Genomic DNA, 140,754 nt, shown 5'->3' with positions numbered 1-140,754 from the left:
TTCGTTAGAGCCTCTGTAGGAATTCATTGTTTCTTAGCTCTTGTAGTTTCGTCGGAGCCGACTGTCTAGCGTATCGGTAGAGGAGAGGAAGCAAACTTCAGCAGAGCCTCGCGCTTGGTGATAGATAAAATGTTAAAAAAATTCTGGACAATCCCTAACTGTATAGGGGAACTGTGGGTAAGACGGACAGGAGGTTGATTCTACCAGTTAAGCATTAAAATTGGTAAATGTTTTGATGGGCATCCAACCATCTTGCTAACTCATGATGTCTGAACGTTTCAATCATCATTTAAAACTTTGGAATTTTGATAAAGTACAAAAATACTAAAAATTGGACATGATTCTGCGTTTGGATGTAACTTTTTTTCCATCGGAATTAAGCTTTTTGAGTAGTTTAATTCCAAAATGTTGCCCATAGCATGAAGTATTTCGATTTAATATCTTTTCAAGGAACGTCTGCATTGAAATAATACGTAATTTCATTTGCGTATGAAAAATTGTGAACGCTTTAAAAAAATGTATAATGATGGGGTGAAACGGACAACTGCTAGTGTGGGTAAGATGGTCAGTGAACATATTATATTAAAATTGTTGATTTTGCTTCTTAGTGATATCTCAAGCATATAAATGAAAATTTAACCAGCAAACGTGAACTTCAAACAAATCAGCAGCGGTCAGGCATGAAACAGTTTTTGGAATGCTTGTTCATATTGCCGCTGCCAAACAACTTTCTATTGGCTGCCTCTAGTGGGAGGGGGTGGACTGCCCCCTTCATTTTTTGCACGCTACACCACCATATTTTACATATTCAATTTGTTAAGGGTCAAAAATAATATGCGCTCAGTTGGGGCGATTCACAATACATGTCCATCTTACCTCCACACATTGTCCGTTTCACCCGCAGCACTAAAAAAGCTCACTTTTTCGGACCATTTTTAAAACTCAAAATACACATTGAAAAACATTTTTTGTTAAATATTTCACTAGCTCCTTTTGAAAACAATATGTTGAACTGAAGTAAACTGTATTTAGGTTTTATAAATCATAAGTTCTCTGTATTATATTAGCTGTTCTTCTTAACCTGTTCGTCTTACCCACAGTTCCCCTACAACACAATAGGCTGTTCAGAAATATTTGCATGACTCCCATTGTTTCCTTTCCTCTTTTATTTAAATACTCAATGTAAAGTGTTAAGACAAAATCGATGAAATTAGGCATCACTGCTTTGGAATACTTCGTTAGATAATAAGCCCAACGACTCACCTCAGCTTGTTAGCCAATTGTTTACGGAAGCTTGGATCAAATGGCTACTTAGCACTTACGAACCAATTGAATCTCCAGGTCCGGATGGTATTCTACCCATTTTCTCACAGAAAATGGACGGCGGTATAATGTCCTAGCTCATCAACCTTTTTCGAGCCAGTTTCACTTTTTAACATATCCCGTAGAATTGGCGGAAAGTAGAGGGGCGAAGAAAAAATCATGCATGAGGCTTTCAGACCAATAGGTCTGACATCAACACTTCTTAAGTTGCTGGAGAAAATCTCATATAACTATATCTGGAATGAGTTTTTAAAGAGGTCTCCGTTCCATGGGAACTAACATACATACCAACAACACAGTAAATCGTTATTTGAGAAAACGCTCAAATATCAAGAAACAGCACTTTGTGCTTTCCTTGATATTGAAGGAGTTTCAATTACACTAGAAACACTTTTTACGTCGATTCATTTTACGTGATTTCATATTACGTCCGAAATTTGAATTACCGTCCTCTTTTTTCACGACCGATTTTTTTACGTCCCCCCAACAGTGGACATGAAACGAGAATTGAGTGTGGTACGGTTCTCTTTCAAAACAGAATCGACCACACTACGGTGCGCTGGATTCAAGCACTGCTTGGAGCAGAAAAATCACATCATCATTGTCAAATACGGCGGTCACCAATTCGGTGGTCAAAGGATATCCAAGAGGAGTTCCTTCTCCTCTTAATTTGGGCACTGGTGGCCGATGCACTCCTTCAGCTTGTGAAGTAGACTAAACCGTTAGACAGTGTATTTATCCAAATCCTACTGTAGTTAAAACTCAACTTAACTCGTAATGAATTACGCACATCACGAGACTCCTAATTGGACTCTGTTCCTTTCTTTATCATTTAAATATCGGTATAACTTCTTCAGAAGTTTCCTTTTTACTTCGTACTGAGTATAGAGTCCAAGTCCCAAAAGGTCTAAGATTTTATCAACCATCATAATTGCGTTGTATTTCATTAAAATATATGACTTCTTTGTCTCGGATTTCTTACGAAAACTTCATTTGGCGTTTTCAGTTGAACGTTTCGAAGATCTATGTCTTCATCCTCGGTGCAAAAGCGTTAACAATTGTTTTCTTAGTTAAGTGTAGTATGCATGAAAATGGTAATTTTGATCGCCCGTATATAACTATAACCTTCCACGTACATCACAACCAGATCTTCGAAACGTCAGCCGGAAACGTCAAATAAAGTTCTCGTTAGAAATCCGAGACCGAAAAGCCATATAATATCAATCGTGTAGTATATATAGTACTGAAATGAGACACAGGATTACAACTATCTAGCTCAGTGATGGCCAAGCTGTTGCCCGCGTGCCTCGTGCGGCCCGTGGATTGATTTGAGGGGAACTTTTCAATAACGGAATGGGCTCCAATATACCTACAGTTTTGTCCTGACTCCTCCTACGCGGTCTGAAGTTGAATGCTTTCCGATAAAAACGCAGTGCGAGGCTTGAGAATTGATAATTGAGTCCGTAATGCCCTTGTGGCATACAAAAAAAGACCTCGCTACTCAATCTGCACAGGGCCTTGCGCGTTGTAACGTCGGCTCTGAGCATCAGTACCAGAGGATAGTGGACTGGTACTGCGGAGATGGCCACGTTCATTATTAAGATATTAGAGATATGTATAAATAGAGTGGATCCCCGATCTGGAGATTCTAGGCGGACTGTCCGGTGCTGACCGCTGAGGTGCTGTAGTGGCTAGCCTCGAAATCTTCCGCCAAGACGATCCCATTTTCATTTTCCCTTCAAATGCCCCACGCTTCAACACTACACCTCACAACAACGGCTACACCATTTCCTTCTGCACTGGTCCTGGTCAAGTCTCAAAAGCAGGAACTAGGAAAGGTGAACGCTAACATGTGATGACAGCGATTTCGAACTCCTTCACGTTAAGAAAATCGAACAGCTCGACGTGTCTGGTCTTCGTAGAGCAACCGTTCCAATTAACTATGGAGAAGGATTCATGGTTCATCTGCTGATGATGGAGAATACAGCTGCTCGGAGCTGCTCATCTAAGGTATGACAGGATCCCTTGAAGGCGAAAACCTCCGAGCTTAGTTGGATGAGGATGGAACGAGTCTTGCGTCTTGAGAGGGACATCGAGGGGTTCACTGAAGGCACCACCCGGTATTTGACAGTACAGGGGCGAGCTTAGAGCCTAAATCTGGAAAGGCAGCAGCAGAAGTGAGACGGGGCAGAGTTGGAATTTATTTATTTATTTACATAATCCATCGGACAAGTTGTCTACATGAAAACAAGTTGTCTACATGAATACATAATATTAAAAACTAGATCCAAGTATGCGCTGGCGGTACAATTGAGGTGCTTCGTCGAAGGAGAAGAAATCAGCGTATCGATTGAATTGTCGAATCATTGACGGTATGGGGGAGTTGGCGCCGTATTGCGTAGAATAAAATTCTTCTTGTAATATTGTCCTAGCTGGCAGTGCTCTTGATGGTGCGTACAATCCAATCTGTGGGAGTAGATCTGGCGCATCAATTTCGGTATTTAGAAGCTTACAAACAAAAATTGCTTGTGATATATGTCTCCTTTTGGTCAATGTTTCAATTCCCAGCAATTTACAACGATCTTCATATGGGGGTAAGTTCTGTAAGTCGTTCCACAGTAGTTGACGCAGAGCATACCGAACAATCCAGAGAGTTTCTTGAGGCCACCATACAATACAGGCGAATTCTTGTGTAGACCAAACGATGGAACAGTAGAGGGCTTTAAAGCAGAATGGATCATTAAATTCTCTGACAATTTTGATATAAAGCCAAGGTTACTGTTTGCGTTCTCGACGATTACCGAGATATGGGGCTTTAGAGTCAGCTTTTCATCAAGGACGATTCCAAGGTCTTTCACTTGTTCAACTCTACTAAGTTTAGTCCCTAGCACCTCGTAGCCAAGCAATATCGCATTTCTAGTACGATGATAACAGATGGAAAAACATTTGTCGACATACTACGTCAACAGATTTCTTGCACACCAGTGACTAAACATATCTAAAAGATTCTGAAGGTCTCTGCAATCCTCAACGCATCTGATTGCTCGAAAGATTTTTAAATCGTCATCAAAGAGTAGTTTACCTCCTCGGCCTAAAAGCAAGGCAGCGTTGTTTATATATAGAGAGAAGAGCAGTGGCCCCAAATTGTTGCCTTGTGGGACGCCTGACGTGTTTGTAAAACCAATGGATTGATTATTACTAATTTGCACATATAGCTGCCTTTGTGCGAGATATGATTTCAACCATTTGCAGAATCTCCCCAAGCAGCCGAGTTTGTCCAACTTGCATAACAGAATAGTGTGATTAACAGAATCGAATACAGCTTTTTGCGCAAAATGATACAAAGTCCACCAGATTAGTTTCCACTTTGCACTCCTATGAGCTGCTCAATTCGTGGCGGTGATTCGTTGGTTATTGAAAGGAAGCGGAGACTGGTTTGGGATCTGCCGACCAAGTTAAAGGCAGGATATTCGGCATCCGTGATCATCGGAGGTCGGCGGAGTGTACTCGTTGTTTGCGGTTGCTTGTTTGAAATCCGATCGCTTGGGGCAGCCACGGCTGGTAACACGATGTTCGGCTTTGCAGTTGGCACACTTCGGTTCAATATCATCGGGTTGTTCATAGCTCACAGTTGAGAGCACTTGTCGCAAGGCGGTATCATGTTGCAGTTTTTGGTACCGTAACCAAACCAAAGGCAATTGTTATATTGGGTCATATCAGGATGCTGCGAGCGGTAAGGCTGGTACCCTTAACGAAGGGGATCAATAGGAACAACAGCACTCGTTCGCTAATTGCACGAATGAAGCGATGCGACTAGCGAATTTCGTTTTTTAATTGCACGATAGCTGCCAATATTTATTGTAAAGCGTGATGCGTTATCCCCGTAAAGAACTCTTCACATGCGCTCACACCTGCGCTTGGTTCTAGGAAGAACATTCAAATCTTAACAGACGAACAAGCTATTGGTTCTATTGGCTATTGAATATGTGTTCAATTCGTCAAAGTTTTGCAAAATTTGAATTAATTTGTTTGTGATATATCTACGTAATGTAGAGAGAGAGTTTTTATTCGGCAACGCTGCAGTTTTGTTATAGCAACCACCTAGGAACCCACGTGTTTTTTGACAGATAACTGCTTTTTAGTTGCACTATCGTACAATTAGCGGACGTGCAATTAAAAGACGGTGCGATTAGAGGACGTGTAATTAGCGCACGAGTGCTGTAACCTCGAAAGCTGTCCTTGGTTTCAGCCGTACGATTCATTGGATGACCTGTGGTTTAAGTCCAATTATCTCCAATCCTCTATTGGCTGTTCCATTTTCCCTTTCTCGTCCCGTATCCTATTTCTTTCTTTTCCGTTTTGCCACCTTTTCGGTCACGTTGTTTTTCTTTTTTTCGTACCGTCTTCTCTATATTTGACTAAATTTTCCTTCTTCTTTCTCATTTTTCGTTTCGTTCGCTACTTTTTGTGTCCCGCTTTTCGCCCATTTCAGCGCTTTTTTCCCCTCTTGTGTTTTTTGTTTTCCCTTTTCATTTTTTTCTCTCCATTTACCTCTTTTTCTGTTCTCCTTTTTTAATTTTCCTGCTGCCGCATTTTTTCTTTTCTTTTGTTCTTTTTCTCTCCCATTATTTTCTTACGTTTTTTGCCTTTTCTGCTCAGTTGGTCTATATTTTCTTTCTTGTTTTCCTCGTTTTCTTTCTTTTTTTCCTTCCTTTTTTCTCATCATTCCTGTTTATTTTCTGTTCTTTTTCTTTTTCTGCCCAGTCATCTTTTTTTGCTCTCGTTTTCTTCTTTTCTCCTTTGTTTCATTTTATGTCTCGTTTTTCCTTCCATTCTGCTACAATTTTTCTTTTTTTAATTCCAGTTTTTCTTCTTTTTCGCTTTCGCGTTGATGCTTTTTCCTTATTCCGCTTGTCCAGTTTTCGTTCCATTTTCCCACGTGCTCTTTTCTGTATTTTTTCTCCAGGAACAAGAGGCAAGAGGCGGACTACCTATATATTCATCGATAATCTATCTGTTAATATGGTAAGAAAATTTACTTGCACTTTTCTACGAAACCGTTTCTTTGTACAGCGTAGTTTTTGGTTCGCTCATGAGAAATGAATTTTTGAATTAGGTAAATATTCAGGTGGAATATTATCACGTGACAAAACAGAATTTTCCAACCTTTCTTTGGAGTTTGCCACCATTACTTAACTTAAAACTGGACTTAAAATTTAAAATGAGTATAAATATAAATTGGTTTTGAATTGGACTTGAATCTAGATTTGAAATCGAACTTGAAGTTGAACTTGATAGAATCGAAATTCGACCTAAAATTGTACTTAGAATTATACATGAATAAGTCTTGAAATTAAACTTTACCTTCTGCAGCTGAGGGGCTCTAATCTTAACTGTTATGCTGACGTGGTAATCTGCTGGATCAATGAATTATGTAGGTATATTCAGAATTTAATTATTTTAGAATTGAGAACATATATTTAGCAACCTATTGGATGTAATAAAACCGCAGATATGATTCGGGAAGACATTGCAAATTTCAGAATCATAATACAATACATTACGCATCCCTCGCACTTGTCTGATTTTCGGTGTCTGTCAGACTACCACCCCAGCCGCAGAAGGTTAAAGTTGGAATTGAAATTCGACTTGAAATTGGGAATGAAATTAAAATTGAATGAAAACTTACGACTGAAACTAAACTTAAAATTTAATTTGTAGCTGGGCTTGAAATTAGACTCGAGACTGGAACTATTTTTACGCAATTAATTTACTTATCGCAAAGATAATGGCAGATTAAATTAAAAACTACGGACTCTGTGCTACAGAAATCATTTTGTTTTAAATTTTGAAGAGAAGGTAGGGCACGTGTCCCAGTGTACCCCAGCTTGGGCACGCCAGCGGTCACGACTGACTGACGCGTGGGCCTAAAATAGCAAAAAAACAAAACTTTGTTCGAAAGTAATAAAAACCAGTAGTTGCTAAGAATGGTTAAGTGTAATGTGTAAATTCAATTAAACATAACCTGAAGCAAAAGTGAGTTTCATATGACCTAAACCTGTGTAAAACCGTGCAGAAAAACGGCTCTGTCAATTAGATTTAGAATCTTTCCAAAACTGCTATATTTTCTGATAGACAAATAAGCTATGAAAGAGAGACGAGGAAGAAGAGGCAATAGGACAAATGATGTCTTCACTGAATCCATGTGCTTAAAATAAATAAAGAAGAATAAAATTGAAAAAAACTTTAGCGGTAGAGTGTTGTACTTGTGCTAGCCAATCAGAAGTTGACTCTAAGTAGGTCGAGGAGACACGACTATTAATCAAAATCGTTCAATTGCTATCGATATAATGGCACTTTTACTTCCCTGTATTTTTATACAAAACTATTTTTATGTATACAACAAAGCTAACACAATCTGCAAATCATACTTATCAGTAAAACTACATACATAATATATACTATACATAATATTTCTACTATACAAAAAGCTAAAAGGGATATACCCGAATAAAAGATGTATCTTGGTGAAAACATAACCTGAAAAGCGTACTCAATGTTTTCAATTCGACAGCTCTCCTCCTCGGGCGTTCGTTGCATCCATCGATTGATTGGATGGTGAGGAAATGATGATGCAAAACAGACTGGAAAACTTCACAATTCGCGCTACTGTTTACTTCCTCCTATCGAATCCGACCGAATCGATGGCTGATGGGGTTATGAAATATCGGTCGACTGAACTGGGAGCTGGCAAATTTCCGAGGCTTGGTTTGGCCAGCCAAATCCGCACCGCAACCGATCGGTAAGTACGTAATTACATATGGTGAACAAAATGTCTAATTTCCAGCTGCTTTCATCAATATGTTGATTAATTCAACGCCTCTCCAAAGAAAGGAATTCAGGGCAACTGGTGCGTTATTAAGGTTGAACTGTTATATCGTACTGCTGGTGCTGCTGCTACTGATACCGGAGCCGCGAAAGAGTTTACTGATGCGTACAATGATGAGCGAGCGGGGCTAAAATCACTAACTTCATACCCACTTTGACAATTCAAACCACGCACCAAATGGCCTACTTCGGCTTCGATCGAAGCACACATGTCTCAATCTACCCCCCAATTAAGGCGTGAAAACACCTTACCTCTGTAAGTATATTGTTATATTGAAATTGCGTCATCATTTCTCCCAACTATCGTAGGCAATAAAAGCCAACTTTTTCGGGATCATGCCAGTTAGAGGGACGTGATGCGAATTTCAATATTATAGCGTTTAAAAATAGTCGATTTAGGTAGGTATTTATGAGAATAACTGTGAATTTGGAGCTGCCAATAAGTTGGCTAAATATAACGACTATCCTCCAATATAAAATTATATCTGAACTTTTCTTGTCCTTTTCTTATCCCGAGAAACATCCAGCATCATTTTACAACCATTATCGTAAACAAACAACACCGGTTTCGTTTCGATTCGTTTTTTGTTGAGTTGAGTAATGGCCAAAACAAACAAATCACCTTAACTGCATCATAAGCACGCTTTACTACTGCTCGTTGGTTGGTTGTTCGTTCAGAGCTGAACTGAACGGGCTCAGTTCGGTTCGGTTCGGCGGCGATTTGATTTAATGTCCAAATTATATCAAAAGGAAAGCGAAATCGATTTTCCCTTTCCCGGCCGTGAACCGGCGGGCAGGCCACGGAGGCAGCAGCGAGCGCAGGTTGGTTGTTTCATTCGCGGAAAAAATAAGGCAAAACAACATCAACGTCGCTCGCCGCTTTGCTCGACCGGATCAGGTTGCTGACGACGCGACGCGACGGTAAGATGGCCGCGCGCGCTGGTCAATCGAGAGAAATTGTTTACAAAATGTATTTATTTGGCGTGAGTGAACGCTTTATATTTGGAAGGAGAACAGTAATTAGTAAACAGTAGGATTTTTTCAGAAAAATGAAGTTGCTAACAAAGCATGTTATGCAATCAAGCAGTGAAAATTCAATTTGGAAATCTGTATTTCTCCCAGTTTGGTACTTTACTCAGATCCAGTAATGGTTTTGGACACAGTTATAAACACACTTAAAAAATTAGGTTTTCCCACTGGTCAATACAAATTGAATAACGATGAACACAATATTAATCGCTAATTAAAATGCTCTTTTGTGTCTATTATCGGCATGTTCGTTAGAGTACACTTAAATATGGCAGTGAGTGGCCTCCAATTGTCTCCACTTTTTTACCTCCGCTTGCACACATATTCGCGCTGCCACAGGAAGCTATCAAAAAACGTGGAGATTAAGTTAACTAACCTGTTGGAAGTAGAAAAATTATGCAACTGAAAGCACTAATTATTATTTGCTACAGTTTACCGTGTTGTTTGGTTTACAAACTTAAATATTGAGCTGTCTAATTAACCATTGTTTATTTGAGTGTTAGCAGAAAATCTTAAAAAGATATGAGTGAAGCATCTTGCCTCCAATGGAGCTGCCGAGAAGAAAGTAATTTGATGTTAATACTCCCTGGTCGGTCCATTCCAACGAAAAAATGTTCTGGTATTAGTCATTGCTTCTGCTTCGATGATCGCCGCTTCCAACGGTATTGTCACCTGGTTTTCATTATGTCTCTACAATCGTTCCAAACGCCGCTTTAACAGAGCGCATCATCCGCTCCCATACTCCGCCTATATTGGGAACCCCGGGGGGATGCAATGTCCAGCAAGTGGTGGCATTAGTAAACCTAACAATCACGAAAGAAACGATATTAAATTACGTCTTCTACAGATTGGAGTTACTTCTCCGCTCTCCACACACACACACTTCGGAAGACGACATTAGAGCTCTGATGCGTGAATGCGTAGGGCTGAATGTGGATGTGAACCCGAAAGTTGTAAAACTCGTTCCAAAGCGAAAAGTTTCATCATTAATTCGTTCCGTGTCATTCAAAATTGCAGTTGCATCAGAACTCAAAGACAATTCAATTTCAAGCGACACTTGGCCTGAAAATGTATACTTTCGGGAACCCGGAGACTATCGTTTAAAAACCTTGGCACATAGTATCGGGATAAATACAAGCGCAAATAGAGCTGGACCGGACCATAACATAACCCCTCTAATTGTAAGTCACAGCCGGCTCAACCAGACAGTTAATGCAGTTGGCACTACACCGTCATCAATTGTACTCCACCCGAAACATGCTAAGCTGCCTTGCCTGATTCCAACTGGTGGTTTCCACCACTTAACGCGCCCTTGTAGTGCATTGAAGTACTCGGTTTTCCATCGCCGCCAAAAGTCTTGCAACCTCTTCTGTACAGCTTCCCACGTCTTTAGTCTCCCGTAAACTGTGTCGGTGTAATCTGCTGATGGTATTGATTGGAGAGCAGAACCAACCAGGAAATGACCTGGCGTGAGTGGCCGCAGGTCATCAGGATCATCCGAAAGCTGAGTCAGAGGCCGCGAGTTCAGGCAGCACTTCACTTGTGTTAAAAGAGTCGTCATATCCTCGTAAGAGACTGGCGTGTCTCCTAGCACCTTCAAAAAATGTTCGCACGCCGATCGCACTGCAGCCTCCCAGAGGCCACCGAAATGGAGAGCTCCAGGGGGTATGAACTTCCACTGCATTCCATCGTCCGCATACTTCTTGACAACCTTTTGGTGATGTTCTATGGTGTTCAGGATTTTCAGCAGCTCTCGCAGCTGGTTTTTTGCTCCTACGAAGTTAGTGCCATTATCGGACCACAACGTATCAGCATCTTTGGCTCGAGCAGCAGCAGGACCACAACGTAGCACATTTGTGGTAAACCACCCTATTGCAGCTACGCTTACCTCCTCGGTGCGATAGCTCAGTCCCAACATGAGAGCTATCTTAGTTGCTGACAGAAGTACATAGTACACATTAACAAATTATCATTGTGAGATGCATATCGCACTAATTGTTCATTTTTGTACGCGGTGAAATTAAGCGTTCGTCCAAAGTCTTTAAAAGGACGACTTTCTCACTAGTTAGTCAGTTTTCTTTGTCAAGTCGAGTAGCATAAGTAGAATTAATAAATGTTTAAAGAAGTAAAGTGTTGGTTTAGGTAAAAACCCTAGTGAACTTATTGCTACGAGTGTGATCACATCCCAAGCGAGCGGAGGATTTATTTCGGACGGCGGAATCCCCATTGGCCTTCCCTTGGCGGCCTTGTCATCCTACATCAAACCCATATAGAGCTATCGTACAATATAGGGCTATCCGGACCAAATAGAGCTATCGTACAATAAACCCAGTAAGCATGGTTGAATGCTTACCAATACGCACCGCAGTTGGCACTATGGAAATCTTGGAACCCCCACCACAGTCGCATTTATCCCTTCTGCGCTTTTAGTCCTTCGTTCAGCCTATTCGAGGATTCAGATTTTGGTCCAGAAGTAACCTTCAATCTGTCCCCCAAAGCTGATGGTACAGTGGAAGCAACTTCACCATCATCCATTCCATTCCAACCGCCATCACGATATTCATCAAACTTATTCGAGTCATCTCAATCGTTCCGGTCCTAAAGGCGGGGATCCGGAAATGGGTTTCCAGCATCTCTTCGCAGACAAGTATCGTGGTATGCGTTCATCATCACTGCCTGAAATGATTCCATCTTGCAGCAAATTCCATTCTGCCAGTTTCCAACTGTACTATCAGAATGCTGGTAGCATGAATACGTTCGTTGCCGAGTTCTTTCTAGCCTGTTCAGACGAATTGTTCGATGACACCGTTCTTACGGAGACTTGGCTCTGTGAGCGTACCTTGTCTAGCTAAATATTTGGAAAATGCTACGAAGTTTGGTGGTCAGAAGCACTTTCTTTGCCCACAAAGATATTCACAAAGCCACCTGGAGATGGGAGCCCTGTACCTGCAAGGTTACCGAGTCTGCCTTGACAAGCGAGTGGTCAAGGGTTCGAATCTTAGTAGAATCAGGCCACTCGATGTTAAGTGACTACTGCATTCTGCATTGCACTAACAATGAAGCCTCTAGCTAGGGCAAGTTATAAGAGTGGTACTTGCATGAGGTGCGAATGAATCCTCTCGTTCAAGGGCAAATTATAACTTGTTCCACTACCTGGTTTTAGGAACGAGATTGGTAATGCAGAAGTAGTAAGGAATACATACACATATACACGCATGCTCACTTTGTGCTGAACACTGCTCTACCGACCATTAAACCTCTAGCCGGGGCTGATTATGAGAATGACACTTGCTCGAGGTGCGAATGAAGCCTTTTGTCCAAGGACAAATTATAACTAGTCTCCGTACTTCCTGGCTCTAGAGCTAGATTGGTTGAAAAGTAGGACGAAGCGTAGAAGAAAAAAAGGGATGAAAAACACCGACTCTTTAAGCACGGATAATAAGCAGTTCGCTTACTCCATAGCGATACTGCAAAAATCACAAAGTGCGGAACAAGACCTGGATGATATCACAATAGATCCAGTGTTGAAAAATTCATAGCAGCAAAAAACTCAATGAGATTTCAAGCACCATGAAATTTCAACCGTGATCAGAAGCGCCGAACTCACATATGAATTTCTCTCGCTATTATATGCGATGTCTCTGTTGCTGTGCGATGTGAACCAAATTCAGCTGTGAGCATTTTGCTTACTTCTTCCACAGCTGGCATTTCATACAACGAACCAGAGAGCGAAAAAGAATTAACCGCCAGAGAAAATATCAGCAGCGAAAAAAGCTAGCACACATTCATGAATTAAGATGGCAAACAAATTGGCGGAATTTACATTTTTCCCTCGCGGGAATCGACATTTTCTTAAATAGAAAGTAAAAAGCCTAATAAGAATTAGATAAACATGTAGTTTAAATGTGTGTTTCAGTTTAACTTTACGATTTATTTAGAGACTAGCTGACCCGACAAACTTCGTATTGCCAAAAATTAACCTGTGTTGTACATAAATCATGAATCTCGGATGATCTTTGTCACAATCTCGAGTTTTGCAAGCCCACCAGTGGGCGGCGCTTCCGACGGCGGGTCACCGGCAACACTCGCGACCGTCTCGTCCTGAATGATCTAGTGTTACTATAGATAGTTTTTGTGGTCTTGTATTGACTAATGTTTTATGGAAGAGTCTCGAATTTCTCGAGTTCGATTAGTTTTTGAGTTTCGCAAAAATTTCTGTTTTATTTGTATGAGAGTACATATCCCCCTACCACAGGGGTGAAAGGTCTCTAACTATCGTAAAATAAATTCAAGACTCCAAAATCTCCCACATGCCAAATTTGGTTCCATTTGCTTGATTAGTTCTCGAGTTATGAGGAAATTTGTTTTTCATTTGTATAGGAGCCTCCCCCCCCTCCTAAAGTGGGGAAATCCATAGAAAATATACCATAGAAAATATTTTTGCCTACAAAAACACCCAGATGATAAATTTGGTTCCATTTGCTTGATTAGTTTTAGAGTTATGAGGAAATTTGTATTTCGTTTGTATGAGAGCCCCCCCTCTTAAAAAGGTAAGGGGTCCTAATTCATCATAGAAAAAATGGTTGCCTCCAAAAACACCCACATGCCAAATATGGTTCCATTTGCTTGATTAGTTCTCGAATTTTGAGGAAATTTGTATTTCATTTGTGTAGAAGCACCCCCTCTTAAAGTAGGAAGGGGTCCTAATTCACCATAGAAAATATTTTTGCCTCCAGAAACCTCCACATGCCAAATTTGGTTCTATTTGCTTGATTAGTTCTCGAGTTATGAGGAAATTTTAATTTCATTTGTATTGGAGCCCCCCCTCTTAAAGTGGGTAGGGGTCCCAATTCATCATAGAAAAAAATTTTGTCTCCAAAAACACCCACATGCCAAATTTGGTTCCATTTGCTTGATTAGTTCTCGAGTTATGAGGAAATTTGTATTTCGTTTGTATAGGAGCCCCCCTCTTAAAGTTGGGAGGGGTCCTAATTCACCATAGAAAATATTCTTGCCCTCGAAAACTTTCACATGCCAAATTTGGTTTTATTTGCTTGATTAGCTCTCGAGTTATGAGGAAATTTGTATTTCATTTGTATAGAAGCCCCCCCTCCTAAAGTAAGGAGAGGTCCCAGTTCATCATAGAAAAAAATTTTGTCTCCAAAAACACCCACTTGCCAAATTTGGTTCCATTTGCTTAATTACTTCTCGAGTTATGAGGAAAATTGTGTTTCTTTGGTACAGGAGCCCCCCTCTTAAAGTGGGAGGGGTCCTAATTTACTATAGAAAATATTGTTGCCCTCGAAAACCTTCACATGCCAAATTTGGTTCCATTTGCTTGATTAGTTCTCGAGTTATGAGGAAATTTGTATGGAAGCCCCCCCCTTTTAGAGAGGAGAGGAGTTATAATTCCCCTTATAAAGAGGGGTGGGGTCTCAATTTACCATAGAATAAATTCTTGTCACCGAAAACACCCACATGCCAAATTTTGTTCTATTTGCTTGATTAGTTGTCGAGTTATGCAGAAATTTGTGTTTCATTTGTATGGGAGCCCCCCCCCCCTCTTAGTGGGGGGAGGGGTTTCTAACCATCACTAAAACCTTTCCTGGCCCCAAAAAACCTCTACATGCATATTTTCATGCCGATTGGTTCAGTAGTTTTCGATTCTATAAGGAACATACGGACAGACAGACAGACATCCTTCTTTATAGGTATAGATTCATTCTATGTATATGTTTATAGCTCCGGGTAGCAGTTGAAGCAGAGCAGAATATAATCAAGCGGGAAGAAATATGTGTGAGTTTTGTGCTTCTTGCTATGAAAACAGAAAAACTCACGCGTGAGTTTTTTCTGCATTGGATCAAGTTGACATAATTCACAGTTGATTTTGATTTTTGATGAATTTTGAAATTTTGAGTTTTTAACATCACTGAATAGATCAAAATGCTGGTTGTTGTGATAATATCCATACAAGAAAAAAAGCCACCTGGAGATCACGTGACCAACGACCTACGAACCAAATCGATCATATTCTCATCGCGGGGCAATATACGCTCCCTACGGGGTGCGGATATCGACTTGAACAATTCCCTCCTCGGTTAAACATTCGGCAGCTAAACAACCCGCCAGTTGCCGAAAAGTACCAGAAGGAGGACAGAGATCGTGAGGAGACAGTGAACCAAACTCGTAAGGGCTGCACACCTCAACCTGACATGTGTAGGGACGAGGAATGGGATCTAATCATAAACGAGCGCGAGGTGGTTGACAGGTGGAAGCAATATTTCGATGAGCAGCTCATCGGCGATATAGCAGAAGGAGACGCAACGGAAGTTAACCCCGGAGTGCCCACAAACGACAACAGCGTACTAACTCCCGATCTCGAAGAGATCCGGCAAGAAATTCGTCAGCTGAAGAATAATAGAGCTGCCGAAAAGGACCGACTCCCGGCAGAGGTCTACCAAAAGTGCCAAGAATCGCTAGCAACGGCACTTCATTGGATAATTTCTAGGCTTTGGATGGACTACCGGAGGAGTAGTTGGAAGGTGTTTTGTTGCATCGTCTATCCCCAATAGCAAGAGAATTCGTGGGGCAGCATCAGGCGAGTTTCATGGGGGCCCGTGGTATTACGGCTCAAATTTTCACTCTCCGACAAATCCTCCAGAAACGTCTAGAGTACATCGTGCCCAAGCATCATATTTTCGTGGATTTCTGGGCAGCATATGTTACAGTTGAACGCGAGCAGCTATGACAGATAGTTAATTGCGGCTGATCAAAGCTATTCTGGAACGAGTGATGTGCTACGTGCGCATTTCGGGAACACTCTCAAGATGTTTCGCGCAGAGCTTTGCGGCAAGGGGATGGACTGTCCTGTGTGTTATTCAATATCGCTATTGAAGGTGTAATCCGGCGAGCGGGCATCGAAACGAGAGGAACAATCTTCAGCAACAGTAGCCAACTTCTAGGCTTCGCAGACGACCTCGGTGTCATTACTAGAAACCTTGGGACGGCGGAGGCAATCTACGCCAGATAAAAAACGGAGGCTAGGAGGATAGGGTTACAAATCAATGCGTCGAAAACCAAATATATGGTTGGAAGAGACTCCAGAGAAAACAACGTTTGCTTCCTACGGACAGTGATTAATGACGGCGATGAACTGGAAGTGGTTGATGAGTTCGTATATTTGGGATCTCTGGTCGTACGAGTAAGGAGATCCAACGACGCATTCAAGCTGGAAATCGAGCCTACTTTTCGATCTAGGAGCATGCGCCGCCGCACCAAGCTGACGTTGTATAAAACGCTAATAAGACCGGTAGTCCTCTACGGACTTGAGACAGTAACTTTGCTTACGTAAGACATACGACACTTGCCGTATTTGAACGAAAGGTATTGCGGACTATTTTTGGCGGAGTACAAACGGAAAGCGGAGAGTGGCGTAGGCGTATGAATCACGAGCTACAGGCACTGCACTGCTTGGAGAGATTCCCAACGTACACCTGGCGAAAGTTGGGAGACTACGGTGGGCCGGTCACGTCACAAGGATGCCGAACGACTGTGCAGTGAAATCCGTTTTGTTCAAGAAGGTTGAAGCCGACTTGCGTGTGTCGAGACGCGCAACGAATTGGCGACGAGTAGCCCTGGACCGAGTACAATGGAGAGGAATATTATTGATACGGCAAGAGCCATCCCGGCTCTCGGGCTGCTAAAGTAAGTAAGGGTCGGATAACTCTTTTCAAGAAATGCATCGCATTTTGCTTGCTCCTCCTCGTCAACTTTACAATTTGTCACTGTCTATGGGCATTTTTCCGACGTTATGAAAAACGGTGTTTATGTTTTCGGTGATAAAAAAATCGATAATAGTCGAAGTATCGTAAGTATTTCTAGGACCATAGTAAACATTTCATCGACGGTTCTCAACATGGATTCATGCCACGTCGATCAACCATGACAAATCTCTTTTCATTTACTACTTATTACTTTACTACTACCCTGCTGCTTTGGCTGAAATCCTACTTGGCTGATCGACACCTGGCTGTCAAAATCGGAGAATCAATATCCAGCGAGTATTCCACAAGGCAGCCATAGTGGCTTGCTATACTAATCTTCGTCCTCTATTTCAACGATGTAAACTTTTCGCTACGAAAACCCAGACATTCCTTTGCTAATAATTGTAAGATCTATCTCGAGGTCAAAACAGTAGAAGATGCCATGTGGTTGCAAGGTGGTGTAACGAAATAGAATGGTACTATTGCACTATTTACAAGCAGCACGTCAGCTACATCGTTGCTATAGCATCCCACAGTCTTGGCCTAATTATCAGAACCGCGAAAAACTTTACTGATTTACATTGCTTAAAGATCTGCCTGCCTGCTAATTGGACTGAATTCCCTAGCAAACCAAAAGAAATCGGTTCTGAGCGATCGTTTTAGCTGATATACTAATGGCGAGAGTTGATTGTCCATAACTTTTCAATCCTATTAGTCTACGAGTTCAACCATGATTTGTTTCGTAGCAGAATGTTGCTCCAAAAGCCGATTCGAAGGACAAATTATGCAGCAAACGCTTCAACGGTGTCTTCAGCCAAGTATCACTTGAGTTCGATTTTCACCTTACTGGTATGACTGTTCGAGGGAACTTTTTAGGCATTTTCAGTTAGTTAGATGTTAGATTAAGATTACAGTTATCATTAGGACAACAGCAAACAATCTATTGATCGACTCTTACAACTCTCAGTAATTGGTGTTAATTTACGGGAACTTCTATTTTAGCGCACAGTTTTTACTAAATATCTTCCGCTCAGTAGTAGTTTCTCTCCTTTTCAAATCCTGGGAATTATCCAATCAAGTGCCGTCGATAGTAGTTCTGACCATTTTATGGAGCCGGAAATCTTTCCTCTCCGGTGGCTCTATTGTTCTTCAGCTGTCCGATTTCTCGCCGGATCTCTTTGAAACCGTGACGGTGCTATTAACGTATGTGGGAACTTACAGGTTAACTTCCGCTGCGCCTTTTTCTGTTATATCGCCATTGTGATGCTAATCAAAGAAATCGTTTGTGAGCATTAGCAGGGTTTTTCACCTTGTCCCTACACATATCAGGCTTCGGCGTGTATCCTGTACTAGATTCGTTCAGCTTATCATTAGCCCGGAATAGTTGTTCTATTTCTTCATGATCTGTGTCCTACTTCTGGCGCTTTTTCCTTCTCAGTATTGAGGTCAACTCATTCCGCACTTGTGGAAACTTGTCCAGATAGACTTGAATCTTAGATAGCTTTTTTTCAAACTCTTTTTCCCCTCCACCGCTTTCCACTGGCATTCCCCGTCCAGTTAGTCATTTCGTGCACTCACGGAGTTTCTTCACCTTCGAGGGTCGAAGCACCTAAATAGCTCCACGGAGCTAAAGGCTACTTAAAAGGCCACTTGCTTTTGCCGTTTTAAAGCTGTCTGATCGAGTTTATTTTCAAAAACAAACTTAACCAAACCGAAAAACGCGGCGAAACATCCCGTGCCCATGTGGCAATAGCCCGACCGACACCTGATCTATTGATCAGCATGCGTGTTTTTGACAGATGCAACGAACGCTTGATCAGAGCAGCCCTTGGAAATATTAACATTAACATTCACTAATGTTAACATCGTTAAGGCTGTAGATTTTTGTAACTTTTTAAACTAGTCAGGACACTCCCTATAAAATTCACTTATTTTAATTTACTGTTATCAACTTTATCAATTCATTTGAGCGGTAAGTAATGTAAAATAAGCAAACATCTTTCCAAGGACCGTGCAATAATTAAAGTTGAACCAAAAAATAGTAATCAAACAGCAATGTTTTCCCCAGCTGAAAATGTGTGCATTACAATTAGTTCTACCCATGTATGCTTGTAATGATCAATAATCACCAAGTTCTTCGTGTGGACTGACCCAAATATAGAATCGTATGAAATTCCTCTAAATCGCCAACCGTTTAAAGAAGAAAAATAAATGAAGGAATCGCACCTCAACGTATGTATAGTGCAAAACATATTGTCCGCTGTGCGCGCTGGCGGAAGAACCATAATTGTCTGCCTGCGCAATGAACGATCCAGCACTCTCGAGAGCCGTGAGTTCTAATTATCAGGTGAAATCTGGGTTGAATGCTTGATCGAAATCGGGTGAACGTTGTTGAAAGCTTTCCATCCCGGGAAGCATAGGCCCAGCGGCGGCAGCGCAAATTAATTGAAGTAAATGTTCTCGACCACCATTAGATCCGGGAAATGAAGTTAAGGAGAGTTCTTACAAAACTCGCTTGATGGCCCCCTCCGCTTTGTGAGAACAATTCCGTGGCAAATGCCTCCCATTAGATTTTTCATTCCACTTTAAATAGCTTTACTGTTTGTGCTAAATAGGTACGTAAGCGAAACATCGATAAAAAATAACAACATATTTCATAACAGAACGGTTCCGGTCGGTAGCAGTTTGTTTTGAACTCGCGGTTTCGATCGATTGAGCTTTCGTAATTCGAAATCGCATGCTTCCGAACCGTATTAAACCGTGTTTGTATTAATTTGTTCTGTTCACAGTTCAAAGAATTTTTGATAAAAAAAAACCAAACACACGGCAAATGTGTCCTGCCCGGACGTTCTTGCCGCACGCTTAAGCATCAGAGCTAAGCTTTCAGTGCACTGCTGCTGCTGCTGCTGCTGCAGTGAATGAGGTAAAGTGCGGAGCAATTTAATGATTTAGAAACGGGTTTCGAACGCGCAAAATTTCGCGGTTGCACCATCTGCGGGTTATTAACCGTTTTGCCGTTTTAGGTGTGATGTGATGGGGCTGCCAAAGTGCGATCGTATCGTTATTTTTATCTCCTTTTTCGCTCGGCAGAGCTTCAGCCAGCACTCGAACTGCCGTGCCAGCTTTTTCTTCGCCGGGCAACGTGCGCAATCAACCAGCCAGCCAGTCAGCCAGCAATGAAAAAGGTGTTGATTTTCCTCCATTGCTCGGTACCTACGCTTTTTGCCGCAAACTTTTATTTGGAGAAGCAACTGTTCAAGCCTACCTATTCGTGCTTCGTGCAGTGCATAAAAACAATGCTCACGTGTGTGTGTTGGTTTTAAAGGGGCGCTGAATCATAACTAAATGAGTAGAAAAAACAATTCAAATAACCACGAGTGCACTGTTCCGTCTATTGTCATTAGTTATTACATCACGGTTAGTATTATTATGGCTGCAGTAATTGTTTGGAAATTGCATGCATAACATGCACAGTTTAGGTCGCTTTGGTTTGTGGTAGGCATAGGTAATCGGACTGACAGAAACGACTTTCTTTCGGAAATCGAAATCCAAGGGACAATTAGTCGAGCACGCCTCGGCTAGAGCGGGACTTATCATGCTGTGTGTAGCAAACGCATCACGTCATGGATCACCGGCCATGCAGATCACCAAACGATCGATCGACTAATGTCTAAGATCCATCCATACCGACCACCGCGAGGTTGATTGGAATTTAATTTGCACTATTATTGTCACTTTCGCTTGTTTCAGTTTCCCCTGCCAGCGGATCTTCCTGTCCGAAAGGTATCGCACCGTTACCGGTCGTTTGCTAGGTATATTAGCGAATGGTCGCTGATGTAAGTAAGGGCACTGCACCGAGTTAGGCATGCCATGCGAATCATCAACTGTAGCGGAACGACCATTCGAAAACTGACCAAACTGCGGGTAAAGTTAAGCGCTGATTGGTCAAACATCGTGGTATAACAACAGACTAAGCCATACTAAGATCAATCTTACTTGGCCTTGCCAAAATTGAAATCCCACCATATTTAATTTTTGAGTAAACATTTTCAAATTATCACTAAATTACGTTAAAAGTGCTTAGAATCATAGTAGGTAGGTATTTGTGGTCAGAAAAGTTTATTTGTTTACACACTCGCAATGAAAATCCCGGCCAAATCTACGATGTGTGATGTACGGAAACGATTTAAAGATCATAAGCCCATCCATTGGAAACCCGGAAGTGACAGAAAAGCAAAGGCAATTGAATCTAAAACAAATTCTAAACTGGTAACTCTTTTCAAACGGGGCACAAAGAATGAGCCAGTGCCCAGTCCTGCTGAAAGATCCAAGCCTATTTCATTCGTAGAGCCCTTCAAAAGCTTAAAATCTCTCTTTGCAGCCATAGTTTTCATCTTTCCCCAGCTAGGATTTCAGAGCAGCATAGGATACAGTCGAGCGTGAACAGCAATGGCAAATAATGCATGACTACGGGTGTCGGGACAATCTAACAGCTCATTTAACATCACTATTGCAGGAGTGATTTGACTAGCGGACATCGAAACAAGAGGAACAATCGGCAAAGTTCGGTAAAAGGAACATTGGTGTAGCTAGAGGTGTTGCTTGGGGGACCATTTCCCCTCCAGAATAATGTAGGCCGAAAAAAATCAGTGTATATTTTTACCTTTGTTATACTATAACAAAGGTTTAAAAATTGGTCGAAAAACACGAAATCGATCCGAGGCCCGGAGGGCCGAGCCACATATACCAGTCGACAGGGTTCGACGAACTGAGCAATGTCTGTGTGTGTGTGTGTATGTGCGCGACGCAACTTTTCTATCGCCTGCTTCTCGGAGATGGCTAAACCGATTTGTTCGCTATTACTTTTGTTTGAAAGGTATTATTGCCTAGTATATCACTATTGAATTGTTTCGCGGTCCGACATTTCGTTTGAAAGTTATAAGTAAAAAAGTAAAAATTACGTGACACGATTTTCTCCAGAACTACATAACCGATTTCAACGATCTTAGTACCAAATGAAAGCTCTTGTTAACGCCAAATTTTTCGGGTAAATTTTATTGAAAACAAACAAGTAGTTTAAAAGTTATGCTTAAAAAACCTGTTTTGACAAGGTAATAATTATCGCCTGTTTCTTAGAGATGACTAAACCGATTTAGATGCTATTAGTCTCATTTGAAAGGTAACATAACCTAATAGATCACTATTGATTTGTTTTTTGATTGGACGTTTAATTTGAAAGTTATGAGCAATTGAATACAACACATTAAAATTTACAATAATATATAACGAGATCATCTAAGATAATTTATCTAGTTTGAATTATTTTGGCATCAAATTAGAGATTTTAATGCTGTAAATATATTTGCAAAATTTCAGAAGAATCGATTTTGCCGATCAAAAGATATTAACCCTCGAACACTCGCGCCAACTTTTGTAATACGATTAGTCGCGCGCACAATGGCCCAAAATCAAAGAGACATGCGCACTAGAATTTTGACTGGGAAAACTTGGTTTAAGGTTTATGGAATCTTTGGAAGAATTTCTTGAAATTGAAAGTTCTATCGTCTGGTGCAATTTAAATTTTGATTAATCCCCCTAAAAGTGAAATAAAAAAATTATTTTTCTTCAGTTTCAATATAACACATTGATGTGTTCTGCAAAGTTTTAGAACATATTATTACAAGAAATTTTGTTGAATACAGTAACCTTCTATCTATTCAGCGAAGATATAAAAATCTTATTCATTGTATATGAATTTGAAAAATCAGTTTTTTCTATTTAGCTCTTTTTGTAATTGTTGTATGACTTTTTCATGTATTACAAAATTATATAAATAGTAAAAATACACAACTTTGATGAATATAGTATACCTCTATGTTTGTTTGTTTAGGTACTGTAGAACTTTGATTAAAAAAGTGCCTTAATTTTGACCCCGAATGACTCGACCACCAACAGATACATTTTGAACATTTTATATTTGCTGATAGTTTTGCTGCATACAGACACCATTTTTTCGTGAAGAAACGAGAGAAAATTCCAGGGCCAATCGCGGTACACCTCACATGTTGATTGCTTCGTTTCTGTGATGTCAGTTTATGCTAATCCATTTTCCCAACAATTTAAAGTATTAATGCATTGAATGATTATGACGTTTTGCTCATAACAAGTTAATTGCAGAATATACGTTAGTTAAACAGCGATTTGTAACTTTATAACAATATGGCATTCAAAAACCTACACGTGTTGTACAAAATGCAACAGCGTGAGTAACCGAAGGTTAATAAAAATTGATGAAATTTATTCAAGAAAACTTTATTGATGTCAATCAAAAAGAATGGCTTTATAGAAATTTATGCGTAGTTCAAAAACCTATAAACTAGACTTTTACTACGCAATGTATATGTTAAAGAATAATATTTCCTCTTACAATTTGCTTTTACTGGCACTTACTCAAATTAGTAACAACCAACTTACCATTACTCAGTAATTTCATGAAAAAAAGGATCTATCAAAATTTATAGGTGCTGCTATTTTGTTCAAATTTTGTAAACTTATTCAATTTCCAAAATATTTATGAAAACCAACGCACTACGCAACGTTAACCAATAGATGAATTATGTTCCGAAGACGTGTCGATTTCTATCTCAAAGAGCAAGTAAGACCGTATAACAAAGGTTCCTTTCACCACTAGGTGGATTAAATCGGGTTTTTCAAAATATTTTCCCTAGTTAGTATTTTCGGGCAAAAACAAAACGAATATTTATTGATTCTTTGTCTTCGAAAATACTCGTACAGACTGTTGCTTAAGTTAGTTCTTAATTTCTATTTACAAAATTGTTTTTACCTTTGTTATACTATAACAAAGGTTTAGGAATTGGTCGAAAAACACGAAATTGATTCGAGGCCCGGAGGGCCGAGCCACATATACCAATCGACAGGGTTCGACGAACTGAGCAATGTCTGTGTGTGTGTATGTGTGTATGTATGTGCGGAGCGCAACTTTTCTATCGCCTGTTTCTCGGAGATGGCTGAACCGATTTGTTCGCTATTACTTTTGTTTGAAAGGTATTATTGCCTAGTATATCACTATTGAATTGTTTCGAGGTCCGACATTTCGTTTAAAAGTTATAAGTAAAAAAGTAAAAATTACGTGACACGATTTTCTCCGTACCCAAATGACCGATTTCAACGATCTTGGTATCGAATGAAAGCTCTTGTTAACACTAAATTTTTCGGATAAATTTTATTGAAAACAAACAATCAGTTTAAAAGTTATGCTTAAAAAACCTGTTTTGACAAGGTAATAATTATCGCCTGTTTCTTAGAAATGACTAAAGCGATTTAGACGCTATTAGTCTCATTTGACAGGTAACATAACCTAATAGATCACTATTGATTTGTTTTTTGATTGGACGTTTAATTTGAGAGTTATGATCAATTGAATACAACACATTGAAATTTACAATAATTTATAACGATTTCATCTAAGATGATTTATCTAGTTTGAATTATTTTGGCATCAAATTAGAGATTTTAATGCTACAAATATATCTGCAAAATTTCAGAAGAATCGGTTTTGCCGATCAAAAGATATTAACCCTCCAACACTCGCGCCGACTTTTGTAATTCGGTTACTCGTGCGCACAATGGTCCAAAGCCAAAAAAACATGCGCATTAGAATTTTGACTGGGAAAACTTGGTTTCAGGTTTATGGAACCTTCGGAAGAATTTCTTGAAATTGAAAGTTCTATCGTCTGGTGCAATTTAAATTTTGATTAATCCCCCTATAAGTGAAATAAAAAAATTATTTTTCTTCAGTTTCAATATAACACATTGATGTGTTCTGCAAAGTTTTAGAACATATTATTACAAGAAATTTCGTTGAATACAGTAACCTTCTATCTATTAAGCGAAGAGAGAAAAATCTAATTCATTGTATATGAATTTGTAAGATCAGTTTTTTCTATTTTAGCTCTTTTTGTAATTGTTGCATTCCTTTTTCATGTATTACAAAATTGTATAAATAGTAAAAATACACAACTTTGATTAATATAGTATACCTCTATGTTTGTTTGTTTAGGTACTGTAGAACTTTGATTAAAAAAAGCCTTAATTTTGACCCCGAATGACTCGATGTTGCTGCATACAGACACCATTTTTACAAATGAAGAAACGAGAGAAACTTCCAGGGCCAATCGCGGTACAACTCACATGCTGATTGCTTCGTTTCTGTGATGTCAGTTTATGCTGATCTATTTGCCCAACAATTTAAAGTATTAATGCATAATTATGACATTTTGCTCATAACAAGGTAATTGAAGAACATACGTTAGGTAAGCAGAGATTTGTAACTTTATAACAATATGGCATTCAAAAATCTACAAGTGTTGTACAAAATGCAACAGCGTGAGTAATCGAAGGTTAATAGAAATTGATGAAATTTATTCAAGAAAACTTTATTGATGTCAATCAAAAATAATGGCGTTACAGAAATTTATGCGTAGTTCAAAAACCTATGAACTAGACTTTCACTACGCAATGTATATGTTAAAGAATAATATTTCCTCTTATAACTTGCTTTTACTTGCACTTACTCAAATTAGAAACAACCAGCTTACCCTTACTCAGTAATTTCATGAAAAAAGGATCTATCAAAATTTATAGGTGCTGCTATTTTGTTCAAATTTTGTAAACTTATTAAATTTCCAAAAATTTAATGAAAACCAACGCACCACGCAACGTTAACCAATAGATGAATTATGTTTCGAAGACGTGTCGATTTCTATCTCAAATAGCAAGTAAGACCGTATAACAAAGGTTCCTTTCACCACTAGGTGGATTAAATCGGGTTTTACTAATATGAAAGTCAAACTGATCGTAGACAACGTTAAAAGCACGAATGCAGGCGCTGAATGGGTTACTGTACCCATAGTTTGTCCTATTGAGTGGCAACAGAAGTGCATCATGAGTTCGGAGAATGCGAGCTGGAGCATTTATATTTATGCTTGCAAGTAATGATGGACAGTCGCTGCGGTTTGTGAGAATGTCAAAGATAAACACTCGTTGCAATCTTAGGTGTCTAGCGGAGAGTGTTTCCAAGCCAACCAGTAAACAGCGTGAGGTATATGGAGGCATTTGTGTAGGGTTAGTCCAGGGGAGTTGACGAAGGGCAACCCGTATAAAATGTTTTTGGACTCGTTCTAATTTGAGGGCGTGCGATACGTGGTAAGGTGCCCATACTGGTGCTGCATACTCAAGTACAGTAATCCCCCCAATAAGGACGCTAATAGGGACCGCGTTAATGGAAACCGTGTTAATGGAGTCTACGTAGCATATGGGAATTGACTTAATTGGTTCCAACATGGAATAACTCGTGATCTTGACCATATAGAACGTTGGTGTCTTCGACAAAGTTGTTCAGCAGATCGAGGGCTTTTCGTTGGATTGTAGTATTTCGGAATTGCCTCACTACGTGGCGCTAGCGTACATGTAATATTTTTGTACAGGCTGTATCTTGCGCTGCTGACTATCTAGAAAGTTGCAGTCTTCGGGAAGGTTGCTCAAATGATTGCCACCTTCATGGTGGCATGAAAAATAGCGCAGAACTGACTCCCTACGTGGCGCTAGTGTCTATGTGGTATGCTTAGATAGGCTGTATCTTGCGCTGCTGACTATCTAGAAGGTTGTGGTCTTCGGGAAGGTTACTCGAATGACTGACATCTTCAAAATGGCATGAAAAATAGCGCAGAACTGATTCACTACGTGGCGCTAGTGTCTATGTGATATGCATAGACAGGTTGTATCTTGCGCTGCTGACTATCTAGAATGTTGTGGCCTTTGGGAAGGTCCCAGTAAACCATTTGGTTTATATATCTCGATTGCAACTGAGATATACGAAATCATATCTGAACGAAAAAGTTATATTTCACGCCATATAAGAGCATATATGTACCAAAGTGGAGGCGATATACGTGCGAAAATTTTGACAACTATTTGTAATTCTATTTTGCGCAGTTTTTATAACACGCGACTAAATACTCCTGAATATATGACATAGATATAATCAAATATTGCAATTATCTATCCTGCATTATAATTCACAGTCATGAATTGTATATGAAGACACGCACGACTGCAAAACAACTAATTGTTCACTTCGATTTGACATACTCTAATCATTATACAACTCCAATATGAAATTGACATGAAAACGATTTAATGTGAACTTTCTATTACGATTTTGTGTTATCTGGGGTTGCTCACATGACTACCACCTTCAAGATAGCATGGGAAATGGCGCAGAACTGATTCACTACGTGACGCTAGTGTATATGTGATATGCTTAGACAGACTGTATCTTGCGCTGCTGACTCTCTAGAAAGTTGCGGTCTTCGAGAAGGTTACTCATATGACTGTCACCTTCAAGATGGTATGGAAAATAATGCAGAATTGACTCAACGGACGGTACTAGTGTATTTGTGATTTTTTTGTGTTTGTCATAACTCATGATTTTGGTAATATACAAGAAGTTGCTTTCTACGGAAAGGTTGTTTAAGTGACAATAGTTATTCAACTGGTTGGAAAATTTGCTAATATTTGGCTCGTTATTTAACGCAACGTTGGTCGCTTACAAAAATTCTCTGCAAAATGCAACGGAGGCAGTCAATGAATTCATAAGAATTTTTCACTTCTCGCATTTAATATGCAGCGAGCATGAAAAATATACTGCAACACGAGATAGCTGAATTACTAAAAGTAACATTACGTATGCCGTTGACTTCACATTATCAATGCTGTGTGACATAAATGCTTATTAAGTCATTGCAAATTTCGATTAAAAAAAATAGTGATAAAAATGAAAATATAATTGTTCATGAATCATAAGAATGTTTAGAAAGTAGCTGGAAATGTGTTAACGTAACTGAGACTAATTGAATAAGTGAGTTGGTTGGATTTCTCTGGCCACTTAGGAAGTAGCATTAATAGTTGGTAGATTAGCACGATAGATTTTTTTTTGCAGGCAGTAAATGTTGCTAGAGAATAAAATTGAGTGTCGAGCGTTCAGCATCGCAAGATACAACCTGTATAAGAATACTACCTATACGCGGCGCGAGTAAGTTCTGCGCTATTTTCCATACCACCTTGAAGGAGGCAGTCATTTGAGCAACCTTCCCGAAGACCGCAACTTTCTAAATAGTCAGCACCGCAAGATACAGCCTGTCTAAGCATAGCACATATACACTAGCGCCACGTAGTGAGTCAGTTCTGTGCTATTTTGCATGTCATCTTGAAGATCGCAGTCATTTGAGCATCCTTCCCGAAGACCGCAACTTTCTAGGTAGTCAGCAGCGCAAGATATAGCCTGTATAAGAGTGTTACATATACGCTAACGCCACGTAGTGTGACAATTCCGCAATACTATAATCCAATGAAAACCCGTTGATGTACTGAACAACTCTGTCGAAGACACCAACCTTCTATACGGCCAGGATCATGAGTCATTCCATGTTGGAACCAATTAAGACAATTCCCATATGCTACATAGACTCCAATAAGGACGTTCGACCGCGTTAATGGAATCACTCGAGACCGTCCTTATTGGAAACGTTCTTATTCGAAACCGCGTTATTCGGGGGACTGCTGTATACTCCGTACCAATGAGCAATACAGTGACTTAAGAGCATATACGTCTGTAATAAATGCTGTATGGCGGCGAACGGTACCCAGAACAGAAAAAGCTTTGGCAGCAGTTAATGCTACATACTCATTGAATCGCAGTTTGTTATCTAAAATCACACCTAAGTCACGTATGGAATTTACCCGTTCGGGGACGACCGAGCCAATCTTGTATGGGAACTCAGTAGTAGTTAGGCAGCGAGTAAAAGATGTTACCTTACATTTCCTGATGTTTACAGCCATACCGTTTACGTCACACCACAACAAGAGTTGATCGATGTCGCTTTGCAAGGCGGCGCAATCTTGAGCGGATAATATCACCCAAAAGATTGTGAGGTCGTCAGCGAAGAATGATTTTCCGGATGATATCCGATATGCGAGGTCGCTTACGTACAGAATAAAAATGAGCGGGCCGAGTACACTCCCTTGAACCACTCAACTATCCGACTCGGGAAACCAAGATGGGCAAGTTTGTCGATTACAAATGTGTGCGGAACAAGGTCGAAAGCCTTCGAAAAATCTACGTAAATTGAATCTGCGTGGCGACGGGATTCAACTGCAGAGAACAACGTATTGGTATAAATCATTAGGTTTGTAGTTGTAGAACGACGTTCGACGAAACCATGCTGAAACTCGCTGATCAAAGGTTTTGCAGCATTGCTCAGGAAACGATGGACGACTGTTTCGAAGACTTTAGCAAGGCAACAAAGTATCGATATTCCACGATAGTTATCAACGAGTTGAATGCTTCCTGGTTAGTGAATTGGGACCATTTTAGCAGTCTTCCAAATGGACGGGAACGTACAGTCAGCAAGGGAACGATTGAAAATCAGATATATGGGAGCAGCCAGTTCTTGCGCACAGTTCTTGATGATAAATGGAGTCAATCCATCAACTCCAGGACATCGTATGATGATATCAGACGAAATCTTTCCGGCTTGGTTGCGGGGAAACTGGTACGGAACACGCTTTTAGAGAAGTTAGCAGACAGGTTGGCAGCTCCTTTGGTTGAACTGGAAACACGTCCTTTGTACTCCACGTAACTCGGTGTGCGTTTTGACGACCTGTCGGTTCTTAAGAAAGCCCAAAATGACGACGGATTCGATTTCATGTTCGATTGCACCCTGTCCACGTACGCTGCATATGACACTGTAAGTAGATCATTGTAGTCACTTTCGATGATTCGTAGACGATTACTGTTTTCTACAGATCTTGTGCTAAAGAATCGGATTCGGGCTTTTCGAACTTTATTGCGTAAATTTCGGAACTGTGGATTCCACCAAGGCTTGCGGCTAACGGAGGACGTGCTAATTTTGCGGTGTGGTACAACCCCATCGAATATGTCATACAACGCGTCGAAGAAGGCATTTACGGTCTCATCACCAGAAGAACAACTCAGTCGTTGCGTCCAGTCAATTACAGGACTAGATAGCGGTCTGAGGTAAATGCCAACGACATAGATTGAACGGTGCGCTAGTTCAATACGAATGATAGCTTGTTCTAGCTGATTGCAATCGTCCACTGAAGTCTGAAATACTGTAATCTGGAGATATTTCACTATTGACGATGTCCGGGCGAAGCCATGTTTCCGTCAGTACCAGAATGTCATAGTCGCAACTGAAAGGCATCAACCGGAGCTCGTTCGTTTTAGTTCGTAACCCCCTAACATTTTGATAATAAATCGTCAAAAAACGTTCGGTTGTTATGGTAGACGCATTAGAGGTAAGAGCAGTAGTATTTTCGTTGATTATTTCAGTGGAGCTGATAGTTTCCGCGTGTTGTGTGCGTATGAGTGATCAGATGGGTACGCGTGATGCAGTTTCCATTTGACTTGAGTTGGCAATATCGCCGACAGTAGCGGTCTCGGAATGCGCACTGCTGGAATCCAAAGGATTTTCAGGCGGGAGAAGAAATGAACAAATCCAATACTTGCTTGCGGGTGAAATTCGGAAAACCCCGTCCCTTTCCGCGAAAACAGGCCCGGGATGACATTGTTGGTAGGAATCGATTAAATAATGAGAAGAATGCCTGCAATCGAAGAATGGCATGAGTGTTTCGGGTGGGTAGGGGTTTTACTTACGGCTTTCGCAGGTGCATCCCGGGGAAGGCTGATTGATACTTGCCTGTGGGTAGAATCCGGAGAACACAACAGCTTTGTAGTTGCAAAATTACACGGCGAAACCTGACATGTTTAGGGAGGGGAGGTAAGATATCTAATCACAAACGAGCGCGAGGTGGTCGACAGGTGGAAGCAGTTCTTCGATGAACACCTCAATGACGAAGTTGCAGAAGGAGGCGGAACGGAAGTTAACTTGGGATTGCCCATGGAAGATAGTAATGTCCCAGAACCTGATTTCCGAGAAAACGGGTTGCTGAAGAGCAACACAGCCGTTGGTAAGAACCGTCTACTGGTAGTACTTTACATGGCCAAGAAACGCTGACAACGACTCTACACTGGGTTATTTGGAATATGTCGGAAGAGCAGGAGCTACCGGAGTAATGAATGGAAGGAGTGACTGGTCCGATCTACATAACGCTGGTAAACGCCGCTTACAAGGTACTCTCCCTGATCCAGTAGCGCCGGCGGTCACCGTCTAGTAGCACAGTTGTTACAAACTAGTTGTGGCAACCGATATGTGACTAATTTAAGCCATAAATGATTTGCTGCAACTAAAAGTGCCAAATGTGTGCTGCTTTGGCCGATAGCACAAGGTCTCGTAGGGAATTACCAGGTGGGCTTCAAGGGGGGCTCGCGTAACTGCGGACCAAATTTTTACCGTTCCACAGATCTTGCTGAAATGGTAGGAGTACAATGTACCACTGTATCACAACTTTATTGATTTCAAAGCAGCAGACGATACAGTCGATCGAGACCAGCACATAATTCACGAACACGGTTTCCCGGATAAACTGACGCGACTGATACGAGAGGTACTTTGGATCGCGTGATGTGTTTCGTACGCATCTCGAGAACATTCTCGAGCACCTTCGATTCGCCTTATTCTGCATACAGTTCAACATCGCTCTTGAGGGAGTGATCCGATGAGCGGGCATCGAAACGAGAGGCACGATTTTCACCAAGGAAGGATATTCATCTCCTAGGCCTTGTAGATAACTTTGATATCATAGCCAGGAACCTTACGACGGCGGAGGCATCTACGCTAGAATGAAAATGGAGTCTAGGAGGATTGGGTTAAAAATAAATGCGTCGAAGACCAAAGGAAAGGAAGAGGCACAAAAAAAACCGGTAACCGTTGACGGCGACGTGTTTGGGATCACGACCGCGAACAATAACACTAGTAAAAAGATCCAGCAGCACATTCAAGTGGAAAATCGGGTTTACTTTGCCCTTCGCTAAACCCAACGATCAATATGTACAAAACCCTTATTAGACTGGTAGTTCTTTATGGACTCGTAGCCGTGACGCTGCTCACGGAGGGCATACGCACCCTTACCGTGTTCGAACGGAAAGTTCTGCGGGCGATATTTGGCGGAGTATAAACTGAAAGCGTGAGTGGCGGAGGTGTATGAACCATGAGCTACCGGCACAGCTTGAAGAGGTTCCCATCATACATCTGGCGTAAGTCGGTAGGCTACGGCGGGCTGAACACGTCGTAAGGATGCCGGACAACAATACGATGAAAATAGTTCTCTTCAACAACCCCACCGGCACAAGAACTCAACGTGCAGGATGGCTCGACTTAGTCGAAAGTGATTTGCAACTTCTGAGACGACTGGGAAATAGGCGACGAGTGGCCTAAGATAGAGTTGAATTGAGACGACTGCTCGAAACCAGGCTTCGTTTTGCTCATCTTATGCATACAGAGGCAGAGCGATCTGCTTCTCACAACGATCAAGCGATTTCGTTTTTTGTTCAACTGTTTCCTCTCGCTCTGAACGATGCCTGAAGGCTGTTTTCTCTTACGACCACTCATCTTGGACAGAAGGCTGCTGCTGATAACCATGACAATGGCGCCTGCATAAGTTATGCGTTTGATAGTTTTTCGCTAGAACATTCTTATTTCTTTTTACATGGACGCGACCGCTCGGCCATATGAAATAAATCAAATAGATTCATGCGGTGAACAATATATTTATGTAGTTACAAGTAGATTGATATTTTCATACAGAGTAAATTTTTCATACAGAGGGCACCTCCTAGGCCCCTCCCAGGGAAATTTTCCAGCTACGCCAATAAAAAGGAACCTTCGCAGATGGCCTTGACATCATTACTAGAAATTTTCAAACGGCGGAGGCAATCTACACCAGACTAGAAACGGAGGTTAGGAGGACTGGGTTCCAAATCAACGCGTTTAAAATTCAAATTTATGATAGAAAGAGGCTCCAGAGAAAACAACGTTCACCTCCCACGGACAGTGACTATTGACGGCTATAAATTTGAAGTGGTTGGTGAGTTCATATGTTTGAAATAGGAACATAGGAATAGAGTGGTCGAACGTGCTAGATGGCTTAGATAGGTTGAGCAGGATGAGGAGGAGGAGTACAAGTCCCAATATTAATCGTTCTAAAACCTACAAATCACCAAATCCAACCCGCATGTTTAAACGGAAATATTGGGAATCCGTCCAGTAATCAAGTATAATTTGTCACACGAGATCCGGCAGACGCAAGCAAAAGTTTTTCTAGTGTCGAACGACGTCCGTCCAACAATTCTTACCGAGATTTGTCCACAGCATCTTTTGTCAGGGCTTCGACTTACTCTGTACGAGATTCGTCAAGTGCTGTAGATCGGATGTTCCCAGAGCTTCTTCAGGGATTCAAAATAGTTCTTGTTCGTTACTTAGACTGGTCAGTCGTCCGTGATTTTGCGGAATGGTCCGGGATCTGTATATAAAATCTTCTTCCAATATTCTTCCGACCACGTCTGTAATCCCACAAGGCAATGATTTGAGATCGTTAATCTTCCTGCTGTACTTCAATGATATCAACCACGTTGTTAAAGGCCCTCGTTTATTATACGCTGACGGTCAGAAGGTTTACATAGGGAGGTTGATGCAGTTTGTCTTCAACAAACGCTTGATACCTTTGTGGATTAGTGCACCTTGAACTGCATGCTCATTAATCCTGAAAAATATATGCTCCATTATTTCTGTCACCCTAATTCGTCACCTGTGACTTCTAACTACCAGCTCCATGGTAGTGAAATTCAGGCGAAGGATCTCGGCGTTATTTTAGACAGTCAGTTATCGTTTAGACGGCATATTTCCTACATTGTGGGCAGAGCACCAAGAACTTTGGGATTAGTCTTCCGTTGTGTGGCATCCAAATTACCAAAACGGAGTGGCTCTCCGTCATGTACCACACAGCGAGATTGACAAATCTCAATCTGCCAAAGGTAATCAAGTAATTTGACATGCATAAATTTACCAACCGGGAATAATTTGCAGTAAAATCTGATATCACCAGATGCAAACGACAGAAACAACAAAGATCTGTAAGCTATATAACTGGAAACTGATGTATAATTTAAGCTTGGTGGAATAAAAGTTTAAGGCATAAAATGAAGTGGTTTGCCCTATTGATGCTCGTGGCAGCATGTATTTTTGCTCGGACACAATGTCAAGATCTAACCGATAAAGAAATATTGGTCGGTAGAAAGCAGAAATGTGGATTACAAAAACGATGCTAATCAACTGTTTTTTTTTTCTTTTTGCAGGAATATATTCAGTCGTTTAAACGTCCTCCTGTAGAAACTTGCCCAGTGCTAGAAGGAAATAAGGTTTGGTGTCTTGTCTAAAACAAGACAGCAGTCTAGAGTGCCGGGGAAAGCAATACTTTAGTTTACTTTAGTTAGTAAATTAATGTTTTTTTAAATTTTGACTGCTAATAAATTGTTTTATTATCATTCTACTTCTTTCCGGAAATAGACACATACGAAAGCTGGCTTGTTAGGCCAACATTGTTCCCCCAAGCTAACTTGGCGGTCAAGATACCTTATTGCATAGGTATGATATTTCACTATTCGGCAATCGGTTTGATTTTGACAGCTCGCATTAGTTTAATTTCGGCTTCACGGTACTTCGCTACCGAGGTTTAACGTCGCTGGAAGATCTGTGAGAAAGGATAACCTCTTTAGCTAATTCGCTTTAGAAGTAATTGTAAAATATAATTGGAAAGGAACATTAACGCCGTCATTGCATTTAGCATTTTATGTTTTTAATTTATCTCGTCGAAACAATGCTTTTTTCAAAAAGGCCAGAGAAAGCAGAATGAAATAAACTTCCAACGATGGTTTTCTTTAAAAGATGAAATTCATAAATTTGATTGTTTCTTCAGCTGACTTACATTAAACCCTAGCTATAAGGAAGTTCAACCAAGGAAGATCAAATTATGGCAGTAATAAACCACTCTCAGTTTCTCTTCACTTAACGTTTTATTTCTGTAAAATAATTGTTGTATTAACAACTATATGTAACCTACTTCCGCAGTTACTGTTCTGTCTTTTGCTCAAAAGTCCGAAATCAGTTTTATTTTGACTTTATGCTAAAAAAAATTTCTGATTGCAAACATGTTTTGAATTATTGTTTTTCATCAATTCGACATACAAAGGCACTTTACTTAACTGGAAATAATTGCACTAGAAACTTGTAGATTAATTTAAAGCTAGCCAACTAATTAACTATAAAGTCCGTGGTTACTCTACAATTGAATTGAACACATCAACTACATACTTGTAGACTAGAAACAGTTGATAAAATGAAGTGTCTAGAAATAGTAATAGTTGTGATAACCTATGGTTTGTCCTACAGTCAAGCTCAAGATCTCACTGATGATCAGATAGAGGTGAGAAATTTCGTGACTAATGTCGCATTCTTAGTGTACATGCCTAATACTTTGAGAAAAAAGGAGATAGGCTTCAATAAATCAAACTTGATAGTTTGACAAGTCCAAGTCCAACATACAACAAAATCAAATCTTACTTTTGTTTCCAGGCATATTTCGAAGACCGTCTCCCTCCTCGTAAAATGCTCTGTCCCTACTTGAGTGATCTAGCGGAATGGTGTCCGGAAAAGCAACTTGAGGTACGAAACTGACAAATCTCTTGTGCCTTGAACGTTGATTTATATTGATATTTCATAGCACATTTTTTTTTATTTCAGCAATTCCGAGAGCATGGCTTCTCCTATGACACAATTTGTCCCGCACTGCCAGATGTTGCAACTTGGTGCAACCATCCAGTAGATTTAGGTTCACTAGGGGGCGATGGTAATCGATGATGGTGATGATGTGAACTCGTGAACCAGGCATTGTATGGGTTGTTGTGACAAAATTTATTTGAACATTATGAACATTAAATATCATTAAGTGTTAAATCACAATAGGATGTAACAAAACATTTATTTGCATGCATGAAATGTAATGGATAGTTTTTGGATTGGCCTTGAACTTGGACAAGGACTTGGACTTGGACTTGGACTTGGACTTGGACTTGGACTTGGACTTGGACTTGGACTTGGACTTGGACTTGGACTTGGACTTGGACTTGGACTTGGACTTGGACTTGGACTTGGACTTGGACTTGGACTTGGACTTGGACTTGGACTTGGACTTGGACTTGGACTTGGACTTGGACTTGGACTTGGACTTGGACTTGGACTTGGACTTGAACTTGGACTTGGACTTGGACTTGGACTTGGACTTGGACTTGGACTTGTACTTGGACTTGGACTTGGACTGAGCTTGGACATGGATCACAGCGAAAAAGTGAATAATTGAAAGAGTTTTTCACTGCTGACGATGGATTTGTGGAACCTTCCATTAAAACGAGAACATCGTAGTCAAAACTACTCAATAACAATCACAGTTGAGTGATTGTAGTATGCAAACCTCTCACATTCTGATAATAAATCGAGAATAGATGATCGGATGCGAGCTTTGCTTCACTGACAGATAATTGATGATTGGAAGAATACTGTAATGAGGGCTATCGAGATTACTACGTCGCAAGTGTTTACGTGTTGATGGGATGGTAGGCCCCCTTCCTCCTTGAGTAAATAATTTATTTTGATTCAACTAAGTAAGGTACAAAGGTTGAACACTTTTGTTAACTTCGGTAATCGGTCAGAACTCATTCTTCCGACGACGGCAGTTGCTATAAAAGCGTAATTAATTATAGCTAATCGCAAAAATCTATCAATACTTTAGCTTTCAAACCAGCGATAAGCTAGGGACATATCAGATTACAGTACCGGGATGATTGCAGGACGCTAGCGGGAATATCTTGACTGTACGGAGAGGATCAGAGGCTTCTAGAATGTTTGTTGGCGTGCGTTCCGGTGGGGGTAGACGAATAGCAGATGAAATGTAGACAGATGAAGAAACGGTGATCGGAGCACATAACAAAAACTGGTCAACCAGATAGAAAAAGAGGAAAAGCGCGGGAGAGAAAACAAAAACTAACAATAACAAAAACGAAAAAAATCGTACCAGAATAGAGGGAAAACGAGACGTAAAAAGAGAACAATGTGTAAGAGAAGAAAACGAGAGAAAAAAGGACGACGAGACAGGAAAAGAGGAGAACGGAAAAAAGAATGAAAGCATAAGCATAAGCATAAGCATAGGATACCGCCCATGAGGAGAACGGAAAAAAGAAGGAAAAAAGGATAAACAAAACGAGGAAAATGAGAATGAAAATGAGGGTAATCTGGATAGAAAACGAAAAACCCGATTTAATCCACCTAGTGGTGAAAGGAACCTTTGTTATACGGTCTTACTTGCTATTTGAGATAGAAATCGACACGTCTTCGGAACATAATTCATCTATTGGTTAACGTTGCGTGGTGCGTTGGTTTTCATAAAATTTTTGGAAATTGAATAAGTTTACAAAATTTAAACAAAATAGCAGCACCTATAAATTTTGATAGATCCTTTTTCATGAAATTACTGAGTAAGGGTAAGCTGGTTGTTACTAATTTGAGTAAGTGCAAGTAAAAGCAAGTTATAAGAGGAAACATTATTCTTTAACATATACATTGCGTAGTAAAAGTCTAGTTTATAGGTTTTTGAACTACGCATAAATTTCTGTAACGCCATTATTTTTGATTGACATCAATAAAGTTTTCTTGAATAAATTTCATCAATTTTTATTAACCTTCGATTACTCACGCTGTACAACACGCATTTTGTACAACACGTGTAGGTTTTTGAATGCCATATTGTTATAAAGTTACAAATCTCTGTTTAACTAACGTATATTCTTCAATTACCTTGTTATGAGAAAAATGTCATAATTATTCAATGCATTAATACTTTAAATTGTTGGGCAAATACATCAGCATAAACTGACATCACAGAAACGAAGCAATCAACATGTGAGTTGTACCACGATTGGCCCTGGAAGTTTCTCTCGTTTCTTCATATGTAAAAATGGTGTCTGTATGCAGCAACACAATCAGTAAATATAAAATGTTTAAAATGTATCTGTTGGTAGTCGAGTCATTCGGGGTCAAAATTAAGGCATTTTTTTTAATCAAAGTTCTACAGTATCTAAACAAACAAACATAGAGGTATACTATATTCATCAAAGTTGTGTATTTTTACTATTTATACAATTTTGTAATACATGAAAAAGGAATACAACAATTACAAAAAGAGCTAAAATAGAAAAAACTGATCTTACAAATTCATATACAATAAATAAGATTTTTCTCTCTTCGCTTAATAGATAGAAGGTTACTGTATTCGACAAAATTTCTTGTAATAATATGTTCTAAAACTTTGCAGAACACATCAATGTGTTATATTGAAACTGAAGAAAAATAATTTTTTTATTTCACTTTTAGGGGGATTAATCAAAATTTAAATTGCACCAGACGATAAAACTTTCAATTTTAAGAAATTCTTCCGAAGGTTCCATAAACTTAAAAGCAAATTTTCCCAGTCAAAATTCTAATGCGCATGTCTTTTTGGTTTTGGGCCATTGTGCGCGCGAGTAACCGAATTACAAAAGTCGGCGCGAGTGTTGGAGGGTTAATATCTTTTGATCGGCAAAACCAATTCTACTGAAATTTTGCAGATATATTTGCAGCATTAAAATCTCTAATCTGATGTCAAAATAATTCAAACTAGATAAATCATCTTAGATGAAATGGTTATAAATTATTATAAATTTTAATGTGTTGTATTCAATTGCTCGTAACTTTCAAATTAAACGTCCAATCAAAAAACAAATCAATAGTGATCTATTAGGCTATGTTACCTTTCAAATGAGACTAATAGCGCCTAAGTTGGTTTAGCCATCTCTAAGAAACAGACGATAATTATTACCTTGTCAAAACAGGTTTTTTAGGATAACTTTTAAACTACTTGTTTGTTTTCAATAAAATTTACCCAAAAAATTTAGCGTTAACAAGAGCTTTCATTCGATACCAAGATCGTTGAAATCGGTCACTTGGTTCCGGAGAAAATCGTGTCACGTAATGTTCACGTTTTTACTTATAACTTTTAAACGAAATGTCGGACCTCGAACTAATTCAATAGTGATATACTAGCCAATAATACCTTTCAAACAAAAGTAATGGCGAACAAATCGGTTCAGCCATCTCCGAGAAACAGGCGATAGAAAAGTTGCGCCCCGCACATACATACACACATACACACACACACACACACACACACACACACACACACACACACACACACACACACACACACACACACACACACACACACACAGACATTGCTCAGTTCGTCGAACCCTGTTGATTGGTATATGTGGCTCGGCCCTCCGGGCCTCGGATCAATTTCGTGTTTTTCGACCAATTCCTAAACCTTTGTTATAGTATAACAAAGGTAAAACGGAATACAAATGGACAATAAGAAAAGAAGAAAATACGGGATCGAATACTGGAGCAAAATACTGGAGAAACGAGAACGTAAAAAGCACGACAAAACGACAAAGAGAGGAGGAAAAGCCGTGCATAATAAGAAGCAGAACGGAACAAACGCAAACGAAAACGTAGCAAAGTAGTTAAAAAGGGGAAAACGAAAACCGGGATCGAAAAAAAGAAAAGTCGGCACAAGAAAATCGGGACTGAAAAGAGCGAAAAACGTGACAGGAAAAGAAGATAAACGGAACAGCTAAAGATTCCTGTTGCAGATTCCAATGGCTTGAAAAAAGGAAAAACGAGAAACAAAATAAAATGGGAAAACGAGAGAAATAGAGAAAAGACGGGACAAAAAAAGAAAAATAACTTGGGAAACGGGAAAGAAAAAGAGTGACTGAAGTTTTCGGAGCATCTTAGTAGAATACGAAACCTGAAATTAAACTTGAAAATTTTTAAGTTCGAAAACAGACACAGATGAAGCCTGCAAGTCGTAGGTTAAATATGTATCGGTCGCGAATAAATATTAATAGTAGAATTTAATTTGAAAAAAGTTTTCTTCTTCTTTTCTTTAATTTCAAGAGAAAGAGGAAATACGAGACAAGAAAGGAAAAACGGAACATTAAACAAGTGAAACCAAAAGGGAAAAAAAGAAGAGAGAGAGAGAGAGAGAGAGAGAGAGAGAGAGAGAGAGAGAGAGAGAGAGAGAGAGAGAGAACCAATAGAGGAAACGAGGAAAACGGAATAAAGTGGTCAAAAGGGATATAAAAGGAGATTAATAGGACAAGTAACGGGAAAATGGAGCAGAAAAAACAGAAAAGAAAAAAAATGAAACTTTGTGTGTGTAAAGAGTTCATGTAAATAAGCAACTTTGCATACTAGGTTTTTCCAGAATTGGTCTAGACTAAGTTTTGGAAAGGGCTTAGTTTTTAAAATGCTTTTTTTCAGTGCTGATTTTTATTTTTTTTTTCAATAAAAATTCAGAAAATTTTCTAAATGTTATTCATAGATCATTTTTTGTAGGTGCTGTAATTTTCGAAAATACTGAAATACCTTTTCTGCCGGAAAGGACTTAAAAACGTTTTTGTTAGTAAAACTTTTTTCCCTTAAATATGCCCATTTTGCGAGTACGGAAGAATTGTAGGTCATATTATTATCTATTTTCAAGAAAAAAATTCAATTTCTGAGACGGCCTTTTTTGGAAAATCGAGTTTTAGTTTTTAAAATGCTTATTTTTCAGTGTAGAAAAAATTATTTTTATCTATTTTTCAGTATTTTTTATGGAAATTCAGAAGGTTTTCGTCACCTATAGATCATTTTTTTGTAAGTCCTAACCAGCTTTCCACGAGCGATAATGGCGGATATTGGCACAAGTGACGGAGCAGCTATGGAAACATCCATGATAGTTTGTTGTTCGAGTGTAAAAATGTAAACATTGTTTAGTTTTGCAGATTAACTGACGAGGATTATAATAATTATTCAACGGATTCAAACTTTTGTGGTTTGTGGCCATAATTTCCTGAAAGTATCGGCTCAAAATACTTTTGACAATCGTGTGAATTAAACGCTCGAATGCACTCAGAGGCAAACATTAATTTCATATTGGTCGAGCCGTGGCTAAGTTTGCTCTTGAACAACGTCGCGGCTCGATAAGAAATTTTCCACTGCGTATTTGGACGTTCTGGCCGAAGTTTGCTACGAAGTTCGTAGCCACAATCCATAAAACTTCGCTTAATTATGTTTTTCTTTAGCTGATCTGCGAAAACTAAACAATGTTTACATTTTCACACTTAAACATTTGAGATTGCTGACAGCTACCGTACGCACACTATGCCGCGTATACGTACACGCGATTTGTTGCTGCTGCTGCTGTTGGTTTTTCCATGACGTTTTTCAAACTAGGGGAAAACAAACCACCAACACAATTGCAGATTAGCAAGCTCTATAAACAATCCTGATGTTCCCATAGTAACTCCTTCAAGACGAACTTGACGCACCTGCAACGAATGTCAAAAGATTGTGCTCACTTGTGCCCAATATCCGCCATTATCGCTCGTGGAAAGCTGGATAGTTGTCGAGTTACATTTTGTATAATAAAAAAGAGAAACAAAAGTAAGCCCTTTCCAAAAGTTAGTCTAGACCAATTCTGGAAAAACTAAGTATGCAGGGTTGTTTATTTACATGAACTCTTTACACACAAAAAGTTTCATTCAAATCTGAGAGGATGCTGCCAACCCCATCGACGAGTTGGCGTGAAATCCGTCAAATGTGACAGAAAGAGAAAAGAAGGAATAACGAAACAGACGTAGGCGAAAAACGAGAAGGAAAGGACATTAAGGGGTTAAGGAAAAGAAGGGAAATGTGTTAGAAAAAGACAAAAAACGGGACAGGAAAAGATTAAGAAGGAACACAACGTATGAGACAGTCAAACGAACAATGTCAGTTCAAATTTCAAGTAAAATTTCGTGTCCATGTCCAATTTCAATTCTAATTTGATTGCTTAATTTTAAGTTTTTATAACGGCAATTTTTACAATTTTCGGAGGCAACGGTAGAAGAAAGTAATGAAACAAAGAGTCGTTATGGTCTAACCGATTGAAACCAGGCGTGAAGGGGAAAGAGCGGAAGATGCGGAGATAAGGAAGGGCCATATGAAGCAACGCTTAAGAAGTTGTTTACCGCAATCTTTTATCCAAGCTGGGGGATTCCATGGATTCAAACTGTAATCGGAGCATTACGACCGAATTCGAACCTACTCCTCCTCCCAGGACACGTTGCTCGCCGGTGGTAATGATTCTTTGAACCACAGAGCTGCTGGACAAAAGAGACTCCACAACTGCCTTATTAAACGTGCGACGTATTGCAGACTCTACCAACACTTGGCAGGTTGAGTTATTTTTAGGCACAAATTATGCCTCTTCCTCCGTCTACTGTAGAAACCATCGACCGAGAAGTTTAATCTAACTTGTTTTTACTGTCAGCGTGTTAGCCGCGATTCCCAGCGTCCAATTTAAACTCTGGTTGGAAGTCCAATTTGAATTCCAATTTAAAGTCTAACTTCAAATGTAATTCCAATTGTAATCCCAAGTCCGATCTTCTATCTATATAAATATAAAAGTAAACGTGTGTATGTTTGAAGGTTCTGCCATAACGTCTAAACGCCCAGGTCGTTCTCCATCAAACTTGACACGCATGTTCCTCAATATAATAGAATGCTAACTACGGCGGTGGTCCTTAATAAGAGGAGGGGACGTTCAAATTAGTCAAAGGGGTTTGCAGTTGCGACCAGTATAGTTGATCTATTGTAATATTATCCGGGTGTTTGCTGTATGACCTGCACTGCATTTCTTTTTGCTATAATCGCTATTGAGTGAGCGATATGCTTATGAAATTTTATGCGTGCTTGTGTGTATTGGGGTTTACCCTTGCTTCAAAGCTTGATCTACTTTACTCACTTATTCCTCGCTGCCAGCACTATCCCATATTATAGCCGTCCCTGGCGGAGACTCCTTCGTTCCTCTTACCAGTACACTTAACTAGAGGAGAGACTTTTGCACTGTAAAGAGGCGTAAATATTCAGTGGGTAAATATATAGAATTCAGCATGAAGGAAGGGTAAATGAGGGGCCCTGAAAATAAACCCATGCTAAAGTCACCTGACATCGAATGGCTTGATTCTACTAAGATTCGAACCCACGACCACTCGCTTGTCAAAGCAGACTCGGTGTACTTGCGGCTACGGAGCCCCCCAAACAGATGCATAATCAGCTACTTGACAGTAGAGGGAGCTGACTGGGAGGGAGCCAACAGGAGGAAAGGGGAACGGCAGTATGAATGTATGCTCCGCTATAACTCAGGAACGCTTGGTCAGTTCTTCATCAAACTTGGCACACATGTTCCTTTACATAAAGATTCAGCGCAGTGGTCGCTTATAAGGGGGGTTTTAATGGGTAAAGTATTCTTTGCATTTGGACCGATAGCAGTTGCCTAAGTGGCTGGATGATAAGAGAGCTGCAGGGTGGCAGTTGGATGGAGGTTCAAAAACCGAAAAAAGACATATTTATAAGTGACTGCAGCACAACAGGTGGGAGAGGGGCTGACAAACAGTATAGGCACACTCTGATGAAGAAAAAGGGTTTTGTTTCTTGCATTCTGAGAATGTTCGTTACAATAACAGATGCACAAGTGGCTGGCAAACAAAGAGGCCCCTATTAAGATCTGGCATTCAGCTACTTTACATCTAATTTACGTCAAACTTCAAGTCCAATTTTAAATTAACACTTAAAATTCTGTTTTAAGCTCGAATTTACGTCTAATTCCAAGAAAACCTTCCAGTTCAAATTACACTAAATCAAAGTCCGATTTCACGACCAATCCGCAGTTTTCGGCGTTTTCTAAGGAGTAATAAGTAACAGATTGACCATCCTACAGTTACCGGATTTTCCAGATTAAAACATATGGCTGGGCCCGTTAGCGGTCGTTTGTACCACGGCAGGTGGCAAATGCCGAGGAAAATGTAAGGAGAATTTTCGCCTGCTAATTTGAAACATATCAATTTTTACTATTTATTATTCCAAATACATTCGAATTTTAGAGCGAGTGATACAAAATATCTTTTTAATCCGCCATGAATCCGAACCAGATAGCTCGACCAGGTCGAAAGTAATTTGCGACTTCTAAAACAACTAGGAAATTGGTGATGGGTGGCCCAAGATCGAGTTGAATGGAGATGACTACTTGCAACAATACAAGCCCCCGGTTCTAGGCTGCTGACGACGACAATCATTTTCAACTTTTAAGATTTTTATTTTACCCTTTTAACTTCCCGTACAACGTAGTCAAAAAGCAAAAACGGGTTTTCTACAACTAATTGTTGACTAATAAAAAGCTAGTATTTTATTTCGCAAACATAGTGCGCCCCGAGGAATATTTCATCGATATACGGCCGTCACAAGCCTAAAGAATATGGCAGAAAGTAAAAACGAAACCTTCTACTGACTGAGAGGACAACGTTGAGAGACTTCAATGACCTCAGCGACGAGCTCGACCATGCAGAGTCAAGGATATGCGCTTAACATTTTCAAGTAATAAAAAACCTGTTGATCTCCGGTCATTTTTCCGGTTGAAATATAGTTGGTAAAAGCATTTTTTTACAAATTACATGATGTGGAAGCAAATCATGTCTCATAGATACTAATTTGTTTTTAGAAATTTCATTTCACAACAAGAATAAAAATCGTAAAAAAGATAATCTTTCCCCTAAGAAATTGTTCACTCATATCACGTGCTGACCACGGCCACCAGGGACCCTTAATCAACTCGGCAGCGCAGTGGCAGTGCAAGCGCAGCGGCGATATGATGTCTCCACTGCTGGACGCGCCTGTCTCCGACGATGATGTTGCGTTGCCGATGCAGACGAAAAAGCAGAAACAACCATTTACAGAAGAAGAAAGCATATCCACCATCCATCCATCCATCCATCCATCCACCAGCTTGGCCGGGTTGCTTTCGGTCGAATCGAGAGTCTGCTGCTGGCTGAGCTGCATCACACCATCCGCTGCGCTGCCGTCCGTCACCGTCCGTCCGTGATCGTCTCCCTCGCGGCGGATTGGCTTGGCATTTGCCGTGTGCCTTGCCGTGGCGGCTTTGGCTTTTCCTCCTTCGCTTGGCTCCGGCTGAGTCAGTTTACTTTTGCCACTCGGAGAAATCGGTTCTGTCTGGACGGTTTGCTGCCGGTGCCCGCGCCGCGATACGGTCTTTTTTTTTCGTTTTCTTTATTGTTATTTTGCATTTCTCCTTTGGAGCTCGATCGCGGAACCACGGCCATTAATGGTGCCCGCGCCCGGTTTCGGTGTGTGTGAGTGATCGGTTCAAGGTGTGTGCGTTGCTTATCGCATCCCCGCATTCGCTGAGCCGTATACTACTGACATGAGAAGTTGGCTTTCGCGAAACGTACCGCAAGCATTTCTCCTTCGATCATGTGCACCTGAATGCTGTACACGAAGGAACAATAAATTCCTGTGATCTGTGCAACGACAGCAGAAGAAGAAAAAAGTAAAACACACACTCACGCTCGTACATCACCGTCGCCGTCAGCATCAAGGAAAAGAAAATATTTTCACCTGGCAAAGAGAAAGATGAGTGACGAAACTAAATCGCCGCCATATGCGCTACCTGACGATGATAGCCAGGCATATATGGCATCCGTGCAGAAATCCTAAATGTGTGAAAATGTGATGGTTCCTAAAGAAAAGAAGTGATCAAAGTCGCGAAAGTTAGAAAAAATAATCTAAAGTTAAGTAAAGAATCCCCTGGAGCTCGTTAGCTTGTGATCAGTGTGAGAGTGAGAGGAATTCAAACGAAAGGAAAATATCGCAACATAAAAAAGTCACCCAGCCAAGAGGTCGAGTCGGGTTCCAGGCAGCAGCGGTCTTATGCAAATGGGAAGCTGCTTGTGGTGATGCTGGCTGGCTGGCTGGCCGTACAGTTTCGATAAGTGTAGTGGGTGAGTGATCGAAAGTGAAAGAAACAGCAGAAAGGAGAAAAAGGGAAGTTTAGCACGCGAGAACGTTCGAGGTAGGTGGGACGACCGACGGGGCGATCGGTGGTGATCTTACGAGGTAAAAGTGAAACTATCCAAAGCGAAGGAATTCGATCGGGTTCGAAGAATTGTGTGTGATTGCTCACGCCGGACAACGAAAAAAGACACAGACAACAATCACAGCAGCAACAACGGCAGTCGATTGTACGGCATTCCCCGGAGCTTTGACTTTTCCACCAGGGCATCGGTACCATTCAGAAAGAACAGGTATGTGCGTTGCATTCCTGAAGCCGGGGAATGAAACTCAATAAAAAAATATATTATCATTTATAGGTCAGTTAGCGACTTCAAGTGCGCAGCCCAATCGTTGTGTTTGTGCACCTTGTCGTGTGTACGTGCGTACGTACGTCTGTCGAAACACAGGTGTAAGTGTGATAATCAATGTGAAAACGAGCTCTTTTTTATCGTCTTCACAACCCGTCCGTCAGTTCATTGGTTTCGTCAGGTTTATCATTTGGGACCTGCTACGGGCTGGCTCTGCGTCCGCTGTGTACGGTGGTGGATGCATAAGTGGTTTGGCTGAGCCAAGACTCAAAGTAATGGTAATAATTTAATGCTTAGGGAATGGCTTTACCGTATTTGTTTGAAATTTTGCACTTTATGAGTGTGCATTTACCGCCATGATTACGCCATGAAGCTTCAACGTTTCAAAAGTAATTTTGTATTTTAAATACCATTAGATATCTACCCAACTCAGTTATTTTATTTCTGGCTTATATGATGGTTTTACGAAAGCTTTCGCGGATTAATCATAACTTTCGACAAATAAATTTTTCTTATGGAGTTTAGCCCAATGTATCCATATAAAACAGTATTTTACAGTACAGTATAAAAATAAATCGTTTGTGATAATAAAACAATCGTTTGACTTATTGGGTTCAGGATGGGTTCACGATGGGTTCCAATTTTGTTGATTTGCAAAACTTTTTTGTGCCCATCATAAGATAATTTAAGATAAATTTGAACGTAGAGAATGACTACAAAACCATGCCACATTCATCCTCTTTTCCAAACATGCCATGTGCCATGGTTTTGTGAAATACTTTACGCACTTTTCAGAAAATAAAAAAGCAAATATTGAAAAGTAAACAAAATAGGTTCTGCTGGAAACTATAAGCTTGTCACTATTGGAAAGCTTTTTTACGTCTTTACCATCAAAGTTTGCTTCGATTTTAATTCTTTACGTACACCGATAAAAATAGACACGACATTACCAAAAGAGCTGATACATAAATTTCAATGTGCAAATATTGATAACTCTGTTTCATAAGCCAATCATTCGGGTATCAAAAGATTTTCCCTTCGATTTAATGTGAAATGAAATATTTTCTAGCAAACTTGCAGTCAACATAGGGTATGTTGCTGCTTCGTCGTAATTGTCTATTCCTGCCTATTAAAAATATCAGCGATTTTTATGACACACAATGCAAAATTAGTTATTCCCTAATATATTAGTTTGTTGCCTCTCATACGCGATCAATCAAAGTGAGCTGAGATCTATTTAAATGCTTTTTTTTTTTCATTGAAGAATTCCTAACAGCCAAATTTCCAACGTTTTTATGTGCGACGAAAAAGAAAATGTCGGCTAATCGTTTCAATTTCCGTCATCCATCAAATGAAAATAACTCACGCAACGCATTGTTGTTATTCTGCAGCCGGGAAAACTTGCATAACCTACAGAAATTTTGCAGAATGACATTTGTCAAGCTGTCCTACACAAATACATGAGCACTAGCTTGGTAAACATTATTGTTATTTTTAGTTCGGACGATGAAAAATTTTGATGGACGGATTTTGAAACGGTACGACGAATTTAAGATATAAAGTCAGTTGCATCAGTGTCTCCAATAAACAAACAAACAAAACAGTTGCGTAATTTCAATCAAATGCTGTACTCATCACTTTTTAGTGAATTCAAAGGGCACGGATCGGAAGGTAAATGTGTTTGAGTCAAATAAGCAGCGGAGCTTTTGGAGTATTCATTAAATTCACCTAAGAAATGATGAAAATTCTTACTACGACGGGATTCAGAAATAATCCCTAGTAGTTGACATGGTTGCATTGCATCAACGTGTTTTACCATTAGATCATAACCTGGTGCCATCAATATGGAATTGAGGCGTAAGTTTCTATAAATATTTCACTGGTTTTACACATTTCATCAAAGGGTATTTCTTATTTACGTGGTTTTCATGAGTGAGAAGTTAATGTGAATATCAGATCATCTAAAAGTGTTGAGTTATCATTCGTCTTGTCAGCCAGCGATAGCGGTCAGGTCAATAGTTCAACATGTCCGATTGATAACCTTTGCTAATTGCACGAAAAAAAATAACAATGAAAAGTGTGCAATCGGTCATAAAAGTGCTCTTAGAGATTGAATCGATTCAGTGTCTTTAGAGCACTTATTGCTTGGAATATAACAAAAACGTGCGCCGAAAATGCCAAAACGACTCAATCTAAAATACCTAGCACTTTTATGAGAGTTTACGCACTGTAACGGTAACATTTTCTTGCAGTTCGCAATGCAATTCTAAGCAAAACTGGTATCCAAATTTGAAATTTTCTCTATGGAAGTGTTCGTTTGTGGTTATGGGAATATTGTATCCACCTTTTCGCGCGGTTTTTGGCGGCTAGTGGGTACAATTTTTCGAAAATATTTAAATCCTTTGGCAACTTTGCTAACGTACACTTGACAGTATTACAACAACAATTAAGAGGGAAGATGTGAACTTGATGTGAGCAGAGTTGCCAAAAGCATGCTAATTTTTCCAAAAGTTCTACCCATTAGCCGCCATTAGGCACGCGAAGAAGTGTATGAGGTGCCTCCGGGCCAATACGCTCCGCTTCGGTTTTTCCAAACTAGCGTAAATTAAAATGCAAAACTAACGAGAAACCTTAGTATTTGACGGATCCGGCCTATTATGGAAATATGACAGTTGTCTCATGCTTTAAAACCAAACCAGATCTGGTTAAGATCTGCAAGAGTGGACGGTGCAAGATCGCCTACCAGGGGAAAACCGCTCATCTTGGTAGTGCCTTGTTTAAATTTTTGTATCAGACAAATTACGTAATCAGCCGACCGCGAAATCTGTCGATAAAGAAGGGTCAAGTCGTAGAAAGGCGTTTGAGCCCAAGGCTTTACGCAGTATTCCACAGTACCGTAAATGCACCTAATTCTGCGCACCGCGCATACAATTTGAGCAAAGCCAAAATATCTGGTCCAGTGGTTCAAGTTGACAACTTACTTTTCAGCTAATTTTGTTAAAGCTCTACGTTAGATGTACCAGTAATGGTGGAAATTCGAAACTTTTCGTAATTTGGGATCCCGTCGTGAGATTTTTCTCAGTATCAATACTGAGTATTGATAGGTATTGATATTGAAGAAGATCTCACGTCGGGATCCCAAAATAACGAAATGTATCGAATTTCCACCATTACTGCAGGTACACCTACGGACTGCAGCTATTTTGGACGACAACGATCATTGTTCAATTTTGAGATACGCATTTTGAGACGGAGGATAAATAATTGAGCAGGAACAGAACATTTTCGGAGAAAACTACCATACACAGCTCGCTTCACAGTTCACAGTATGAATAGTACTTGCATATCAATCTGCACTCGCAGCGATGCTATGTTTGGTGGTGGCTTCAGGAAACAGTCATCTTGTCAGTCCGTTCTCCGTTTTTTTTTCTTTCCTCCGCTTACCAACATACTGCCTTAGTTTCAGAAAAGCATCTCTAAAAAATAAAATTAATTCAACTAACCTACCACCTGTAAGATTTTGTAACTCAAAGCTCTAGACATTGCATTCTATAGGTTCTATTACAGTTTGGGTCAGAAATTTCTAATCTAATCTAATCTCACACTAACGCAGCCAATTCTGGAAGGCATCCTGGAAAATGACGATTACTTGAATCAATCATTTTTCTTGTCAACGGCCAGGCCAACTGCGCAGCATGTACCGCAGAGAGAATTCCAAAGAATCAAGTGGAACTAGAAAAAATACCTAATTCCATCAAACTCCTTGAAATCAAGGGAAGGAAGAAAGCGTGGACCTCCCGTACCAAACGCTTCCCATATACATAGATAATGATTTATTTACAGTCGTTGGGAGTATCTTTGCTAATAAGGGTTAAGTGATATTCCGGACCCTCAGGGATGAACTAATGGCATTTAGACCAGAAGCCAGGCTGCAATTGGCCAAGGATATAGCGCCTTATTTCGCTCTCTGAAAATAGATTAGTTTACCAAAAAATTAGTATAAATCATATAATACTTGAAATTGAAGTCGTGTGGTTTAATGGTTGCCTAAAACTACATTTGTAAGGTTAGGAACTGAAAACCGCACGACCCCGCACCTCCTAGCTTGGCTACTCAATTATACAAATTGAAGTATTTCCAGGTATGGCCACGTGGAGGCGCTAGGTAGGGGCTTGGGATGGTTAGAGCTATGTTGGGCGCTTCTTCCTAGTTGCCTTCCCCATTTCATACCCATTACAGTTTGGGTCAGAAATTTGACTAAATACTGAAATTTGTCCACAATTAAAATGCACCACTAAAATTTCACTTTTTCACCGACGATTTTTTAATAATTTTTTTCGATTCTTTCACTCGTCGAACCACTCGCTTGAGTTAACTCTTTCCCTTTTGTCATGAATGGCAACCAGAGGGGTGGTGTGGGTGTCAAACTATCATACATTGTCCATATCCCACTCATTGGTTTTGGTATCTACTTACTGTTTGATTTATCTCAAAACAAATAAAACTAATCAGAAAGCAGTTAAACACTGCCCATTAGCTATAATTTTACTATTACTAGCTGTTATTTTCGATATATAGGCTACTTCAGAATTGTCGCCATCCATGGATGTCTAGTACGCCAAATTTTGACAATTTCACACCCCTGATGGTAACCGGCTTGCAGATTATCGACATCGATTCACTGTATCCTGCACCGAAAAGCTTTTACTGGTAGCTGTCACTGCAGTCTGGCCCCGCAAGCCATCCGTGCCGCCAGCTTGCCTTCCGTGTTAATTAAATTTGACCTTAAATCTCTACATACATTTTCACTATTAAGCACATAAAAGATTATTATAAGTAGATCACTATAAAATTACTGGACATTTTATCAATCCAACGATATATTAATAGTTATGTTTCGTTCAGTAGTTATAAGCATTCGAAATCTTTCATTCAAACGTTACACTTTTATTTTCGTTTTCACAAAGTGCTACCCAGTATAGTAAAAAAAAAAGACGTAGTCCTACGTCAAATGAAGCGGTACACGACTTCTTAAGCATCACTCTAATGGCTGCTTTTCTTTAACTCATTTTTCGCTCTTTCCCCTTCTCGCCTGGTCCCATTCTGTTTGGATCCTAGTAACATCTTTGTTTCACTACTTTTTTCTTCCCCTTCATTAATAAAATTGTACAAAAAAAACTACCGTTATAAAAAAACATAAATAATTATAATTATTATTTATTTGTAGTACAGTAAACATAGACGAGCGAAAATGAATCTTTTGGATCCAAACGAACTGTTAAAACATGTATCCAAACAAGCTCTATACAGTTCTTGAGAATTTTGAAGTGTTGCTGAAATTTTATTGTAGTTTATTCCGTTGCTAGTTCTGCGGGAAGACACATCCGCTTATCTATTTTTACTCTACTATCTACAGTGGAGGCGGGTCACAATGAGCTATGAGAAGTTTAGCCGCCCTGTTAGCTTCAAGATACGATGCTGGTTTAACAAGGGTTTTGTCTAAAGTACAAATTTAGTAAACAAAACGCTTAAAGTGCAACCAAACGTTCGTCGACCTAGTAGTCCATGCGTGTGTAGACAAACGTCAAAACGTTGGTAAAAAGCGCAGTGTTGTTTTAACTCTGATTCGGTCCCAAGATCAAGATGCCGCAAAACTACGCAAGAAAAATCAACTGTCGGTCTTGCAAATCGAATGTGCATCCGAATCCGCGATATCTTAGTATCGACTGCTTCAGCGAAAATGAACCTGCCGACCGCCGGAACCGAAATCCTGATTAACCGATGTCCGACGCTATTTTAAGTCATGCCGATTTGGATCTAAATAAAATTTTCGGCGCATTTTAACCAGGTTTCATTTATCTGTTCGAAAAAAATCGTGTTTAGAGCAATTGTAGAGTTAATTATTATCTACAATATTGTTGAAGAAGGTAAAGTTTTATCTTTGGTCTTTATGGCGCTATAGAGCTGCAATATCGCAGCTACATAGCTGCAACAAAGAGTGTTCTTTTTGTCGTGGACGTGGTTCGTTTAGTATCTCGAATAGTAAACGAATCAAAAAATAAATTTTCGAAAGCTTTATAAAAGTTCACGATTTAAACGTATTTTATTGATTGTCATGCTTCAGGACGAGCCTATTAAGTAAAAAATAATTCTACTTTTGGCCTTATTGTCTAGTTTCTTGAAATGCATTCTGCATTATTAACGGATAATACTAGATTCTGCTTAACGTGGAAATATATGCTTTTTTATGTCTTCGTGGAAAAAAATTGTCTCCACCGCACATAACGGGTGACAACTAAAATTTTGCAATTTTTTTCTCAAGCTACCAAAAAATTACAAAGATACATGAAGATCTGATTTACTGAAATTGAAGATACATTATCCATTGTTGAAAAAAAATTAGTGTACATTTAAAAATGGTCCGTAATCGGCTTTTCTGCAAAGCTTTCGTTTGACGTCGAAACAGGAGCGTTGTACAGCCGTCATGTCATCTTTGCGAATGTATCTCTTGATTCTACCAATCAACAGTTTGCAATTCGTGGCTCTCCAGTTATTTTTATCCACCAAGGAACTCAAAATCCCGAAGAAATCTTCAATTGGGCGCACTGAGACAGATTTTTCGTGTCGTGGTTTTTGGGTAAAAATGGGATCGAATGAGTATTCAGGAACGATTGTGTTTTTTTGGCGTAATGCGATGATGCTCTATCCGGCCAAAACACGTATTGTCCATCTGCATGATGGTTTTGTAGAAACGGGATCAAAATTTTCTTCAAATATTCGTCTGGTGCATCTTAATTGATACCCAAACCAGAGGGCTTGTTGTTGAAGAAACGAGAAAGAGAACGATGTCCTTCTGCGTTCATAATTTTGGCTGGTCTTCCACTACCTTGCTTGCGAATAATTGTTGGGCATCTTAGGATATGGTAAACAGTCGAAGCCGCAACATATTTGCTTTTTAAATGTTGTACCGTATACTTTTTGCCGAGATTTCTGTTGCAGTTCGTAGAAGTGTACAACGCGCTCCGAAATGCTTCTTGTTTCGACGCCATATTTAGCAAAACTGGGCAAGCATAAACAAAACAAAAAATATTAGCAAAAAGAGGAGAAAAAGAGCTAACACATACATATTCTCATTTCTCTCTGAGCTTGTTTGTTGTTGAGCATAAGGGCGGCGAAAAAATTCCAAAATTTTAGTTGCCACCCGTTAGGAGTATTTGAGCCGAAAAGTTGGTCAAAAGTATTGTTAATCATTTTTAGTAGAGTAAACAAGCGGTAATGAGTAAAACATAGTATCATTAGTTCTATGAAGCAATTTTTTATGGAATTATGTTTGTATCAACCTAGTAGTGTAGCACAACTTTTCTGATATTGCTTTTACTGATAGCAGAATGGAAACTTTTTAGAAATTGTGTGAATAAAGGGAGATATATATATATATATATATATATATATATATATATATATATATATATATATATGAGAGAGAGAGAGAGTGGTGAGATGGAGAGAGGTGAGAAATACAGGTGTGTATTAGAGAGAGAGGTGAGAAATAGAGGTGTGTAGAGAGAGAGAGGTGAGATTTTAAACACTTGCCTTCGTTTTCCTGCGCATGCTTCTCTCTCGGTCCATTATTGAACCTCTTCGATGGGTGACCCTCCGGAAATTATCACAGGAAAACCTAATCCAGATCCAGGATGTACTTATTCTTCTCACAAAACAGGCCTTTTGAATGATAACACGCTTATCGAATGACTTGCGTAATGAAGAGACTCAAAGCATGCGCAAATTTGATAGAAATTAAAGAAATTTGGCGAGTTTCTCTTTTAATACAAAAAATTTTTTGTTCAATTACTTTATAGAGCATTCCTCTGGTGTCTCACAACACAAGCACAATGACATAAAATTTATCTTTCAAATGCCTGAAATTTCATGATAGTATAATTTATCATAAGAAAACTGCTGCGAAATTGAATATTTCATCATTTAGTAAAAAGTTTTATTGCAAATTGCAAAAAGTTGCAAAAATTTCACTCACAACGCTCTTCCTGGGACTCTAAGCTATCAAATGGCTTCAAAGATTGTGATAAGAAAAGGTGAGAACATAAACAAATATCACTTTAAAGTAGCAACATATTTGTGCTAATTTGCTATAATAAATGCTGCTCGCTTGTCATCATTATATTCATTGAAATGTATAGTCTATATCAACAAATAATTGTAAAATCTTTGACTTTCAAAAGCCTTTTTACAGTTGGTCGATAGGATATATATAGCCTTAGAAATGCGAAAGGCAACATCCTTACCTACATGAGCGAAAATATATGGCCCATTTTTACTCGAAGTTTGACAGCTCTATGCAAGATTTAAACAAGACAAATGGTTTCAAAATTAACGTTACATTGTGTGATAGGTATCTGGGAAGACAGCGAGGTTTAATTGGCGGGGATTGAACGAGTTTCAACTTTCCTCATTTTGACCAGCTTTTTGGTCCAAATACTCCTCTGTGCACCGCCAGGTTCGCTAGTATCTGTGGAAGGTAGCATATGCATGTTTAGATTTTAACTAGCACTACTGTTCTGTGGTTAATTAGAAAGTCTTTGGTATTTAGAAAGTATGAAAAATACGGAATTCCTGTCGTCAGTAATGTTGTTCGTAACTTTCAGAAGAAAATTAATCCCAGTTTTTAAAACAAAGTTTGTTTTGTAAGTACCAAGGGACTCCAGCTAAAGTACTAAGCATTTTTAATTAAAAACCCGAAAATTTGAATGAGCTCACATTAAAAAGTTATCAAACATCATACACAGTCAAGAGGTTAATTGACCATGCAAATTTAAAACAAAAAGGAAAACGTTTGCTCATAGTTACAAGCGACTTCGACAATATAATTCATAAGCAACTTACCCCACTCTAACTGGCAAAATCGATCGTTTTAAGGGAAACTTTACTGGTATGCAACAAACGGATTTCTCATCTTCTACAAGCCGGACAATGAATTCGCGCTCGTTTGATACAGTAGCAAAACATAAACAAATCTCAATTCAAAACAATAGCAAATGGATAGGATGCACAGCTTGTGCGTACCATGAACTCCATTGGTAAAGTGAATGACACCTCGTTTATATCAAGCGAGTTCAGTTTTAATCTACATATTGGATACCGGTAAACGGGGTAACTTATCGGTCAAACTTTTTGAATTCTATAATCAGATGCTACAATATTTAACCATTGTACCTATATTACTGAAACTTATTGATAACCAACCTAGTAAGCGTCGCGTCATGTTAAAGTTTATTGTTTTGGTAATATTTGAGAAATCTTTGAATTTGGCGAATGCCAAATTCAGAATGTATTATTCTTGTCGAAATATGATTTCAAACGGGACCCGAAATTGTCATCGAGAGATGTGACAAAAATGGCAAAAGTTTCGAAACCCTATGCCCAGAAAACAAAGAAAAAACTGGTTTGAGAAATCTCAAGGCTCAAGTTGCAGCATGCACGCACGGTAGGGCGAAGCAAAATTTTGAGGTATAAACCGCTCAACAAGATCTGCAAGAATTTGTGATGAAATACGTCTACAACACCATTTTCGGACAAATTTCTCGTTCGATCATCAGAACGTCCCGGAAGACTGCCAAATAAAATAGTCGAAAGCAGTCTGCAGCTACGGACCAACAACCAAGAACTCGAGCAAACAGTGGTACAATAACAATGACGTCATTGTGGTCCTCATTGCGGACAGTTGAAGATCAAGGATTGATTTGCAACACAAAATATAAGTTAAGCAATTTTTCGTTCGTTGAACGTTACAATAAATCATGAGTTGCATGCGCGGTGTGACATGTTACGCCATCTTGTTGAAAACACAGCCACTCCATCGTAATGGCACCCAGTTGTAGTGCAGAAAAACGGTGATCATTTCACTGTAGCGTCGTCATCATGAACTGCTACGTTATGGCTGACGAGAACAGTTTTGTTGTATTACGGAGTATTAATTCACCAAATATGATGACATTTTCAGTATGTTATGGTATTTTGACATAAGGATTCTTTTTACTCCGATACGAAACGACCCGCAAATTGGTATTGAAATTAATTGTAATCAATTTTTTTTATTTTAATTAAATTTAAAAAAATTCAGAAGTCAGAAGGCAAAAGTTACGCATAATTTTTCGTTATATTTTATATTAGACTGCATTACTGCACAAGTCCAATAACTTTTAATCGTCTTGTACTTCTGCCACCGTCCAGTGTGTGATTTTGCAACTGCATGCAAGCTGATAAAAAAAGAAGCGTACAACTTGGCCACCTCACCTCAACAGTAGGTAGGTATATGGCGTGGCAGTTTACCGTACGATAAGCGAAAGCAGAACAGTAAGCCACACATTGCACACGCACTGCTCTTCCTTTGCTTACTCTATTATCGCCCGAACTTGGTTTTCGTACCCGGGGCAAAAGCACAAGTGTAAACCGTGAAACGCCTGCCTGTTCCGCATTTGTTTTCCAGCCATTTGGCACTGATTTCTCAATTTTTATGCCCACCTTGGCCAACCAACAAAACGGCTGCTTGATAATGGCCGATAGCAGATGATCATCATCCTCCGTATCACGGTCTAACAGGTCATGAATTGCGCCATTCATTTAGGCCGACACATGTATTGGTTTGGGGAAAAAAGTGAAAGGGGTGATGATGATGATGACGACGACGGGTTTTAATGTACAATTTGACCGTGGGTCGCGGATACCGAGAAGGTTGTGCCGTGGCCCTGCCATGTCCGGGGAAAATATGATAGCACCCAGCAGCAGTACGGGGCACTTGTTGGGCTGGAAATTACCGCTCTCGGATTGGTAATAAACCGTTATTGAGGCTAGTTTTAAATGAGCTAAAGGGAATGACCGCAATTAGACTGCGCGAGGTTGAGATTTTCCAGTGACGGTGGTCTGGGAGTGGTCTTTTCATCTTAATTATTGTCTGGGAAATATTGTAGGTACACGTACACGGACAAATGGGTGATTTGTGTTTTGGGCTGGTGTTCTAAATTAATTCGAGCACTAGCGTGTCCAGACATAAATAAAAGATAGGGCACCTGGCTTTTAAGACACAGACTAATCGTACGATGGTTACGCGTAATTTTCCTATTTCCTATTTAGGGTAAATGATTTTGAAATGGACCTAGTCGAATTCTGATTTTGAATGGACCTATTTTTAAATAAGAATTTTAGGATATAATTATCAAGTCTTTGTACTGTATTTAGCTTTTATGTTTATCTTTAATCATTTCTGAACGTAAATATACTAAAATTAAATTAAAATTATAGCCAACACTACTTTATTGCCGCGTATTTAAAAGTAGCTGTTTTTCAGCGTTTTGGCAGTCAACATTGAGTATTTTCAAACTGTTACTACCCGGAACCCTTCTGGTTTGAAATAAAACAATACTCTTAAAATGATGCTAAAATATGTGTAATTTCAATTTAGGTATTTAAAAGTTCAGTAAAACCAGTAAAATCTTCAAATTCCTTAAAAATGTTAACCCCCTTTTTTGATCTTGAATGGACCTAGTATTGATTTTAGAATGGACCTAGTTTTGCGCTCCGAGACATCACTGGCGGTAGCTATCATTGCCTACCACTAACGAACTCGTCGTTGTATATTCATTGAATCGGCTTGTTGTCACTATAGTATCTCCGTTTATAATTAATCTATAAGCACGGGATATTGAAAGTAGGCTTGATTTATAACCTTAATAAAAACTTAATTATATTGATAAAACTAACTATCACTCATCCTTTTTCGTAGTTACTTCATAGTGTTTGTACATTGTACCCTCTAGTTTTGAAACTAAAAAGTCTTCCTAATTGGTTAGCTAACATATGTCATTTTATGCTTAAAATAATATAAACTTAATTTATTCTCAGTATTGTACAAAAATTTTAACCATCATTGATTAAAAGATAAGATGGATCAAAAGATAAGAGGGATACTAACTGCCTTTTGTTAAGGGGGCATAGTACCTTTTCAATTTTTTAAAACCTAAATTTTTTTATTGATTATTTCGAAAGATTAACATTTTGACCATATGTGTTTGAAGTCGTTTGCATGAATTCCAAATATTGACAAAGTTATAGCTATTTGTACCGCGCATGTCTGGAGCGATTAAACGAGTAAAAACTTCAACGTCGTTTTTCTCGAAACCAAGTTTTGAAAGTCGGTACCATAAATATCTCAAGAACGGCTCAAGCAATTCTTATGATTCTTTTTTTGTTTGAAAGCCAACAAAATTATCTGGTGTTTGACCCATCCTTTTCTTGATATTGTAATTTTTGTATTTTTTAGAAATGTTTAAAGTCAATTTTTTCGCTTAAAAAACATACTTTTATGTTTCAATGTCCGCCATTTTGTTATGTGTTCGAATTCTAAAAAAGGATGGATCAAACACGAGATAATTTAATGTTCTTTCATGTCGTTTTGGAATTTTTCAACCCGGATAAGCCCCCCAGCGCCAATCCATGGTACCGCAATTCATGGTTTTTTTTTTAACGGCTATCTTCAAGGAGCCGTAGCGGCAAGGGGAAGAGGTTCCCTTATGAAAACAAAATTGCAAATATTAGTATAAAATGCAATGTTTCGAATGCAAAAAACTCGATTCAATTTGTCTTTCGCGTTATCGAGAAAAAATTATTTGAAATTAGGCAAAAAATATGGTGCAATAGGTATTATGCCCCTTAAAAAAGTGCTATTTTTGCGTCATTTGCATTTAGCAGAAAACCAGTTACACTTAAATTTTTCAATTGGATTTACATATTTGTTTTAGCACGAAGCAAAAGTGTAATCTATGTAATCTATATAAGTAGAGTAAAATTTTCCCAATTTGTTCGACCTATGTAAAAAAAATTCCCAAATTATGCTAAACGGGACAATTCTTGTATCATTAAAAGTAATGCACAGAAGAATGAAACAAGTTATTTGAGAATACAATTCCGAAGATTTATATACAGCTTTATTCTATAGGAAACCCTAATATTGGAAATTCGAATTGAGTTACGAATCTAATATTCCAAATTCTATTTAATGTGGTTATTCCTGCTTAACTATCTACGGGCAACATCGTAAAAATGGTTGGAATCAAAAAATTTTTTTCATGAACAAATAACGTCCTGTATTTTCCATATAAATACAGCAAAAAGTGTTGCTGTAAGTTTAAGTTTTGATAAAACTCAGATGAGAAATAGTTTAAACACGTTAATCAAGCATATACCAAAGCTTCAAAACACCTTTAGCGCGCTGACCGAAAACCCTAAGGCCAATAAAATTCAACCGGATCCTGTAGTCACAAAATCAGACTCGTCAGCCACTTCTGATGGTTAAGAACGCCAACTTCCTTATCCTCGTAAAACTTTGTGATGCCCAACCATCCTTCAAAATTACCCGGTTTGGCAATAAAATCATCTGTGCGTCAATGGAGGATTTAGAAATTATGTAAAGGCCTGGATAATGATATGGTGCAAAAAATATAAAATTTGGATCAATATCTGGACCGTTTTCGAACTGTACATGCCTAAAAAATAATATTGTATTTGATAATTTTCTAAATAGTTTAGTTAAAATAATTATGAGGCTCAGAATAAAGTAAAATTAGGCTATTACAAATATTTTATAAAGTTTTTGTCCTTCCGGTGTTGGGCCACTAAAGGGGGGGGGGACAAAGTGAATTTTTTTATCGAGCAAAAAACATGGGTTTTAAGCATTTTTATATAAAGTTTAAGCGTGAAAACCAAATCTGTTCTTGCTTTTAATATATATGTTATTATTTTCCATGCAAAAATGTACGAAAAGAAGACAAAAACGAGAGAATCTTTTTTAGGCGATTTTCGGAAACTCCGAATTCGAATTTCCATTTCTGTGTCGTGAGTGTTAAGTACACTCATTTTTCGAGTTTTTCAGACTGTAGAGCCCACGGACAATTAATTTTTTACTACAAATTTTTTTAAGCCCCCCATTTTTCAAGCCAATTTCCAAGGGGGTAGGGGGTGACAAATACTCAAAAAATATTTTGCAAAGGCCTTATATTCCGCCGATAAGTAAGCAGGTTGACTTCACATCACCTTTTGGTCGATTGACAGATAGATTAAAAATTAGTTTAGTAAAATATTCAAAATCATGCAACCGGACTAACGTTGTACTATGTCATCCGTGGTCGTATCTTATACACAACCCCTCTAATTTTTTTCTTGGGGGATGTAAAGTTTTCTTCAAGCACCTCTCCCCTCTGACTTGTGACAAAATTAATACCTCCTTGTCCACCGAAATTGAGTGACCCTGAGATCTAAAATATTTATTTTTGAAACTTCCTATTTTCTATCTGGTAGAGTTCTTCATCGACTATCATTTAAAATTAAAACCTAGTATCTAACCTTACCTTTAGTAGAATTACCAAGTCTAATTTTTTCAAGCACCATTTACAGTGTGATTTGGAATTTGACAACAAATGCGTGTCGCCTATGTTGCCAAAATCGAAACCGTGGCAAAATCTGGAGCATTTTTTAACTGAAAAAATTGCATATAAATGTGTCAAAAATTGAATAATTACCACTAATTAACGAATTTTTCACGATTGCAACGGTTTTATATTCAAAATGTTCGACAGGGGCTGTCGCAAACCTTTAGATGCTTTGCAGTAAGACGTAGTCCTACGTCAGTAAAAGTCTGACCTTTCGAAATATGTAGTCACTAAATAAAAACTCGAACCCCACTGTACTTGGTAAACTACGTTTAATACAAGTTATATTACATATTTTTAATGAATGGTTTAAATTTTTGAAACTAATAGGCGACATAATTTTTTTATGACGTGGAAATCGTTTCAACCATATCTGAACAACAGGTAATAATAAATTCCCAATATACAAATGTCACACACAGATACATACACAACGCATATCAAGTCACTGAAACATTGTTCAATTGTTGGGCTGACATAAAAACAAAACCCTCGGTGACTGTGACCGATTTCAAATTTTTCAACCGACTTTCATACCTTTCTAACAGAGTATAAGAAAGGTAAAAGCTGTTCAACCTTCTGTCCTATTAATAAATAACAGTAGTATAGTTGTACTATTAAAAAAAAAATCTTTGTTATTATTTTGTTCATTTACATGGAAGAAACTATGACAATCCTAATTTAGGTCCATTTCAAAATCAAAAATAGGTCCAATTCAAGATCATGTTGAGTCCATTCAAGATCAAAAAAAGGCTTTGGCAAAAAACGATATATTTAATAAAAGTTTCATCAATTATACATTTTTAAAGTACTGATAATGTAGAAAAAAGGTGGTACTTTCCAACAAATAGTAATATCACCACATATTATTTATATATGACGAGTAAATTGAGCAGGAGTGCGAGTGGTGGTGTTAAAAAGCGCTAAATAGGTCCATTCAAGATCAATTACCCTATCACTCATCACAAAAATACCGGCCGATTAGGTTGAAAATGCCGGATATTCGGGTGCAATTGGATATCAAATCAAAGTTGAAATTGAACTAAAAATTAGGCTTGAAACTAGACTAGGGTAAATTAACCATTAGTGAACCAGTTAGTACTTGAGTAGTTTCCTTCCACGAATTATTTTAAACTGGTAACGCTAAACACGCAACCGATGGCACGTAGAATACGAGTAACTTTCGATTAATCCTAAAAAATATCAATTCATGTTGCAAATCTCTATATTTTACACATTTTTTAAAACATATTGGAATGTTCGTCTTCCTTTAATGGACCTTGCGATTTACAATAGGATAGCGTCTGGGTCCATTATAGGCATTCTAGTGTATTTGGCATGGAGAGGGTCCACTAATGGCGACATATTTTGCGTTGTCAATCTATAATGGACCCTCAGCTGTCGATCGATATCGATTTTTAGACATTAATAATTGAATGCAGCTAAATCTTTATAAACTGGAATGTGTGGTATGTTTAGTACTTTTTGTTTCATGTCATATTTTATCGCAAATAAGAAGCACAAGCCGATAAACGCCGAAACTGTACCCGAGGTCCATTATAGGTAAAGGGTCCACTATAGGATAACTTACCCTAGAAACTAGTGTTGAAATTAGACTTGAATTCGGACTTGATCGTAGGACGTGAAATTAGATTTGAATTAGGACTAATTTTGGCATGAAGCTTTACTTGATATTCAATTGGAAATTAGATTCCTGGAAATTAGAAATGAAATTTCTCTTAGAATTTTTTATTAAAATTTGTCTAGACATTTTATTTGAAATTGGAATTGAATTAGACTTGGAATTGGATTTGGAATTAAGTTTAAAATTAGACTTAAAATTTCACATGAATTGGACTTAAATGGGACTTGAGGTTAGACTTGGAATTAAATTTGAAATTGGAGTTTACGTCTTTCTTAAAACTTGACCCTTCTTTATCGACCGACTTCACAGCCGGCTATTAGAGTACAGGATGAACAGTTACGGGGCTAGTGCAACAATCCTACTGACTCTATCAAGTAGCACCGCACAGCCGAGATCCGAACATACGACGACTGGCTTGTTAGACCAGCATCGTACCTCGAATTTTACTTAAAATTGAACCTAAAATTGGAATTAAAGTAGACTTGAAATTGGGCCTAAAATCGGACATGCAGTTGAACATGAAATTGATCAAAACATAGGAAATTAAATTAGACTTTAAATTAAATTGGACTAGAATTTGGACTAACTTGAACTTGTAGTTTTACTTCAAACCGGACATGGAAACTAGAAAGGAAGTTTTACTTGAAATTGACATTTTTTCTCTTATTCTTTCACTCGTTCTACATCTTTTCTGTTTCATTACGTCGCTTTTCCAGTCCCATGTTTTCTACTTTTCTGAACCATTAGCTTGGATTTTCATCTTTCTGTTTTCGTTTTTTTCTTTCCTTTTCCTTTTTTCAGTCTCGTGCTTTATTAGGCCGTATGAATAAAACAGTTTGCTTTGCTTTTCCCGTGTAAATTTCATGGGAGCATTTGCCCGAACTCTGTTATTCATACGACCCATTGTCTCGTTCCATTGATTCGTTTTTGTTTGTCTTCTGTCCTATTTTCTCTTATTTTTCAATCGTTTTGTGCTATTTTCCTTAAAGTTTTCTTCTATTCTCTTCGCTTTTTTCCTTTTTTATTTCCAGGTTTTGTCTTTATTCATTTTTTTTATCCATTCCTTCTCAGGTTTCGACTTCATTTTTGACTCCCTTTTTTCCTTTCTTCTACGGGTTTCCTTTTCTATCTCCCGTTTTTCGTCTTTTTCTCTTTCATTTTTTAATTTATTCTTTTTTCCTGTTTTTCTTTTCTTTTTGTTCTGTCCCATTTTCTTGTTTTTGATCCATTCCTTTTACGTTCCGTTTGATCAATTTTTCCCGTTTCGTCTCGTTTTCTCTATTGGTTTACTTTCATCTTTCTCTCTTTTTCTTTATAATTTCTCTTCTTCGCTGTTCCGTAATCCATTTCTTGCCTCATTTTCCCTCTCTCTCTCTTTTTCTCTCGGTGTTCCTTTTTTGTGCTCGTTGTTTTCTCTTTCTCTGTTCCTTTTTCTATCCTCACCTTTCCTATTCTGCCGAGTTCATTTTCTTTCTTTCATTTTTCCTCATTTCCTGTCTCGTTTTTTTTGTCATTTTCTACCCCGTTTCGACTCTTTACTGTTCCGGTATTCGGCTTTTTTCGCTCTTTTATACGATTTTCCTGTTTGTCTTCCGTTTTCATTTTACTCTCTTTTATTTTTTATCGTTATTTTCTCTCCCGTTTTTCCTTTTCTAGTTTTCTTTTCTTGTCTATCCTTATTTTCTTTCTCGTTTTCTTTATTTCATTTGGGGTTTTCTGTTCAATCTCCTCGTGTTTTGCCTCGTTTTCTCTCATTTTCTCTCCGTTTTTTCTCTTTTTCTTCTTTTCTACTTATTTTGTCTCGTTTTCCCTCCCATTCTGTTTCGTTTTTTTAAATTTTTCTCATTTTCATGCCAGTTTTAATTCCTTTTCTGTCTCTTAAATTTCTTTTCATCTTATTTTTTGCAGCTTATGATTATATTTTCCTTAGTACTTTTTTTATAAACAGAAAAAAATGAAACAGCTAGAAAAGGAGGAAAAGAGAAAATACGGGAGCAGAAAAAGGAAGAAACGAGAATAGAAAAAGAGGAAAAACGGGACAGAAAACTGGGGAAGAACAGAAGAGATATTATTTATTAAAGTAAAGACATTAAACTGACGATAAAAAGGATAAAACAAAATTGCATCCTTTTTTTTTTTGTTATAGTCACTTTAACAGCTTAGATCATTCGTGACTTCTGCGGGGTTGGGATTTGAACCCGGCGTGAGAGGCGTGAATGCTGACCACTACGCCGGGATTGACCCCAATTGCAAACTTACCGTGACAGAAAAGGAGAAAAAGCAGAACATAACAGCAGACGAAAGCAGAAACCAAAACAGAAAAGGAGTTAAAAAGCGAAAAAAATGAAAACCGGGATTGTAAAAAAGATAAAAATGTCAAAAAAAGGAAACAGTAGCCAGAAAATGACAAAAGACGGAAAAAAACGAAAAGCGGAACAGAGGAACAGAGGACAATCAGGGTTGCAAAAAAAACGGGGCAAACCGCCTCCTTCTCCAAACAGCGGGCCGAAAAAGGAACAGCGGGCCCAGAAAGGAAAAGAGGACAAACGTGACAAGAAAAGGAATTCAGAACAGTAGACAAGCGAAATCGAAAGCAAAACAAAAGAATAGCGAGCGAAAACTAGAATAGAAAGCCGACGGAGGAAACAGGGAAAACGGCAAAACAGGTCAAACTGGATATGAAAGGAGAAAGATGGGATAAAGAACGGGAAAATGAAACAAAACGTACAAAAAAGAAGAAAAATTAACCAAAGAAAACGGTAGAAAAAAGAGGAAAACCGGAGATGAAAGGGAAAGAGGATTTGAAACAGAAGGAGCTTGAACGAGAAGGAAATTAGATAAAAAGAATTAGCAAAAGACGAAAACTGGAAACTGGAGAGAAAATGACAAAAAACAAATGCAAATTTGAGAAAAAACAGGATTGAAAGTTTTAAAAAATGGACCGGAGACGGACAAAAACGAACGAAACACGGGACTGAAAAGAGGAAAACAAGACGAAAAAGAGGGAAAGCGGAAGAAAAGTGAGACCAAAAACCAAGAAAACGGTACAGAAAAGGAGAAAATACGGGACTGAAAGTATAGCGAAAAAACGAAATAGGAAAGAGGTAAAACGAGTAAAAAAATTTCTCGTTGAGGAAACAAGGGACTGAAAATAAGAAAAATTAGACAGGAAACAAAGAAAAAAACGGAACAATAAAACACGAAACGTGGAATAGAAAAAAGAAACCGAGAGAAAAGGAGGAGAAACGGAAGCAAAGTAAAGCAAAAACCAAAAAAATGGTTCAGAAAAGGAGAAAAACCGGTACAAATAGTGGAAAAAGAGGACTGGACAAGAGAAAAAATGGAACAGTGAAAAGGTAAAACGTATGAGAGACTAAGACGGAAAGTTTCAATTCTAATTTTAAGTAAACTTCGTGTTTAATTTCGTGTCCATGTCCAGCTTGAAGTGAAGCTTCAAGTTTAAATTTTTAGACCAAATTCAAGTCAAGACCAATTGAGGTTAAAATTTAAATCCAATTTAAACTCTGATTTCAAGGCCAATTTGAATCCCAATTTTAAATTCAATTACAATTCCAATCTCAAGTCAAATTTAAATCCAATTTATGTCCAATTTCATGTACAATTTGAATTCCCAATTCACGTCAAATTTCAGTTTTAAATTCAAATCCAATTTCAAATCTAATTCAGTTTCAATTTCATATAAAATTTCAAGTGTATTTTCAAATAACATCTTCAAATTCTGTTTTAAGTTCGATTTTATGTCTTGGATTTAAGTTTTACTTGGAAACTGCTAGTCCAAATCTCTAAGTCCAAGTTGCAGTTCAATATGAAATAAAGCTTTAAGCTCAAATTAGTCCAAATTCAAATCTTATTTAACGTCTTATGTCAAGTCCGATTTCAAGTCCAATTACAACTTTAATTTTAAATTTAATTGCACCTGAAAATCAGGAGTCTTCAACCAAGTCATTCATCTAAGCAGTCGGGTGCCCCACCTTTTGTTTATGTCCGAGGACGCTAATGTATTTGTTCATTAATTCTGTCTTTCTTCAAACTCCCTTAACTTATGACCCTCTAAACACAATGAAATATTGCTTTGCAATTCGATAAACCAAGATTAACAACCCTCCACAGTTGTAAACATGCCACGAAAGCGAAAATGATGCTAGTAAAAGATTAATGTTTTAAATTGCATTTTCCTCTCCACCGGCCCGCTCTGGCCTACCCTACCGGGCCAATATTTCCCGGCACAACTCCGGCAGTAAGTACACCAGTTCATCGTATAGGAAAAACCGCACGGCTAAACCGTATGTGACAGGCCTTATGTCGTAACAATTGAGCTCGTCCATGTAGTTGGATTGCGGCAAACAGTTTTTTTTTTTATTATTATTTTCTTCGTTCACCGTAAGGCCTCCCGGCTTAATACGTAGCGAAAATAAATAAACGCAAACGGTTCACCAAGGTAGAAGAAGTTGGATAAAACCCCGTGCCGGTCGGTGAGGCAACGGTGACGAAACCCGCCCGCTCGCCAACCCGAAGCCGGACGCGGACGCTGTTGAGTCAGCGTCACTCGCTCGACGATGATTCGCGCTGGTCTAACGAAATCCGGGTTTCGAAATTGTACGCAATTCACGATTTGCAGTTTCGAAAAAGAAACGTATCAACTTATTCGGATTCGGATCTGGCGGACTCAGCTTCAAACTTATTGACGGAGGCTTGAATAATTCACTTGGACAACAGAATCCGGACCGGACACAGGCAAACAAACAACACTTTCTAGGCAAAGTTCAACCCATGCATATATGTTTGACAGCATGAAATACAAAAGCAATAAAACGAAGGAAAGACATTCCATTCCATTAATCTGGTTTTCTAGACATGAAATAACTTGCAGGCATGTACACGAGAGACATAAAATTCCACGCAAAGCCGCACAAGCGGATCGTTCCCGTCCCTGCTGGGCCCGGCCTGGCCCGGCAAGAAGCCTTTCGTGCGTGCTCGATATGAATGGCGCGGCATGAACAACGTGTGAACCAATTCAAATGTCACGCACCGTCAGTTTGTGCCGTTTGTTCGGAGAGCAATCAATCTTCTCTAGCTACGGCTCGTATTACTTTGAGCGCTTCGTTCGGGTTGTTTCCCTCTGATTAGAGAGACCCGCTCGGTAACATTGTTGTTGCTTCAAAAAATGTTTCACCCAGAAGGGTTCACCAAAATGGATCACCGCGTTGAAAGAAAATCCCGTACCAAAAGACTTCTAGCTCCACACGCGACGAACCTTGCTTAAGGCTGATGAATTTCAAAAAAATAGATCAATCGTGTTATGATGCATAATACTTCCTGCGGGCGTTCTACATGTGGATCAGTTTCTTTGGGTTTTCCGACTTACGGGGCAGAAGCTCTTACGTCTAGGTTGCTTCCATTCCGCTGAAAAGTGGGTCTGTTAGTCTAGCTGCGGTAATAAACATTACGCTTCTTTTGCGCATCCTGTTGCTATTTTCCTACCGGCCGTTTTTTTTTTTTGTTCCTTTCAATCGCACTCGCCGCATTTGTAAATCCGCAGTGAGTAGTGAGAAAGCTAAGATAAGCCTTCCCCGTCGATAAATCTCTGCGGCGGTGGCTGGCTACACGACATCGGGCGCGGGCGGGCGGCGGCGGCTTGCCGCTGCGCTTATGTATGAACGAATGTGCTGGCAGCCTGACAGCGCACCGCTAAAGTGCTACTTATTTTTCAGTTCAGTGGGTACCACGAGATTCACCACCAAACAAGATCTAATGAAACCGGATTCGAAACCACACGAACGAAGCGGGCCCAGAATCGAAGTCGAAGCAACAGCGGAGGTCCCCGTTAGAATTGCCGCATTTTTGCGCTTATCAAACATTCCGGCAGTGAGTGGCGGCCGGCGGCGCAGCGAGATGAGCGGAAACAAATAGACGAAGTGCCTGTTTTGCGTACGAGTTAGCAAGGTGGAAAATGGGCCAATTCTTCGGTGCATCTGTGCGCGCGCGAGCAAGCAGCTACGAGCAAAACCGGAAAAGGAATTAGGGCCAACCCGTATTGTATGGTATGAACGCTGATATTGATGATTAAAGATAACAAAATTTAATTGCTATTTGTTTGCATTATGGAGCTACAATAATGGATTATGCACTGTTTCGATTAGGAGTTGGTAAAAATGTGTTAGTTTATTTTTCAATCGAGTTTGCAGTTTGCAGGAATGTCGCAAATGCAGGATTGCTGCACTCAGTTACGCTCACTTAAGCTCATTGGACTCTAGTGCCGCATAGAAGCAAAATCTGTAAAAATCATGTATAAAAAATTGTAGAGTTGAGTGCAATCTATTATCTTTCTTAATAGAGTACTGCATTATTTTTTGGCAGTAACTTTTTCATTGGCAAACGAACGTTTTCTTAATGTTGTCACCCAACCACTTGTAAATCTGACTTCTTCTCGGCAATCTCTATAAATCGACACAAAGTCTTTTTTACATTTTTGAACCGCCCTCTTATTAATGGCCACCCTATTCCCCCTTTCAGAAATCCAGCACCGTACAACTACTGTCGTTCCAAATGCAAGAGAAATGCACCCCTTTACCCACTTGAACCTTTCTCTCCCAACTTCACAGTAGCGGGACAAAAAGTTGAGCAGGTAGCCGCCTTTCAATATCTTGGTAGCCAAACAACGCCCGATGGTGGTACCAAGACTGATATAGCCACACGGATCAGGAAGGCCAGGGGTGCCTTTGCAGTTCTGCGAAACATTTGGCGCTCAAACCAGATCACTCTACGTACGAAAACCCGAATCTTTAATTCAAACGTTAAATCCGTACTGCTGTATGCCTGCGAAACGTGGTGCGTCTCAGCGGAGACAACGCAAAAATTGCAGGTATTCATTAACCGGTGCCTGCGATACATCATTCGTACCTGGTGGCCTGATAACTGGATATCCAATGAGGAACTCCATCGTCGGTGTCATCAACGGCCGATAGCTACAGAAATTCGTGAACGTAGGTGGAAGTGGATCGGACACACCTTGAGGAAAGGAGCGAACGAGGTTTGCAGAGAAGCACTCAACTGGAATCCACAAGGACAGCGTAGAAGAGGCAGACCCAGAGGCGCGTAGCGACGGAGCTTAGCCAACGACATCCGGGCTGTAGACGAGAACCTGTCCTGGTGACAGGTAAAAGCCATGGCGGGTAACCGTCAGCAGTGGAGATCTCTGATTTCATCCCTTTGTTCTGCCGGACCGGCGGACATGGACACATAACTAACTCCCTTTGTAATAGACCGTCTCCCTCTCTTGTCAAACCCCCCTGGGCTGATACTTTTATACCAAAAAAAATGTGTTTGACAACCGACGTTTGATGAAGAACAGTCCAGAAGTTCCGGAACATAGGGGGACTGGGGGTATAATGCCCACGTTCACAAGAACCCCGTATTACTCATTAATGCAGAATATATTTAATAAAACTAGACAGTAGGTTCAAAAGTACAACAGTTTTTTTTATCTAACATGCTAGTCCTGAAACATAAAAATCAATAAAATGTGTTTAAATCGTGAAGTTTTCCAAGGCCATCGAAAATTTGTTTTTCAGATTCGTTAGGGGCAAAATGGGCATAAGTGTGTCCAAAACGAACCATAACAAAGGGTCAAAAGGCGCCACAACAAATGTGCAAAAGCTACTGACCGTTTTCTTTTAATGCAAAACCAGCACGATTCAGAACAACGTGGGTACCTACCTACACCTTAATCTGTTATTCCGGATCCCGATTTGGACGATCGGCAGGTCTTTTTTCACTGGAGCGGTCGGTGCTAAGATATCGCTTTATACGAACGTTTTGACATTTGTCCAAACACGCATGAGCTACTAGATCGAAAAACGTTTGATTGCACTGCAAGCGTTTATTGAGTAATTTCGTGCTTCTTATGACGCATTTTGCTCCGCCTCTACTTGTTTGATGAAAAACGTTTAAATCCAGCAAATAATTGTTCAATTATAAAATTTTACGTGGGCTGCCGAATACCAAGAGTATTGGTCATAAGAAGAGCAATTTACCGGTACTTAATACTGTTTATTGGCGGCGTAATGTCTTACGAAAAGATATGTGAAAATTGCAAGAAATAGGCTTGAAAATATCTTTTCCATTATTCGTAGGATTTGTGTAACATAAAATACTGGTATGATCTACATTGCTTTATAATTTAAAATAGAAACGATTGGCAACTTAACTAGCGTTTAAAAGTGAGTTAAGTGTTGCAAAGGCGCGTTTTGCCCCGACTGGGCATTTTACCACCAGTTACCCTACATTCATACTCACGTTCTTCGTCCGCCTACCTATCGATTCCTTCCCAGTCAGCTTCCTCTTCTGCCACGTAGCTAATTATGCATCGGTTTGCTCTATGAAAATCTGTATAATGGAAACGAAACAAAGGTTTTTTTTTACCATATATTCTTCCGCGGAGAAACCCCCCTCTTTTCTCAAAGTAACTTGCACAACTGCAATCGGTTTAAATGCAAGAGAAACGCAACCCCTTGTACTTGAACTTATTTGGACCTCTTCTCACCCTTTTGTCAACCACTCAGTCCTGATTTCTTATATCAAGAAACATGTGAGTTTGATGAAGAACCGTCCAGGCGTTTGGGAGTTCTGGCCTCCCCTCTCTTAGTGACTCCCCCAGTGCTGATTGATGTCAAGGAACATATGTGCTAAGTTTGGTGGAGAACGATCAAGACATTCTGGAGTTATGGTGGAACAGACAAATACACAAACATACTCACGCTTATTTTATGTATATAGAGTACTAGCTGACCCGACAAATCTCGTATGTATATATGTGTGTATGGGATTAGCCACCATCACCTCAAGGGTTTCCCATTGTATGCAAGTAGAATTACTGCAGAATCGAATTTATCTACCTAGCAACTTTCATGTCAATGCTGTTCGTGAAGGACCAAAAGGGGTTGGGTGGATCTATAAGCACTGACGCTTATATGATTCCACGGAAATATAAGACACTCCTTTCAGCATTGACTTCCGGTTTCTAGATACATAACTTCGCCGTGCAAACTTATCTTGCGTGATGATTTGTGTGCTAGAAGGGCGCGTCAAAGTCCTCTCCGACCTTATATGACTTAGGCTGGTTACCCTGGTATCCATGAGCATTATTTAAACCTTCTTCGGCCCGAGCTTTCACTGTACAGTAGGAGGTGCTTGCTCCATGAGCTAAAACGGAACCAATAATTAAAATAACTTATGTTAAGCTTACCTGCTAACAAGGTCGTGTGGCTCAGCCGTCATCCAAACCCGCAGTTTTGAGATCAGGCAACCGGGAACCACCCATCATCGCACCTCCTAGCTTGGCTACTCAACAGATTAACTGTGTTGATATGACGATAGAAACCTGACTACGATCTGGTGCAAGCCACCTGGTTGTCATTCATTCGATTCACCTTTTGATCCTGATTAGAGTTTTTTTCCTCAGAGAAAAAGATGACAGAATCATTATGATGAGGATCTGAAGTTTTTGGAGTGTCTTAGTAGAATACGAAACCTAAAAATAAAAAAGAAGAAAACTTATCCAATTTAATTCTACTATGTGTATTTTATTCACGACAGATACGTATTTCGCCTACGACTTGCAGGCTTCCTCAGTGTCTGCTTTCGAACACAGACACTGAGGAAGCCTGCAAGTCGTAGGCGAAATACGTATCTGTCGTGAATAAAATACACATGGTAGAATTAAATTGGATAAGTTTTTTTCTTTTATATTTTTAGATGATGAGGATGCTTCACCCAAGTAACCAAGAGTTCGAATACTGGTGTCTAACAAGGGTTAAACAGCTTTATGTATATCAATCTATAACTTGCTAAGCAGCGTCACTTTTAAGTAATTAACAGAACTTTCAAGCTGTCTTGGGTCCACTGCATAGAACGCTAAGCAGCTTCGAAATAAACTGTCAAAAACTAAGAAAAAACAAATTTAGCAGCACTTCTATATGTTCTATTTTTCTATTTCTACCTAACTTCTATATTCGTTGCATTTGCCTGCTGTTGGGTTTGAACCCGGGTGTTCCGCGTTGTAAACCTATACCGATCCACTGCGTCACCTTTGTCGTATACAAGCGATGTGAATTTTGCCAATGAGTTGTTAAGTAAAAGTTCGTTTTAGAACTTGCAGCAGCTTTATGCAGCGCGAGTTAATTATAGAACATAAAATTTGGAACCAGGCAATTAACTATAGTAGTGAGATACCGACAGCATATGCTACACAACACAACACAATAATGAAGAGCATTACATTCTAATTTATATTTGTAATTAGAAATGTGCGAGGATTAAATTTATTCAAGTGAAATAAAAATAATTAATCTCCAATAGTTTCAGGTTCTGCTGGTTTGATCACCAGAAATATAAACAAAAAAGCAGCACGCAGAACTTGTTAGCAACTAAAGTTACTTCAGAACTTCATGTAGCATCCTAATAGCTTTGAAGTATCTATGAAGTACTCGCAGCACTTCTTAAGGCATTTAGTTCCACGTATACTTGATATACACTACTAATCAGCAAGAAAGTTCCACGGAACTGAATCTGAACTAATTATGAACTTTCGAGTTCGCGTGTCAAGTAATATTCGAACTTTTGGTTGCTTGGGCAACCGACTCAGAAGTTTTTTAGCTTTCTCAAATCGCCGTGATTTGGTCACAGCATTCATAAATTATCCTCTGCGTTGCGCATACGACTTATAACCAAGGTTTTTGAACATTACTCGCCGGATTGCGAAGTCACCGACGAACACCCGATTTCCCGAACTCGCACGATTCTTTTTAACCATTCTTTTCACTTCTTTGACACTGTTCCGTTCAGCGGTAATGGAACAGCACTTATGTACCTTCCGGGTAGATGTATAGGATAGCTTTCTTTGTAGAGTACAATGTTCTTTCCTACACTTTTACCGACGGAACTATCTCCTTTCCGCTTCCTCCGACGCGTAAGAAAACAACGGCTGGCCGATTATTTCCTTGTTTCGACATCTTTCAGGTTTTTTTTGTATGCCTGAAGGGAATTGGGATCAAAAATGCCATTGCGACAGTCATGAAAACTGTCTTTTGTAGCTGGCCCCGATGAATGTACACAGTTTACAAATCGTTCATACTCATTGAAGGAGTTGAGCGACGTTGTAAGACTGTACCCCAATTAGGTACTACATGGTAAATAAAACCAATAGCCTTCTTGGGATGGAGTTTCCATGATACAGAGTAGGGAGTTAATAGGTAGCTTCCGAAGAAGTTGTACCTGGAAGACGCAAGAGCTCCACAGGAGCAGAGCAAGTGCGCTGAACTTTCTAGTTCTAAGTTGCAAAAGCGGCAAATGTAAGTTAAGACCTTGCTAATCCTTTTTAAATGGTAAACGTGATTGTGCGCAGTTCACTACGCGGTAACGACAAGGTCGTCAAAGTCCATTTATGGCAGTCAGTATGGCACCGAATATCACCTTTCCCTTCCCTTCTTCAGTGTACCAACATGCTCCCATATACTCGGGAAACCATCACAAAAAAGAACAAAATTAGTTCAACTAACCTGCTAGCCGTCATAAGATCTTGCAACTCGAAGCACTAAACATTGCATTCCATAGGTTCTATTACTTTTGGGGGAATAAATTACACTAAATACTGAGATATCTACCTAATTAAAATTCATCACTAAACTTTACTTCGTTTCGATTGCAATTCCGAATCCGCGACCGTCGTTGTTGTACGTTACCAAGGAAACGGGTGTATATGTGGAGTGATGCCATATTCACGTTGAGCATGAAATTGACCAATAATTTTCGCTAATAACTTAACGGTCGTAGAGTGTCGAAAATATACTTATAAAATTCACAGATAATAAAATTCACCGTAAACAGCATTTTATGTGATAGAATTATTGTCGGATCTCGTTCAACAGCAAAAATAGATACGCGATTCTACCTTTCATAATTGTTCTTAACAAATTATTACCTACTACTAGCAACTCTGTTCTCGTCGTGAAAGTACTGAAATCACTAAAAAAATTCAACTGGACTTTGACGACCTTCATCTTAAGGTACAGAAGTTGTTTAACTACTGCAGGGTCTAGGTAGATAAACTGTTTAGCTTGTCTACAGCTCTATGCTCGATACCAACTGGATGCTATTTCTAGCTTTTCATAGGTCAGTAATTAGCCTTTGACAACGGATATGGAGGTGCCTAGAAACGGTTCGGGGCCAATGAACTGCTGAGCAGATCCTCCTTCACATCTTTCAGTTTACTCAACACTGTTTGTTTACATCTGACACCCAACAGTATAAGCTATTCAGTGTTGCCAGATATATTTGAATATAGTTTCAATATTGAAACAAAAATTTCTGCATAACTCGATAACTAATCAAGCGGTTCAAAAGTGACGATTTGATTTTTCAAAGTTAGAAAGGTAAGCAAAATTCGCGTTTTTGAGACCAACTTACCCCAGAAACGGTTACTCTAAAGGTCAAATAAAAAATGACGGGTCAAATTATTTTCAAGAAGGAAAAATTACGGCAAGTTTGAGCAAAATCAAAATCATAAAGATCGGAAAATTTTGCATCTTATACATCAATTACAACATCAAATTGTTTTTTGATTATATCCACTGAGCTTATTGAAATTACAAGCTCATCATACATTTACCCATTATAGTTGGTCGAAATTATTTCATCCACCAAGCTTATTGCGGTGGCGGCTCTCCACTTTTTTGTTTTGAAAATCAATTTTAACGCTTCACAATATTCGAAGGTCTCCGCTGCGGTCGTAATTATTTAGATGAATTTAAAATAATGCAGAGGTCTTTTCACTCTTACCACATGAATGAACAATATGAGTCAGTGAGTGAGTAAGTGAGTGTACATACATTTGTCTACGAACACCTTACCAACTGCTTAATATGGTGGAACTAATTCGAAAAGATATACCGCATCTTTACACGTACACAAATGAGCCCGTCTAGCCGCGACTTTTTGAATTATCGCACACCGCCGAGCCGCGCCGCTCGCTCGGTTCGTACACTGACAGATTAGTAGAAAGTTTTTCTCTTTCCTTTTTTTCCACTCTGCCCGCCCGCTCATTGATGAACGCGAAGATCGTTATTCATCATTGCCTGCATCACTGCCTTGGCCGGCGGCTTCAGTTGCTTCACATTTTCACCGTGTAGTTCCTTCCTTACCAATGCGGTAGGTTAGGTTGGCGGCTTGGCACACACCAACCAACCCATCGATCGCACAGGGTAAATAGTTTCTTTACGATCGGATGTAAGATATTACGGCGCAACAGGCAAATTGATCGTTCAAATTTACTCAGCTGGATCGAATGCAAGATTGTGATGCAATTAAGCTCAAGGACTTTCGTTATCCGGACGGTAGATTTGGTTGACTGGGTGAGTTGTTCATCTCTTTTATTTTTTGTTACCAACGACAAAAGCTTTACGTCAGCTGAAGAAGTTTCCTAATCATGCGTCCTCATGGCGTTTGACATAAGTTATCAAAAGCAATCACGTTCGAATTCTTTTGGCATCCGCAATGAGTGCACTTATCCGATGCATTTGATTATCTAACAATGAACCGTTTGCCACTTTATTGTTTCGAATATTCAAATGTTGAATCTTCAATATGGGAGTAGTGATCTGGTAACAATCGACGACGGTAAAGTTTTCCGGTGTATTATGGATACTCGACCACGGGTTATAGCATGGATGAATAATAATAATGTATGTACATATAATTCTTTGTTAGATGTAACGAAATCCGTGCACCTGTAATACTGACTTTTTGAAGGCAACAAAGATTCAGAAATGCCGTAACTTAAAAAGAAGCGAAAATAGCAACACATTTCCTATTTTGCTATGATCAACAGATCGGTTGATTTGGCCCACATTCGTGGGAGGTTTGGTGGTCCATTAGGTGGGTTGAGGGGAAGGAATTTCCAACTGCTCGTCGACCGTATGCTACCTTGGTCCAAGGTTCTTCACAAATGGTTTACCGTTTTACCGGCAGAATGATAGCTTGCAAATGGCTTCGATGCATTGATGATGAACGGAATGCAGTGCGATCGGATGCCATTTCTTTTGATTTTCAATTTACATTTCATTTCTATTTTGTATATCAATAAATAAATGCTGACATGGTGCAACAAGTGTGTGCTCAACGTGAATGATTCCAACCCGAGCTACGAAGCTCGGAAGAGGGAATAAAAATTGCGTAACGCTTTTCAGAATGGGAAGCGTACTACCAATCATGGTAATTATGAACAGCGCTATAACGTTTTTTCGGCAGCCTACGAGTGCCGTTTGGTTTGAATTCTGTTTTGGGGAAGATTCGTCATGGGAAATACTTTATTTTGATACATGAATATGACTCATCATAGCGAAACGGAGTGTATCTATGATTTTGATGATATGCGTTGCGGATACCTTGACCTACATTGCCTTTGAGTGAGCCTACCAGATCTAAATGACCGATAATATGGTACAGTGTAACTGCTCATTTATTTACATACTAGCGAATCGTCTTCTAAAGTAGTGTTTCCGAAATGAGGATGCGCAAAAAAATTAGTTTGCAGCAGAATAGTGTAGTATACGAAATTCCACCAGGGTTTCGCTGTTTTTCCATCACAAATTGCCATTTGGCAGCTTCTAAAAAATTGAAATATTGGGATAAAAAAAAATTCGATTTTTCCTATTTTCCAGAGTACGGTTCCCTCTTAAGGTGAAGGTCGTCAGAGACCACTTGCTTTTTTACTGATTTCAGTTCTTGTTGCCACTATCGTTTTGTTTATGCTCAGTTGCTAGTAGTAGGTAATAATCTGTTATGAACAATTATGAAACGTAGAATCGCGTATCTATTTTTGCTGTTGAACTAGATCCGACAGTAATTCTATCATATAAAATGGTGTTTACGGTGAATTTTATTATCAGCGAATTTTGTAAGTATATTATCGACGCACTACGACCCTTAATTTAATAGCGAAAATAATTGGTCAATTTCATTGTCAAATGTTTACGTTGGCATCACTCTATATATGCATCCGTTTCCTTGGAAACGTATTAACAACGACAGTCGTGGATTCGGAATTGCAAACGAAACGAAGTGAAATTTTTCCTATCAATTCAAGTGAACAGTTTGGGCAAAATCATTATAATATCTCACTAACTAACTGTTCGGTTGGTAAATTAAAGTTTTCTGCGCCTCACCTCAAGTTAAGTTTCGCGAGTGATGTGACGAATGGAACGGCCGAAAAACATTAATGAAAAATCGACGGCGAAAAAGTGAAAATATATTGATGAATTTTATTTGGGCAAAAATCTCCGTATTTACTGTAATTTATGCCCCAAAAAGTAATAGAACCTATAGAATATAATGTTTAGTGCTTTGAGTTGCAAGATCTTGTTACGGCTAGCAGGTTAGTTGAACTAATGTGATTTTTTTGTGATGGTTTCCCGAGTCTATGGGAGTATGTTGGTACACTGAAGAAGGGAAGGGAAGAGTGATGTTCGGTGCCATACTAACTGCGATAAATGGACTTTGACGACCTTGTCGTTAATACATTTCCAAAATTTATGATTGCATCTCAAAAACCTTTTTTGTAATTTAGACACTGAATTCAAACTCACAATACTGTGAAAAGTTAGCTGTTACAATAAGAAATTTTACAATGCTTGAACATATATAGTACGAGCTACTAAAACTGTATTACTGTAAACTGATAATTCAGTGTAACAAACTTTCCTATACGTTTATTAAGCATTCCAAAAAAGTGCTTCGACGCCCTCCCGAGCGACCTTGCACCGCTTGGTCGGAACCTTAAACATGGCCAATGAAAAGACGGATGTCAGGACGTTCTTCATCTATTTCATGGCCCTGGTTGGCAGCCGTCTGCTTCTCCGTTTTGTTCACGACTATGGAACGTTGGGAGGGTTGGCGATCTATCTCCCCCAGTGATCCCTGGGCATTATGGATCGAGACCAGGTCCGGCCAAAAGTCCAATAGTGCAAAATTCCTTCAGGATTGTTCAAGCCGACTGAATTTGGTTTTCCAGGAAGTGGAAAAAAATCCATTTGCCGTTTCATACCTTGCTGATTGAGTACTCAAAGAATTAAGCTCTCTGCCGATTTCCGTCTACTTTGCTTTTACTGGCATCTACAAAGTTTTACTAGTCTCCGGAGGGGACATCAGCCATCCGGTTTTCTTTTCTGACCTGGAAGAATGACGAGCAGAGCGCAGCGATTTACTGCACAACTAAAATAAAATTTACTTCGCTCTTCTCTCTCACTCCTTCTTCGGCGCAGAAGTTGTACCTGGAAGACGCAAGAGCTCCACAGGATCAGAATGCGCAAATGCGCTGAACTTTCTAGTTCTGAGTTGCAAAAGCGGCAAATGTCAGTTAAGAGCTTGCCGATTCTCTTTAAGTAATTAGAGGGACAATGTCCGGTGAGTAGCCCCGTGTTTGTGCGTAGTTCAGTCATTACCTTTTACGTCAGATATGGAGGTGCCTAAAAACGCACTTACTTTACTTTTAGCAGCCAAGCGCCGCACTATGGGCCAGAAATTGAAATTTCGGGACAAAAATATTTGCGGTTAAACAGCATGTCTCAGCTCAATGTGGTCTTCGGCAACTTTTTGAATAAAAAATTGATGCATATTTTGAAAGGGTCGTCCAATATTCATGCGTTACTTGAACAACAATTTAAGAAATAACTTTTTGAGTAAACTTTTTTTTACCTTTTTGGTTTCAAAATATTAAAGATAAACCAATTTCAAGTAATTTTTGTGAAGATTTCAAACTTCTACCTTTTACCCATTTTCAGCAATAGACCTTTGTTTATAAACGACCCTTCAAATCACATTTCTTCTTGTAACATGTTTATTTCAACAGACAGCTCAATGTGATGTTCTAGAAAATATTTTGCACATAAAAGAGCAATATTTTTGCCGAAGACTGTTTTGCTTTATATGCATTAATTAATAAGATATAACTGATTTTAGGTTAAAAACCGTCTGATGAAAAATCCGAATATCTTAGCCATCTGCAAGTATCTGCAATTGGTTTGCATACCAATTTGTAGGGAATTATTAAAGCTATCTGCCCAAATGTGTATTTCAGAGAATACCTGGGTATACCATGGCTGGGAGTACCTGGGAATAGTACGAATTTTTGTTCATACATTTTATAACTTAATAAATATGCGTCCTAGCGTCAAACAATCTTCACAGAAAATATGTATTTCAACATGCTTAATAACTTTGTAGAACATTCGTAAGCAATAAAATAATCGTGTGCAAAGTTATTGAGTATAATTGATTTTCAAATGCTCTTTTTTAACACATCATTATATTTCGTAACCGGTAAGAGATAGATAGTTACTTTATTCAGCAAAGTTGCTTATTTTAGTATTTTCTGCAACTTTTGGAGAAAAAAACTTTTTTTTAAATTATTTAAGAAAACAAAAGTTTGTATCACCCTAATAGGTGAATTCATGGTCACCCTAATAGTGCAGGAAGATGCGCTTTATTTTATTATTTTACTTCTCCGAAGACACCACCCTTGAAAAAATACACATTTTTCATCAAACGGTTTTTGGCGTAAAAATAATTATATCTTATTAATTAATGCAGAAAAAACGAAACAGTCTCCAGCAAAAATATTCCTCTTTAATATGCAAAATGTTGTCTAGAACATCACGTTGAGCTGTCTGTTGAAATAAACATGTTGCAAGAAGAAATGCGATTGGAGGGGTCGTTTATAAACAAAGGTCTATTGCTGAAAATGGGTAAAAGGTAGAAGTTTGATATCTTCAGAAAAAATACTTGAAATTGGTTTATCTTTAATATTCTGAAACCAAAAAGGTGAAAAAAAATTTACTCAAAACGGTATTACTTAAATTGTTGTTAAAGTAGCACGTAAATATTGGACGATCCCTTCAAAAGATGCACCATTTTTTCATTCAAAAAGTTGCCGAAGACTACATTGAGCTGAGACACGCCGTTTAACCGCAAATATTTTTGTCCCGAAATTTCAATTTCTGGCCCATAGTGCGCCGGGGTGGCTCTTGCCGTATCAAGAATTCCTCTCCATTGAACTCGGTCCTGGGTTATCGTCTCCAATTCGTTGCACGTCTCGATACACGCAAGTCAGCTTCAACCTGGTCGAGCCATCTAGCACGTTGGGTCCCTCTATTCCTGGGAGTTTTTGAAGAGAACGGATTTCAATACACGCCACTTTCCGCTTTCCGTTTGTTCCGTTCAAATATGGCAAGTGCATGTATGTCTTCCGTAAGCAAGGTTACTGTCTCAAGGCCATAGAGGACTGCCTGTCTGATTAACGTTTTGTACATCGTCTCTTCCTACTATATATTTGGTTTTTGACGTATTGATTTGTAACCCTATCCTCCTAGCCTCTGTTTTTAGTCTGGTGTAGATTGCCTCTGCCGTCCCAAGGTTGCTAGTAATGATGTCGGGGTCATCTGCGAAGGCTAGGAGTTAGCTACTCTTGCTGAAGATCGTTCCTCTCGTTTCGGTGCCCGCTCGCCGGATCACGCCTTCAATAGCGATATTGAATAACATACAGCCCATCCCTTTGCCGCAACTCTCTGCGCGATTCTAAAGGACTCGAGAGTGTCACCGAATCGCGCACGTAGCACATCGCTCACTCCAGAGTAGCTTTGATCAGCTGCGTCAGTTTGTCCGAAAAACCGTACTCGTGCATTATCTGCCATGCCCATGCCATGCCCAAAAACGGTTCAGCGCCAATAAACTGCTGAGCTGATCCTTGTCTTGCTATTTAGGCTGTCAGTAAGCGTATTAGCAGATTTGCAGATTTCTCAGTTTTTTTAATGATTGGAATAACCAAAATCAAAGCCTACTGGGAATCCATCATTCGACGGTGTGATAAAGTCATTTAAAGCGACCCAGCGGTGGCGATCGGGCAGCAGCCAAAAATCAGAGACCAGGGACGGCCAGGAAGATATAGAGGTTGTTCAAGAGTCAGTCGAAACTTTCGATGTTCCCACCTGGTTTATCCAAAAAACGATGAAACATGCCGGCCGCCACGTCTTCAAGCTCCGAAAGGTACCGAACCGGAACGACAAACAAATAACAAACGAATAACAAAGCAAAGCCTAGGTGCTGCGTTCTGCTTCGAAGCTTGACCTTCAGTTTTTATTCTACAGACTTCCTAGCCAGAGCTGTTGGAGTAAAGGGCAACTGCGGAGCTAGTGCTACGATCCTATTGACTCTTAAAGCTTCTCCCAGTTGAGATTCGTACATAAGATGACTAACTTATTAGACCAGCGTCTCACCTCATGGACGACGAGACTCACATTAAAGCGAAAACAAAGCAGTTTTCGAAGCAAGAGTTTTACGTTTCCACATTACGGTTGGCCGTTGCTTTGAAGGTAAAGTAGAAGAAAGTGGACAAATTCTCCAAAAAGTTTTTGGTTTAGCAGGCCTTTGGTTGAAGCAAAATTGACCAGCCGTACAGCACGACGCGTATCAGCAACGGGAAAACCTACAGGGACGAGTATTTCCAGAAATGTCTGCTGCTCATGCTGCAATCTCACGGAGTAGAAACGCAGTTTTGGCCGGAATTGGCATACTGCCAAAGCACGTGACCGGTGGTAGATTGGTACATATGTGACAATTATAAAAACATGAAAACAGATATCAGAAGATTGGTAAAAGTATCCAAAGAAGTCGGTTCCGCCATTGCGCAAAGCTTAACCATAATGTTATAGTTTATTCTTTGAAAGTTTGAAGAAAACCCAATTTAAAATGAAGTTTTTCGACCATTTTTAGTGTAGTGTAGTCTTTAGAGCTCAAAGTAACGTATGATTCAGTCAAGCGAAATGAGTTTTTTGTTGAATGAGTTACCCAACAAACACCGAAGCTGAATTAAAATGCTACTGATTTGGTCACAGCTGATTTAACTAAGCTTTAGCTGATTTGCTAATATTTTAGCATCCATTATTATTCAGCCATAGCTGAATTGCATCGAATAAAATTTATGTAAACAATTCTACAATACTTATTCAGCCGAAATTGGAGAACTTATATAACCTATTTCGCTTGAGGTAGAAAGAACACTTGTTAAGCAATTATATCGCCCTTTATATAACCTCTGAGCGCCTTGTTTCCAACTTTGCGTAAATGGGTTATTTAAAAACACGCAAAAACCTCTATTAAGCTCCATTGCAGCTTCGAAAGCACCTATTAGCAAGCCCGAAGCTTGATAAAATCACCAAATTTACATGTGTAAGGGCTGAAAAAAGGTTTTCATTTCTAAAACAACACCTGAACTATGGTAGAATAAATTCAGCTATAAAAGCGTTTGATCAGCCTGGAATTGTTACTTAGGGAGCTGCTTTTAAAGCTGCACTGGAGCTTAATAGAGCCTTTTGCGTGTTTTTAAGTACCGTCATCCGGGGATACTTGCAACACTTTTGAACTTTGACTTAGTATAACTTTCGAAGTATACCGTTTAGGTCCAAGTGTAAGTAGCCAAAACTTGTATAGTGGTGAGTACTTTTGATTTATGATTATGAGAAAAATATAAACTAAATGAATCTGTAGAATGAACCGAAAATAGGGGTGTTGCAAGTTACCCAGTAAACGGGGTTACTTGCAACACTTTTCTGATTTTGCGTTTCTTATGATTTTATATCTGATTTCAAACCGCGAATGACTATTTTGAGATATTCTGAAAGTATTTGTGGTAAAACAAGAGATACTGGAGGCGTTTTTTGTTTCCCAATTTCGTCTATCGCTTTTTGAAAGATATTCGGTGAAAATGCAGCATGTCGGCGAACTCCAAATTGCCGTTTCAAGGCACGTAGAATTTTTCACAATTTTAATTTTTCTGGAGATGGTGGTAGACAAAATAACATCGTACAGATGCAAACTTACTTTGTACGTACTGTCTATTACGATAATTTTCATTTTTACAAGTGCTGCAAGCCGCGCCATATTGGAAGTAACAACACGAATTCATCGTTTCTTCTCCAAGTTCAAAATATAAACAAAGCTCAAAGTTGCTATTTGTTAGCTTATATGATGCACTTATTGTGTACAGGAACCGAACAATAAAAAATAATTCCATGTCAATGAACTGACGCAACTTTGCACATCCATTTTTCCTACTTTGAAAGTGATATTACTTTCCAATCGTATAAAAACAAGCAAATCAATGATGTAATGGATTAAGCTTAACTAAACAATAGGTAAACGACCCTTCTTTAAAATGGCATTTGTTACAAATGGTTATGTTAACAAACAAACGCGTTAGAGCTGTCAAAAGCGCGATGCGCCAAAGTGTTGCAAGTAACCCCGGTGTTGCAAGTATCCCCGGATGACGGTAACCAATTTGCGCAATGCTGTCAATTCTATTTTTAGAACGAGAAATAGTTTTGCAATGCTCTTTCAGTCGCTTAATCAACGTCTCATCAACATTTATGCAGCCAAAAAATAATCTATTTTTAAATTTCAAAAATGGAACGCGTGATATTTATTTTGCTTTGGTGTCATAAGCTATATTTTAAATTTCGAATATCTTGAATTCGTATATGCAACCTAATTAAAAATGCATGTCGTCATCTTTCGGCAACAGCAAGAGCAATTGCTGTTTACGAGTTGGTTTAAGGCGATCCAAGCTGCATAAAGTAAGCACTCAAATGGTGTTTGACCAAGCGATGTTTAAGCTACTTTAAGTTTTTCCAAACCAGCTTTCCTCCAAAGCTGGTAAACAAGCTTAATAGCGGATTTTTCTGCTAAAGAATCCGCTTCTAAACAGTCATAAACAAAGAACCGGTTTACGGTTGCTTAAAGGTGTTATAGTGGCTTTATAAACCAGTAGACGCTTTCATTATGCTCACAGCTTTCAAACTACTTTAAAGCTGGTTAAGGATGTTAAAGTGCCTTTACAAACTAATACTAAGCTTTCATTCGGTTCACAGCACATATACTGTCAGATCATAGAGTTTCGCAATTCGACTGGCAGCAAAAATTTATGTCAGTTATCGTCATTATCGACTGCTTCAAGTGTAAAGATATTTTTACTGTCTGTTCTGAAGATGCAGATGAGGCGGATCATACGATGAGTGCTTATGGATCAGAAGATGGCGGTTCAATTCCCGAAAGATGACGGCATGCAATTTTAATTAGCTTGTATATACGAATTCAAGTTATTCAAAACTTAAAACATAGCATACGACGCCAAAGCAAAATAAATAGGACGCGTTCTATTCTTTTTTAAATTTAAAAATAGATCATTTTTTGGCTGCTTAAAGGTTGATTAGACGTTGATTAAGCGACTGAAAAAGTATTGCAAAACTATTTCTCGTTCTAAAAATAGAATTGACAGAATTGCGCAAATTGGTTATTTAAAAACACCTAAAAGGCTCTATTAAGCTCCATTTCAGCTTTAAAAGCAGCTCCCCAAGTAACAATTCCAGGCTGATCAAACTTTTTTTAGCTGAATTTATTTAACTTGTGGCTGAACTACGGTTTAGTATTAAAAATAAAAACCTTTTTTCAGCTCCTAAACATCTAAGTCAAGCTTCGGGCTTGCTAATAGCTGCTTTGAAGCTTAATAGAGGCTTTTGCGCGTTTTTAAATAACCAATTCGCGCAAAGCTGGAAACAAGGCGCACAGAGGCGATATAACTGCTTAACAAGTGTTTTTCCGCCTCGAATAAAACAGGTTATATAAGTTCTCCAATTTCGGCTGAATAAGTATTGTGCAGTTGTTTATATAAATTTTATTCGTTGGATATTCAGCTATGGCTGAATAATTGTGGCTGCTAAAATGTTTATTCAGCGCATAAATGTTTCTTGGGTAGGCCATTACAAATACTGACGAGAAAATAATTCGGATTATATCTTTGCTTAGAAATAATTGAAATTATTTCCCGGAATCCTTTATTGTGGCTGTGACGGTATTAATACGAATAAGAATAAGAATGAGTTATGAGTTATGACAAATTATACTCGAACATAGTTTCCCAACAAAACTAGATAGCCTGGTATGTACCATTGATGACGCTAGTATATAGATTTAGTGTTAGGCTAGCAGGTGAGATATCGTTGGTGCGTTCTATATTGCATTGTGATAACATCGAAGTCTCACGCGCTTTTCCGATCATTCTCCGGACAATACCGACATTTTGTGAGACATTGTTTATCAATTTTAAACATGATAGTTTTGAGAAAAATGTGCCCAAGGAGTCTATTTTGCACTTAAATAAGTGTAATGTGATAGTCTAAGTCTAGTTTTCCTCAAAATAACTTGAAATTTTGCTGAAATATTTCTGAACTGTTGTACTGTAAGATTGATTTTTATCACTGTCGTAACCTTTTTCTAATCAATAAACGACGACCGGATGTTTTGTTTAATGTACAGCATTAGGTGAAACAAACCTAAATTAACCATAGAAAATCGTCCAAATAAATCGAGCTTTGAAAATTTCACCAGCAATAAAGTACGATTTCAATGAGCGACTTGGAGTTCACAAAAGACGAACCTGAAGATGAATACGAGTACATAGTTGATTGATTCTAATTTTAAATGTTGGAATATACATTAGAATTTATTGACAACAAATTTTATCTTGTATGTAAATTGGTTTAAAATTTAAGGAAAACCAGTATTGCAAATAGTAAACTAAAGCAGACAGTCGCAAGCGGGCGTTTTCGCTTTTTTAAATCATCATTTTCAATCACCTCGCTTTCAATTTCTTTCGATTAACGAGTTTTTTTGCCTTTCCCATTTCAGTGACACCCTCGCTCCGACCACATTCACTTACCGAGCAGTACCTCGACAATTCGTTCCAATGAAGTCCTCGGAAGATGATTATTGGACAACGCGGCGAAAGACGACGAAACATCAATTCGAGTGCACCGATTATCGCCATCGAAGAAGCTACCGTCAGCAGTAGTTGCTGTACTGTCTGCTCAGTGTTTGCACCGTCATCGTTCGCATCCCGATTGTGGCTGTAGCCGGCCAACCAACGAACGAACGAAGCAAAAAGATTGCCATTAAACCAAAAAAAATTGTATAATAATAACTATATAAATCAACGAAAACTCGCGGAAGGAAGGAAACCTCGATTTCAGCATGAAATTGTCTCACAAAAGAATCGTCAGCGAACAATAAATCGGAAACGAGAGGGAAAATTGATTGAAAGCGAAATCGGTTCCCCGATAGAAATAACAATAAAAATTAGTAAAACCTGCAAAGCGGAGAAAATTTGCAGCACAAAAATGTCATCCGCACGAATTAGTTTAGCGATGCTCTTTCAGCGGGCGTACCTTTGCGGTCTGATAGGGCTGCTAGTGGCGGCGCAGCTTAGCTACGTGACTGGTTGTAACTCAGAAGACTGCAGCGAAGCCATCGCCAGCAAATCGAAAAGATCGGCCATGCCGATACTGAACGACGTCGGTGGCGTTACGAGAAGCAAAGACTTTCTAATATTTGAAAACAATCAAGTCGATCAGGACGTTAAGTCGTCGCCGTCGTCATCGTTGCCTGCACAGACGAGGCAGCGAAGCGGGAAGGATCTGTTGGATGATTCGTTCCAATTCAACAAGAACGTAGCGATGAATCTTACCGGAAAATCGCCGAAAGCCCCGCCATTCATCGTTGCCAATAATATCAACGGTCGACAAAACTCAAACCCGGATATTCAGGATATTATAACGGGAATAGTGAAACTGCTGAATGGGAATGTGAATGTACATGCCAATACTCAGCCCACTAGGAGACATTCGGCTACGAGGATCAACAACCGAGGCCCTCCAAGAATATCCGAAGCTCAACCCGTTCCAAACGAATATGAAATTGACCTGAACGTACCACCGACCTCTTCGAGGCCACCGTACAACTTCGAACGACCGGAAGGCCCGGTTAGACCGTTCCTTACGGGAGTGCCACTCCCGGAACAGATCGTTCCATCCATGCAGCAAACCTACCGGCCCGGATTCGTATCCCAGAATAGGCCCCCGTGGCAAAGACCGAAGCCTAGACCCCCGATCTCACCCAATCGTAGGCCAATGCCACCCTACAAACCTTACCCTACCCAAGTGGACTACGGCAAACCGGACATGGAGTATAGCCCGGTAACAGTTGCGCCCAGTGAAAGCAACTCGATAAGTGAAACGACTGAGAAATTCCTTCTCGGAGAAGATGTCGATTCAGGACCGAAAACACCGGCGACCACAACGACCACCGAAGAAATTCACGAAACAACTACCGATGCGATCGTCGAGGTTGAAGAAAGTCCATTAAAAAAACCGGCAAAGAAAATCGATAAACACAACACCAAAACTACAACAATTTCGGAAGTTCGTTACACAATTGAAACGGCGACCAGTTCGAATACCGAAATCAATCCATCGCCAACCTCTCCGATTCCATTCCAAACCGAAGTGCCAAGCGTCTACGAGATAAACTCGATCGAATATCTTCCTTCAGGGAAAGAAACGACCGAAAGCTACTTGCTTGAACCGTCGACCAGCGAAGAAACTTCAACCCTATCCAAGGAGTCCATCACTCCAACGCAATCGATATTATCGACAACGATCTCAACTAGCACTACCGCGAGTTCATCAACAGCTTCATCCACCATTGCAGACATTCATCCCAGCAGTGAAGAAACAACGAGTAGCTCTGCCACTCCGACGCCGTCACCAACAACGACACCAACTATAACAACAACAACTACTTCCCATTCAACGACCACAGACTACCGATTCCATCCACGTCCGGGTATCGTTCTCGACGATCCTGACTTCAAACCCGGTGGTAACCATCCAATGCGCACGCAAAACCTATACGTCTCAAAGCCTGAGATTCACTCGTCCACCGGAGTGCAACTGCCAAACTACGGAGAAATATTCGACGTAACGCTATCCGCTATCCAAGGTCCGGCTGGTTCCGGTTCGAAGCAAACAGTTAAACTGCCAAATCCTTACTACAACCGACCACAAAACAATAACAACAACAACAATAATAACGACCAACAGCAGGAGGCAAGCATCATCCTGACGGCAAGTGGAAACGAAGGATTCGTTTCGATCGACGGCAAACGATCCTATATAGATCTATTCGGTGATTCAAAAACGGCACCGCCAACGCTCACCAGTAGCGAACAGATTCATCCGACGAAAACACTCAGCCTCGGAATAACCGGAACCGGCTACGCAGTAGCCGAAACGGAACCACCGGCTTCCCAATCGCCGGCGGACCTTGCATCGCCCCATTCACCGGCACCGTCCCAGCAATCGCCACCGCACCGTCCGGTGCACCATCGACCCAAGTACCCGCTGCCACCGGTTCGCATTGATACCTGTATCGTGGGTGACGACACGACCTGCGATCAGGCGCAGAATGAACGCTGCAAAACCGAGAACGGCGTTTCCAGTTGTCACTGTCGGCCCGGGTTTGCGCGACGAAAGCATCGCGAACCCTGCCGACGGATCGTGTCACTAATGCTGTCGATGCGGGTCGATAAGATCTACGAACGACGAATTCAGTGGGATAGTTTGCTAGCGAGTCGGGAAAGTGAGCGTTTCCAGCAGCTGAGCTACGAAGCTGTGCGGGCGGTAAGTGGCGATATTAGTCTCATTAGTCTGAATTAGATATATTTAAGGCAGTTTGCCTGAAACATAAATTTCACAATTAATTAAGTCTGCATTCAAAAAAGTTAACTGTTTCCGACGAAACCAATTGAATAAAGCGTCAGGAAGGCTCGAATTATTTGAGGAATATTTACACAATATCGATGTTTTAAATTATCCTACCAAGTACACAAGTACAATGGCATTAAAACTTAGAGACGACCAGCAGTCATCACCAAGATAACTGATTATAAAATTACCTCAATTTCGAGCGTGAAACATGGATAATTTGGTGATGTATGGCATGTGGCGCCGATACACTTTACATGGAAAGAAATCTAATTCCGATACTTACTTACTTACTTCTAGTAGCATAGAACCGGGATGGCTCGTACTGTATTTAGAATTTCTCTCCACTGTACGTGGTCCTGAGCTACTCGTCGCCATTTCGTTGAGCGTCTCGACTCACGCAAGTCGGTTTCAACCTATTCGTGCCATCCAGCACGTTTGACCCTTCTGTTCTTGGTGCATGCCGCTGTTCTTGAAGAGAACAGCGTTCACTGCAATGCAAGTCGTCCGGCATCGATGCGACGTTGCCAGCCCACCATAATCTCTCAACTTTCACCAGATGTGCGATGGGAATTGTGCGAAGTCTATTTTACAGCCACAAAGAATCGCCCAAGTCTTACTTGTTAACCAACTGCAGACAACTGACTGTGGTCAGCAGTCAAATCGTTGAGCGTCTAGACGATCTAGACGATACTCTGTATCAGGGGTATTCAACCCCACAGGAATCTCCCGAATTAGTGCATGCAGCTCGTGATTCATACGGCTGCGCTACTCTTCGCTTTCCGTTTGTACTGCGCCAAAGTAGTCCGCAACACTATCCATTCAACCACGGCAAGAGGTTTTCCGTAAATAAAGTTACAGTAGAGGACTACCGGTCTGAAACTGAATAATGTTTGCAGAGCCGTAGCGTGATACTGTGGCGCCCCTGGCGCAAACCCAATTTGGCGCCCCCTCATTTCTTAAATCAGTGCTCATTCCAGGTTTATGACTTTTTCGTATTCGCAAAACAAAGCAAAGCCATGGGTATAAACGTCCTGTTGAGAACTTGACTCTTCTTTATCGACAGACTTCGCAGCCGGTTATTAGAGTACAGGACAATTACGGGGCTAGTGCAACGATCCTACTGACTCTATAACAATTCCTACCAGCCGAGATTCGAACTTACGACGACTGGCTTATTAGGCCAGCGTCGTACCCCGAAGCTAACTGGGCGGTTTCGTATTCGCCCCTTATCCAATACTTAGATGGAACTTAACGATGGAAAAAAATTACAAAAGATAATTCAAAGAAACAAATATGTTTTAAATTCTACGTTTATTAAACCTTCTATAAAAATGCTTCGACGCCCTGCCAGATGGCTTTACAGCTGTTCACCGGAATCTTCGCTATGGCCGATCAAAACTTAAACGTCGGCATATAATTCAACTCTTTCGTGGCGATCAGGTCCTTCTCCGTTTTGGCTACAAAATTATTTGGTAATTGCGTCGTTTTAGCTTCACCCCAAAATTCACTATTGATCGCAGTTGGGGGACGTTAGAAGAGTTGGTGATCGTCGTTACAACCTTTATCTTCAGCCCTTCAGCGGCTAGGCGGTGCTTGCTAGATAAAGTCGGTGTGATCGTTACACTGGCCCCGTAATTTTCCTGTACTCTAAAAGCCGGCTGCGAAGTCTGTCGATAAAGAAGGGTAATGTCTAATGACGGTTTAAGCCTACGGCTTTGCTTATCTTCAACCAGTTCATCTGCTTTAGTGATCTCTTGGCTTGATGGGCCAAGGCCAGGTCCGGCCAAAAGACTACATTCTTTGCGCGATATTTTTTATTGAAGGCGGCAATTTCCGACAGGTACTTCATGTATCTTCGTATCTCCTCGTTCACCGTCAACCCTGAACGTAATAACAGTGGCTTGGGCATTCTCTTCTCTCTGATCGTCAACCACAGAACTTGGTAACTTGGGGCGGAGATATACTCGACGTCATCACTTACTTTTTTGGTAGGGAACGTAAAGCGCTCGATTCTTCGCCAGACGTTGCGTCCAGCGACAAATAGTTTTCGTCGCCCATTATGACCCCGACATCGTGCTTCGCCGGAAAGATGCTTTTCGCCAGCACCTTTAGTCATTCTCTGGGCGATTACCTGCTACTCAGACACGACCAGCCTCGAATGACGCTTCCGCATGAAAATGTCCATTTTGGCCAAGTACTTCTTCACCGTTTAGCCGGTTTCTCTGACCTCACGGCCCAAGACGCGGAACGATGACGCCTTACTGCTCTCGGTCTTCACCTTTAGCTTCTGCTGCATGGCTGCGCAGCACTGTCGGGCAACCGAAACCAGGCTGCCGTACAGCACTTTCGTCTTTCTCGCGGGAAAAGTTGTTGCGAATGCTAGATTGCTTTATTCGGAGGATACGAAGTGCTTCATCATGTTCAACTTCTTTGCTACGGGTGGAGCTGGAAGTACGAACAAAGCATCGAGCATAAGTTGTTTGATAATTTTCACTATGGCTGCTGCATGCAAATCAACTGAGAACGCAAGCCCTTTTTAACAGGCCTTTTTTGGCGCCCCAAAGAGCCATGGAATCTACTGGAATTTGTTAGAATAAACTCAATACGTTACTACATTACGAAATCATTTCGTTCCTCTACCCGTACACTAATTATAAGGGTAACCTTTGCACTGTCAAAGAGGTTTCATCAAGGTAATAGTAATATAGAAGATAGAAGTCAGCATACAGGAAGGGTTATGAAAAGTCTGAGAATAAACCAATGATAAAATCACTTTTTTGTTGGCCCTGCACCGTTTCCACATCCGCCGTAAAAAGCGAATTACTGACATGGAAAAAGCTATAAATAGTATCCCGTTGCAATCAAACACAGGGTTGTAGACAAGCTAAACAGTTTGTCTATCCAAACTCCATTTAACTCGTAGTAAACTACGAACAATCATGGAACTCCGAACAGGACACAGCCCTGCACTCTATCATTTAAAGAATATCGGCAAGGTATCATCCGACACCTGCCGCTTTTGTAACTCTGAACCTAAAAGTTCAGCGCATTTACTCATGAGTGAAAAAATATTTCTAATTTAATGCTTTGGAACGGGGGATGCTTTTAGATATTTGTGACCATTTGACCATTTGTTCGAAATTGGATATTTGACGCCATTTTGATATGCAAGATGGCGGTTGATAATTTTAACAAAACTTTGAGTATTTTGCAAGTCCATATAATATCTTGAAAAAAATCTTGAATAGTCTTTCGCGATGTTGGATTTCAAAATGACGTGAAATATTGATTTTCGATTTCAAACAGCCACCCCTATTCTTGAGTATCAAATTAGAGTAAGGAACGAGTTAAGCAGTGTCACCTATTTTAATCAGTTGAAAATAAATGAGCCGAAAATGCACTTTTTTATTCATATTTTCAAAATCTTTTGATAGGATCATCTTCACAAATTACTTAACCATACATTTGATTCACACAAACACAATTTACTGGGTTTCCGACAACAAATATGATAAATTAAGAATTGTTGTCCAAAAACGTTCATTTTTTAGCTGCTGAAGGTAATCGCCACCTCGCTACTAACGAATCCATCACATTTTTCAGCACTGATTACAACCACTTTAAAAGTCAAGCACTCAATTGTCACATACCATATTATTCACTATCTTTTTTTCCATTATCTAAGGCTTTATCACTAGCCGAAAGTTTTATTATTTTATAACAAAACTGAAAATAAATCCTGAATTGACGGAACCTGTTCACCAGTAGCAACAGCTGCAGCATAACTGATGAACTATCGTGTTGCCAAGACACTGTTTCGGTTCTGGAAATAAGAATTATAGGCCTTAAATTAACTGAAACCTCCAATGGTGAAAACGTGGTTCAATACTTTCAAGAGAAATGTATGTTCATAATTAATTTTTCTTTATTGAAAACAACAGAAAAGACAGCTTTTTCAATAATTTTCGAAGATTTTCTCAGTGATTTAATGAAGCAACGATGTGTTTCAATGTTATTTGCTTTGACAACACTGTTCTGAGTCGGACCGTGTGTACTGCTATGTTTACGTCTTTTGTTCTCCCACCATCCTTATGAACAGCGAGTGAGACGTCAAAGTCGCAGTTTCCCATAAGAACACTAGAGAATAAAAGAGACGACGAATACCGTTTGCCAAACGGTGCGGTGAGTGTATGCCCCGATAAACAATTTAGACAGATGGCATTTTATGCATCTATGCCGATACGCTATGCCGATTACGCATCAATGCCGATTAGTAGGTCGCGGATAGGAACGCAAACTTACTGAATAGGGGGAAAAATTCGAGGGATTTTTTATGGGTACGTAAAAAAATTCAGATTTCAAGATTGCTTAAAAAAGCACCTTGTGGGTGAAAATACGTTCGGCCTGATCAAAATTAGTTCCACCGCTCCAACTTTTAAAGCGAAAAATCAAAAGTTTAGCTCAACAATAGTGTCTTCCAATGGTAACAGCTTGAAGAACTAAAGATAGCAAGAAGATTGGTATTGGATCCCCCACTTAGTCAACCCATCGATTGTAATAAGGTAAAACAATCAGTGACCCGCTTAGACTGCTTAAAACCGGTTCTTTACCCTATATTTGTCTTCTAATAGCTGGCTGCTTATTGAAATTTAGTAAAATAAATTACAGTCAGTCCACAATCATAGGTCACACACAATTATGGGTCATTTTAGCATTTTCTGCCAATTAATGCGTGAATAATATACCAATTGATTGATAAAATTGTTACTTATAAGTAGTACTAACAGTTTGATCAATCATCAGGTGATATTTAAACGGAAATTAGCAGCTAAAGCTGAAATGGCCCACAATTGTGTGTGACCCATGATTGTGGACTGACTGTAAATGCAAAACATTGTTCTGCAATAAATTATTTTTCTTAGTCATTATCCATACAACGTGCAAAACTGACTAAATTATGTAGATTTGATCATCGACGAACAACAATTGGACCTAATTTAGAAAGTACGACCAAATGCATTTCGTCGCTAATTCGACGGAACTATTTTTGCCCAGAAGAAGTTAGCTTAAAGTGACCAGATTTTTTTTTAATGAATGAATGAATATTAAATGGCTTTATTTGCTAAATCGGTTCGGTAGTAAAGATGGGATCCTTTAGAAATTGGGCACTTCATTTTGGCGATAGCGGCGCTCCCAGTGGCCGTGTGATACTCCTCAAAACTGCTCAGCGGGAAGGATGGGGAAGGGAACCGGTATTAAAACGAGTAGAAACGGGTGTGTGTCGCGGCGCTTGCCAAATACAATGAGTGTTTCCGTCGCAAACAGAAACCGCCGGACACAAACCACTAATCCTGGTAATAGCACAGCTAATAATGTTGCCAAGACTCCTGGATCGAGATTATACGAAGGTAACCAGGCGAACGAAAGCTGAACGACCAGGACTAAAACTCCTTTCAAGTTCGACCACGAAATTTAACAGCAAAGCGGAGATAAAATGGTAGAGTAATATCGTTGTGGTTAAAAATCGGGATTTTACATCTAACTAACGGTTTATTTCCCTTCTCCCAACAATATTCACTTAAAACTATTCTACTTGCGCATAACTAAGGCTGGTGTTTTTACATATCCTCGACGACGACTTTTGACGATCCAAGTGGCCTCGGTCACTGTAACTAGATAGTACGGGATCTTGTGTTCTTCCCGTCATGGCAGAATCGACAGCTACGCTACCGATTACACCGGTGTTTTAATTGCAGGCGGCGGTTAAACTACCCACATCGGGGCTTTCGCTGTTCGTACTACGGGAGCCGGAAAGTACTGGGTCTCGGTCTCTACCATAGAACCGATGGCAAACGAACGATTCTATCGCGCTGCGCCGAATGCTGACTGGCACGCAGGCTTCACCGGGATACAGATGCGCTGCTCTTCTGCGCCTGTGGAATAAAGTCCAAGAATAAAAGGTCCCTCGAGGACCTATTCGAAGGATATTAGTCATTTTACACACAGCCTTAACTTTCCTACACCAGCCTTAATCTACCGTTACACATTTTAAAATTTGCTTATAACTATTTTTACCTTTTGTTTTCTTGTATCTTTTCACTGGTAGTTTTACAATCTTTTTATTCACGTCTGTTTCTTTGTTATGTGTTCGTAGATTGTTCATTTTAACAATTTTTGTTGTATAATTATTTGGCACTAGAATATAAGTTTTACAATAGACTATTTATTATTCACAATACACTTTTTTTACGACTTGACAATTACCTAGTATTGTCCTTTCTACACACCACAAACGACATAATCTTAATTTTATCTATCAAAATGAACTGTTTTTAAGTTAAAACAAGTACGATCCTCGCGCACTGATCGCTAAGTTTTCCAAACAACAAATGATCTGCTGTTTATCGAGCCTAGCCCTTTTATAATTTCGGTCAGTTAAAAATTGGAATCTTTTAAAGACTTCCAATTTTTAACGATCTTTTGTCCTGGCAACAATTATTTATTGGATAATACCCTAGGTTTTGAATACCTTGGTTGTATTCCCAGTGGTATCTGTGAGCAACCCTGAAGGGGGGATCCCTCCGTCTAACGTGGACGTGGAGGGTTATCACACTTGCAGAGGAATCTTCTGATTGTATTAGAAAAGGCTTTCCCGAGCGAATTGCCCCTCCGTCCCAGACGTGAGACGCCAGACGTGGAGGGATATAACTCACTCAGTCAATCGCATCACCGTTTCTCTTGCAGATTAGTGAGAAAGCTTTCTGCCGTGAGCGACTCGTCCGTCCCAGTCGCGATGCGACAGACTTGGAGGAATATCGCTCACCTCGTTGACAGCTTTCTCAAACCTGTTTAGTTATGCCCGAGAGGGATTTCCCAAGTGAGTGACCTGTCCGTCCCGGTCGCGATGCGACAGACTTGGAGGGATATCACCCACTCAGTAGACAGCTTACTCAGGTCGTTTTAGATATGAACCAGCTTTCCCGTGTGAGTGACCGCTCCACCCGAAGGTTTGGAGCGCTATCAGTCAAACAGTCGACAGCTTGCTCAGAGATGGACTTAGGAAATTTGGATTGGGAATTATGAGCATATTGAAATAAGCATGAGAAATTGGCAGAGCTAATTTTATATATATTATGTAACCGAAGGTTACACGTGGATGCTAGCTTTTGGCAACTTTGTGTTATTTGTAAACAGTTCTGCTCGGTATATTTTTTCCGCAGTTTCGCAGGAAACGTGGTTTCAAGACATTCATCATGCAGGAGGAGAAATGAAAGTAATTGTGTGCGGTCATCTGCAGAATCCATCAGCCTCGACTCGGGAGCTAGCGGAACTAGCTTCCAGCATCCTAAAAGAGCAGTGGTGTGAGTAATTGAGGGTTGCAAGGAAACTCTCATGGCTGTCCGCAAGGCGCAGGCCAGACGTTCGAATTGAACTCTTGATCGTCAACTGCGGTTGAGGGTCATTCGGAAAGTCAAGGCTGATCTCAGCATGCTTTGGTGAAAACACTGAATACTAACCGCTGTACTGAACGACGAATCCGTCTCGGAATGGCTACAAGTGTTACCGAGCAAAGTGGGGAGCCCAACAGAAGCCTCAAACAATAAAAAAAGGCTAGAATCCGGTCTCGCGGGATACGCGGCCAGGTGGTGACGAAAGCAGTAGAATCAACGGCAAAGATGAAGAAGAAAAGAAAAAGTAATGCAAAATTGTTATCCCAGTGCGCCACTAGGCCTCACGGGCAGCTGATTCCTCAGGAGTTATTTAACTCGCGAGTAAGCTTAGCAGAAAGATGATGTGAGTATGTGCATGCGCGAGTGTGTGGATAGCAGAATGTCTGCACACAGTACCGGCGGCTGTTTCTTTTATGCCTGCGTGTGGGGCGTAAGCGTTGAATGCTATGTTGCTCATACTCTTTCGCGTGTGTGTAGGCAGGGTTGACTTCTCGCTCGATTCGCAACATTGGACGAAACGCGATACATGTGTCTGACTCGATGATGAATAAGCTTCAGAGAAGGCCGATTTCAGCCAAACGCGGTAGGGTTCGTAGCAGATTTTAGATTGATTTTAGGGATGGGTTCGTGATAAAAGGTCATGACTTAGCAAGGGATCTGTTTCATTGGCATCCGTGTGAAAACCACTGTTTTGTGACCGATTAAAATTCGGATATACACAGGGGTAGGTGCCTCACTAAGCGGATTATGCCTTTCATTAAGTCCCATGATAGCCTGCCGCAGTTTCAGTATGCATGCTACATTGGACAAATTGCAAATTGTCCCCGGGTTCGTGCAGTATTGAAATACTGGGGGATAATGAAGCGAAAGCTGGAGATGAAGAGAACAATCACCAGTGACATTGGTCAGATGAGAAGTTCGAGGTGCCGGCTGGCCGTGGCCATGATTGGGGAGGGTGTGCACCGGCTGACGAGTGGTGCCAGCAGTAGGTTTTTTCATGCAATGTAACATAATTTCCTATATTTCATCCTTAGAAACTGTTTCGATTAAAAAATTAATCAATGCGGGACACTTTCCGGGACGCTTAGTAATTCGGGACAAGCCATCCAAATCCGGGACTGTTCCGCATAATCCGGGACGTCTGGTCATCCTAAGTTAGCAATAGCTGTTAAATTTCTTCCGTTTTTTAAATCTAAGAAAATAACTTTCACATATGACATATTGAAAATTAAGATATGTATAATTTTTAGCTTTGAGTTATAATTTTCTGAACAAAGTTGCGAAAATGCAATGGAAACGCATAGTGTTTTGTTTATACCTGCAATAAAACATATGTTTCTGGCAAAGAAAAGGGGAATTCCTATTTCGTGTATGCCAAAAATATCCGTACCTCAAAAACTATAAATTACCCATTTCTAAATTTTTGTCACGTCATGTAAAAAGTTTCTAAAGCAAATACAAAAAATGAATTGTAAGTGGCATTTTATGACCTATTTCATTACACGGAGTTGTGCGTTTATTTAATATTTTTAGAATGCAATATCACTGATTAAATGACGGTGTTTCAACAGTAACCGAAATAATTGACGCTTAGAGAAAGTAGTACCAAAAGTATCTTCGATTTCAAGCAGCCTAATCTCCAGGCTTTCCCCGACAAACAACCACCTACTTACGTTTGGTCGAGAAATGATGCTGCACATGCTTCCCAATTACTGTGTTTGCAAAACAGCTCGTTAGCAGCCGAAAAATAAAACTGTATCAAGTCATAAATGGTAAAACCCCAATCGCAATCGCGCAGACGCAGGCAGCGCATTGTGGCAAACTTTTACCCAGATATTACGGAGGAATTTTGCAGACTGATCAATTGATGAAATTAGCCCGTAAATCGGGCTAGCCTCGTATAGAGCTTTGCTGATTATGATTTGAATGGCAGAGAGAAATAAAAAAAGGAAAACACCGACTCCGGTAGTCTTCCTAACCAGTATCAATTCGCGCACGCAATAGCACGAAATTCAATACAACAACTGATGATTACCGTAATTATTCCACTCACTTGTACAATGATAGGTGATCCATATTTTTCGACGTTCATTTCACTTGCCACTGCATGCAGCTGTGGGTTTCCTCTGCAAATCATTCGCTTATACTTACCAAACCAACTCGGAATTGACTCTCACTTTGCAGTGCTAAAAATACAAACGTTATAAATTTTCTTTTTCCATTCTCTCTCTAACCTTCCACCCACATCCCGCGTCTATTTAGATGGATTCCGCCATGTCGATGACACCGTTTTCCGACGAATTCATGGAGGCCCGTGTGAACGGCATCTTCACCACCAATCCGGCCTCGCAGGGGCTGAAGGGAGTGTTCGTAAACTACACCATCAGTCTGGATGAAAATGCGGAAACCTTACGACCCCAGCTGAAATCGGACATCCAGCGGCACCTGCTGGGTGTGATTCACCGGCGTAATAATAATATAGGAAATTCTGCACTGTACGTGGACAGTCCTACGGGGGCCGTTTCGAGCGTGCAAGACGTGGATGAGTGCACGTCGGATGATCTGAACGATTGCGACGAGGAGGCCACCTGTACCAACATGTTTGGGACGTTCCGGTGCGAGTGCGGATATGGTTTTCGGGATCCGTGGGCGGATCAGCCGCAACGAGCGGGACGCGAGTGTCTGTCCTGTCCGGACTCGTACTGCAACAACCGGGGCACCTGTATGTATGACAATGCTAACAATAAGCAGATTTGCAAGTGCTTGGGAAGCTACTACGGGACGCAGTGCGAAATCGACGGCGAGGTGCTAGGAGTGGCCGTCGGCGCGTCGGTCGCTGCGGTGGTGATCATTGTACTGACGCTGATCTGTTTGATTATGTGGAGGTGAGTTGGTTGGTTGGGTTATATTTGAACAATAATTATCAATATTCACGGCTTCGGTTTCAGCCGCAAATGGCAACGTGAGCACAAGAACGCCATGGGCAGCCCCGTATTCGGTTACATGGGAGGTGGCCAGGTCAAGACGCCGGTAATGGGCCAAGCCCCCTATCAGGTTACGCTGGAGGATCGCATGCGGTGGGCCCAGATAGCGGACGTGATGGCACAAGCAAACCATTATGCGGTAATTTCCTCGCTTCTCACAACGTTATTCACAAATAATAAACGATTTTTTTTCTGAACGAAATTTCAGGCCGAACCAGTGGCACCGCCACGGCCGGGCTCGGCTATGTTTGGCTATCCGACAATGCAAACCATCGGCAACATGAACACGCTGAGCATGCACGGAACGCTGCCACCGATGCACGCCGGATCGCTTCCGCCGGTTCCTCTTCCAAGGTATGTACAAACGACGTTTGGCGGAATGCTCCTCAAAGATTCTCTTTTTGAAATAGTCCAATGAACTTCTATCCCAACAGAGGACTGGGTCTCAATCGGAACGGCATGCGCACGCTGGAAAATTCGAGCTCCAGCGAGGAGGAAGACCGGGCGGACTTGCTCGGCAGAAACTTCAACGTGCCGCGCCCCAAGAGCCGAAGTAATGCCAGCGTTACTGTAAGTAGTTCCAAAGCAGTTCCAAAATGGTTAAATAATTGAATGTTTTGTAACTTGTAGTCTGGAATCTACTACGACGTAGACTACGCTCCGACCGGAGCCGAGCAGCTGTACGGTATGGGAAGTACCCTCGGCGGGAGCACACCGGTGCCGAGCTCGAAAGGACAGAGTAACATACCAATGAGTACCTACACATCGAACAGCCGACCGGTGCAGACTACTTATTACAAGTGAAAATATAGTTTCATTAATTCTTAAACAATAATACCTACCTATGATGACAGACGAACAAATCCCAGTGTAAACCAGCTTGAGAGTGTTCATCCAGAAGAATTTGATTCGGAACACTAAGCTTAAGGAATCTCAGAGACTGTGGAGAATTGTAAAGCCAGCAAACGTTCATATTTCCGCAAATTTTAGTTTTATACGTTAGACTTGTATAATCACTAAAATTCTATAAATAGAAGAAAATTTCTGTTAGATAGATTTATCTTTGATTCGGCAAATGAAACAAGAAAAAAACGTTGTACAGAACGCGAAATTTAGCTGTAAGTGCGTGAATACATGATAGAGAAAAACAAAAGTATAAGTAGGAAATAGAAACAAGTTTTAGGTTAAGTATTAGAACCACATGCCTGAGCTCGAAGTTGACGAACAGCAGAACAGTACTTTTCCCTGTAGTGTTTAGTTGGAAACAAAAAGATATTGCAGCTAGTATTATACTAATAAAAAGCTAACAAACAGCCGTGTTATTCAAAAATAAAACTGGTTGAAAAATTTTTCTTGAGTATCCGAAATCAGAACTTAGTTTCTACAGCCAATCAGCACACAGCATGGGGGAAGAAATAGAATTTTCTCGACTTATTTATCGCGACCTATCGCACCGATTGGGAAGACAGCCCAACATTGAAGTTTGTGATCTCATCCGTTATCAATTATTATTGGTAACGGAGCTAAATTTCAAATGGCTAAACTGCGACGATACAGTCTAGTAGTACGATTGTACAGATTAATTTTCCTCCATAAGCCCATCCATGGCGCCAATTTTCACGTTTGACTGTCTTATTGTCCATTTTGGTACTCGACTAAAAAGTAAACATTTAGTCCTGCGACCATCTCTTCCAAAACTGATCAAGTAAATAGTAGCTGTATTGCCAACTGAAAAGCTGATTATAGCCGGAACTTTCGAGTGGTTTGGTTTCCTTACTGATTCCAATGATTTTTCAAGCATTGGATGAGCGGGTGATAAAAGTAGTGACTCACACGGGACATTCGACAATGAATGTGATGGTCTGGAACTTACTCGATTAAGATTCGATTGAAGTCAAAACAGTTACAAACTCTTTGTATATTAGTATTGTAAATGGGATTTAACGGCCCTAACTCCATCCTCCCACAATCCACCACAATTAGGCGATCTAAGTGGAATGGTGAGTGGACGGCTGAATAATGCGTAACATGCTTAATTGAACTAATCAAACTAGAACAAAAACATTCGAATGATTTTCAATCGAATACCGGCCAGGACCCGCAATGTAATAGTTCAAATGAAATAATATAAACAATTCAACTATAAATAAAGCTACTAGTTAATCGTTCAGTTTGTCGTGCTCAATTAATCAAATAAAAAAGAAATATTTGGATAGTTTTAATCGAATATTACTAGCACGAATAGTTGAATTAATTGATTAGAGAAGGCATTGCTCAGCGATTAAACGTTAATTGAATAATTGAACATTTCGGACATTCCCTCCCCGTAGGGATAGCCAAACAAAGCCATGGGTATAAACGTCCTTCAAAACTTGACCCTTCTTCATCGACAGACTTCGCAGCCTGTACTCTAGGTTACTAGAGTACCGGAAAATTACGGGGCTAGTCCCAGGGTCCATCTATCTAAGCGGTTTTAAACAGATTAATTGGGTACGTTCGATATCCTAAACGCGAATACGAATGCTTAGCGGGAATAGAAGTAATAAAGTTTGCCTTCTGGTGGTACACAACACTTAACGACAAATCGATGGTTTGTTTTGGATTTGAAGCTCACGTGGGTATCGCGGAATGACAGATCGACCCTAATTGTTCATAACACTTCCAACGGGTATGCCTGATATACGAATATTTGGCGAAAATAGGATAGGAATGTGGTGAAGTTTTTCTCTTGACCGCACATAAAGGTTAACAACGCATTGATAATTTTTTTCTAAATCTGACCACACGGCTACTGCTCGGTATTACTAACACAAATTTGACCGATTTCAAAACGTCTCAACGTCTAGACTGCCAGACACTTGCCAGTAGTAATGGGCGATGTCACATCGATAAATCGAAACATCGATGTTCCAGCATCGATTTTCCGATGTTTCGATTCGATGTGAGCTTACACGAAAATCGGTCACATCGATGTTAGTTTTTCGATTCAAATCGATGTCCCGATAAAATTAATCCGTTGAAATCAGCACAACTCAGATTGGCGCAATTAACGCAGTTGACTGCGTTGCTATTTCTATAGTTTTTTTTGTGCTAAAGTCCTGCTTTTTTTTGTAAAAGTATGAATACTTTTCTAAATTTTATCGAAACTTTGCATATGTGCGAACCGACAGACCGGACTATTAAGGAGAATGGCGAGAAGGTACAACATCATACCGTCACTTTGTTTTATTCTTTGCAACAATATATTCATTTAGTTAAAGTCAGAAAAAATCAGGATTTTTTCTCAATATCAGCCAAAACATAAGGATTTGTCAGCATATCAGTAGACACGCAAAAAAATCGGAATAATGCTGAATAAATACGAGCATCGGCCGTTCCGTTTCCTTCATTTGCCAACATCGAACATCGATTCAATTAACATCGATGTCTCACACTCGATTTAATCGATGTGCCGATGTTTTTGAGACTATTGACATCGATTCAAAAACATCGATTATTTTTGTTTCGATGCCCAATACTACTTGCCAGCGATTCGCTCGCGCGGACTTAAGCGGAACTCCCTTGTGTTAATAGAACTCCTTTGCTCTCGGTCGGATCGTGCGATGGAGCCATTGGTAATCGCGGTGTCTCTACAAGAGGATATCTTAAATGTTATAATTCTTTAAACCCAATTCTTAAGGTACAAAACAAAGTACATTTTTTTCTTTTATAATTTACTAGCTGACCCGACAAACTTCGTATTGCCACAAATTAACCTGTGTTGTACATAAATCATGAATCTCGGATGATCTTTGTCACTATCTCGAGTTTTGCAAGCCCCCCAGTGGGCGGCGCTTCCGACGGCGGGTCACCGGCAACACTCGCGACCGGCTCGTCCTGAATGATCTAGTGTTACTATAGATAGTTTTTGTGGTCTTGTTATTGATTAATTTTTTATGGAAGAGTCTCGAATTTCTCGAGTTGGATTAGTTTTTGAGTTTCGCAAAAATTTCTGTTTTATTTGTATGAGAGTCCATATCCCCCTACCACAGGGGTGAGAGGTCTCTAACTATCATAAAATAAATTCAAGACTCAAAAATTCCTACATGCTAAATTTGGTTCCATTTGCTTGATTAGTACTCAAATTATAAGGAAATTTGTATTTCATTTGTATGGGAGTCCACCCTCTTAAAAGGGAAAGGGGTCGTAATACACCACAGAAAAAAAATTCTGCCATCTAAAACTCTCACATGCCAAATTTGGTTCCATTTGCTTGATTAGTTCTAAAGTTATGAGCAAATTTGTATTTCGTTTGAATGGGAGCCCCCCCCCTCCTAAAAAGGTAAGAAGTCCTAATTCATAATGGGAAAAATTGTTGCCTCCAAAAACACCCACATGCCAAATATGGTTCCATTTGCTTGATTAGTTCTCGAATTATGAGGAAATATGTATTTCATTTGTGTAGAAGCCCCCCCTCTTGAAGTGTGGAAGGATCCTAATTCACCGTAGAAAATATTTTTGCCTCCAAAAACCTCCACATGCCGAATTTGGTTCTATTTGCTTGATTAGTTCTCGAGTTATGGTGAAATTTGTATTTCATTTGTATTGGAGCCCCCCCTCCTAATGTGGGAAGAGGTCCTAATTCATCACAGAAAAAATTCTTGCCTCCAAAAACACCTACACGCCAAATTTGGTTCCATTTGCTGGATTAGTTCTCGAGTTATGAGGAAATTTGTATTTCGTTTGTATAGGACCCCCCCTCCTAAAGTGGGGAGGGGTCCCAATTCATCATTGAAAAAAAAATTGTCTCCAAAAACACACATATGCCAAATTTGGTTCAATTCGCTTGATTAGTTCTCGAGTTATGAGGAAATTTGTATTTCATTTGTACAGGAGTCCCTCCTCTTAAAGTGGGGAGGGGTCCTAATTCACCATAGAAAATTTTCTTGCTCTCGAAAACCTTCACATGCCAAATTTAGTTGCATTTGCTTGATTAGTTCTCGAGTTATGAGGAAATATGTATGGAAGCCCCCCCTCTTAAAGGGGAGAGGAGTTATAATTCCTCTTATAAAGAGGGGAGGGGTCTCAATTCACCATAGAATAAATTCTTGTCACCAAAAAAAACACCCACATGCCAAATGTTGTTCTATTTGCTTGATTAGTTCTCGAGTTAGGAGGAAATTTGTATTTCATTTGTATAGGAGCCCCCCCTCCTAAAGTGGGGAGAGGTTCTTATTCATCATAGAAAAAATTCTTGCCTCCAAAAACACCTACATGCCAAATTTGGTTCCATTTGCTGGATTAGCTCTCGAGTTATAAGGAAATTTGTATTTCGTTTGTATAGGAGCCCCCCCCCCCCACTTAAAGTGGGGAGGGGTCCCAATTCATCATAGAAAAAAATTTTGTCTCCAAAAACACCTACATGCCAAATTTGGTTCCATTTGCTTGATTAGTTCTCGAGTTATGAGGAAATTGGTATTTCATTTGTACAGGAGCCCCCCCCTCTTAAAGTGAGGAGGGGTCCTAATTCAACATAGAAAATTTTCTTGCCCTCGAAAACTTTCACATGCCAAATTTGGTTCCATTTGCTTGATTAGTTCTCGAGTTATGAGGAAATTTGTATGGAAGCCCCCCCTCTTAAAGGGGAGAGGAGTTATAATTCCCCTTATAAAGAGGGGAGGGGTCTCAAATTACCCTAGAATAAATTCTTGTCACCGAAAACACCCACATGCCAAATTTGGTTCTATTTGCTTGATTAGTTCTCGAGTTATGCAGAAATTTGTGTTTCATTTGTTTGGGAGCCCCCCCTCTTAATGGGGGGAGGGGTCTCTAACCATCACTAAAACCTTTCCTGGCCCCAAAAACCTCTACATGCAAATTTTCACGCCGATTGGTTCAGTAGTTTTTGATTCTATAAGAAACACAGGACAGACAGACAGACAGAATATAATTTATTTAATTTATTCAATCAGCCCTGAGCGTTTGTTCCCATTACCAAGGGACTACCCCAGGGTGGCTCTTGGTAGCTGGACGATTCTTCGCGCGTTTGTACACCAGATTAGGAGCGGCTCACGACAACGTCTAATTTGGGGCGGGCGGCTGTCTCGACACTGAACCTAAGAAGGCAGCCCTATCACGAACCTCGTTCGGCATGGCCTTAATAAGGCAACCTCCCTAAACCAAACTACTAAAAAAACATTCAAGCAAACACGGATTGGAAGATTCGGTATCGACCAAGGCAAAGAAACAAGAACGACGAATGGATACTCAGTACTTGTAACTGCAGATCGCTGAATTTCGCAAGTGGCGATCGGGTGCTGCTCGAACAGCTTGAACTCGACATCGTAGCTCCGAATCGCGCGATGAGAGGCTGGAAGGCGATCAACGAGAGGATGTACTGCGCCTACTGGATGACGCTCTTCCTTCTTCTGTGGAACGTTGATCAACGACGCGCGAAAGGTGCTCTCCTAGAACTTGTTCTCATCGTCGTCTCAGAAATATCGAGAGTACAACATGCCCACGCATCATATTTTCATGGATTTCAGGACAACATACGATACAATCGAACGCGAACAGCTATAACAGATAATTCACGCAGGGATGGTCCGATCACTTTGACTCAAATTTGATTCATTTGACAGTACCATCTCAGTCGAGCAAAATTCATATGTCAAATATGCGTAATGCGCTGAAGGACTACTGGTTGGTTTGGTTATCCTCAACAAAACCGGCTGCGAAGTCCAGAAGAACGGGAAAGTTTTGCTTCATGCAGAAAGAAGTGTCAACTTGTTCCGACTGAAATACCGTGTACCCCCGTTGGTATGGCCTTCTTTAATCTGAACATTTTTAATCTGTACCCCGGTGGTATGAATGCGTTCACATTAAAAACCGATCAAGCGTCACACATAGTTGACGTTCAAGTTGACCGGTTAATTAAAAAAAGCAAAAAAATCTTAATGCGTTTCCTCTTGCTCAGGTGCTTTGGAAATATAGCTCATATGCAACTTACCTCTCTCCAGCACTCAAAATAGACTATTTTAGTCGAAACTGCCCAGCCAATTTTGTCTTCTACAAACCGAACATTTAGAATTCGTGCATGTTTGAAATGTGTTTAAAACGTTTGTTTTCGTCAAATCAAAACAACAAGCTCATAGGGTGCGCGTCTTGCGCGTCTGTGAAAATGATTAGAGTTACCAAATATTCAGATTAAAAATGAACTCGCCCAATCTGAACGAGTTGTTTTTCATATTAGCGGGGGTTGAGTGTACTTTGTTCAGAGGACGTTGACGGTGACGGTAGGCCTCCATTCGAACTCCATTCATGTGTGGTATCGTCGTTTTGGCTATCGCGACAGGCAAGCTGTAGATAAGATCGGCTGAGATAGCCGATTGGAGATGGAATACGGCTTGGAAGCTAATTGCGGAGTGTGCTATGAATGAAAAATGTGTCGTGTACCGTTTCCAAACAAGTCCACATCCGCACTCAGTGGTGTCCGAGATCTTGCTCATACCGACTTATGCGGACCTTTTGAACGACTCCAAACGAAACCGTTGCTTGATGACGATGGTGGACGATTATAGCCGGTAATCGACCAAAATGGAGGCTGCCTTCCAAACTGATGCAGAATCAGTCAGCGATCCGCTCAGACGGAGGAGGTCGCACAGACTTGGGCAATGTGTTGAAGAGATACTTGACGGCAAACGAAATGTCGCTGGAGCAGACAACCCTGCGTTTCACAGTTGACGATTCTTAAGGAGGACAGGCGTGTCGGAGAATTCGAAAAGAAAGGGTCACGACACAACCCTCAACATAACGGCACAGCTGAGGGGACAAATCTTAGTTTGCAGGAAATGATACGATGTCTTCTGATGAAATTCTGGTCTTGGTAAACAATACTAAAGCTGTGGCGGCTGCGAATTTCCTATAAAACTTGTTGCCGACTCGGTAGCCACACCGAAAGAAGTCAAACTATTTCTTCCAGCGAGTGTTCGGGATTGAAGTCTATGTTCACGTACCGGACGAGGAACGGCGGAAGCCGGATCCGAAAGCAGAGAAGTAGGATGTTAGTTGGGTACGCCGATGGAAGAAAAGCCTAACTTTTTTCGGAAATTCCCTATCGAGACGCCGCGATTACCATTAGCTCCAACGCACGGACCGACCGGGAGCAGAGGAGTTGCGTAACGCCTGGGAGTTCTGCCTTAACCTGCTAGAGGGCCTCACTAGCCAATCGTAGAGGAGTAGAGGCTTTTTGTTCGCATAGTCAAAGCTATCGGACGAGTCTCCGCTGTTCTGCATTATTTCGAAATTCCACGCGGTTACCACTCCGACCGTAAAGGTGGGAAAGAACGACCTTCCGCCAGGAAGCGCAGCGGAATCTGGAAATGGACGACCGAAAGGATTTACGGATATACACGAGTTGACGAAGTATAATAACACGGAGTTAAACCGTAACACGTCTTTATTAGCCAAAGATACAAAGTCAAGTGTACTTACTTACTTAATTGGCCTAACGTCTTACGACAAGCCGTGCGCAGTATAATTTCTCCATCTATTTCGGTCCATGGCAGCTGGTCTCCAGTTCCGCGGGCACCCAGTGCTCGCCAGATCTCGCTCCACCTGGTCTTACCAGCTCGCTCGCTGTGCCCCTCTTCGTCTTGTTCCTACCGGATTTGATGCGAAAACCATTTTTGCAGGATAGTTGTCCGGTATTCTAGCAACATGTCCTGCCCAACCACTCAAATTGTTCGACCGCAAGTGTTTGTGGAGTAGGTACGTAGTAGGCCCGACTTCCGCTGATAATACGTCTTTTTGCCAGTGAGCCAAAGTATACGAACTCGTCGAACTCATCCCCGTCGATTACCACGATACTGCCCAAGCGGGCCCTGTCGCGCTCGGTCCCGCCCGCCAGCATATACTTCGTTTTAGACGTATTTACCTTCAATCCAATCTACTCTGCTTCGCGTTTTAGTCTGGTGTACTGATCTTTCACCGCCTCAAATGTTCTGCTACGTCCACCAAGCATCCACGTCGTCAGCAAAGCAGATAAAAACAAGATAAGCAACAAGAAAAACAAGATAAGTAGATGACTGGATTTATTGAAAATCGTGCCCCGCATTTCGATCGCCGCTCGTCTTATAAAACCTTCAAGCGCAATGTTGAATAGCAGGCAGAAAAGACCGTCTCCTTGTCGAAGTCCCCTGCGAGAATCGAATGGGTCCTACAATCCATCCGAGATTCTCACACAGCACTGGATCCCATCCATCGTAGCCATGACAAGTCCAGTAAGTTTACCCGATCATATGCGGCTTTAAAATCGATGAACAGCTGGTGCGTGGGGACTCGGAATTCGCGGCACTTCTGAAGGATCTGTCGCATGGTGAAGATTTGGTCCGTTGTAGACCCTCCATGAAGCCGGCCTGGTAACTTCCCACAAATCTATTGGCTATTGGCGATAGTCGATGGAAGATACTTAGGACAACACTTAGCAGGTGGCATTCAGGATAGTGATCGCTCGGTAGTTCTCACAATCCACCAGCTTATCACCTTTCTTGTAGATAGGGCAGATAACCCCGTCTTTCCACTCCTCGGGTAGTCGTTCCGTATCCCAAATCTTGACAATCAATTGATGCAGACGGTCGGCCAACTTATCCGGGGCCATTTTAATAAGTTCCACTCCAATGCCATCCTTTCCCGCTGCCTTATTGTTCTTCCACATTTTGACGGGTGGCTTTACGCAGCATTTGTACCCGCGCTGCATTCTTCTCAGCCAATATCTGCAAGCATTTCTCGTCAAACCATTCGTTACGTCGATTTGGTGCCACACGACCTAGGACGTTCTCCGCTGCGCTATTAATGGCTGTTTTCACGGCATGCCAACAGTCCTCAAGAGGGGCTTCATCCAGCTCACCCTCTTTCGGCAGCGCGGTTTCGAGAGAAAACGCGTAGTTTTCAGCGACCTCCGGTTGCTTCAGTCGCGCCAGATTATACCGAGGCGGGTGCCGATATCGTATGTTGTTCACAACAGATAGCTTTTGACGTATCCTTACCATCACTAGACAGTGATCCAACTCAATGTTAGCGCCCGGATAGGTTCTGACGTCGATAATGTCTGAAAAGTGCTGACGTGGTCGATTTGTGATTCTGTCTGGTTGGATGATCTCCAGGTGTTCCGATGGTAGAGGTTATGTTGGAAGAAGATGGCGGCAAAGTCGACAAGTCTTAGGTCGTTTTCGTTCGTTTGCGGGTGAGCGCTGAGCCGTTCAATTACCGGTTTGAATTCCTCCTCCTGACCAACCTATGCATTACATTCCCCGTTGATAAATTCAAAGTCAAGTGTAGTGAATATTGAATCTTTCTCTCTTCTCTACTCGGCTTCATCGCGCAGTGGCGGCATGGTAGATATATCGCCCCCACCAACAGTAAAGTGAGGTTGAGAAACCTACTATCGTTGTGTCGCGAAGTGCTGTGCGTGGCCAAAAGAAGTCTAACCCAAACAGATGTATAGTACGATAAAATGCCCGTATACACGTTTATTCGGAAGTGTTTAAAACCACCAAACTTCGATCCGTCATCCGGACGAGATTCGCGGAAGTCCTGTAAAGTGAAATAAACATCAGTAGGCTGTGAAGTGCTCGACGGTAAAATTCCGCTATCCTAGTGTCCAAAGCAAAGCATTCATTAACCCTTTATAAGGCAGTGGCAACTATATTGCCACCAACAAAAATTTTTTATTTTGCTTCTATAATTATATTGATGTCATTATAGACGCAAAACAAATATTTTTCGTTGGTGGCAATTTTATTGCCACGGCCTTATAAAGGGTTAACATTCCGGTGCGCCAATCCGCAAGTGTAGCATTGTACGTCACGTGGAAGTGAATTCTGTTGAAGCGCTAAGGTGAAATCTCAACGACTCGAGCCGCTTCGTAACGTGAAAAGCTGTTAAAATCTCCCTGAGTAGTATCGTCCGAGGATCATCCTCCCGCAGTGCAACGGTCACGTGTTCAGCCAAACCGACAACACATGTCCGGGGAAAGTAATGTCCATTACTATCGGTTTTATGGGCAGCTCCCTGAGTTTTCCGGTAAGTCTGCATGCTCAAATCAACATAAGTAGAACTCTTATTTACACTGGTACGAGACTCCTCATGGAGGAAGTGCTTCTGACTGTCTTCGCCGAAGACGTCATCAACGAACCGATAATCGAGGAACGTGAGGAAGCTGTGAAGCTTCTCGGACACCGATGATAGCAAGTCGTTCCATAGTTCTATCGAAAACGCACTTGATTTCGAAGGATTTGGACCGAAAGAAACTCTTCGTCGATCGTCTCGGATCAACTAGGGGACTCGCAAAAAACAAATGCTTATGATGTCCGAAAACAAAACCTCAAGATTTCAACCTATGTTTGCAGTCCATAACTTTATTTGTATCGAATAATACATAGCACATAACACGAAATCTACTTGATAAATAATACACTGTAGCAGGTATACAGGATCTAAAACTATGCGCTCCCCTATTCTTAATGAAAATAAGTAAAACATACATAAGCAGGTTTGCATCGGTCATCGTCGTAAAACAGAACACGGCGCTCGTAGCGTCAGCATAACTAACTTTCTTTTGATCCAACAATTTTGTCACTTTCCGTAGTAAGTGTTGTAAGCTACAAACAAAACAAATAACGGCCTCTAGCATACTATCCTATCAACAGCATACGACCGGCCGGTCGTAGCGATCTTCACAGTTTTCCGGCCGGACCATCCGCACTGGAGACCTGACTGTGATAGTGCAGCGCCTCCTGGTACGCCTTGTTGACGGCCTTTCGCTCCGTTGGTTTTCTCGATTCTATCAATTTATTTTGATCTAGTTCTTTGTTGACACCCAAAAGTTCCAACTTGTTGGCCGGTAGCCACTGCCAAGTTCGCTTGACATCGAAAAATAGCACTAGGAATACCGGTTCGTCGTAGTTTGCTTTAAGAGCGAGAACGTCCGCCGGCGGAGCTGGCAATGGCACGCCATTATGAACGAATCCGTTCGGAATTTCCGGATCGATGATCAGCGCTGGATACCACGGATAGCCACGACACTTAGCCCAAACCAACTTCAGTGGTTCTAGCAACGGCTTCTCCGGAAAGGCTTCCGTTTCACTGGTGGACATCTCCGAATCGCAGAACGACTGATCATCATCCATGCTGGAACTACTGAAATAAAGTGTTTCATGACTTAGTCCTACGCCTAGAAACGCATAGATAACACAAATCTTACCCAAATTCCGACTCGGTTCCACTGCCACTGAATCCACTGCAACTGCTGCACGTACTTCCTGTGAAGCTGAGATTACTATCATCCGAATCTGATATTTCCCGATCCTGTCCTCCCCGATACACCCGGAAACTGTCCGGGATGGCTTCGAACGTTTTCTTGTCCGCCGAATCGGACGACTTGCTGCTTCGGGAAGGTCCCGGCAAACTGAGAAATCCGGACTCTCCCGATCCTCCTCCTCCTCCACTACCACCGCCACCGATTGATGGCCCGCCCGAGCCAGCTTTGGATTTTGCCGAGCTGCCACGCTTGCCGCGGGTCGCTTTCTTGGCGGTTTTTTGCAACAGCTCGGTTGTCTCGGCGATGGCTGCCTCCTCCTTCGAGGGCGTTTCCGGCTTCTTCAGTGCTGCCTGCGCTTTGCGCGTGAATAGGACTGCCGTTCTGCGAATTGATAACGAAACGTTAAAACATTTAAGAATTGTTAGGTTAAATTAGTCCCGTTTACAGTCCCTCCCAAGATAAATTATGAACAAGTCGAAGTAAACCTTTTCGATACCACTGAAAAGTTCAGGAACTGTCGATTGTTCAATCGAATAATGATGGATCCTGGACATCTTTCAACATTATCTTACAGGTCTCGGTCGTAGGCAGGTTTATGATATTTTGTACATGGGTATGCTGTTCTGGCTGAATTAAACAATTCCACATTCCATCACCCGACTAGCACATGAACGAGCGGAACTTATGGTTGGTCGGGAGTTGATGGTATCTCAACTCACAACAAGCCTGTTGAATAACAAGCCGTTTGTGATAGGCTGCGATGCCAACACACGGTCTCGGATACCAATAACAAAGTGAATACAAAGTTGTTACATCTCCGATAAATGGAATTTCTCAGAATCCGACGCAAACCAATTGAAGTTTCTTTAAAAAATATGTATGCACAGGAAGATTGTTCAAAGTGTCCTCTACAATGTCATATACATTGAAGCTGCAACTACCCGCAACTTTGCAGAATGGTTCAATATTTGATAGATCAACGGCGGTCGCTTGTTGGGTTCAAATCATAATTAACCCAAGTTCCAGAATCATTCCCAGGCAGGCAATCGCTTGGTAACGATATGACGAGTACTTCGTAATACTTAAGCAACTTTCTCTTGCATTTGGGATGGATCCTCCAAGTGATCTTTCAAAACAACGTATATTTGTTTCAGAATAATCAATCCAGACCTTTCATTGACATCCTGATTTTGTTTGCAATATGAACAAATTACGATTATGATGCATTTGATATTGAAGATTGGGGTAAGTTGAGAAACTAATCACTGTCTCCGATCCAACGCAACTGAGCTTCACGCGGGTTGTCTCCCTCAAGGGTATGGTGCTCTCGGTAAGAAATTGGAAAGTTGAACTTACGCTTATTGAACTGTACTGCCTCATAGAAGCAGAATCTGCAGATGTTGTGAATGTAACTTTTGTAGAGCTGAATGTAATCTATAAGCTTTCTGAATAGAGTACTGCACTATTTTTTCAATTTCTGCTCCTAAAGGTCTGTAAATTTTATTAGACTGATAAATGAACGTTTGTTTGCCAATGAAAAGATTACCGTCTTACTACAGCGTAAATACAAAAAATAATACAGTACTCTATTCAGATCGATTGCTGATTACACTCAACTGTAAAAATATTACATATGAGGTGAGTGAGCGTTACTGATCGCAGCAAACCCTGATCCCATATAATAGCCTAGACACTAATATTGTTTTTACTACTTTCAGCTTCCCAAGCCTCTCAGATGTCCTCGTCGAGGTACGACGCTTTTCTAGCAATTCAGTCGTCGTAGGTTCAAATCCCAATTGGGAGAAGCTGATAGAGTCAATAGGATCGTAGCGCTAGCCTCGTAATTGTCCTGTAGGTACTCTAACAGAGCTTCGTTCGGATTCAGATATCGCTCTGGGGATATTTATAGTAGGTACTTTTACAACGATGTTTCACCAGTAGAAAGTGTTACTTGCACTATAACTTTTGGTACAGCAGAACGTTAGGAACCGTGTCGTTTTTAATGCTTGAGTGATGTGTCGTGTTTAGTATGACGGGGGCATCAAGTTAGGTGGAATTTGGTTGTTGTCACACGGATGTGACCCCTCGGATTTTTACATGGATGTGACCTCAGCTTTCATCCACTGAAACAGGGTGGACCTAATGCTACAGATCAAGAGGACGTCATAAACATGACCACATTCTCTTTCTACAGTATTCGTAACTGAGTCGATACTGATCTGGAACGTTCTTTCGCTGAAAAAGTTTCATACGGAAAAGGGTGTTGCCCACCAGTCCCCGTGTTATATGCTACTAAAGCTTGCATCATTTAGAATTGGAACAAACTTTTGCTCATTTTGTGGCGCTCTTGGTGAACGGATTTGGAAGTTATTGGCGCCCACATGTCGGAATTTTTTTAGCTTCACCTATGTATCTTTGACATTCCGCAAAACGACTGTATTTTGTAAACAAGCGACATGGAAGCCGAACTCCAAAAAAATTGTGCACAGTTATTTGGAAACTCCATTGTGGTCTGCATCTAGGCTAGCTAAACAGTTGAAATTGCCCAGAAACACCGTATGGCGCGTTATCAAACGGTATAAGGAAACATTGACGACGATTCGGAAGCCTCAAGCTAGTCATCGGAGTGGAACTGTCGATCGAAAATGGTAAGATTTTGAAGACCATCAAGAGGAATCCCAATCTGTCGGACCGTACGGACGAGTACCGTGAGGAGAATTCGTCTCCGGGAAGGAATCAAGTCGTATTGAGCTAGCAAACAGCCAAACCGAACCATAAAACAGAATAGTGTGGCCAAAATCCGTGCTCGAAAGCTGTACGACCGGGTGCTAACCAAGTTCGACGGGTGTCTTCTGATGGACGATGAAACCTATGTCAAGGCTGACTTCGGGTCAATGCCTGGTCAAAAATTTTACTTGGCAACGGCTCGGAGGGATGTTCCAAGCAAATTTAAATTTGTTTTTGCCGACAAATTTGCACGAAAATTTATGATTTGGCAGGGAATTTGCAGCTGTGGCAGAAAAACGAAAGTTTTCGTTACAAATAAAATAATGACGTCGGAACTGTACCAAAAGGAGTGTCTCCAAAAACGAATTTTGCCGGACATTCAAACCCGCCATCATCCCGTGATGTTTTGGCCTGATTTGGCAAGCTGTTATTACAGCAAAGTGGTTCAAGAATGGTATACAGAGAAAGGGGTCCAGTTTGTTCCGAAAGACCTTAACCCACCCAATTGCCCCCAGTTCCGCCCAACTGAAAAATCATGAAAAGGACTCTAGGCAAAGGGAAAAGTTGTCAAAGACATCAATCAGATAAGGACCTGGTGAAATAAGATAGCCAAAACGATGGACGAAGAAAGTGTGCGCCGACTAAATCATATGGTACTCGCCATGGTACGCGTTAAATCATATCTCCCTGTGAAAGCCGCGGACCGCAGTGGCTCCGGACCATTGCTGCTCATAACAAAATGTAAAATTTATGGCATTTATACCGGAAGATATCCAGCTTTACGACATGCCCAAGGCATCGCTACTAAGCCACCAGCAGTCATTAAAAACTCAACTTGTAAGTTCCGCTAACAACTTTCGAATCAGTCCTCGGGTCGCAGTTTAGTCATCACTGGTGCTATACTGCTATTCGATCGCCCTTGGCATTCATGCCCAGTTATACGCCATGGCAAGGTCTAGAAAGTGAGGTCTGCATGCTGGGTTACTTCCTTTGCCTGCCTCGTTCTGCCATCATCAGAACAGTGAAATGTGTCCACGTCCTGGGAAGGCACACTAATGGTAACCAAGAAAGTTTTCAATCTTCATAAAGCGAGTAAGTCTTCAGTTTATCATCCGGTATCCAACGCCGCGATATTTAGCTTGAAAAGTGATACTGCAAGGCAGTATCTGCAAGTTTCGGAAGCGTTCTTTCTGTTTATTAGTGGTTGATTAGTTGCAGCAAGCACCTAGTAAACAGGAAAAAGTTTTTTTCTGCTCCAGCGCTTCCTACCGATTTTTCCTAGGATTTGGAGTGAGCGAAACTTAGCTCGGCCTATTCTGGAAAATTGTTTTTCCCGAAAAATTCAAGAGAGTCATTAGCGATCGATGACATTTCCGTGGAATGATTAACAGTTATGGATTCGGATAGTAAAGCCCGTAGAACGTTGCAAACTCCAGCCGAAATTTGCTCCTCGTTAATGTCATCCAGGAAACTTTCTCATGATTTCCGCGGATAACTTGCAGACATTGGTTCCGCAGGGTAGAATATCGCTCCATGGTTGGTTTTTCTGCAGGGTCTCTGATTACTATTATAGTCGTTTAGGGACTCGGAGCGCTTTCCACCTAGCTCTCACTTTTTGTAGCTGGGAATCACCAGTAGATAGCTTCTCTGTCTAATCTTGGATTCTCCGGTTGTTATTTATTGGTACGGCGCTCTCGGCTCATGGTTGTCAGAAAGGGTCCAATCTACCTGTTTGAATAGCCCTCGCAACCGCTTAGTAATGCAATATTTTTGATTAGTTCACTATTAGGGTTGATGACGGTGGGTGTGCGGTCACTTCCCATCAAGTCGACATTTGTGTCCTAGCTCACTTGATAGCACTTGTTCGCTGGTAGCACTTCTTAGTAAATTGAAACTAATAAAAGTGACAAAAAATTGGTAATAGCTTTGTATGGGTCCACCCAAGCAAATTTTACGGAAGCTCAGGCAGAATTAAAGTACGTACCGTGAGGTGCCCTAATTCCATGCCGGCAATGTTGGCTCCTAATTCCGTGCACCTGGTATTAAAGTCAAAAATCTCTCAACGAAACCTGCACATTTTCTTCAACAATATTTGAATACTTAGAGGAGTATACGTTCAAACATTTCGCAAGTGCCGCTAGGAAACCATCACATTTTGATCAAGGGCACGCAATTAGGTGCCGCACGAAATTAGAGCACCTCACGGTATATCAGCACTAAGATTGGCTAAATTTACTTGACTCTGAAGTTAATTTTAATCAGCTCATTAAATCACATATAATTGAATTTTCATTTCAAATTCAATTGGAATTCAAAATATCTAAATTCTTTAAAAATTAATTAAAATATAAATGTTTTCGCCATTATCTATACCTATAAAGAAGGATTTCTGTCTGTCTGTCTGTCTGTCCTGTGTTCCTTATAGAATCAAAAACTACTGAACCAATCGGCGTGAAAATTTGCATGTAGAGGTTTTTGGGGCCAGGAAAGGTTTTAGTGATGGTTAGAGACCCCTCCCCCACTAAGAGGGGGGGCTCCCATACAAATGAAACACAAATTTCTGCATAACTCGAGAACTAATCAAGCAAATAGAACCAAATTTGGCATGTGGGTGTTTTCGGTGACAAGAATTTATTCTAGGGTAATTTGAGACCCCTCCCCTCTTTATAAGGGGAATTATAACTCCTCTCCCCTTTAAGAGGGGGGGTTTACATACAAATTTCCTCATAACTCGAGAACTAATCAAGCAAATGGAACCAAATTTGGCATGTGTGTGTTTTTGAAGACAAAATTTTTTTCTATGATGAATTGGGACCCCTCCCCACTTTAAGAGGGGGGGGGGGCTCCTATACAAACGAAATACAAATTTCCTTATAACTCGAGAGCTAATCCAGCAAATGGAACCAAATTTGGCATGTGGGTGTTTTCGGTGACAAGAATTTATTCTATGGTGAATTGAGACCCCTCCCCTCTTTATAACAGGAATTATAACTCCTCTCCCCTTTAAGAGGGGGGACTTCCATACAAATTTCCTCATAACTCGAGAACTAATCAAGCAAATGCAACCAAATTTGGCATGTGAAGGTTTTCGAGAGCAAGAAAATTTTCTATGGTGAATTAGGACCCCTCCCCACTTTAAGAGGAGGGGCTCCTGTACAAATGAAATACAAATTTCCTCATAACTCGAGAACTAATCAAGCGAATTGAACCAAATTTGGCATGTGTTTGTTTTTGGAGACAATTTTTTTTTCAATGATGAATTGGGACCCCTCCCCACTTTAGAAGGGAGGGTCCTACACAAATGAAATACAAATTTCCTCATAATTCGAGAACTAATCAAGCAAATGGAACCATATTTGGCATGTGGGTGTTTTTGGAGGCAACCATTTTTCCCATGATGAATTAGGACTTCTTACCTTTTTAGGAGGGGGGGGCTCCCATTCAAACGAAATACAAATTTGCTCATAACTTTAGAACTAATCAAGCAAATGGAACCAAATTTGGCATGTGAGAGTTTTAGATGGCAGAATTTTTTTTCTGTGGTGTATTACGACCCCTTTCCCTTTTAAGAGGGTGGGCTCCCATACAAATGAAATACAAATTTCCTTATAATTTGAGTACTAATCAAGCAAATGGAACCAAATTTAGCATGTAGGAGATTTTTGAGTCTTGAATTTATTTTATGATAGTTAGAGACCTCTCACCCCTGTGGTAGGGGGATATGGACTCTCATACAAATAAAACAGAAATTTTTGCGAAACTCAAAAACTAATCTAACTCGAGAAATTCGAGACTCTTCCATAAAACATTAATCAATAACAAGACCACAAAAACTATCTATAGTAACACTAGACCATTCAGGACGAGCCGGTCGCGAGTGTTGCCGGTGACCCGCCGTCGGAAGCGCCGCCCACTGGGGGGCTTGCAAAACTCGAGAAGTGACAAAGATCATCCGAGATTCATGATTTATGTACAACACAGGTTAATTTGTGGCAATACGAAGTTTGTCGGGTCAGCTAGTAATATACTAAATGACGGCCAGACCTATCTCAAAATGACATTGGACACATTCCAGCTTACGGGACACTATTAGCAACCATTTTGACTGCGTAGATCTATTCTTGTTTCACTATTTTTTGGCAAATAACTTATAAAACTGGCGACTAAAGAGGACTTTACTTTCCTGTTGTATGGCAGAGATTTGTTAAATAGGAACTGATTTATCATGGTGAGCATGGTGTCCCGTAATTCCAGCGTTACGTATCATTGGAAGAAAAATAAAATAACTAAAATTACATACCGCCGATTAACTCCCGACGGTGACGGACTGTTGTTCAGAATTTTCAACGGACTGGTCGGTGGAGTTTGCAGCTTCGGCGACTTCGTCGTAGCTGCTGGTTCTGCCTTTTTAGCGACGACGTCCATCGGAGATTTTTCTACGGGCTGTAAGCGGGAAAAAAAGAATCGAAAAAGAATACACCGTTAAAATGGTCAGGTTAAAAGGGTTGCGCCGGTTCTACACGCGTGAACCGTCGTTCAGGAGCTTACAGCACTTGGTTTCTCCGGTGGTTCCTTGGCGATGGCTCGTTTGATTTTCGCAATTTCGTTTCGGATGTACTTGACCTTTTTGGAGCGCGTCAGTCCGTGCTTTATGCCACCGGCTTTCGTGACCTGCTGCTGCAGTTTATCGATCAGCGCCTGAGTGGGTGGTTCCTTCACCAGGAGACCCAGCTCTGCTTCGATGTCGTTCAGCAGCGAATCCTCTGCGGCTGCCGGTGAGACGACTGGCGGTGGAGGATGATGTTTCTCCAGTATGCCAGCCCGTTCCAGTTCCTTGCGGATCGTGCGGAATATGATTGTTCCGGCATCTCTCATCTTAACTCCAGCACGATAGAATATAGTGTCTTTATTGTTATACGTCAAGCAGTTTTGAATCATTAGAGCAAACTCTGACTCCAGATCTTCAATGCTAGTGTAAAAACCAGTTTTTAACTTCGTACGCATGGTTCCCAAATCCATTGGATGTTTGACTACGGTCAAATAGTCCGCAACCTCATCCGTGTCGACCGGTTCTCTGAAAATTTCCTGAATATCCTTTGCTTCCAATTGATCGAGGATACGATGCAACACCGACTCGATTGGGTTGAGCTGTGCCATAGTACACTGTTCGTTGGTTTTAATCAATACCAGTTTAAGCTTCTCCCGTTTGCGAACCAGCTCGCATAGAAGCCGTGCACGTTCCAAGTCTTGTCGTAAACACTGCCAATACTTAAGTTGTTGATAGAGCTCACGAGCATCAGGTGAGCCGTCAGTTTTATCACGACCTCCAGGGCCACCCTGCGTTTGTCCGGCGCTCTGAAGCCGCCGCAGCAACGGAACTCCATTACGGTGCTGGCGTTTCAGCGTCCAGTAGGCTATCAAACGTTGAATAAATTGCGGCTTTTTGGCGATGTTGACAAGCGAGGAAATTTCTTCAATTCGATTCGGTGGGATCGTCGGGATGAGGATGACCGGAGCGGTGGTTCGCTTGATGGCTAACATTTTACGAGCTTTCTTCATTTTTTCTCGGCAAACTTCCCTTGCGTCAAGTTCCCCACCAGATTCTCCCGGAGAGGAAAATGCATTGACCGGCGTGTGAGCATCACAGTAGGCTGTCTTCTGCACCACGACCGGATGTGTGTCGTTGCCACGAACTTGGTCCATGCGCATGCACAGTCCAGCCTGCTGGGCGCAAGTTACGTGAAAAGCAGCATAGCAAGAATTCCGATTACATTGAATACACGCTCCCATTCCTTTCTGCTTGCAGATATAGCAGACTAACCGCCAGCGTGCTGGCGGAATCATTTCTATCGAATCGATAGGCTCCAGGAATACTGTGTTAGCGAATCGAACTTCCGGAATCCATAAAGCACAAACGACATGCGCCCACTGGCCATTATCCGTTTGCTTAAAAGCTCCACCTGTATTAGGACACAGCACACAATCCACCGAACGGCTGGGACTTTGAAGACACCTCCGGCAGAGCCACTGCCCCTCCGGAATATACGGAACACCGTAACAATCCTGGTGAACCGCCAAATTACACATATCGCAGAACAAAATCACGTTCGTATTCTGACATTCGCCATCCATACAAATACAGCAGACAGCATCGTCATCCACAATGGCCCCGTTTTGACCGGTAGCCGCTGCCTGGAAGTAGGATTCTTTCTCCAGTCGATCCATCAATAATTCCAGCGAATCAACCGCTACCGGGCACAGGTTTTGAGCTGCACGGCGCTCGTTCATAATGGCCAACCAGGTGGTGTCTTCCTCGTCAACATCGTACTCCACCTCACCGTCTAGTTCCTCCGAACTTTTCTCAATAAACCGGATATAGGCATTCGGTCTAACCGGTGCATCACAAATTGTGTAGTCATCAATTTCTTTGAAAATTCCTGCGGAAAAAGGCAATCATTATGTATTACAACTAATTCAATATACGAAATTATGTCAGACATTACCTTCCGGCAACTTCACTTCCGGTTCCATTGGCGGTGGAACCGCCAGCAGTTCAAGATCCGGATCGTTCATCCGCTGCTTGTGCTCTTCCATGCTAATTAGGGCAAACTCATCTTCCACCGATAAATTTATACTCTTCCCACCGAACTCAATCTTCACCAAATTCTCCGCTTCGACGTAGGTCAGCGATTCCCTAGACACCGCCGATTGGGCTTTGTTTTTATTTTTTGGAGTAACTCCAACTTTCTTCTTCTGGCTTCTCTTACTGTTGTTGTTGTTTTTTGGTGCACGCACTGGCGTTTCGACTGCTGCATCCAATTTGCCGCTGCTGGCGGCAGGAGTATCAGCATTGTTTCGGCTCTTACTTTTAGACGGAGATTTCACCGGGGGAGTTTCAGCTGCGGCAGACGTAGGTGTTGCTGTCGCACCAGCAACCACCGGCGACGGATGGTCATGGTCGTAATTGTTCAAATGGTACTGCAGCCCGATCACTGATTTGTATTTTTTATCGCACTTTGGACATTTAAACGGGGGTGAGTTCTTGTTGAGGGTTTTGATGTAGTCCTGCACCTCAAAATCGAGACCCATTGTGGCACCACAAAAGCACTAACAGCCACACCATACAAATTGTCCGAGGACAAAAAATCGTACGCTTCAATCCGTGTTCCTGTTTACACTTTTCGCTCCGTTTTGTGTACCCGCAAAACTGTGCGTTTGACAGATGCGTGCGGTCGCGCGGAGACGGACAAAATATCACGAAAAGGCCTAAAACCCTATAAAGGCACACCATTGTAAGGCTTTGCTCAAGGGGTTTCCAACAGCAATGATTACTACGCAGGTTTGAATAAATTTACTTTTGATTACTTTACTGATTACCTCTGATTACCAGTAATCAATCTCTTGTGATTACTATAAATTAATCATGATTACCAATGATTACTTAAGATTATCATTGATTACTCTATTGATTACGTAATTAATTCGTAAATGATTACAAAAGTAACCTCTGATTACTACGCACTTATATGGCTTGCTGTAAACCCCTTGGCTTTGCTAAAAGCCTGAACAGGCGTCATTCACAAAAGACGTCTGTCGAACAGGGCGGTAGGGGGCTTTTAAAAAATGGACGCTTGCGGACTATCCCGCCGCAGACAAACAGACGAGACACTCACGGTAATTCCATCGTCCAATAAAAAACCACTCATTTTTCAAAATAAAGCATGTTTCGCAACATGGCCACACCGCGGCGTGCGAATGTTGCTTTGAGTTTTCAGTATAAAACCATTCAAATGTACAAAACCCTACAGCCACAGACAAACAGACGAGACACTAGCGATAATTCCATCGTCCAATCAAAAACCGCTCATTTTTTCAAAAAAGCATGTTTCGCAACATGGCCACACCGCGGCGTGCAAGTGTTGCTTTGAGTTTTCAGTATAAAACCATTCAAATGTACAAAACCCTCCAGCATAAAATCCTGCAAATGCAAGCTATTCCGCAACATGCATAACAGAGGGTGTGCAAGCAAAATGTGTAGGACGATGGTTTTTAAAGGATTTTCTTCTAAGTGTCATGTCAGTTCGTCAGTGCCGCAGCATAAAACCCTGCAAATGCAAGATACTCTGCAATATGCATAACAGAGGGTGCTAGCGTGCAAGCAAAATGTGCAGGACGATGGTTTTTAAAGGATTTTCTTCTAAGTGTTATATCAGTTCGTCAGCGTGTACACAATCAATTCCAATTGGGTCCTAAAGCCCTATGTCGTTTTTAGCTTGAATCGATGAGGTTAGGGTTAGGAACACATATTTTGATATTCAATTTTATATTTTTAGGCTATTGCCGTTAAAAACCTTTTTTTTAATTTAGTGAAATTTTGAACAAAAAATAAACATTTGGGCAACCTTATATAGACAAACTATAGTTGTGCATGGTTATGTCAAGCGGTGTCTAGACAACACTAATTATAAAAAGAAACCATAGTATGTCTTGAAATGTCACGGAAAATTTTTTGTTTACCTTCACGCTCATGTGATAGTGTGTCAATAAGTCAAAAGTTGCAAAGTCAGGAAATGGCTTGGCAATCGCGACCTAAAACATTTTCTGAGTTTACAGCTCATTTTCCGGTTCCGGTCATCTCAGTTTAATTAAGGCTTTTGTCAAAATCAGCAATAAGCGTAGTGACTGCACTTGGTCACAGCGTGGATGGCTTCAGTTTTCGGATGCAACACCCGCCATCGAGATGCGACCGTGTTTGGTTAGAAACGCACAGAAATTTTTGGTTTACCGTTCGCCCTACTGCTGATTCACATCGGAGTAGCAGAACATACCAATCTGATTGATAATATGGTCCCAGTTTCGGTTGGCGTTTTTTTTTATACTGTTCTGCGGGGTCGATTGTACCGAGATTATACTGTTGGCCATCAGTTTGACATCGTTTAGTCATTCTTAGCGCAAACTAGATTTGGACAAAGTCTAGCACCGTGAATCGATGGATTGGAATGCATTGCCCGAATCAAAACTTTTATCCGATAACTACTGTGTTACCTGACTCACTGCGAAATGCGTTGTATTCGCGGGATCGTGTTGGTGCGAAAGGTTTCGAAAAATATCGCCCTTGTATCGAAAATATCGTTAATTTTGATCACTAAAAATAACGTACTTAAACGTTATATTTCATGTGCTAGTAGTACGCAATAATTGTATTGTGAAACTGAATTGTTATCTATGCAACTTTTTACAAATTAAATGCAATAACAAAAGCACAACTTATAAAAAATCGTTTCTTATCGATATTAACTGCATATGCGTTATAAACGAATAAAACGCATGATTACGTTTTATTTCAATAATACGCATATTCGCAGTGAGTCAGGTAAAACAGTAGTACAAATTTGATGTTACACTTCCTCATGACCAGCAAAATGCAGACAAGCACTCAAGCACAAGAGACAACTGCGAAGCTGTAACTGTCAAAACGATCAGCTGCTTTAATGTCAAACCAGAGTTGCCAGTGAGAAAAAGTTATCATTGTTGCCAGAAACGTGTTATTTTCGTTATGTCAAGGAAGATCTCTAATGTCAAGGGAGAATAAATTACAATATTTTTGTTTTTTAATTTTTTAGTGCTCTGCATCTTTTTAAAAAAGAAAAAACTATACTCTGGTAGTCATAATGGGAAGCTTTATCGTTCCTTCTAAAAAAATAATCTTTTTATCACAAATTTTAGGACCCAATTGGTGGTACATAAGAGGGTTCATAATCAATTAGCTGGGTAACTGCTTGAAAAATTACTAAAAAAATTTATGCATATATATTATGTCCAAAAATTATGAATTGTCGACAGTTATTTGCGCTACATATAGTATATGCTCAAAACAAAAATGTTTTTGGGTAATTCAGATTTAGCAATTAGCGATTAGCGAAATTTTCGCTAATCTGAGTTTATCGATCAACGTTTAGCGATTAGTGAGCTAACTTTTTCGGTTAGCGAATTAGCGGTTAGCGACGCTAAATTTTCTTTTGGCGGTGCCCACCACTGGTTATGTTCCACTTCAGCTGATCTGCAAAATGAAGTAATGTTTACATTTTTACACTCGAACAACAAACAATCATGGATGTTTCCATACACTCAAAATATTCTGCACATAATTAATTTTAAATTTCCATATGAAATTCCATCCAGCTTTCCACGAGCGATAATGGCGGCTATTGAGCACAAGTGGGCATAATCTTTCGACATTCATTGCAGGAGCGTAGAGTTTGCCCTGACGGAGTTACTATGGAAACATCCATGATTGTTTGTTGTTCGAGTGTAAAAACACACACAAACAGAGGAGATACTCGCGTTAATTTCATCGTCCAATCAAAAACCAGTCATTTTTCAAAAAAACATGTTTCACAGCATGGCCACAGTAGCAGTAGCGCGCGAGTATTGCTCCGGGCTTTCAGTATAAAACCATACAAATGTACAAACCATACAGCATTAAATCCTGCAAATGCAAGCTACCCCGCAACATGCCATAACAGAGGGTGCACTGACGAACAGACATGACACATATAGAAGAAAATCCTTCAAAAACCATCGTCCTACATATTGTGCTTGCTCACTAGCACCACAGACAAGACACTCGCGATAATTCCATCGTCCAATCAAAAACCACTCATTTTTCAAAAAAGCATGTTTCGCAACACGGCCACACCGCAGCGCGCGAGTGTTGCTTTGAGTTTTCAGTAAACCATTCAAATGTACAAAACCCTACAGCACAGAGAACAGATTAACAGGCTCGAAGGAAGTAATCGATTTTTGGTGTGTAAAATTTGTCAGTGGCGCCCTCCAGAAATAGTTTGCCAAACGCATAAAAAAATATCCATGTACCTTTATCAATACTTCTTTGTGCAGGAGTTACATATAGCAGCGATGCCAGCGACATCAAGATTTAGTTTGTCACTTACTGTTCGAGGGGTGCTCTATTGAAGGATTACTCGTAGATTACATAAAAAACTTTTACACACTTTTTGTCGATTACCTGATGGTAGTCTGTTCTCTGTGCCTACAGCATAAAACCCTGCAAATGCAAGCTACTCCGCAACATGCATATAGGGTTGCCAAGTCCGAAAATTTCAAAAATCGGCCAGTCGGTCCTGCCTTCAAAAATTTCGCGGGGGTGGGGGGGGGGGGGGGTTTGTGGCAGCATATTACTAGAGGATTTGCCTGGAATGTGTAATGTGCGGTAATTATTATTATTTAGGTAGTCGTGGAATCGAAACCACAACGAACATTGCATGGATTATTGAAGATACTAGAAGACAACTAGTTGCTTCTGGTGCTGGTGGACAATTTAATGTATATTACCGCCAGAAGCAAAGTATTGTCACTGCAAAACTGGCTATCTTCAATGATCCACTGCTCAGGATTGCTAAATTCTGAAAAAATCGGTGCAAAAGGCGCAGTTGTGGGATTCAATTCATCCGGATGAAAAGAAAAAGAACGTTTAAAAACATTTCACTGGCATGAAAACACAGCGATGAGCGTACCAGCCAGCACACAGATAAAGAACAGATAAATAACAATGAGCAACTTTGACAATGAAGTTCCCGATTCACAGACTTGATACAGATTGTTAGCATCATGTTTACCACAATGAGTCCTGTAGTAAAACAGCGACACTGGCATTCTATATATATTGATTCTACTCTTGAGACCTGCTGCCTGCGAGCTCTTGGAGAGGTCATCTAACTTGATTTGCATATCGTTTCCGCGTTGTGCGAGCAAGGCAATGTCGTCGGCTAGGTCGAGGTCAATTAGCTGCTCATCGTTAGAGGATTCCCAGACAATCCTCGACTTGGTCACTGTCAATTGCAACAATTAACGATCCATAACGATGAGAAACAAAAGCGGTGATAAAATTCAGCCCTGTCTCACGCCAACAGTAACCCTTATCCACCTTTTCGCGCAGGTAATGGCGGTTAGTAGGTACACTTTGCTTTCGGGAACCCCGCTCACGTACGCTTGAAAGTTCTACAACAACAATCAAGGCTGGAAATATCAACTTGACGTGAATAAAGTTACCAAAGCCATGCTAACGTTTTCCGAAAGTTGTGCCCACTAACCGCCATTACGCACGCGAAAAGGTCGATAGGGTCGGACAAGTGGCCGTTGTGCAAAACCTTGCACGAGAACCAAGACGAGAACGCCTCGTACTGAGTTTATCTGGACCTCCTCTAGGCCTAAGTGCGCTCCAGATGTTTTCTTGGTTGAAGCGGTCGAACGCCTTTTCGAAGTCAACGAACACCAGCAGAAGAGAGTGTTGGAATTCGTTGAGGAGAGGGTTGTCAAGTCTGAAAATTACAAAAACCGGCCGGTCGGCCCTGCCTTAATAAAATGCGGGGGGGGGGGGGGGAGGGGGGGGGTGTGTGGCCGCATATTTGCAGAGGATTTGCCTGGAGTAACCAGCACAGAGATGAAGTGGAAGTCGGTTGACAGTTGTAAATGGGATGAGCAGTCAATTGTGGAGATAGCGAACGGCAGGACATCACAGTCGCAACTACAACAAACAATGAATGGATTATTGAAGATAGCTAGTTTTAGAGTGACAACTACTTGCTTCTGGCGCTAGTGGACAATTTAATGTATATTACAGCCAGAAGCAAGGTATTGTCACTGCTAAACTGACTATCAGAAAATGTAACAAATCAGGTAAAAAGTACAAATCCGGCTTCAAATGTCGGAAAACCGGCCTTTTTGCCGGATTGACCAGTCACCGGCTTTGCAAGTGAAAAACCGGTCGGGCCGGCCAAAAACCGGCCACTTGGCAACCCTATCTGCTCCAATATAATGAATGCGGAGTGAATCCGGCTTGCTGCCACCGGAGAGTAGCGTCAACCTTCTTCTGGATCCGATTGAGTAATACAGTAACACAGAGCAACGTGATGCCACGCCAGTCAGGTCTCCTTTTTTAGAGACTTTGACCAACATGCCCTCCCGCATAATCAAAAACTATTGATGAAACGGTGAGTATTATAAATGAAGGGGTAACCAACCTATTTTGGACCTCATCAGCAACGGCACATAATTTGGACGCTTCCATTTGATTTTGCTGTAAGTGTCCAAATTATGTACAGCTGCTGATGGGGTCCAAAACAAAATACGTTACCCCTTCATTTATAATACTCACCTAATAAAGTTAGTAATCAAGCTTTCAGAGTTCCTTCGAAAATATTATTCACAACCCTGATTGAGGGGCGACACGATGATCTAACCTTGATAACAGCGTTCTGAGAAGCTGTCACAATCAGCTGTTGATTTTTGCGGCTTTCTTGCACAATAAAAATCTTATTTTTCACATTATGACCGGCTGTGGCGTCTTGTTCTAAATCTATATTTTAAAATACAAAATTAGCATTTCTTACAGTTAAAAAAAACACAATGGATCGAGCGGAGCACCACCAAGTAGCGGAAGTAGATGGCCAGCGCAACGCTTTGGTGATTAATGATTGGTTACTTTTTGCTGTTTATATTTTTCTCACATACGGTTGTTAATTGCTTTAGAATTATCAATTTTCACCGGAAGAGCTGAAAGTTCTTCAGGAATGCAACCGGGAGGCATTTTATCAGCGGTCGATTCCGTTCGGAACCGTTTGCGGTCTCAGCACCTGGTATGCCGTTCAGAAAGGTTTCCTTAAGGTTAGTGTTCTTACCTTGTTTGCCGGTTAATGTCAAATACGGATATTTACAGCCCAGTGCCCGTTTCGGAGCCGGTCCGAAAATGTTTGTTGGAATAACCATCGGTTACTTTATCGGGAAAATCAGCTATCAGAATATATGTGCCGACAAAATTATGCGTCTCCCCAATTCACGTCTTGCGGAAATCATTCGTCAACGAAGGCAAGGAGGAGGCAGCGTTGAAAGATAGTAGGTTTTTTGGTTACAACAATAGATGTGCAATACAATTTCTTTGTTTTGCAGTTTGCCTGATCAAGGACTTGGAGCGGGAAGTATGCTGTCTCCGTTTGGTCCAACTTCACCGAGTGATAGCTATACCGAGAGGCAAATGCATCGCTCGGATTCGTTGAACCTCGACATTCATGTTCCCCAATACTCTGGCTTGGATGATAGTGCTCGACCTACCGTAGATTGTAATTTCTCTCAGCCTTGTTGCCGGTTAGAATATGATGCAATTTACACTCGTTTTTTTTACAGCTAACAATACTTTCGAGGAGGAACTTCAACTGCCACCGGGTCCAGCAGTGACAAAAACTTACGAAGAATTGCGACGGCAGAACCGTGAAGAGTACCTCAAGCGACAGCAAGCTCCGTATCGGTCACCGATTTTGGACGACCAGCCACCGATTAGACGCGAACCGGAACGGCCGAAGCAGGACGAGCCGCCGCAACAGCCGCAGGTGAAAAATAAGTACGGCGATGCTTGGTCCCAATAAAAAGGTGCGAGTGAAAAAGGGTCAAAAGCAATTGGTTGGCTGTCGGCATTTGTAGGATTTGGAAGTATAACTTTTGATGACCTTTCAGCAATAAAAAAAAATAGTATCCTTAACATGCTTCAAAAAGGCGAAAGAACCATCAGTTTTTGGGTCATCTACAAGATTGAACAATAGTAAAAGTAGCATGAAAAAATTATATGTACTAAAATGTCAAGAAATAAAATATGTTTGAGAATTAATAACTATATAGGTGTGTTGCGTTTTGCTCATCAGACTTTTCCTCAAAATATTCTAGTTGAATCGGAAATTATCTCAATCTCAGCCTCAGTCTCTTTTATATATTTTTAATTCACGCGAATTTGTCCTCGATAGCATAATGGTAAGTATTCCCAGGGATTTCAATAAAAATAAACGGCCTTAAGTTGACTTACAACAGTTAAGCTGGTTTTCAACAACGAAAGAGAATTTTAAAGTTATTTGTAATGTTTATTAGTGATGTTTTATCGATTATTAATAGGACAATTCGTAATATCAGATTATCCTCAGATCATCAAACGTTGGCCACTTCGTACAGGTACGCGCCCAAAAGCTTGGTCTGCAATAGAAAAAGAAGCATGACTCATAACCAACCAAATATTAAAGTCCGCCGAAGCCTTCTTACCCCTTCGATATAGTTGCGTACGTCGATCTTCTCGTTTTGCGAGTGGGCGCCATCGTCCGAGGCTCCCATCGGCAGCAGCAGCACGTTCTTGCCGGTAGTTTCCTGCAGCGTCAGCGTCACCGGAATCGAGCCTCCTTCGCGGGTCATATCGGGTTCCACCCGATAAACGTACTGCGTAGCCACCCGTGCAGCCTGATAGTGCGGATGGTTCGGATCTTCAGTCCATGGCTTACCACCGTGCGCCATTCGGACGGCAAATTTGTTCGGCGAGCCTCGCTCTGCCCACTTTGCGGTCAGATACTCGGTCACATATTTTTCCACGAGATCCGGCGTTTGGTTAGGCACGATACGAATCGAAAATTTGCCAATTACTTTCTTGGGAATGACCGTCTTTTGGCCAGGCTCGTAGAAAGCGCCTTCAATGCCGTGAATTGAAAGGCTCGGATGACGCCAACGGTGCATAAGAATCTTCGTCTTGTCCTCATTGTGCATAAGTTTCTTAGCTCCCAACTGTTCGCGATAGTCAGCAACATCGAAGGCAATTGCTTCGTAGATTGCCTCCTCATTCGGCAGCATCTCAGCCACATCTTTGTAGATGTTTGGAATTAAAATCCTACCCTCTTTATCGGCTAACGTTCCAAGAAGATAAACCAAATCGTTCATCGCCTCATAGCTGCAAGAATTTCAAAAACTGCCTTTATAATCCAAATTCAAACTTAGCATAGCGAAAAACCTACACCGTTCCACCGAAAACCCCACTGTGCAAATCCTTATCGGCACACGCGACCTCCACGTCGAAGTAGCAAATCCCTCTCAGCCCGTAGGTGATGCACGGTTTGTCCCGCCCCAGCCAATAGTTATCGGAAATGCACACGAAATCAACGTTCGACAAAAAGTCGTCCTTCCGCTTGTACAGCAACTCATCCAGCCCTTCACTGCCGGACTCTTCCATCCCTTCGAAGACGAACTTCAGATTCACCGGCAGTGGCTCTCCGATCGCCTGGAACGCTTCGATGGCATGAATCCATCCCAGCACCGGGCCCTTGTCGTCGCTGGCACCGCGCCCGAACAGTTTACCGTCCTTTTCCGTTAGGACGAACGGTTCCGTATCCCAGCCGTCCTCGCGGAGCGCCGGCTGAACGTCCAGATGTCCGTAGAGAACGATCGTTTTCTTTTGTGGGTCCTACGCGTCACAAAGTGATTGATGGCGATACGAATAGAAAGAGAAACAATTGAATGCAGTGATTATTATTTTTCAGAAAATACCGGCGGATTATTTCGATATTGAGGTAATCGATTACGCTATACACGGCTACTGATAGGGAAGGCCATTGGGGAGACACTTGAAAAGATAACACAGAGCCGTACGTCTCGCTTGGGTTATTTCTATGCAGAAAAGCTATTTGTGCCCCATTTGAGTGACGTAAATTACGTAATTAATAATAAAATGTGGCAATTATGTTTGGAATTGCTTTGTAGGGAGATCAGAGAGATAGCAATAATAATTGTGTGACTCCCACAAAAGTTTCCAATTTACTTTTGGAAAAGGTAAAAATGCATATCTTATTTTAAAAGCCACACACAATTGGATGGTACATGGTTGAATAATGCGCTCCAGAACCACCATGAAGTTCCACAGCCTCTTATTCAGCAAGTCCTATCTCTACCTCCTCGTGGTACCATCCGAGATACGTTCCTTAGTGGAAATCGGACAACCAATGGAAACTAGGGTCGTATACGGACAGAGAAGGGGCACTCCTGCGAAGGCTGAGTGTAAACTTTCTACAAATTCTCTTGCCGCAACGGAGCCTGTCGAATACCAGGGCGCCCTCCGCAGTAATCTGCCCTTCCTGCATCAAGCCGGTCACTGACGCAGTAGACGATTTTTTTACCGTGCATGCTCTCTGTCGAAAAACAAAGAAACGAAAGAGGTGGAGGAGAGAATAGGAGAACAGGGGAGGAACACCTAGCCCTGTTTCTCATCTATCCTCAATACGCCGACTCGTAGTGAGTTGAAAGACGAGATGGCTCCAACTCTGAAGAGTGAGCTGAAACTATGGGAGAGCCGAACAGTCATGGCCAATTGGATGGCCGTACAATCGCTCAAACAATAAACATCTATAACGTCGAGTACTAAGGTTCTCAAAACTTGCTGAGTCTCAATAAGAGAGATCTCAGCACGCTTACTTGTCTTGTGACAGGACACTGTTGGAGTAAATATCATGTTCGAAATCTTGGTTTCGTACAAAATGATATTTAACCTCGGAACACTTACTCTGCAATTGCGGAGCACCTAATCCGACTACCTAATCATGCAGTTTAACGCCGGTTATTCGGAGAGCTTGGCTGTTATTCGGGGGTCTGGGCACACCGGGGGAGAGGTATTTTCTCTTCTGGATTAGCATAGAGAGAGAGAAATTCTCAATCGGTCTGTTTTACACAATCTGCAGTTACGCCCTTTGACGGTCGGTGCCGAATTGTTCGTTTAGGCAAAAATTGAGCCACGGGACCTGACCCTGCCGTGAGAGTCGCCAAATCAGGAGCCCCTAATACAAGGTCTAACTCCGTGCCGATGACTGAATGGCTGGAGGGGTGAAAACATGCCAGTCGCGAACGGAGTGCTTTGGGTATCTTGCCCCTCCTGTGCCATGCGGAGCTCTGGTACGGTCGATCTTTGTTGTCCCTTGCGTCTCGTGGGAACAACATGGGAGTCCTACCCAATTTCTCTTATGGGTATTACGCCAAGTGCGCTCTGGCCAACATAATTGGCTTCGCTTACAATTTGCTGTCTGATCTGTGTTGGAGATTGTTTGTGCATATACTCCGCTAGTCAAAAAGTTAGAGTTGCACAAATAAATCTTCAACACAAACGGGCAGCAAATTTGTATTTATGCGAAAAACTTTTTAATGGCTCTGTCACCATCGCTTTGGTTCAGGAGCCATATTTTCGCAAGGGATACTTTCATTCGACGGATATTGGAAACCAGAACTTTGCTGTTTTCAGCAAAACTGGTATGACAAATCCTCGTTTGATGCCCAGGGCATGCATATTGTTGCATAGGTCAATAAGTGCATGCCTTAGCTCTGAGTTGACTACTCGAGATATTTGTTCAGTCACAGCAGAACTCGTCGTGGATGATGTCTATAGGCGCTATGTCTACTGTTCTGCATACTTACCACACGATGAACCGTCTCCCAGCGACGATTTCAGAAATGTGGTGAGATACTGCCAATCTAATGGGCTTCCGTTCATTGTAGGCAGTGATGCCAACGCCCATCACATCATTTGGGGCAGCTCGGATATCTCTCATCTCGCGGAACTAAAGAAACGATGCAGTAGAGCCTGGAATAGACGTTGGAGGGATGGCGTGGAGCCTTTCAAGCAGGCCCGGAAAGCCTATGCAAAGGCTCTACGAACTTCAGCACGCACGAGCTGGTACAGGTTCTGCAGCAACGTTTCCAGTTTCGGCGAGGCAAGTCGACTTAATAAAATACTGTCAAAATCGAAAGATTATCAGGTTAATAACATTCGAAGTTCGAACGGCGAGTACTGTCCGAGTGACAATGAAATCCTGGAATGTCTCTTTCATAGTCACTTTCCAGGCTGTGTAGAAGCTGAAGTTCGAAACGATCCAGAAATCGTTTTAGGTGGCTTAGACTCATGGGCTTTTGCTCGGAGACTTGTCACAACTGAAGCGATTGAGTGAGCCGTGAACAGCTTCTCTCCATACAAATCTCCTGGAACAGGAGACATTCTACTGCAGAGAGGATTCAAGTACCTACTTCAAACACATTCTGAGAAGGATGTTTGTGTGTAGTATTGCTATTGGGTACATCCCAACTCAATGGCGTGAAATAACCATTTATTCCTAAAGGTAGACGCGCGACATACGAGCAAGCAAAAAGTTTTAGACCAATCAGTCTAACGTCTTTCTTGCTTAAATCACTTGAGCGGATTGTTGATCACCACATCCGCGAAACAAGCTTAGTAAAAGGTCCTCTTCCATCAGCGCAACATGCTTATCTTTATCTTTATTTATGTGCTTATCGGCTACACGCGATTGGCCTTTGGCAGTCTCTGAACGGTTCCACTGGTCATACTCGATTGTGGTCGCAAATTGTTGCTGAGGACAAGTTTGCCCTTGCTCCTAGCGATGTAACGCTCATGCGTACTTTCCCGTATAGGACTTTCTCAAGTGACTTTCCTCCTAGAGAGGATTGGATGTCAGGCTACATGGAAAGGAAAATTTCCGACTATGTGGTCTGTTATACCGATGGTTCTTTGTAAGAATGTCGCGCGGGTGCTGGTGTTTACTGCCGTGAAATGGATTTAGAGGAACCCTGTTCGTTGGGTAGTTACTGCACCGTTTTTCAAGCTGAAGTCCTTGCAATTATGTGCGGAGCTCAGTTTGCACTTCAGAAAGAACTGATAGGCAAAATTATCTACTTCTGTTCTGATAGTCAAGCCGCTATAAAAGCACTTTGTGCGACTAATTCCAAATCTAAAACAGTAATCGCCTGCCACACTTAATTAGAAGAACTAAACCATCTGAATGCCGTTCATCTGGTTTGGGTTCCTGGGTATTCTGGTATAACCGGAAAAGTCGGTTTTCGGACCGGAACCTGCTTTACCAATTGCGGCATATTGGATAAAACAAAAGATTCGATCTTGGTTTTCATCTGAACATGAACCTTATTGGGAAAATCTTGAAACTTGTCGTCAAACGAAAAGTTTCATTGTTAGGCCTTGTGATAAGTTTGCGAATTTCTTTTGCTACACTCTAAGGTGATTTGCGGTATTCTTGTCAGATCACTGACTGGTCACTGCAGACTTAATTATCATATGGCTACGATTCAGCGAGCTGAAGGCATGCAGTTCACTGTTTGGCAAAAACTGGGGACTGAAACCTCAACTAGCCCTTTGGTCATACACTACTATTGCACGGCCTAGGCTAACTTATGCTGCTCTTGTATAGTGGCCAAAGGTAAACGAGGTGACAGCGCAGGCCAAGCTAAAAAAAATTCAACACCTGGCATGTTTGTCAGTGAGCAGCGCCATGGGCACTACACCAACTGCAGCCATGGAGGCAATGTTATGCTTGCTATCTTTACATCTTCATGTGAAGAAGGAAGTCGAGCTCAGTGCACTAAGGCTGCAGAGATGTAACACACTTGAAGGGGATCAAATTGGTCACCTTCGCGTACTAAAGGAGTTCAAACTATCACCGACAATCTCTGACTGGATGGAGGCACGGCCTAACATGGATGTTCCGTACAGTATAATTGCTACTGAACTGATCGCGCTGTATGGAGCAATGGAGGGCCTGTTCTTCCATCCGGTACCATCTGCTTCTTTACAGGTGGATCAAAAATTGGGACTTGCACAGGTTCTGGAGTCTACGGACCCGGAATAAAGGAAGCTCTTCCACTGGGCAAATGGCCCACCGTGATATGTCTAAAACGAAAGTATAGGTATGCTAAAATCGGAATCTTCACGGACAGCCAGGTTGCACTACTGGCTCTCAAGTCCACCAAGTGTGCATCCAAATTAGTTTGGATTAGTGCAGCAAACCTTGAGGGAGCTCTCCCGCCAGAACAAAGTTTCATTATTCTGGGACTTTGGGTGCCTGGACACTACAGAATCGAGGGCAATGAGCTTGCCGACAGCCTAGTTAGACAAGGATCTGCTCATCAGTTCATTGACCCCGAACCGTTTCTGGGCACCTCCATATCTGCTGTCAAAAGCGAATTACTGACCTGGGAAAAGCTAGAAATAGCATCCAGTTGATATAAAGCACTTGGCTGCAGCAAGCTAAACAGTTTATCTACCCAGACCCTGCAGTAGTTAACAAACTACTTACCTTAACGAGTAGGGAACTGCGCATAATCACCGGACATTGTCCCACTCTTTACTATTTAAAGAGAATTGGCAAGGTCGTAACCGAAATTTGCCGCTTTTGCAATTTATAGAAATAGAAAGTTCAGCGCACTTGCTCTGCTCCTGTGGAGCTCTTGCGTCTTCCAGGTTCAGCTTCTTCGGTAGCTACCTATTAACATACTCAGTATGGAAACTTCATCCTAAGAAGGTAGTTGGTTTTATTAACCATGTAATACCTAATTGGGACAGTCTTACAACCCAGCTCAACTTAATCAATGAGTATGAGCAATTCGTAAACTGTGTACAGCATTAGGGGCCAGCTACAAAAGACAATCTTCCCGACTGTCGCAATGGCATTTTTGAACCCAGTGCCCTTCTGGCATACAAAAAAAAGACGGTACACGTTGAGATTTTTGCAGATTTGACGGCGGCAGCATTCTTGGCTACTTTACCACAGAGGCGCTGGACTTCATAGGTACACGGGTACCAACGAGCCACATGCGCTGGCGGGTGTTGTGGGTTCAAATCCGGTTATAATCTAAGATTATAGCTTGGTTCGACCCACGCACGTTCCAGCATTGGACAAAAGGTAGGAGTCACAACGACAACTTGTTAAGCGAAGCTACCTATTACCCCCCCCCCCTTCCTTTCCACTCTTTCCCCTCCATTCCCAAAAAATCCTTCTTCATTACTTTCCCTTACCGTCCATTCATCAATTGTAGAACCATCGTGACAGCATTTCAAGGTCATGACTAAAATCACGAGGTTTGGTCAAAAATCTATATGCGGTGAAATGATTGACTTATATAAAAGAATTTCACTACCAATCGTCAATTAATTTTTTTAAGCGGCATAAAACAACGTACTTTATCGCCATTTTCTTGATGACATTATCAATGTGAGACTTAAAGGTTAACTTGCCATCAACGATTACTCCAAGATACTTTAGTTCATTTACGCGATCAATTGCCTCACCATTAATTACAACGTTTACGTCTGGTCTGGAGTTAGTTGAAATAATAATATATTTTGTCTTGGTAATGTTGAGTTTAAGCTGTTTAAACTTTAACCAATTCGAAAGATAATGTAAATCTTGGTTCGAAAGTGTTGCAATTTCATTGGGATCCTTAGCTGCAATGAATAGAACAGTGTCGTCAGCAAATAAATTCATGTCGCAGAACCGTTAAACTCGTTTCATGTCATTTATATAAATTATGAACCAAAGCTGCCCTAATACACTTCCTTGCGGTACACCAAGTGTATTAGCTATGGAAGGGATAGACCAAACCTCGTGTTTTAGGCATGACCTTGAAATGCGGTCAATCACATACAGTCAGTCCACAATCATGGGTCACACACAATTATGAGTCATTTTAGCTTTTTCTGCTGATTAATGCGTGAATATTATACGAAACGATTGTTAAAATTGTGGTGATATTTAAACGCTAATCAGCAGCTAGAGCTAAAATGACCCGCAATTGTGTGTGACCCATGATTGTGGACTGACTGTATATTAATATTTTTTGAAACGGTGATTCTACATTCTACAATTGATGAAGGGACGGTAGGGGAAAGTAATGAAAAATCGTCCCTCCCGCCATTAAAAACAAAGTTAGAATAAACTTCTCGGTCGATGGTTTCTACAGTAGACGGAGTAAGAGGCACAATTTGTGTCTAAAAATCACCCAACCAATATCGCTAGCTTAATAAGCGGGGTTGTGCAGTCTCCTTTTGTCCAGCGCCTCTAAGGTTCGAAGGTACCAGCGATCCACATGCCCTGGCAGGTGTTGTGGGTTCGAATCCGGTTATAATCTCAGATTATAGCTTGGTTCGACCCATGCACCTTCCAGCATTGGACAAAAGGTATAGGAGTCACAACGACTACTTGTTAAGCGTAGCTACCAATAGCCTCAACTTTCCACTCTTTCCCATCCATTAAAAAAAATTCATTACTTTCCCCTAACGTACCTTCATCAATTGTAGAACCACCGTTTCAAAATATATTCAAGAAAGGGTGCCAGAATAAATTACCTCAGCAGTATCGAACCAAGGATTTTTTTGTGCAAGCCAACCTCTACAATTGAACCAAGTGAACGAGACAGCATAACGTCTTCTTTATCGGTACAATGGTCCTAGTTAAGGAAGACAAACTCAAATGGACTCAAATGGATTCTTGATCCGATGACACAAAATACTACAGACGCAGACGGACACATTCGAATAGTCACAGTTAAAGCTAAAGATGACAGATACACCAGCGCATTCCGTAAAATTTATGTTTTGCTCATTAGAGACAACGACCCAATAAATGAGGAATGGACCTTTCCCCAAGGCGTCGGTCGGAGGAGAGAGAAAACGAATAGAACAGTGCGGGCAGAATCCGTGGATGCTTTACTGTCCCGCTCTAACCATATTCAACGAATTTTGCGGTTTATTGAATGATGTTTTGAGTGTTTTGACCAGATCTAGCGAGCTGTCAATTACAGCAAGCATTTGTAACAAAAGTATCAACAAAAGTATCAACGACCTCGAATCATTCAACTGTCTCCAGTTCAGACCAATTGGTAAATATCAAAATGAAGTTGAAGGCAAAGACTAGTGTGATAAAAAACGCGACTCAAATGAAAATTTGGCAAAAATAAGATTGCCAAAACCACGACTCAAATGTACAAAATTTAAATATAAAATTTATATCAATCGTGGTCAAAATCATGAAATAAGCAAGTATGCGCATCCTAATTGTCATTTTGCAATATTTAAAGGAAAGTTTGAGAATTTCTTCGAAACCGTGACGAATGTTTTTTATAATTTTTTTTTTCAATGAAAATATAAATAAAATCCTTCATTTGTATAAAATTAACTTTCGTATATAATCCGTATAAATAGGAATCCGAAATGTATGCAGTTGTTTTGATTCCATTGCTAAATGGAATAATACTCGTTAGTTTAGTTTGAGCTTCCGAAAAGCTTGTTGCTAAAGCATCAGCGTTTTTTATTTTGAACTGATTTCAGCCTGAATAAGTTTCTGAAATACACGGACTAGCTGTGATTCGTCTGTGGTTTCGACAGTCTCGAAAGCAAAGATTTATTTTGGGACCTTGTTCAATTTTATAGACGCATTCAACTTAGTAGTGAGGTTTTATTATAATAATTAATATTTTAGACGTAAATTGTGAACGCCTCCCTCAGATAGACACACCATCAGGCAGGTTCATTGATCGAAAGCCATTGTCGCGGCCGGCCCGGTGTATTCTACGCGGTCGGTAGGTACTCGGGCTCGGGCAACGCACTGAATGTAAACAACTTGATATAGTAAACTAAAGCGTTTCAAAATAAAATAAGCTGACTGAATCACTTTGGCCGGTTAAATAATTACTGGATGTGTCAGCGGTGATGATGCCGCGTAGTCGCTATTAAATGACCGTCTTGTCACGAGCCGTTACAATGTTGTTGTTATTGTTGAACAATGAAAGTATTTTTTCCCCGTAGGATCATTTTACAACTCGAAAGCTTAAACATGACTCCCATTTTACTGTTGCATTTCGCATCGTCTATCGTATATGATGTAGCAGACACACCACACACGTACGGCATATGAGTCAATCGAACGAGTATATTTGTGATTTTTGCGTTTTTCATAAACCGGTACTGCACTGCAGTATTTGTGGTTTTAAATAAAACCGCAAATAAGATAACAATAAGCAACTAAAGTGGAAGAATACTCACAAAAGTTGTATTCCAACAATGGCAAACAAGAACATCTTTATGAATGATGTTTGGGATTAAACATTCACATCTCTTTCAGTCACCACCAACCACAGGGCACAATGGAAGCTTATCAATCTTTTGTTATCCCATATATAATCTAAGAATAGCACTAGTACTCACGTTGCCCAGCGAGCCCAAGATTACGTTCGGTAAATCGATTACACGCCCATCCGACAGGGTTTGTTTACCGACGTCCGCCAGCTCTACGGTTGCACCCAGCGTCCGCAACCGGTCCGCTACCCAGTTGACCATACGGAAAATCTCCGGCCGGGAATCGGGCCAGGCAGACACCGACTTGATGGCCACGGTTTCCGCCAGGGCCTGGATGTACTTCGCTTTGTTGGCATCGATGTGGCTGTAATTAAATGTTGGAAAAAGATGAACAAAATTATTTTTTATTTAAATTGCACTTTTGGCTGCTAGAAGACAGTCACCTAAAGAGGGTTTTCAAAACCACTGGAATTTCAGCTTTGCTGGCCATATTTTACCACTAATACACTTGATAACAATATGTGGCAATAAACGAAACGAAATGCACTACCAAACAACTAATAAATGCACTTTCTCGATACGCGATTTGCTTACGACTGTCCGGCAACGGGATATCTGACAGTGACATATATATAGCTTACGGGAGAAAAGAGCGTATGAATATGAAACTACATGTAATGGGAGACAGTCGAGTCGAGGTTCAGCTTGAACACAACCACATAATGAAGTTCGATTGATAACAGTACGAATGTTGATAACAGATGTGTAGTTTGATCGTTGAGGTTGACTCACTCCGTTTGTTGGTTTAGTAGATGTGTGCTTGCTCAGTGATACCAGATTAGCGGTCAGTGGAGGTTTTTCGGTTTACCGATGGATAAAACGATAAGACCATTCCTACGAGATGATAAAAATGTAGTCGAAAAGAATAACTTGGTAGTGGTAAAAATGTTTGTATAAAAAAGTAACTAGGTACAAAAGTTTAATAAACACTACTTATTAAAATTGGTAGAACTTAAAACAACTTTGAACGAATAGTGAGATAGATTATTAAAAACTGTAAAAAAAATAAAATAAAAAAAAAACAAAATAGCATAAAATATAATATGAAGTTTTGGAAATATAAAAGTTATATGAAGCTTTCTAAATAAAATATCAGTTCAGTCCAATTTATGTTCAATTTCAAATCCGATTTCAAGTCAAACTTGAAGTTAGGTTTCAAGAAAAATGATCTAATATAGCAAAAATTGCATACTCGAATTTCAACTGAGAGAGGCTGTAAGAGTTGATACGGTGGTAACCCTAGCCC

The 140,754-nt window shown here is 40.7% G+C and overlaps 4 protein-coding genes across 6 annotated transcripts; 2 read left to right on the top strand and 2 right to left on the bottom strand.

Moving 5' to 3' along the window:
* The first annotated feature begins 45,225 nt into the window (after positions 1–45,225).
* LOC128738238 (uncharacterized) lies at positions 45,226–100,991 on the top strand. 2 transcript variants are annotated; one of them, XM_053833230.1, is made up of 7 exons: positions 45,226–46,329; positions 86,338–89,165; positions 98,966–99,588; positions 99,652–99,826; positions 99,896–100,041; positions 100,122–100,257; positions 100,318–100,991. In XM_053833230.1, exons 2-7 carry the CDS (start codon positions 86,826–86,828, stop codon positions 100,489–100,491), a joined length of 3,594 nt encoding a protein of 1,197 aa, XP_053689205.1. In that variant the 5' UTR covers positions 45,226–46,329; positions 86,338–86,825; the 3' UTR covers positions 100,492–100,991. The 2 variants fall into 2 exon arrangements, with proteins under 2 accessions (XP_053689205.1, XP_053689204.1); XM_053833229.1 differs by having other exon boundaries at positions 100,098–100,257.
* Positions 100,992–111,079: 10,088 nt separating this feature from the next.
* LOC128738239 (bromodomain-containing protein homolog) lies at positions 111,080–121,883 on the bottom strand. 2 transcript variants are annotated; one of them, XM_053833232.1, is made up of 5 exons: positions 121,216–121,883; positions 119,261–121,149; positions 119,013–119,155; positions 111,929–112,366; positions 111,080–111,864 (listed from the first exon to the last, which is right to left on the bottom strand). In XM_053833232.1, exons 1-5 carry the CDS (start codon positions 121,799–121,801, stop codon positions 111,402–111,404), a joined length of 3,519 nt encoding a protein of 1,172 aa, XP_053689207.1. In that variant the 5' UTR covers positions 121,802–121,883; the 3' UTR covers positions 111,080–111,401. The 2 variants fall into 2 exon arrangements, with proteins under 2 accessions (XP_053689207.1, XP_053689208.1); XM_053833233.1 differs by having other exon boundaries at positions 111,080–111,861.
* A 6,181-nt stretch (positions 121,884–128,064) lies between these two features.
* Positions 128,065–129,359, top strand: LOC128738248 (OCIA domain-containing protein 1). Its single transcript, XM_053833245.1, has 5 exons — positions 128,065–128,194; positions 128,261–128,395; positions 128,448–128,623; positions 128,678–128,847; positions 128,912–129,359. The coding sequence occupies exons 1-5, from the start codon at positions 128,138–128,140 to the stop codon at positions 129,148–129,150; spliced, it is 777 nt and encodes a 258-aa protein (XP_053689220.1). The 5' UTR covers positions 128,065–128,137; the 3' UTR covers positions 129,151–129,359.
* A 255-nt stretch (positions 129,360–129,614) lies between these two features.
* Positions 129,615–140,033, bottom strand: LOC128734799 (cytosolic non-specific dipeptidase). Its single transcript, XM_053829151.1, has 5 exons — positions 139,892–140,033; positions 139,578–139,812; positions 130,549–130,994; positions 129,812–130,484; positions 129,615–129,745 (listed from the first exon to the last, which is right to left on the bottom strand). Exons 1-5 carry the CDS (start codon positions 139,936–139,938, stop codon positions 129,701–129,703), a joined length of 1,446 nt encoding a protein of 481 aa, XP_053685126.1. The 5' UTR covers positions 139,939–140,033; the 3' UTR covers positions 129,615–129,700.
* Positions 140,034–140,754: the final 721 nt, after the last annotated feature.

This window comes from Sabethes cyaneus, chromosome 2, assembly GCF_943734655.1.
Source record: "Sabethes cyaneus chromosome 2, idSabCyanKW18_F2, whole genome shotgun sequence".
Taxonomy (NCBI): Eukaryota; Metazoa; Arthropoda; class Insecta; order Diptera; family Culicidae; genus Sabethes; species Sabethes cyaneus.
The sequence above is the reverse complement of the archived record's forward strand: the minus strand, read 5'-3'. Positions and strand labels throughout refer to the sequence as shown.

Coding starts and splice junctions, on each gene's coding strand:
- LOC128738238 (XM_053833229.1), top strand. CDS start 86,826: ATGTCATCCGCACGAATTAGTTTAGCGATGCTCTTTCAGCGGGCGTAC. Junction 89,166..98,965: donor GCTACGAAGCTGTGCGGGCG/GTAAGTGGCGAT, acceptor GCGTCTATTTAG/ATGGATTCCGCCATGTCGAT. Junction 100,042..100,097: donor CCGCCGGTTCCTCTTCCAAG/GTATGTACAAAC, acceptor TTTTTGAAATAG/TCCAATGAACTTCTATCCCA.
- LOC128738239 (XM_053833232.1), bottom strand. CDS start 121,801: ATGGGTCTCGATTTTGAGGTGCAGGACTACATCAAAACCCTCAACAAG. Junction 112,367..119,012: donor CCGTCGGGAGTTAATCGGCG/GTATGTAATTTT, acceptor ATCAATTCGCAG/AACGGCAGTCCTATTCACGC. Junction 111,865..111,928: donor GGAACCGAGTCGGAATTTGG/GTAAGATTTGTG, acceptor ACTTTATTTCAG/TAGTTCCAGCATGGATGATG.
- LOC128738248 (XM_053833245.1), top strand. CDS start 128,138: ATGGATCGAGCGGAGCACCACCAAGTAGCGGAAGTAGATGGCCAGCGC. Junction 128,396..128,447: donor TTCAGAAAGGTTTCCTTAAG/GTTAGTGTTCTT, acceptor GGATATTTACAG/CCCAGTGCCCGTTTCGGAGC. Junction 128,624..128,677: donor GGAGGCAGCGTTGAAAGATA/GTAGGTTTTTTG, acceptor TTTGTTTTGCAG/TTTGCCTGATCAAGGACTTG.
- LOC128734799 (XM_053829151.1), bottom strand. CDS start 139,938: ATGGCCAGCAAAGCTGAAATTCCAGTGGTTTTGAAAACCCTCTTTAG. Junction 130,995..139,577: donor TCTTGGGCTCGCTGGGCAAC/GTGAGTACTAGT, acceptor TGTGACGCGTAG/GACCCACAAAAGAAAACGAT. Junction 129,746..129,811: donor TACGCAACTATATCGAAGGG/GTAAGAAGGCTT, acceptor TTTCTATTGCAG/ACCAAGCTTTTGGGCGCGTA.